The sequence below is a fragment of the Monomorium pharaonis genome, chromosome 3 (assembly GCF_013373865.1).
Source record: "Monomorium pharaonis isolate MP-MQ-018 chromosome 3, ASM1337386v2, whole genome shotgun sequence".
Taxonomy (NCBI): domain Eukaryota; kingdom Metazoa; phylum Arthropoda; class Insecta; order Hymenoptera; family Formicidae; genus Monomorium; species Monomorium pharaonis.
Window position 1 is genome coordinate 20,364,293 of NC_050469.1, and position 144,179 is coordinate 20,508,471.

The 144,179-nt window shown below is 35.8% G+C and overlaps 1 protein-coding gene across 6 annotated transcripts; it reads right to left on the minus strand.

Moving 5' to 3' along the window:
- Positions 1-7,350: 7,350 nt before the first annotated feature.
- Positions 7,351-112,100, minus strand: LOC105835045 (homeotic protein ultrabithorax). 6 transcript variants are annotated; one of them, XR_004962709.1, is made up of 5 exons: positions 110,866-112,100; positions 30,705-31,113; positions 18,760-18,866; positions 12,624-12,679; positions 7,351-7,501 (listed from the first exon to the last, which is right to left on the minus strand). XR_004962709.1 is itself a non-coding variant. In XM_028190067.2 (2 exons), exons 1-2 carry the CDS (start codon positions 111,539-111,541, stop codon positions 30,797-30,799), a joined length of 993 nt encoding a protein of 330 aa, XP_028045868.1. In that variant the 5' UTR covers positions 111,542-112,100; the 3' UTR covers positions 29,817-30,796. The 6 variants fall into 6 exon arrangements, 1 of the variants encoding a protein (XP_028045868.1); XR_004962710.1 differs by lacking the exon at positions 18,760-18,866; XR_003625616.2 differs by lacking the exon at positions 12,624-12,679.
- Between the last annotated feature and the right edge of the window lie 32,079 nt (positions 112,101-144,179).

Sequence of the window (144,179 nt, forward strand, 5' to 3'; positions counted from 1 at the left end):
CGAAATTGCTATCCTACGACTCCATTCCGGTCCGCGAGCTTGCATGCACCGTACCCGGGCGAGCCTCTTTCGACATAGTCAGGATAATGCATTAGTGCCTTATATAAGATTCAGCCACGCGCAGGCGATCTATATTCTTAACCAGACGCGGTGCAAGTTAACCAAATTCAAATTACGCCGGTGCAGCAATATCGGTAGATAAGAATTTTGTCTTCCATTAATTCTGTGTATCTTTAATTGTAATATAAGTACCCAATGGTAAGCGACGTTTATAATAATAAATCGTCGCGCAATAATCCGTTTGACGATAATCTGTCGGGATTTTTTTTTCTCGGCTGCCTACGGTGCGGACTACAACAACCTGCTGGCGTGCGTCGCGCAATTCACACGACGGTCGCGCGAACACGACGCGACGATCTTTGTGCATATGCATCCCCGGCACGCGTGCGTTGCATGCCCCGGCACACGTATACACCCGAATACGAATGAAAAAGCTTAATGCGCCATTATTTACTTGATAGTGGACAAAGGGGCACCAGCACGTGTTTACGCGTTTATAACAGACGTGACGTAGAGTGGTTATATTCTAGCGGGGGCGTGCGCGCCGGGGGTGGATGCCGGCAGGGTCGCGACGGGCTCGCGTGGAGATGGCTGGAGGTGGTCCGAGGCGGTGGAGGTGCTGTTTTGTGATGCAGCACGCACATTACCAGACCGTAATGCGGCGTCGGGCTCACCGGTTCATATATTTTATTTAGCACTGACACACACGGGGTTGAAATTACGCGCAGTTATTAATGAAACTAAACTATTAATTTAAATTCCATTGTTCCATTATAAATAATTAGCTGTTAATTACCGGCGAACCGGGCCAACCCGTATAATGTGATTGGGAGGGGATGGGGGAAGAGAACAAACAAACGATTGGGCTAACGAATGTTCGTTACAGCGTTAATGTTAGTGTTCTGTAAAATGTTTCGGTGGTTTCCGTTTTATTTCTAGTGAAATGAAAAATGGAGCTTAGAAATCCCGGCGATCGATTATTGAATTTGTAATATTCCATAAATTTCATCTTATTCACTACATACTTTAATTTCCCGAAATACAAGCGTCAAACCACGCTCATAAAATAGTGAATTTAATCACTGACTATTAATTGGCGCTCGCTCATGCAGAAGCTTAATGAGTTATATTTGACTGTGTTTTAAGCATTATTTATTATGTCATTATATTAATAAAAGTATAATCTGGATACATTGACTCGAACAAATTGCCTGAATTGTGTCTCTATTTATTTGTTACTAAACATTATCAACTGCGCTCGACTACCGATTAATAACGAGATATCGATGAGCGGAGGGAGAAATGGAGAGACACCTGTGGTAACTCTTCATATCTTTTGTCTCGTGCGTCATCATCGTGCATAGATAAATACGCGCGCGTGCTAACAGGTATGTCCGTGTCTCTTAGGGCTGATTCAATTAATCAAAGCTGAGTCGGCGGCCGGTGCTGATTGCTCTTGCGATGCACTTAGTCGCGTACACGTGATTACACGCTGTGAGATAGACAGATGAGACTACGTGCCTGCAGTTAATCTTCCGTGTGTCAAACGGTACAAACGACACCAAGTGGAAAGTGAGGGAGCAGGGTGATGCGAGGTTGCGGACTTGGTACGTACACGGACTCTCGTATCGATGCAGTGGGCATCTTTGCGCGAGGTGACTTCTAACTGCGTGATGTGAGGAGTTCGTGACTGCCATACGCGCCGACATAAGTAGATATGTCACGTGCAGGAATGGCATTCCAACTGGGTGAGCGAATTGTAAAGGGAACTCTTAACGATCATAAGATGGGCAATGAAATCTGCAGGAGTCGATTTTCTCGTTTAAATACTCATAAAATATAATCTTTGTAAGAGATAAACGTAATGTAATATGACGTGCGGTACAGTTTTGCAAGAGGAGTTGGATCGTTACGTTATCTCTTCGACATCGCGCACGGTCGGTCGGTGTGACACGTGATAATTGAAATCGCAGACGGTGGCTGGCCGCACATAATAAGAAGGCGCCTTGATGCGAGCACGCGTTCATAAACACGTATCATGCCAGGAAATCACGATCACGAACACTTTAGAGTGCTATAGCTTGATGTATCGTGGCGCCGGTGACAATTTATTATTCGTCGCGAAGAAAACATTCAGGTGGTTGCCATTCTTTTTTTTTTCGTTCTTTCACGCGACTTTTTTCAAAATTCATTAAACAAGATGTTTCATAAAATAGAGTTATTCTCGATGTCACAAATCAACTTCAAAGTTATATCTCCAATGTTACCAGTGGAGAAAAGTTGTAGAAAAAAAAATTGTCTTATGGAAAAATTTCGTATTTTACGATGGGTGAATTTCCCATTTCGCTTTCACATTTAATATACATCCGTTCTCCTCGAATTTAGGAATAGTCGGTACGGAGGGTCAACGGAAGGGGAGAGAAGCGAATCGAAGAGATGACGTAACGGAGACATAGTGCTGCCAGAAAGAGGAAAGCGCGATAGAAGGCATCGGAGCGCACCGGCGCCCTGCTTCGGCTCCGTCGAGGCGCCAGCGTCACTTCCGCCCTTACTCCTATTCTCCCTGTCCCCCCCCCCCCGCCTCCGTCTCGTCTCGCAACTGTTCCCGCCGGTTCCGCGGTTCCTATCTCGATTCAGGCTGCCGCTTGGAATCGCAGAGCCTTGAAAAAGGAGCAAAAGGAAATGTACACCGACTGCCGGCGTCGGTAGGCGTTGCCCTCACCCGGGTGCACTCGCCAGAATCTCGCGACTACGACCACTCCAGCCACCAATAAATAAATATGAGATGCATCGGCTAAACAGTTCCCGGGTTGTTGATCCTGCGAGACTTGTATAAATCAGCTTTATACCCTCAGCATCCACGTCGCACGACCCGGGCACGCTCGTACGTGCGTAAAACTCCGTATCGGCGCGATACGCATTTCTGCACTCTTTGTGCTTGCCGCGTATATAATATATATTTCGTTTCGTCAGTATCAAATATCCAAAATGCAGGTACAATTGTCTTAATAATTAAATTGAAATATTGAGAAAACACAATACGCGTTCAATTATCTCACATCAGAACGATGACATTAGCACGTGTTTATACATATGTATATATGTATATATAATATACATGTAGACAATTACTTTCCATTTTCACTGAACTTTTGCACGCGATTTAAAGTCTACCGCATTCCCCGGAACTCATTATTTGATGGCACTTCGTGCACGTGACGCGCACCGTAATCTTCCCATCCCCATTTAAACCATCGCCCACGCGCCATCTTTCCCCGAAAAAATAATAAGCGAGAGGGTTGGTCCTGTGATACACGACGTAGGAGATGGGAGACCAGGGCTGACAGCGATTCATAATTTCACGCGGGCTTATTGCAGTCAGTTATTTATCCTCTCTACTCATCGTGCATGCAGCTCTCGCCTAAGACTCGCGGTTCCGTTCCGCTTGCGGTTTTCGCCTTCTTCTCCTCTCTTGTTCTCCTCATCCCGTTCTCCTCTACCATCGCCATCATCATATCGCAGTTTCTTTGCTGAATGAGTCACACGTCTAAACTTTAAAGCAATGTCGCGCTATAATTCGGTATGGATCGCATCGTTCGACCGTACATCATGTGCACCACTACAAATCAATTATTCGATTTCGCTTATGGCAAGCACGTATCAACAATAGTTATTTATGGATAACTATGAGACTAGACGACGCTAGGTCAAAGGCCATTTTCGTGGTTGTTGCATCAGAATAAGAATAACGAGAGGGCACTCCTATACGCGGTCTCTGGTTTCGTCGCTTGTGGTTACAAAATTGTATCGGTTTAACTTCCCGACGAGACAAGTGTTGATTTACGATTCTCACAGGCTATATATTTCACAGTTATCTGATTTAAAACTTTGTATTAAACTTTCTCTGAAGGTTAAAACCCAACGGGATTAACAAGGACCGTTGGCATGGCGTCGAGTTTTTTGGTTTCTCGGCCGGGGTATTCATATATTTTGATGGAAAATAGTCGTTGTTTCATACGAGTTAAAAAAAGGGATATTTGTGCAGACAGAATCGTGAATGCTTCCGGCTAGATTTTCCGGCCAGTATCCGCCGGCGTTACGAATATTCGGCCAGTTTGGTGGCCAAATAGTCCCTCACTCGCCGCCTGCTCGCTTGAACACGGAGGATAATCCTCGTGGATTATTGCGCTATCACGTGGGTCCATACGTGCTCACGGGTAGGATGCCCTAGGATGTCGTATTTGTATGCCGTGGAATACACCTACGTGTTTGTATCGCACGGGTTCTCCATGGAAACCCTTGCTAGGGGCCGGGCCTGCTGCGATACCCTAATTCCTAAATCTGTCGCCATAAGTCCTCGTTACAATAAATAACCCGACCGGTGTGTCTGAGCTTGCGTCTCCTGCTTTTCTCTCCTTCTCTTCTACCTTCTCCTTCTGAACCATCTCCTGCTGCTTTCTCTGAACTAGCTTTAAATAAGCTTACTGGTCGCGTGCATACGATTCAATCGTTTCATGAAAAATGTGTGTGTGTGTGTGTGTGTGTGTGTAAAATTATTTACACACACACATTTAGCAAAAGCGTTTTGTTGATTACAATATTCTATGTATTACTCTGTAATATCAATAAAAATCAGGTAATAAAATAAATTTTTGCTATTAAAAGTGCAATATATCAGTACGTTGATAAGTTTATAAATGCGATAGTACAAATACTCGAAATAAGATGTTCATTAAACTTCAGAGTAAGTGGTAACTCTTACTTTGTATTTTTAAAAAGTATTTCTTCTTTAATCCTGCAATATTTCAATTTTGTTATTTGAGATTTATATTTTGTACCATCGGTATTTTCAATATTCAGTTACTGTCTTATGCTTATTTAACACATTGCTGCTCTGATTTACATTTTTTTCTATCATGTCGCACTTATTGCATCTTATACTAAAAGCGGGTACACAAAAAGGCATGCTGGGGCGTGAAATAATACGATCGATAAATCCTAATAAATGTCTACCTGCCCCGTACAGCATATATAAATAAAACGATGGTGTGTTTTCTCTTTCTCTCTCTCGTTTTCGCGCGCGAAGAACGTGATCAAGCGCATTCTGTCTATGTGTGCGTGGTCACGTGCGTTGACACGCATGCGCTACATCCAACCATACAGCTTCATCATGGGCGCCACAATATACGATATATAGCGGCGTGTACTGATTGTCGTAAGCTCAAGATCTTTTACAAGAAATCTTTGATACACAAAATAAAAATAAAAAATAAAAAATTTAGATGGTAAATTAAATAGTAATTGTGTCATAAATTATTATCATGTAATATATAGCGTTTTCAAAGAATTTAAAAAGTTTTGAAACATAAAAATGTGTTATATGATTTCAACAATTAAATATATAATACATATTATTTTTAATTGGAGAAAATAATTTCAATAAGTTGTAAATTAGGTCATAATAAAACATAAAAATTTGTAAATAAGACTAGCAAAAAACTTTAAAAATATCTGAATTATCTTATTCATACAGTTACAATTATTTATCTCGTTATTTCATAATATTATACTATACTATTATATTAATAGTCGAGTTTAAATAATTGCACATTGCAAAAATTGATAAGAGCTATACATATAAGAAGAACTTTTCTCTCACAACTTTGTCATAAAATCGCTGTAGGGGGTAACAATAACACGAGCTCAGTTACAGTTGCAGCAATGTGAGGATGCATTCAGAATAGCAAAGAAAGAAAAGGGAAGTAGACAAAGAAGAGTTAAAGTTAAAATCACGCGAGAGGGAGATGCAATTCGAGAGTGTATGAGAACGAGTCGTTAAGGGGCGGGAAAGATGGCGTAAGGGGGTACGAGGGGGTCGTGAGAGGTGGTGGCGGCAGGGGGAGGTGGTACAGCGGAGGATGAAGGTGGTGGGGGTGTGCATTGCGGATTTATTCCCGCCAACACATTCATCATGGCGGATTTAGCTGAACCCGTAACGCATTGCCGTGGATATATATCTGCTTCCATCCCTACCCTAACTTCCTCCCTCCTCCGTCCTTTACCCCTCCACCACCTCATCACAATTCCGACCGAATCCTCGCCGGTATATCCTGTATTCTGACAAAACCTCTCTTTTTCAATGACTCCCTAACTCTTTCCGCAATACGTGAAGCGAAAGGATACTGGATCGTTTACGATGCTCCGGGTATTACGTTTCGCAACGGTATATTTTACCATCGCGATATAATAACATAAATATCACTAGCGATTTAATACATAACGTAACATGTCTATTTATATATATCGTGAGGTATACAATTTTATAAATAAGTTTGCTGCAATTTGCATTTTGCAATAATAGATTTGGATGAGAAATTATGTCAAAATGAGCTACATGTATGCACAGTTCTTTTCCTTCTTGTTGACCATTCGCGGCAGAAACAGACCGTAAATAGCTCTTTAATAAATCTTTGGTGTGCTATCAGCAGCTGATCGCAATGCATCATGGCGCAGCGTTGACAGACCCCTCTAACTACTCTTCACCCTTCGTCCTCATGCTATCCCCTCTCTTCTGCTCCGCGTAGATACGATATTACGGGGATTGGTATAAATCTATGGCTCATCCATCTACATTTTATCCCCGAAGAACCAAGACACCCACGCAGAAACGCGCGTACAAGCGCACACATGAGCCGAAACGTGCACAAACACCATCAAAATCTTCCTTCTTCGCCACTCCTCTCATATCCTGAGGGTCCCTATTCGCCCTTCTCCCTCGAGACGGTTCAAATCCGATCTCCAGCTCAACTCCACCTCTCCTCCTGGCTCCCTCGTTCCACCTGCTCTATCGAGATTCCAATAGCGGCCTTATCGAAGGCTTTGTACGATGAGGGATCGCAAGCTACCCGGGCACTTTCTGCGGTCCTCATGATATTTCACATTTATTATCATATTTCAGTTATTCGCAAGCCATTCTTTATCAAGTCAAGACGTTATTAACGAAGATGCGAGAAAAAATGTATAGGATTCTGCGTTTAATAGAAGTGAGAAATTTATTCTCAAAAATTAAATCAATATAATATTGTTATAAACAATAAGTGTACAAACAATAAATTAATTAAAATATAATATTGTTATAAATAATAAATTACTGATTTTTAATATATTATTAATTTGTCATTTTATTTACTTATAATAATATGTGTATTAGACACATTTTATTTTAATTATTTTCTTTTCATATGATACTATAACGTACGTCTTTGAAAAAAAATATACTTACTATAACTCTCGACAATATATAAATATATTAATTTTACAATCTATAACGAATATTAATTAATTTATAAATTGCATTTTGTTTAACTCCATAAGTTCTCTGGTACTGCCAATGGGTGATGATTCATAAATGATGAGAGTCCAGAATTCCTTGGCGCCAATTCTGTAAATATGGAGAGCAGTTAGCTCAAAAAGAATTCCCTGCATTATTTGCATAGTGCAAGTTCGTTGCTCTATTTACTCATCGCATTGATTCCAAATCAGTACTACTCTACATTGGATGTTTAACAGAAACGTACTATTACTTGATAGAACACCACCCTATAAGAACGAAAGAAGATATGGGCACATAAAACTCAACTCCTAAAGAGCTGACAGTTGCAAAGGATAAAAACTAAATGCACGCATAGTGTGCAAGAAATGAAATCACGATGCACTAAGACTTGACCGCATGCTCGAGTAATACTGAGGTCGTCCTCGAAAAATCGATAGTTGAAAAAGGTAGGAAATGTTTTGAGATAGGGAAAACTTGCTTCGGCTTATTCCCCCCCGTTGGTTTAACAAAGTGCGATCGACAGCGGGATAACAGCTGCTCCAAGTGGCTCTTCCGGTGAGAACGGGGAGAAACGGAACGATTCTCCCTCCTCACCCTAACGCCTGTCTTTCTCCCTATGCCAAATATGGCGGTTGTCTCTTGCGAAGATGGCTTTTGAATTTCGATTTAATTCACGTCGCAAAATGTGGTGCGACTTTGACAGATTTATCATGAAACTTTTAATTCTATATATTTTATGTAAAATATCGTCGCTAGTAATCATTCTTAACTACATTCTTATTTTATGTCCGCGAAAACGTTCTACCGACGATTTATGTCGTGACAAAAAGATTGCCATTTCTTACTGCACAAATAAGTTATTCGCAGACGCAAAGGACTTTTTACAAAGTCGAGTCACTTTGTTGCGTGGAAACGTGGCACTGGTACACCTCCAAACGATACGACGTAGTTTCTTAACTTCTGCTTTTGTCATCAAACTTTCATGAGGTACCGAACGATACGTCGAGCAGGAAAAACTTGCCACGAAATTACCAAGGGCCCCGTGTCAGAGCCCGCTTCGTATGCTACAACGTGGAAGAGGGTGGAGCGGAGGTAGAACGAAAACCAAGCGGGAGATGGTAACGAAAGAGAAAGAAAGAAGAGGTGTATCCCGACCCAAATTCAAAGGACGAGAAAACTTGGCTCGTCAATCAGCAGCCGGAACGAAGAAAGTTCCGGTGCGAGGACAAACGCTTGTATCCTCTTGCTGTGTATCTTTGATACCTTCTTCGCGAGTATACACAATGTTTGAAGCTTCTCTCTCTCTCTCTCTCTCTCTCTCCCTCTATTTGCGATAGTTTCAGACACAGTATACAATCTCGTACGTCTCTCATTACATTGCGCACCACGAGAAAACGCTGAATCGTATCAGTCGAAAGGCTGGAGATTAACGGCGGAACTTTGGTGGCTAAAACAGTGATTAAGTACCGCTAACCAAATTTCAATCCGGTATTAAATTCTCAATAAATTCGAGAAGTACCGTCTGGTGGGCCGTATAAAATATAATTAGTATTAAAACAGATGACACAATTTATTCACGAAGATGGAAGAAATTAGTGTTTAAATATACTAAGAAAACCTTTGATTGACCTTACGTGGGATTTTATCTTCAGATATAATTGTCACGGAGATGAGATTATTTGTGCGTCGGATTACGAAAAAAAAGTTAATGAAAAATCTGTGAACGCTATACAAGGCGTTGCCAGTCAACGAATGAATAACGCTGCCGTCTTCAAAGAGCTCTATGCCGGAATATACACCGAGATTCGGCTAAATCATTTTTCATGACGAACGAGCGACTTCCACGAAAAGGCCGTAGCTCGCGCGTGTAGCCGCGACGGCGACGGTCGTCGCCCGTATCTCACCCTAGCCATCAGTATTTTCCAACTTGTCTCACGGATTCCCTCCCGCGTACCTCTCCCCCCCCCCCCCCTCCACCCCTCACTGACGTAAGTAACAACATATATAAAAGTAAGTGACTCGACTCTCTCGCGGGGCGGTGATACAGGGTCCTCCTATCTGCGAAGTCTATCGGGCAGTAAACAGCGTGCGGCAGATAAGGCGGGAGATATATTATAGACTCCGTCCCGTCGCGTACGAGCGTATACAGAACGAGGCCGTGATAGCTAGCTGGCTGGCTCTAGCCAAGCCCAAAACCCGGCGCTAGAGCGCGGGAGGCGCGCTCTATATATTTCGCTTCTTTTTTCGTCCCGGGCTTCGTTCTGGTAAAAACGCCGCCGGCGTCTGAATACTCGCGCGCGGAGGACGGAAGTCGGTTTGCAAGCCAAGCATGGGGCGGCGGCGCCGAGCAACCCCTTATTTTACTCCTTCCTAGTCGGTGGCCCAAGTAGCTGCCTCCCTCTTCCAACCCCTCAGGATCGACTTGACTATCCCCCCCCTCCCGCTCGTCGCCCCGCACCCGGACCCGGTTCACCGTCCTCTACTTTAACTTCTTTCGCTTCTCGATCTTTTTCTTCTCTGGCCAATGCTCGAATGCTCGATGCTGCGATACATCACGTGCACGCTGTTGCCAGTTGACTTTCTATCTCTCCCACCCCACCTTCCTTCAGCAGACACGGAAATCTAACTCCAAACTCACCAAACGAACATTTCTCCTTTCTCTTTTGGCAAACTGCCATTTATTCGCAGATTGAAACTTCTTACTGTTAGGCTTCCGCGATAAGAATTGAAAAAAAATGGCGATCTCTGCAACTACCAAAGTGATTTATTTGCCGGATGAATAAAATTCGTTATACCGCGTGGGCATTTTGTGCGAAACTAAATACTGGTTACGCGCGATTTTCCAATTCGGAGAATAGCCGCGCTTTTCGTCACAGTCGGCGCAGCAGTTGCACGAATAATTTTACACACGAGGCACGAGGGAAGAGAGGAAAGGGTTATGGTTTATTTCAACGTTATTTCAAAACGATGCCATGTTGGGGGCAAGTTATTATACCGCTGTCAGCCACCGCACTACCCTACGTTGATCTGCATAACCATCATGGTCCCCCCTATAAAGTATTCTGGTAGAAGGCCGGCCCTTTGCCGTGACTCCAGACCACTCAATAGAGACGCGGCTATCAGCCAACCGCAAAAGCGATTACAAATTAACGTGACGTTTCTTCGCGCTTTAATATGAACTCCCGCTATGTCTCCCATCCCTCTTACGCACACCCTTTCTCACTCCCCAGAGAGCGAATACAATTATCGTGCCTTTTGTTTCACAATTGCAGTTACTCCTCCGTTTCCTACCCGGAGGGTGAACGAATACTACTATCTACTTTTACTTTTGCATTCTTACGACAATTTTAAATTACCACAATAATGCTCTATTTGTCGTTTTATATTAACGTATTACTTTAATAATTGAAAAAAAATCAAAATATTCAGTAACAATTATTATTAGTGGTACTTGCTTTGATATTTATTAATTATTAAAAAATTTGACTGTGATAATGGAACATACATTTTGGTAAAATATATCTTATACTTTTTATTAGAAGATTTATTTACTAGAAATACATTTTTTTTTCATATTTAAATAAGAGTTTATTTAATAAAATAAACATTATATCTTACAAATAAATTTGTAAGTATTTTTATCTCAACATTATAGCTTATTTATACAAGAAAATTTTTGGAAAGATATATATCCATAATTTAATCATAATACATCTTTTTACGATAACGACAGACAAACTCGATCAATGTTACAATTATGACATCAATATGAAGTAAAAATAAAATAAATAATTCTTTCAATTTTAGCAAAAACTAAATTTGTTTTTTCTATGTCAGAATATTGCATATCCCTCTTATATTTAATAATAAAATGATTATTATAATTTGTTGTGCTAAATCTCCGAAATAATTTCAAATAATACATAATAATACAATGCGTTTTAAATAAACTCACATATATGTATAATCAGTAAACTTTTTTGTTAAATAATAAGTTAAATATTGGACATGTGAATGAACACAAAAAATAAGAAGTGTCACTTTTCAGTCGAAACAAATGTTAGTACCTAATATTATTCATATCATTATTAAATATATTTTTTAATTTAAAAATTTTTTATTCTATAATATTTCTTACGCGTGTTAAAATTTAATTATTCGAACAGAGCAATGTTGCAGACTTCTTCCCATAAAGAAAGAAGAAAATATTTGTGACATGTAAAACAAGCCGACACAAAGTTATCTCCCACGTAGTCCTAGATTTACGATATTTGCCGCTGATTTCAAAGGTACTTTAAAAATGGAACAACCTTGACATCTACTCCCCTCTAACTTAACGGTCTATGCAGTCCCGTTTTTTTACTAAGAAAAAAATCTTAATGCGTGACGACCCCATCGCTGTCATTGTTACATTTCCGCAAACATTTTTGGTCGGTCAGTCCCGTTAAGTCACACTTCGGAAAATGAAATGTGTATTTTTCTATAAACTTCAAGGTTTCTCGCAGTGGAAAGTCTTATAAAAAAGAATATAGGTGTAACCAAAGTCTTTTAATTTGAAGGTCTTTTTACCGTTATAATCTCGAAGTTACAAGCCATGTTACCTAAACACACACGCACGCAAAACACACAAGTATAGCGTTATTTCTTTAATTTTACTTATCCAATGGCATTATTATAAAAAGGCAAATAAATATTACAAAGTATTTGTATTTTATAACATCACGTATGCATACATAAACAAAGCAACTTTTGCATTTTATTTTATAATAATGCAAATAAATTTCTAAAAAACTGATATATAAAGAATATTTTAATATAATAAAAATTTTGAATACAAATTTTGTTATTACATAAATATAAAATAATTAAAGTAAAATTCCTTTAAAATAAAATATTAAATTAAAATAAATTAAAAAATATAGGTGTACAAGTTAAAAGCTTAATTTTTTATCAATTATTAATATTGTCAATATTTAATCACTATTCACTTTTGAACATATTGACATTTCATTTTTTATAATATACAATTTATTTTGTAGTATACAGATTTAAGAATATAACACAGCAAGTTTTAGTCTCTTAATTTAATTCTGTTTTACAAATACACATACACACATACACACACACACACACACACACACACACACACACACACAGAGTTCGCTCTTCTAATTTCGTGCGTGAATCTATAAAAACATCGAGACGTGTCACTTCCAAGTATATCACCCACCAAGATAAAATTGTCCCTCATATATTCACCACTGGGCGGTGTTTCCCATGTAAATACTGAAAAAAAATAACATCACTGAAGAAATGCTTTGATCCTATCATCTAGACACTTAAGACGTCAAAGGTCCTTATTAAAATAATTTAAGATTTGTGTGCGACATACACTGGAACCCCGCGTTAGCGGACTGTTCGGGGCTTTGGTCCGCTAACGCGGGGTTATCTCCTATTGCTTGGTTTCACTCCCACTCCGTGAAATACGCGACTGCATTGCTCATTGCTATCCCCACACACGCTACTCATATGGGCCGAGTGCATATGGAGGGGATAGTTTCCGCTAACGCGGAGTACGCTAACGCGGGGTTCCAGTGTATTACCAGGAAATTTTACTTTGTGCGCACTTGATACTAAATGCTTTTGTGACAGAATTTCACTATAATAATTTAATAAAGGTTTAAAGAAAAATGTTTCTAAATTTTGTTGTCTGCCATTGAGAAAAATTTGAAACGAGAGATTAATACTCAAAGTGAAAAAATTGATAATAAAATTTGTATACATAATTGTATAAACAATAAGAATTATAATTTATTATCTCTGTAATGATACGAATTAAACACAAGTCATGTAAGAATGCGCATATAAAATTGATAGGATATTCTATGTTATGCACATGACACCGGGAAATTATATTAACAACTAATTCATAAAGGATCAGGAACAGCCAATAGCAGGTGGACGTTGCCGTTATCTTGAACGGGGTTGTCCAACCAAGAAATAATACAAGTGCACTAGGCAGAAGAGACCAACCTACCCCTTACTATCCGCACACCCGTCGCCCGCAGATAAATCTTCCCGCCCTCTAATTGGCCTTCCCTCCATTTCCTCGGCCCATACCCATACCCTTGGTCGACCTGTTCCTTCTTCGCCTCTCCCTCACCTCCTTCTCTCGGTGTCCCCCTTCCCACTCCTCGTTCGTTTCATCTCGGTTTCACTTCCCTACCTTCCCGGGCACAGCTCCAGAGAACGTTCTCACCCTATGCGCCGCCACCCTTCCCTCCCACCATTCATCTCTAAACCGGCGAATTATTAGAATTATTAGACATTATATTGGCCGCAAAATGTCCGTTAAACCGCCAGAACTCAATTGTAAATTAAGATTTCTGATAATGCCGCGAGATGTATGTGTTCCAAACTTAGTAGCTATTATTAAAGTTCTAGATTCATATATTAGTAGGATTTGTTCCCTGAATTTATCCGAAGAAGTATCAGATTACCTTATGTATGTGCAATATGGTGCACATAAAGGTAAATATAAAATATAATAAAGTTTTCCTACTGATACATCTCTACACAATTACACAATAAATTGATATGTTATATATTTTATCGAAATATTGATATTTTAAACAAAAAAATATGTAAAAAGAGAGTGAGAGAGAAAGAGAGAATACAGAATGTACACTTGTAGTTTTGTTAGTAATCTGGCAAGAAAACTTAATACCAAAACTCGATAAAGTATGGATCTTGGCTAGTGTAAATAAATCTTAACGAGCATTTCTGAAACGCATGGGGATATAATTTGTGCTCAAATCGAAAATGATTCAGCACTCGTGGAAATAACAGATACTAACCGAGAGTTACGAGCGCATCGTTACGAATACGTGTAATATTTGCAGCAGCAAGAGCAACATCAGCGAGGCTTTTGCATTTCTCCTTCTATCCTATACTCGACCGTTCTCCATCTCTCTTTTGGCCAACCAACCACCTCACAGTTCGTTTCCGTGTTGTTACATAATACACGCTGCGGCGCGGTTACGTGGATGAGGGATGAGGTGCTGCGTTGCCTAATAACCTCCCCTTTGCACAACACCCCCTGAAACCCGACTGAATTCTCCTCCAACCCCCTTGTTATACGAAGCGCACAGGATACGATGGTATTTGCGAGCAGTGCATGCAACTACGAGCAAACCACCCTGCAAGAGCACGACGATATAGAAACACCGCTTGAACATCACTGACGAAAGAGAGAGAGAGAGAGAGAGAGAGAGAGAGAGAGAGAGAGAGAGAGAGAGAGAGAGAGAGAGAGAGGGGGGGGGGGGGAGAGAAGGAGAAGGAGGAAGAAAAGGAGGAAGAGGAGGAGGATGAGAAAAGGGAGGAAGTATCTGAGGGCACCAGGTTACGGAGAGAGAAGCGTGAAGTAATTATATGAGGGCGGAGCACGCTAGGCTCATCTACACCTAACACATTCATATCAGTCGGCCCGAGCCAAGGAGCTGCTGAAACGTGAAGCTCGTACATCAGGATTTCGTTGCCGGGATAGTAGACTCCTCGAGGAGTATGGCAGAATGAGTTTTCACATAGCGAAACTATTGCTAATTTCTTCTTGTGTAATAAAAGGATAAGAATTCTTATCTTCTAATATATATTACGGAAAAGTAAATAATATATTATAAAATATATCTCGCGTGTGTGTGTGTCTATTCAATAATAATAATTAAGTATTGTAAGGTATTTATAGGAATAAAGATTACAAAAAATACTTAAAAAACACAAACTTTGTGAATACAGAGATCGAATGAAAGATCCAAGTCACTCGAAAGTTTCATTGCCTCATCAAATCAAGAATTTTTTAAATAAAATACCTTATAGTTAATCACCGACGAAAAATCATTGCACGAGATAGGAGAGAGGCGGAAAGATTAAAGAAGCAAAAGAAAGATGGCGCGAAAGGAGGAGAATAGTGTTATACATTTAAGTGGATACACCTATATAGAGGGACTTACTGGGATTCAATTACCGCAACGTCTGCAAAGCACGCTATTCCCACACCCTTAAAAGACTACCCCTCGCGTTGTGCGCGTCCCTACCTTTCCATCTCCTCAAGAACGAACAGGTGCTCTTGTGCCTGCTGTAAATTGTTCCCCCTGTAATCCAAAGTAAAGCGGTCGTTTTATCCGCGCCATGGCGAGATGGATGCCTCGCTACGTCTTTTCACGTAATAGATTGCAGCTACGCAGCTAATGCTCCCAGTTTTGATCAAAATTATGTTTTTTTTCGTATCGATAAAAAAATGTAGCTTTTAATTAATATTGGTCAATGTTAACAATAATATTTAATAAATATCTAAGAATACGGTCAATTTTTAACAATATAGTTACAAAATACTGCAAATAATGACATAAAAAAATCAATACGCAAAATATCAATTAAGAATGCAATAAAGCTTTAAAATTAATAATTCCAAAAATTATGTATAGAACAACTTTTAACATTTAATAACAGTTTAATTTTCATTTCTCTCTTGGATTGGAAAAATGTCATATTTTTTTATTAAATAACACTTTAATTACATGAAGTATAACTTTATTTCTCGGGTTTGATCTAATAGTTTGGTGTGAAAGCACGTGAATAATATCTCCAAAACGTGATTTTCAAAGAATGGCAGAATCTTCATCTTGAGATTAAGGAAGCAAGGAACGAAGTTATAACTAAGGATCAGAGAATAGGAAGTGTTGCGTGAGGCCAATAGCAAACTTACGCCTAGATCGGTTATGTACCTTCGTTCGGTTCGAACGTAGGTACATAATTCATCGGGCGTGCACCATTGTCGGGAGCTTCATTAATACAAATGGCGTCTGCTGAATTCTGCCCCCAACCACTCCCCGCTACGTGTACGGTAGTAACGAGAGCTTCCGTCTGTACATGTGGGTATGCGATTGTGTATGTCCGTGCGTGTTAGCGCACGTATATAGGAATAGCGAACGATAGCGGCATCCACCGTGCTATGCTGAACGTGTGTGCCACCCCTGGAGACGCTGAGACGCGCGAGACATATTTTTGCAGTCCTTGTCGACTTTCATGAGGGAGTCTTTCCGCAATAACATATTAATATCCCGGAGCGTCGCGAGACTTATGGCTGTCCGTGGAAAGCTCAACTCCGGATCAACGCGGCGCCCGTTAAGGCGGTTCCATCCTGTACCGCGATGACAACGTCTAACGAGTGCTTTAAGTGCCGTAAAGCAAGCGCCGCACGTCTTCCACTCTCTACATCGTTAAGGAATTGTTAACGCGGCAGAAAATCTCACTCGCGTTAAAGAGATACTTTCGTCGATGATAAACAACAAAATCAATGGATTATATATCTTATTAGAATCAATTAGATAATGCTATTGTTGTATAAAAATCGCGATTATGCTCACGACATAATTTAATAATTGCGTGTATTAATTCTTAAAATTCGTATCGCGAAGGGTGATAAATGACGGAATCAAGGATAACGGATCTGATATGGGATAAACTGCTGCAGCCAGGGCCGCAGACAATGAAGCGTAAGACGTGTAATCAAGTTTACATCGCATTTATTTTTTTTTTTTTTAGCAATCGTATAATCAATGTAATATTACAATAGCGCTCGAAACGACAACCGTCCCGAAAAACGCCGGAGTATAATCTTAGTCACAGGCAGCTAGTGCGGCCCTGGTCGCTGTTGGACTACATATAATCAGGATTCAGAGATTTGTAGACAATTAGTATCCTAATATATTACAAAAAAGAAGAATTTGCCACACGGAACATTTATACAACTACTACTATGCATAGGTAACGCCTATCCCTAACAGGACTATGTACCTAAGTGATAATGTATAGCACAGTGGAGCAATGTAATATTTGTTCCGAGAGATCCACAAAATAAATAACTATCAACATTACATACCTCTTAGAAATACTGCGTTTACGTATTATTCTCGTGTCTTCTTAGCAACTATTCGTATACATTCATTAACTAGAATAGAGTTACTGTATAACGCCACAGATCTCTTTAGAGCAGGCGTCTAGGTACTAGATAGAATACATACATTACAATATTCGCATTTGTAATCTATCTTTTTGTCTTGCTTCTCTCAGATCGATGTTAAAAAAAAAACGTTTTCTCTTTCTCTTTCACCCCCTCTCTCTCACACACACACACACACACACACACACACACACACACACACACACACACACACACACACACACACACACACACACACACACACACACACACACACACACACACACACACACACACACACACACACACACTCTCTCTCTCTCTCTCTCTCTCTCTCTCTCTCTCTCTTTCTCTCTCTCTCTCTCTCTCTCTCTCCACAGAAGATTCTTTCCAAATTTATTTCGAAAGAGATATCTATCTCGAGACCGCGCACTTTCGACCGCTTTAGCAGGTACTTAAGCAGATGCACATCATAAAGGTTTCTATACAATATTAACAAAATTATCAAATGTCGATATATATATTTCCTTTTGTACCAATCAAAAGTACCGTTTCCGTCATTAGTCTCACTTGCAACAATATACGTTTTCAAATAATAATTCTAATTAATAACGAAATGAAATAAAACAGTCTTTTTATAACAGATGAGCGAAAATTACCATTAGCAAAACGAAAGTGGTAACAATATAAACGCACTCTCTTATTGCTTTGCAAATAATAAAAAAATTAATAACAAAAACGTAACATCAACAGACAAGATTGTTCTATTTTACTTTTTCTCTCTCACTCTTTCTTTTTCTCTTTCTCGTGAGGCTGTATCAAGTGCGCATTTTCGAGAGAAAATATATTAAACAAAGGAAAATGAGGAGAACCGTGCACATAGCAGTTTTGTACATTGAAATACGAAAAAGAGTCGTGCCTCCGTTAAGCTCGTCACGAATTAATCATTAACATCGACTCAATTTCGTCAATTGAGAAAGTTTTAGATGCCTTTTACGTCTTATATTTTAACCCTATAAATAGTTGTAGCCCTTTCATTACGTATTTCAGTTTCTAAGTGTGATACAACATATCGCAATGCACATCAGGAGAATGTGACTCTGTTTTCGGTCGATTTTTTGCAAACGATCACACCCCAGATCCGCGGACGTTGGCTGATTGGCCACCCTCGATAATTCAACCCCCTATCTACATGCTACTGCACCAAAGCAGAAACTACAGGTAGAGAGACCAAAAAGGGGAACGACTACAACAGAGCTAGGCTTATATGGATGATACTGTGTACTTGGATACTGATTGGTCTGGGAGCATATCGGTCAAAGTGAGCTACGGGAGGTAGCCATGGTGGGGAAGGTTCGTCACTCACCGGTGCAGCATCCGATTCGCCGCAACCGATAAATTGACGATCGACAGATACGCACATCGACCATCTATTTGGCATTGCAGAGACAGCGGGTGCAGCCTGCCACTCACCTGAAGCATAAACAGAAACGACGGAGTGTTAGCTTATTCCACATGAGTTACCAGATATTTATAATACGATACATTTTTAATAATGAGAGGCAAACATAATTTTGCAGGTCCAATAATACAGTAAAAAAGAAACTATATTGACAAAAAATTATAATTAATTTAATATAAGAAATTAAAAAATATCATCAAATTATATATATTAAATTACAGATATTATATTATATAATAAGTCGTTATTGATTGTTGACTTGTCGACAATCCGATTGAAACGAAATAAAATCTTAAAACTTTTTAAAAGAAGGTAAAAGATCCTTTTTTCTTTTTAAAAAGTGAGATCGTCATGTTAGACCAACTGTGTTTGAGAGTTCAACTTAGGGCATTTTATATACATATACAACGTGCTAGGGGGACGCGATGGTTGGACCGCGAGTGCTGGTTCAGCTTCTTTTGTAATAGAATGAATGCACATGGTGCCTTGTCCGGTCACATGCACGTTGAGTCTGAATTTTGGTAGTGTTAGTATCTCGGGATATCAATAGTTCACGTTAAGAGCGAAAGGGTTAGTCTAGGTCGTATAGGGAAAAAGAGAACTTTACATCACTAATTTCGCTTTATTTTTTCACGTTTACGATTAATAATGATTAATATTGCATAAGATAAGAAAGAATTAAGACAACAAAAAATTAAATTTACTTGACTGTATAAGATGTAAATAAAATAGTTTTGTTAAGCAGAATAATTTTTTAATGCGTATTATTGTTGTAATGCACGTATTACATGTATTATTATTAAACAAGTACAAACATTTCCTATAACTAATTTTTATTTCTTATTATTATAAGAAAATATGAATAAAAGAATTGTAATTTTGAACAATAAACGGTTCTCCAGAATTCTCTTCAAACTCGCACAATCCTTGTTACTTGGAAATTGTTTACACGCGAATGTATCCCGTTTGAGCTGCCGTTTGCTGTTCGGCCTAGAATTACTTCGCCTTTCCAGGAGTACGCGACGCCCTGAAACTGAGTCTGGCGTACATACCTAAGCGTCCTTCCTGCGCTCATTTATCAGGATTTCCGAAGGAGAAACTAGAGTTTTTAAGCCGCCATAAATTCTCTTACTTAAAACTCGCAAAAACCAGAAACACGATTCTCGATATGGCTGTGCAAAACAACGTCGTGCGTTCTGTGTAAAAGTGCCAAGGCACTTTCTCTATATCGAGAAATAAAAATAACATCAAAATTATAATTTTGTGAAAGTCGCGGACAAGTTTACACCGCATAGAACGTTTATCACAGAAGTGAATCTCATTCTATTTTTTTGACCGCGGATAAATCTTAACCGGTTTCCTTCTTCCGCGATATCAAGGCGCGATCCTATCTAATAAGATTGCAGGAAACATTCGAGAAATGAGCCGCAAAGGGTACAAAGATTGCAGCTGGCTTTATGCATATGAGTACGCGCACGCGCGTGTATGTTTTTGCGCGAATGCGAGTCTGGAAAAGAGAAAGACAGAAGGAGTGAGAAGAAGTGCAGGAGGGGAGTGGAATTGAGCACGGAGCAGTTATTATCTATCGCTCTCGTTACCACAGGTTGCTCGTAAACCGGCCGCATCAAGGGGATGGGGTGAAGTGGGATGGAGTGTAGAAGCATAGGTAGATAGGTAGATACCAGTACTCATATCGTCGTCGTCATCGTCCCGTACTCGCGTAGCACCAGGGGTGAACCTAACCCCCCACTCCGGGCCATACTCATTGGTTACCCCTGTAGAATATCACGCGGAGTGCGAACGGACGGCTGTGTCTGGGGGGCTGTTTGAAAATCTCGGCTTGCCATTCTCTACGCTCGGTCGATCGTGAATGGAAATCAAGGCTTATACCCCGCCTCTTTGTACTGTTAACTTTTAATTATATGTAGGAACTGCCAGTGTCATTTTTTGGCGCAACTCTCATCTGCTGATGATGAAACGAATAAATATGAATATTTATATCTACATATAAAGTGACAATAAAAAAAATGTCGCGTAAATATATATCTCTCCGAAGAATATATTTCAAAATTTGTATTCACAGTTCATATTATTAAAAATATATTTAAACATATATACATACACAATAAATGCAGTTATATGTATATGTATGCGTATACGTATATAACAAGTGTTACCGCTTAAAATTTTTTTGACCAAGATTGAGGATACGTTAATGGTTAACTGATACTTTCCAATTACTATTATATCTTCTGTTAATAAATTTAATTATTCAACTGTTTAATTAGTGTGGTAAATAAGATATTATAAGAAAAACAGTAAATTCCCATTCATCTTGAGTTTGTCAGGTATACAGCTCCGAAAAAGATATATTAATTCGCGCGTCATGTAGAGAAACCATAGCGGTACAAAATATGCGATTTCTCAAGGGCAGGACAGGTACACCTATGGATGCATACATCGTTGAGGCTGTGGCTGACGGGCTGGTAGATAGCTCGGAGAGGGGTTTGGATTGAGATCGAGTCAGAGTTTTTTGCCAGAACGGCGTTGAGCGAACGCGAGTACGCGAAACCCCCGTGGAGCAACAGTGCGCTCGTCCCGCGACAGGGGGCAGCACTACCATCGCACTATACCGATATTGTGTAGCGTGTAGTTGCTACGAGCAGCCGCTGCACCAGGAACTCATAAATCTTCTGGGATATAGATGGCTCTAGTGTCGCGTGAGGTTGCAAGCTACCCCATGCAGGGTGCCGTGAAACGCCCTCCCGTCCCTACTCTATCCCCTCACCCTGCCCACTTCATCGTTCCTCTCGCTCTCTCGTCGTCGCCCATCCATTCCATGACCGAATTACTGGAATCTCACCTTCCGGGCCGAAGGTGGACTTTTTGAAACGAATGATGCTCGTTTATCAATACTAATCAAAATGCATGGATATTTCAAGCAGTATTCGCCTCCGAGCACTTAAAGATTCATTAGTACTAAATAAAACAATAGCACCTTTATCGGATAAAATAGAATCACTTTTAAATTGATGAGTTTTATCGGGAAATAAATAAGACAGGAGCGTCGGCAAATAGTTTTCAAACACATTGGGAGATTTCAGAATATTTATTTTCGATAACATCGCGATTTGCAAATATAAACATGCCATGTTGTCATCGAGCACGTCCATCAAATTTGAACAGTATAATAAAGATAAGAAGAATAATAGCGTAACGATAAAAGGAACAATTTTCTAGTAAAAAAATCGAACCTATAAATTACTTGGTAGAAAACTCAAGAGAACTACAATATTAATAAATGACGGAATCCTAAAATATGCAAAAAACGAAAAGTACTTCTTTAATAATAAGAAAGAATTATATGTTGATATGACTTCAGTATGCAGGAATAAAACAAGTACATGAAGTAGTTTGGAGGAAAAAGAGAGAGAGATGAAAGAAAGGAGAAAAAACAGAACAAGCGGAAGATCCAGCCAGCTAGCTAGCTAGCCAGCCAACCAGCCAGCCAGTTAATCAGAGAAAGGAGAGAAGGCGACACCGATGATGAATCACTCGTTAGAAATGAGTGGGAGAGAAAGAGAAAGAGGGTAAAGGAAGAGCAATAAGAAAACACATGCAAAAAATGCACCATGTCGGAACGCGCTAGAGCGAGTCGCTAACTGACTTATCTATACATCAGAGTCTCCGACTCGTTCTCTCGGCCTCACGAGAGCATGGCGTTTTGAACATGTTAGACATTAATTACAATAAAATTTAGCGCTCAGTTAATATAATTAAAAGTATATGTAACCAATATGTGAAGAAAATATACGTACGTTTGAAAACACAATTAACAAACGAACAATATACATTGTATTGCATGACATTGTCGTGAGTTTGGGAATTTAGATAATAGCTTATACTAACATAATCCGAGATAAATTATAGGATAATAAGATTGTTGATAATTTTGGAATTTATCGAATTTTACAACGGCGATCGACAGTACAGTTAAATCATTGGAAACAATGTGTTGCGAAAGGATAACGGTCGAGAAGATGTAACCAATCGCCAACGAGAAAACTGAATTCTTCCCGTGGGCATGTCGGACAAATCCGAGGGGTCGACTTGCCGTCGCCGAGGAAATTGGGTTCGTCTTACGGACCTACAGGAGTGCGCAAGTAAAAGAAGTTCCAGTATCATCAAAGAATGTCTCGACGTCGCGCGTTTATACGCGCACACCGATAGGGCTTATATAGAAGTTGCGTTCGCTTGGTCATGGGTAATGGTTTTACGAGCGTCAAGGGTGATATAAAGAAAATGAAAAACACACCGGCGCTGTTGCCAGCATGCACGGCGTATAACTAACTACGTTCCTGCCATGTCCCCTCCTTTCCGCATCTACTTCTTAAGTTTGTGTATAGCGAGGGTAAAACCCGCCGCTTCGAAATATCTTCCGCTTCGCAACTTCACTTCCAATATAAAGTACAATTAATCGTACCTCCAAATCATGACTATATTGCCTATATTTCAGTTATTAGCTCAATAGTTAGCTTATAAAAAGATAATAGTTACGTTCTTCCTCACTTATATTTTGTGCAATAAATCTGTTAATAATTAGTATTTTTAATAAAAATTTTGATATTTTTATTCACTATAAATATATTGTTGAATCGATTCCAGATTTTAAATTATAATGTATATCTAATATTCAGGATTAATAATTTTAACGGATAAATTCTATCGCTGATAATAAAGAACATATATATTGTGTAAAATTAAAAATACATGCGCATTGTGTTACTTTTACACTCTTTTTCAGTTACTCTAATTTAATACTTTACTTGAATTAATACAACAGCAAACATAATATGTTAAAGTAACAAATAAGTATGTTAAATTTTAACGAATAAGTATTTTAATCGGGATATTTTTAAACAAAAAAATACAAATTTACCAACCTTATAGTTTTCTTGTTAATTTATGTTGTTTTTTACGTTAAATAAGAAGATATAAGTTTATTAGTCTCTTCTCAATTTGCAAGTTATACAATCCATTATGTGCTCCATAAAGTAACTAAATATATCTTTTCATGAATTTTTTGGCGCTACTGAGATGGTGCCAACTCACTTATATTCATCATAATATTGAAATAAGCTCTCAAAAGTTTGCGTGGTAGTTCATTAAATTTGTTCTGTGTTGGCTCGCGTATCCGTAGATTTTATATAAAGAAAGGGGAAGGTTTTATGAAAGTTGAGTGGAGAGTATGGTGATGGTATGAGGTGAAAGATGCCAGCTAATTGTGATACACTCTGCGGGAAGTCGCGACGGTGAGCGAGATGATTGTTCGGCTATATAAACTTTAGAAGAAGCGGAAGTGCACGGAGAGATCCCACAACGAAGCTCATTCTCTCTCTCTCTCTCTCTCTCTCTCTCTCTCTCTCTCTCTCTCTCAACTTTTTTCTTATATTATTGTATTAATTTTTTTATTTGTGCACGAAACTTTTAGTTTATCACGTCTTTGCGTAATACATATCTTACGTCGCTTTTGAAAATATTTTTAGTTTTTTTTTTGTAAGTAGCATATATCATGTGACACTCGTTTATATAATCATAAAAATATATATGCAAGAATGTTATCCTATAACGCAAATTAAAATTATTCCCATCGTAGAACCATAAAGCAAACGAAAGGACGATAAATTGAGCGGATGATATTTATCACGTAAGCACGGCCAAGGAATGTATTCAATTCGCTCCACTTTTATTCTAATCTGATCTCGCGCGATACGCATAAATAAGCCGTCTGGAAATCGGAAATATCTAAGTAAATGGATAGTCATCAAATTAATCAGCATAGGCAGTTAATAATATGATACAATCTAATATTGGCACATAAAAATTATCTAATTGTCTGTTATCGGATCAAACACGGGTGATTTCTTTCGATTTAAAATAAAAAAATTTATTCATTTTAAGAATGCTATAAAATTTACAGATTGTCTCCATGTTTTGATCCATCTGAATGTCAACGTTTCATGAATATTGTATAGAGAATTTCATCAGCGGGAGAAGTAATCTGATATCCTGGTAAAAGCTTTAACAACATAGTTTATTTATTCTTTCCGTATAACATATGCAGTGTGCAATAATTCTTATGAGGTGTAATAATATTTCCATTAAAAGCTATTTAATTACTTTATACAATTTTATCATAAATATTATGCCACAAAATATTTTTTTAAGAATTAACATGATGAGATACAATATAACAAAATAAGATATAATTTAAAGTAATATTCTTTCTTATTTTACTTCACATTAATAACATCTTTTTTTAAACTTAATGCATATGGTAGATATTTATGCTTAATCATTCAAATTTATTTAATTTTAAAGCTCACCATACTTTTTTAAAACACATTTAATTATAAATGTGGCAAAAAAATGCGAAATGCGTGACATAATTTCACAATAATGCAATTTTTATATCACGATTAATTGTAAAATAATTAAGTCACAGATATTAAATCAACTATAAGGCATAGTAAACATGTTACATATGCTACCGAATAAGTCCTTAAAAAAAGTGAATTTTAGGCTTTGTATCGAGACTTTCTAGTCGGTACAATGTTGCTTGCAGCTTGTTTCACAAGCCGGTATTCCAGTGAATAAAAGACAAAAAATATGAAAAGAAAAAAGGAAGAAACGAAAAAAAAAGAAAGGATACCTATTCTCTGTTTTTTTTTATCTCGCATGTGTGTGGTTCTTTTTTATATTTCCGAAACTTCAAAACCCAGGGATTCTCAGAATATTTATGTTGCGGTTTCTCTTATTGTTGTGTAAATGTGGTCCAATGGTCCTCCAAGAAGCTGAATTTTTAATGTTGATATCAAATGTAAAAATAAACTTTCTAAAACTTATATTACCGATAAGTAAAATGTTTATGTATATGTATATAGATATATATATATATATATATATGCAATTATGAGACAGTTTGTTAAAAACACTTTGCTAAAAATGCTTGCTAAACTAAATATTCAAGTGCTATTTTTAATTAAAATAAATATTAACTATTAATTCAAATTTATGTAAAACTTTCCGCGTAAAAGAAATTATATTATTCTCTCTCTCTCTTTCTCTCAATTAATTTTTTAAAGTCATTCTCATAGATACTTTCCACTTAAAGACATAAATTAAGCACCATTTTTTGCATTTAATATCAAATAAATAACAAAAATGGCACGACGCTTGTGTCGACTTGTGTTACTAAATAATTAAATAATTAATTTAAATAATTTTAAATAATTTAGTAAAAATATGCTGATGAAAAGATGAAATTATAATTTGTAAATAATAAAATTAAAGTGTTATTTCCAATTCAGTGAGTAGGGAAAGATTATAAAAGTTTTCGATGAAATCGCAAAGCAGTGCCACGTGCAATTGATATCTCGAAATTTTTCTAGGACAACTGTGTGCAAGGTAGGTCAGGGTCTGATTGCAGGAAGGAAGCAGTTAGGCCCGGTTAAAGTCGTTAAGCCAAGTTTACGAGGTGTTACCGGGAGCGTAACCTGTAAATCTCAAAGGCATTCGAGAGAAGGAAAGAGAGAGAGAAAACGCGTGCCAGTGGCCGCCCTTGGAAAGGCCGCGGAAGGGGTAATGGATATAACCGGGATGTAAGAACCGAGGTAAGACTACTTGAGCGCTATAAACGCTTTTATGGATCGTAAAACGTCTTCCTTTACAGCCAATAAAGATCCCTGACCTACCCGGTTGGCGAGCGAGTAACAGAACGCGCGCACGAAGAAGCGACGGTGATCGCACATCGATCTGTCGAAATCACGCTTTACTACGCAATAAAATCACGCGGCATCGTACTTTATTTTCTCTTCATGGGACTGCGAATCGTGGGTTTATTGGATTATTGACCGATAGCTCCGGGAATGCATTCGCGGGGAAAATGTGAATAGCCTTGCCGACTCAGCACGGTGAGCATTTTATACCACACCAATACCAACATACGCGCACACGGGCATCGCGCCGATTCGACTCACCACGCCGAGAAACAGGAAGGTCGTGAGTTACTATATAACCACGTCGATAAAAACAAACCATAAAGCGCATTACGGGCGATCATCGAACTACCGCTCAATATATCCTGCTTGGTAGGTAGAGGCAACCTCTAAATTAAGTTTCGTACCGACAGAGACGTCGGTAAGAGAGGCAGAACATTATCGACCAAGTAACGCCAATTCGTGCTGCCACCTACCAGGAAAATGGCTTAAGTGACTGTAAAATAAGTACCTCGCGGAGTACTACATGGAGAGATTCAAATTTTGAATGTTATTTTTCATCTTTCACATATTTTATGTACATTTGTTGACATTTAATGTAACCAATGCGTAGTTTAATAATTTTATGTAGTAAAACAATAAGAAATTTTTATAACAGATGATGAATCAAAGTAAAACAAATAGATAACCACGCCTTAGCCCCGCCCACAAATGAAAAGTTGAAGCAGCCATAATTTAACCCAGGAGCTATTGAAACCGATAGATGGCATTGTCTTTTGCTTTCATTATATTATATGTATGTATTTATTACATATAAAATGTAAAGAGAAAAACTCAAAACTTTAAAAATACCTAATGTTTATTACTTTAAAAAATCATTTATATAAAAAAATTGATCAAACCTAATTATAGTAGTTATAAAAAAAAATATTTCTGGATAAATGTAAATAAAACTTGTTTGAAAAACAAACACAAATAAATAATTCAATTTTGACCTGACTGGCCAGATATAATTAAATACAAGCGTTTCGACCAACGATTTAAGTCTTTATCAAATGCAATTGATAGTGCTTGTATTTAATTATATCTGACCAGTCAGGTCAAAATTGAATTATTTATTTGTGTTAGTTTTTTATTCACTCACTGGCGATGTAAAGATCATATCCGATTTTTAAAACTTGTTTGTTTCTGATCATAAACATTTGCAGTACGATGTATTGTATACATTATACATAGATATACATGCAATATACATACATCACATATATGTATATTTATATTTAATAATTCTATAGAATTATATTGCATTTCATATATAAAATATTTATAAGAATAATTTCTTATTTAAAATAATTAAACTATTTTTGTAATAAAATTTTCTTTTTTCTTATAAGCATGTGTAGAGATTTACAAATATAATTATAAAGACATCTTTTAACATAAACACGATAACAACATTCACAATCTTGACTTAACAAAATAAATGAGTTAATCATTCGACGACGTCGCCACGACCGTCCCATACATTGGCCATTAAAACTCTCTTAAATTGCTTTTTCATGTCCACTGACAAAATTTATCTTCACATATATCTAGATCGATTCAGAAATAAATCTACGTTTTATTCTTTTTCGGATAACGTATTCGCAGAATTACATTCCGCGATTTATTTTTATGAAATTCTTTACGTAATAGTAGACATATTTTTTACCTGCTTTATTTAGTAAATGCAGTTTAAAAAATATAAAATTTAAAAAATGTATATGTGTGTACGTGTGTAATAAAAAAGATAAAAATACAATAAATATCGATCAAACAAAATAAATTTCATATTTAATTGTAAGTTTCTTTTAAGCAAATTTTTTATTATATTTCTTTGATTATGACAGAACTCGATAACAATTCTGCTTCAAAAGTTATTCAACAATTATTATTATATATACAGGGTGTCCCATATTGATAAAACGTACTGGTCAACGCTCGTAAAAAAGGTAGAAGGAATCGAGATAAACATAAAAGTCCAATATTGTCTTGGGTTAAATCCAGCAATAATCGAAATATTAACATATGGAATCGGCAAATAATTTAATTAATTTCTATCGTAATTAGGTACAGTAAATTAACAGTAAATTAATGAAAGCTTATCATACATTTACGATAGATTTTTTCTTCCGTGTTATGGATCGAGCGGATCGAGCTCTTCTCTTGGCGCGCTCTCATCCGCATAATTTGAAAAATTAATATTTCGATTATTGATGGACCTAACCTAAGACTTAACTCAAGATCTATAACCAAGATAATATTAGACTTTTATGTTCATCTCGATCCCTTCTACCTTTTTACGAGCGTTGACCAGTATGTTTTGGGACACCCTATATATATATATATAAGCACGATTAAATAAATATTACCGACGGAAAGTTATTTAATCGCGATTCAAGTGGCGTACAATTACGGTGCAATCCACGGAGTTAATCGGGGAATCGCTTCGCTGGCGTAATATTACGTGCAATCGGGGCAAAATTTATGCCCGAACTTCTTCGTCGCCCGAAGATACCAAAAAAGAGATATTAAGCGCTCCAGTAGGTTCCGAAGAATAAGGAGTTTCGATCGTAGTTCTCTGCCTCGCGTATTTTCTTTCTGCCGCAGACGTTTTAAATATTTTGAGAACGTATATAATAAATTAGTTTGTAATTTTTTCTGGCAGTGTTTCTATTATTATAATATTTTACATATATTACATTAAAAAATTTAGTTAAAATAAGTTTTATCCTTTTTACGTAGTAAAATAATTCAAACATGATTCAAAACGTTTTTAAATAAAATAAAATATATTTAAAGTTACAATTAATAAAAAATATTTGCGTTTGTAAACAAAAACACAACATAACCGATCAGAATTGCATGCAAACTGCTTTCAAAGTAGTGTGAATATTTTTAAGACCTTTTTTTAGCTCAACTATGAAAAGAGCCGTCTTCCAGCAGCGACAAATAATCGCGTGAAAGTGTGAAAAAAAAACGGAGATCTTTTTTTTAAAGTTGGTATTGTCTCCGAACAATTTAAAGAATCTCCGAGAATGAATACAATGGTTCTCGAGTAGAAATAAATTATTTGCAATAGGACAACAAAATTGGCACTATTGGCATCGTCTTTTTTTTTACCTAACTGTGATTTCTACTTTCTTTTGGCGTCATCTACTTGTTTCAGGCAATCTATCACTTCTAAGTGACTTTCCTTCTTTTGAATTTATGTGCTTGTTAAAGTCAAGTTTTCGATTCCGATTAGAAAACTCATGCGATACGAAATGTCGTAATTTTAGCAAGATCGTTTACAGCACAGCACGATAAAACTGATAAGTTTTTTATTCGGTACTGGCAGAAACGACAGGATAAACGCGACACGATATTTCAAGTTTGCGTTCGTCGCTCCCTAGGGATGTACGTTCAGTGCAAGTTAAACACACGCGAATAACGTAACTTAGAAAATTATGAAGGCACGCTCGTACGCGGTTTATCCTCATTAAGCCCGCCGAGTAAACTTAATTTTAAAGCCGCTGCTGCTAAAAGCTCAAGTCTCATTTTTAACGGCGCTTTTAACGTTTATGCGACTATTATTTTTTTGTGTATAGCACATAATCCTAATTGTTGCATCAAACGCATACGTATGTCTGCTTTGTTCGTCCACAAAGAGTGTTGGACTGCAGCAGTTTTATATTTTAATATATTATCAAATTTTGTGTGTGAAAAACCACGTTTAAATATTTTATAAAATAGTAAAGATAAATATTACAATAATATTGCCTATTAATAAAATTCTTGTAGTTATTTGAATCTATGTTTCCAATAGCAAACAATTTTATGGAAATAAAGATAATCTTTTGATTTCGTTATTGTAAATGTAGACACAAAGAAATGTAATGTGCACGTAGTATATATTTATGTACTACATATTTGGACAAGATTTACAGATCTTTTGTCAATCAAAAGATCATATTGTGAGGTAAGAGTTAATCATGGCTTTCTTATAAAAAAGTGTTGAAGTGATAAAAAAATAATAAAAATCACACTTACCTTTAATACAGCTGTGTACATTGCGGTGCTAGTAGAGGGTGGTGTGGATTGGCGGTGGGGTGATCAGGGGGGCTCCGATGCAGGGCGTACCCCTAGTTGCCCCCCTCTGGCCCCCCACCGCCTCCTTGCTGCTGATGCGCAACCGCCGCCGCTGCTGCCGCTGCCTTTTGCGCCTGCGCTTGTTTCTCCTGCTCGTTTAGCTCCTTGATCGCCTGAATCTCCTTCTTCAACTTCATTCGCCGATTCTGGAACCAGATCTTGATTTGCCGTTCCGTCAGGCATAGCGCGTGTGCCATCTCGATCCGCCTCCGCCTGGTAAGATAGTGGTTCGTGTGGAATTCCTTCTCCAGTTCCAGAGTCTGGTAGCGCGTGTAGGTCTGTCGGCCGCGCCTGCGCATTCCGTTCGCCCCTGCGAACAATGAAATTAGAGTTACGACGGGTTCTTTTGTTTTTTTCCCGTGCTATTTCTATCAGACTTTCGTAAGAATTGTAAATAACACAATGATTAAAGAGATGACATTTTTCAAATATATTAATCGATTCTTGTGAATACGATACACTGATTCAGACATTGAGATAAGTTGTTGTAAGAATTCTAGTTTATTTCGCTAATAATAACATAGTGAATCACAAACGTCTAAATAAAATTCAAAAAAACAATTTATTCTAAAAACGCGTGATAATTTATTTAATAATAATAAGAGAAATATACATTAGCAAAATACTTGTTTAATGAGAACTGAGTGTAGATTGCATCGACTTATCATTCCATTCCTGGTGCTTATCTTGTTCTAAAACGAATTATATTATCTTTATGAGCTGCCGCTTAAGATACTTATTAAAAGAGCATTCTAACGAATTTCTGATATCCCGCAGCGCTTTGGGACTGCGAATATCAGACGCGGCGATATAAACGAGGCTCGTGCCGATAAAGGAAATGTGTAAACGGCTTAAAATAAAGCGTGGCATGAGTCGTTCCGAGAGAAAGTAAGGAAGTATACGACAGCGAATAGGTACTGTTGAACAGTCACTTGGGTACAGTAGCGGAGTAAGCCCCGACGGTGGGGGCGCAAGCTCACCTTATCGGCCATTACTGCCTCGTAAAAACCCTCCCGTTTCACCTCTGCCACCGGTATCCAACCTAAACCGACCTCTCTTCTCGGCCGTAAGCAGCCTCCTTTTACTCTATTTTTGCTCGCATACGGTGCGTGCCCAAGTGCATAAATATCCATAATATTACGACTTTCGCTCCATCGGCTTATCCTTCCGCGTTCGACTTGGATCGATGCAATTAAAAGTTGATCAATAATCATTACCATTGATCAATGGTCAAAAATAAAAAATGCATTAATTGTTTTATAGACTTCCAGTATAATTTCTTTAAAATTGTCCGATAACTATCATTAGCAAAATAATGCTGATTAAAAACTTCAAATATTAATAAAAATATAACGAAAATTTGAAGGCTTAATAATAAGCTCATAAAATTACAATCTAAAAAAAGTATATAGTCCATCTTCGAAAATGTAAAAAATGTTATGCAAAGAGTTATCCAATACAACAATTTTCCTTCAAATATTCGTGCATTTCAAAATTCTGACTACAAATCAAATTGTTCAATAAACGCTTCTAAGCTTACATATGTATAATCACACTGTGCTAATGCTCTTTTCAAAATGTACAAAATTCATATGGCGCATGACTTATTCGTATACCGTCACAATTTCAGACAGCCATTGTATCCATATCATACTGAAACAAAGTTCATATCAGCATGATATTTGTTATCGCGACGTAATCAAGTGTCCTGCCGTCCAGACTACTACCCCTCTGGATATCTCTACTCGGGGGGAATCCCCTTTGTCACCCTGTGACACCCCCACGATTCTCACGCCAGGTTGTCATGCCGGTTTCGCGCAGCGGCGTCGAGGGGCGTAGAGTTACAGCACTGCGTTTTTAACGGTTATTTGTCACACGTATCCCATTGAGTCTGGTTCCCTTCCATTTCGGAATCTTCTATCAAACTTTCCTATTATCCCTGGCAAAATCATTCCCTCCGTGTATTCTATTGGCACGCGTTCCGGAAACGCGAATGCGATGGGTCAAGAACGAAAGACTTTCTCGAATTTTGCAAATAAAACTTTAAGTAGCTTCGCGATCAATATTATTGCACAATATTATTAATCATTTAGAGGCTACACTGAAAAAAAGACTTGGTTATAATAATCCAGCCTTGGTTCAAATTACCCAAAACCTTAGTGGAATAGTTTTAACTAAACGTAAGGCGATTATTATAACAAAATAATATACTTATAATAAAATGTTTATAATTATTACCAAACATTTTTTATTATTACTACATTTGTTTATAACAAGCAAATATTTCAACAATATCATTACTAAATGCATTTCACAGGTTTACCAAGAATTTTTTTTTCAGTGTACATAAATTTGTTTTGAATTATCTAAATGAATATTATTATACAATATTATTGATCTATATGCATTATCTTTCATTGATTCGGATTAATGAGAGTAAATCCATCTTAATCAGGAGCACTGAAAAACAGTCACTAGTTACTGATGATCACACTTATAAATATAATAAAATATGCTATAATATTCTCTCCTTTACGTACATGTCAGAAATTGGTTTAATTGAGATAAAGTTCTCTAAAGCGGACCTTATAAGGTCCTCTAAATGGACATATATATATATATATATATATATCATTGATTGATATAGTTAAAAATATAACACTAAAAGTAGACAATTTATTCTGTTTCTTAGCAAATAATACATCAATTCCCATTTAGAGGATAAAAAAATATAAAAATACATTACTATATTTTTTAATTACTTGTTATTTAACAAATAATAAGATCATCTTTTACACATGTATGCAATACTTATTTTTATACAAATTTTGCAAATATGCACAATATACTGACAGAAATAATATTTTCTGTATAATCGATTACTTTCCCATTTACGCGTTACAAATATACGAATTACGAATCTCACTCCGCATGACGTCTCATCCGTGAAATATCACGTACTAAACGAAATTAGGGGATGAAATATCAAGATTATCGCACGCCCTGTAAAGTAAAAAGAGATGCGCATAGCTGTTTAACCGAAGGGGTGGATAAATTTTATGCTGAGACCCTAAAATGCTTTCATTTGGAGGAACAAAGAAGAAGGAGATCGGTAAGGCATGCCGGGAGGGATTGGCTGGCTGAACAGCAAAGTGGGAAAACCGTAGAGCACGTTTAGAAGAGCGAAAAATATTTCGGTCGTTATTCACGCCTTTCTTGAAAAATGTTTGCCCGTATATTCTAAAAAATTTCAACCTCGCGGAAACCTTCGTCCGACGAATTGTTCTTCCAAAAGTCTGAGTTATAATAAAAAAAGTTTATAGTCGTCTTATCACAAAATATTATAAACGAGATTAACTTTTTTCTTTTACAAATTTGGTAAAAATTAGGTTCCATTAAAGCATTTTTATTTTCATATTTATCAATTCATACAATCAGTAATTCAATTAGTTCCAACCAATGTTCTCGTGTTGTTACAAAAAGTACGTGCTAGAAAAAAAGTAATTTTGAAAAAAAGAAACATTGAAGAAATTGAAAGATTGAAACGATTGAAACATTGAAAGGATAAAACTTGGAATACGGTTTGAACAAAAAAAGTTTTACTAAATAATAAAATGTTTTTTTTTCCGAGTTGTTGAGAACAGTTTCAAATGCGAAAGGAAATGTCGGTTGAAAGAGATCTGCCGAGTTTCGACGTATTCGACCATAAACTGAGGCAGGGAGCGACTTAACTGGTTGCCAACTCTAACAAGAACAGCCAATACGTTGATTGCTGCTGGGGATTTGCCGGTATAACTTTGCAAAACACGATGCCAAAGCTTGCCTTCGGTTGCCCTCACTCCTTTTCCGCTTCCCTCCCGACTACGTGCACGTATATATACGGAATCGAATCATACATGGGACCAATCAAATCAAAGTAAGTGAATTGGGTCCATGAAGGACTCCCCAGACTTCCTCTTGAGATATTTCCTGTAGGCTTACCCCTTCGAGTTTCCGCAACATTGGGCAGTTTTTGTATGTAAGACTGGGTATACATCAATCGTAAGGAATCTCCTTGTATTCCTTACTCCTAAATTAAATAATTATTAATACTCCAATAAAAGACTCCAATAACATCATATACAAATTTTATACAACTAGATTAAAGTGTACTTTTGAAACAAAATATGATAAAAACAAAAAGATCTCATACAACAAAATTAAATGAGTATAAATGCTTTATATTATATTCTTATATTATTATGCATTTATGCATTTTTAATTATCCTTTTTTTTAATTAAAGTAAAAAACGTTCAACTGTTCTAATTTGTATTTTCACAAGTTTTCTACAAGTTTCCACAAAAATATTACTTAAGGAATATTAATTTAAGAGATCGCATGCAAAAATGTGTTTCCTGTATTACAAATTAGCTAGATCAGCTCCTTTTTAGTTATTTCATTTGGCAATACTCCGTGCTCCTTTCGAGCATATCTCGTATAACAATATTCTGTCTCATTTGAAGCGCTATAGTCCGTTCACGTATCACCAGTTTCGGTCTTCCGGTGCCATCCGGAATGCGCTCACGCTCTCGAAGAACCCTGTTTGCACGCGGCACGGGAGTACTGAGGACACTTGGTATGAGGAACGCGTAGCTACGCAGCAAGATCGTAGCTCAACGTGGGATATACCCTCCTCCAGCCTTGCCAAGGTAGGTAATCCTCTCGGGGGCGTGAGTTACTGCCTAGCGTCCCTCGCGTTCTACTCTCTTCTCTCCCACCTTCTTCCATACCTCCGAGGTCCCCTCCCACGTCCCCCTTCCCTTTTACGCTCTACCAGGACCTTCGTCTCGTTTTCTGCCAGGGCTTCTCTCTTTCTCTCTCTCTCTCTCTCTCTCTCTTTCTCTCTTCATACTCTCTTTCCTTTCTTAGGGGCTGCCGAGAAAGCACCGAGAGAAAGTTAGCGGACGAAGGGAGAAGGTAAGATGTTGCTACGTGGCACAGCTGGAGCGCATTAGTCAACCATAATTAATAAGTTATATACAACGGAGACTAACGAAGAGCGCGGCGTTACACTGCTGAGACATCGTCTCTCTTTTAGGGAAGAGACGCAACGCGACCTCTTAGGGGAGAGGGGGTGTGACGACGGAAACCTCAACGATCATAAATACATGCTAAAAACCTGGCGGCATAAATAAACTAAGGGTTGACACTCGCAAATGAGGAACAGCAAAGATGTATATTTCTTCTACAGCTACCAGTAGGATTAGTGGTCAGATAAAACGCTTATAGAATTTAGCTGCATCTCGTTGCTGCAATGTAATAAACTTAAAGTTTCTTACACTAGCATTAAGCTGAGCAAATAGTCCAACAATATTGCAATAAAATATAAAAAAAAGTATTCAGATAAGTTAGGTTTACGATTGCTTGAAATAATAAAATTTTTAATACTGTATAAGAATTAAATACATATCAGACATTTTATCAAAAAAACTCATTTAACATGTGAAGAAAACTATAAATTCATAATATATTTATATAAGCAAGAAAGTTCATCTATTGCCAGTTATTAAATCAAATTGCATATTACGTACATCAAATCGTATACGTGGACTGAAAATCTTAAAATCTCGAATGATTTTCGGAGTGCAATGAATGATGACTTGGTAAATCCGAAAAAAATGCAGAACGTATTGCGAGAAAGTACACGACGCGAACAAGAATGTCGCCAGTAGCTAGCGGTATATTATAAAAGGACCAATGAAAGCTATAGCTTATTCGAGAATAAGATATCAGCTTTACGTGCGAGCCCTTTTGAATAAGTGCGCAACCATGCCGCGAGCAAGGTGGCGACTTTGCTCGCACGCAAGTGAAGCGTCCTGCTAAGCAGAAATAATAAAAGTGCTGATCAAGTTTTCGTAATACCGAATTGTACAAGTTGTCTGAGTAATTGTACATTACTTTTGTATCTTTAATCGTCATTAATGCTTCTTGACCTTAAAACGTTTCGAAAAATGACTTGACACAAAATCATGATAAGAAAAACAATCGTTCATGTCGTAAATTATGTATAATAGTAATATAGACCACTTGCAATCTTTGAACGTATCCAGAATAAATTTAAAAATTGAATGGTTTGCTAATCAGTACATTTAACAGGTTGCCATAATCATTTGACAGTTTTGTATCACCAAAATAAAACGAAGATAGAGTATCTATCACTGCGTATACTATTCAAAATGATACTCGTCCTCTGCATTTTAATGAAATACATGACTCGGTACGTAGACAGAATATAATTAACGCGCTTCTGAGTTACGTGATTCGTTGTAATTCATCCATTGCTGCATTCGATGACATGGAGCAAAGACACTGATTGGCTGACAGTCTGTCGAAGCACGCAATTAATCGCGAGCAAAAAGTGGCCGGCAGAGATCCCGACGATAATTTTGCGTGTATCCCCTCAAGAAATTTAATTAACACACACACATACGCGCGGACGTACGCGCCGCTCTTTTCCTTTTCTTTTTCATCGCTCGTTTTCTGACACTCAAACAACGAAAACGAAATGGAGAACAGAGGCGAGAGGAAGAAAGAAGAAGCTGGGAGGAGAAACAGAAGGAGGAGAAAAAGGAAGAGGAGGAAGAGGAGGAGGAGGAGGAGGAGAGCAAGGGAGGATACGAGGTGGCTTCTCCACAACGAGCCAGCTGCTACTCGCGGTAATCGTAATAATTATGCAAAGACCGAACGCAACGGTGCATCTCGAGCGAAAGGGAAGAGAAGGAGGACGCTGCAAGACGGAACGTACAAAAGGAGCAAGCCGAAGTGAGATGGTGGTGGAGATGGCATGCAAAGGAGGCTCGGCGTAGGTAAGCGAACCGAGCCGGTTGTAAGGCGACACCTCGCGGCTCCGTACATCTTTCTCCGTGTCCCTCGTTTCCCCTATATGGGGGGGAAGAAACGACGAACTTTCCCTTTCTTGTTGCTTTTCGTTTCCGCGCCGAGGGTTTCCATTCCACAAAGTCCTATTCCCGAATCGTCATTGTTGTGTCCTCGTGCGGAAATCTTGCCGAGGAGAAGCGATAGTTTACGATTTGACATATTTCTCATTGTTCCATCATGTTTATTTCGAATGCCCATTGAAATTACAATAGCGCTATTTAGTAACAAATTTACGATTTTTTCCCGCGACCGTTTTTTTACCTTTTTTTTATGACCACCATGAGACGGATGCTTGGCAAAATATTCTCATGAGCGTAAATAATCACCAAAGGAAGCGAGAGTCCAAAAAGGACACTTCGAATACGAGAGAGAAATGGTGGAGAGCCTAATACAGGTGGGTAACGTCGCGACACCTTCTAATGAAACGGATCGTCTGTCTTACTTACATCGCCACGCAGTTTATAGAAACTCACACGCCTGGTAACACGCACACAAAAGTCATGCGTGTGCGTATCCGCTGTTGTAAGAGGAAGGGGAGACATGGTTACCAGCGGGCAACCGACCCACGAACCATCCACATATATCTGTGTCCTCTAAAAGGAATTCAAGAATATATTTTACATATGCTTTATTGCCGCCTTATTTCCAACTCTGCGGCCATGGCCCTCGAAGAGATCGCAGTGGATGCGTGCGGATGCATTCTGTCTCGGAAAAAGCGCGCGTGAATCAACGCGCGAAATTTCACGAACCTTACCGCGTAATTCCGAATGTTAATCCTCCTGTCGGATGCATTATTATTAGTTCGTAAAGGAGGTGGCAACAATTAACTAATCAGCCGCTTCTGCAGACGCCCGAGCGCGCTTGCGCGCCTGATAAATTGTAAAGAATATCTTTTAGTGATGAAGCTTTGCGAGATAACCGACGTTCTAATTATAGATCTGGAGGAACGGCAGGGGGAGCGATGTAAATCTCCTACGTGTTCCCTCGTGGCTACGTGTCTCAGGGTAATGACTTAACTTATACGCATTAATAAGTATCGGACTAGATGATTTGATAATTTGCAAGCGGGATTGCGGATTGCCGGTAAATCTTTTACGTTCTTTTGCAATATGAGGAGGGGAGGGGGGGACTGGAGTGGGACCTTTCGGAGTGGAGCAAGACATAGAGGGCAGGTCTCCCGGTACTTGCGATTCGACGAAGCCCCGGGGGGCCTACCAGTATGTCCAAGCGCAGTCTTAAGAGAAGGGGGCAGAGCCGGTTCCGACGAATAAGACGCCATCGCGCGTTTAACCCGCAAGAAACTATGATTACCGTCCGCTTGAACTGCACTTTGAATTTGGATTTTCGGAAACGATACATTAGATAGCATCGCAGCGCGCAATTACTAATGATTACTACGGGCAGGTTTGAAATTTCGTAGGGAGAGTAAATTATACTTGACGCGTCGAAAAATTTAAAATGTGGCGCGCGCGATAATGGCGGAGCGAGATATCGCTCGCATTTAAAGAGACGCAAAAAAGACAATCTCGCGCCGCCGCATATTATTTCTGCAAGTTCGTAGTTTTGAAAGTGCATGATGACGACACAACGTAATCAAATATATGCGAAATTTAAGATGATAACGCTACTAAGACGTATGTAATATTTATCGCGCGATAAATGAAGAGGAACGACTTCGAGAAGAGAGCGACTTCGTCTCCAAAAGTTTCTATATAACGAATATTCGTATAAAGAGCGAAGTTACAGCGAAGAAAAAAATTTGCTCCATTATTCAACGTATTCCAGTTGTAGTTTTCATCTCTCTTAGACCAATGAAAAGGAGGGAGGGTTACAGACGGAAATGCGGAAGAGGCAAGAGGCACGATTGTTCCGTAGCGCGAAAATAATAATGAACTCGCGTAAATCAAGAAAGTTAGGGGGGGGGGGATTGCGAACTACTCGCGGAGTACTCCTTTCACGCATATCTGCAATACGCGAGAGCGAGCTGCCAAAAATGTTCCCCAGCGCGGCAACCTTTCCGGCATATTAAAAAGCCCACCATGTGCGGCTCCCCGGAAATAACGGATGCTCTATGAGAGGGTTAAGGAACGAGACGGATTAGGTTATCGAGCGACGCGTAATGAGCTTCATTCTACCGAAATGTCCAGGGCTTCGACCGAATCTCCGGAAACACTATGGATTATCTAGATTCCGCGATTCCGCGTAAAAGAGCGAAAAAACGGAAAAGGTTGGTTCGGTTGGCTGGCGAATGGTTAGCTGTTGCAGGTTGGCCGGTCTCGCGGTTAAGATGAACGAGGCGGCATGCTACGAGATCTTATCCAAGCGCAGCAACGGCCACTGAATCATCCGCTTTGAATAGGGCTTCACTCCCTATATTATATCTATAGATATATACTAACCCCATACCTACATCTATGTTCGCGAGACAATATACCCTCTCTCGAGAAAGTATATTGGAAGAGTGTCATATAAAGAGAGAGAGAGAGAGAGAGAGAGAGAGAGAGAGAGAGAGAGAAAAGTGTTAGATCAATCAAATACGAAGTTAAAAAATATCTTGGATTTAAGTAGTTTCTTTTCACACAAAAATAGGTTTTTCTATACAAAGTGTTATTGATGGATACATTAAAGAAATATAACTGTATATGTGTCGATAAATATAAATTAGTAGTATATAATAGTATACATCGCTATATCTCTTCAAAGATATAAGCTGTAAACAGTTTCCGTTACTTTCAGACCTTTAAATCAGAAAATATTGCCTGTGTTAAATTATTATGCGCCATTCTACTACGCTATTACTACAATTCGATATTTTAATACAAGAAACAAAAAAGGTACTTTTTCAGTCGAAGCAAATCTTGGTCCTAATAATACTTTTATATCAATTATTACATGTATTTTTCGGGCCTATAAACTGCGTGCTGATATTATTGTCGAATTGTAAAATGCAATCCTTAAACTAAAGAAACTTTAAGTTTGCATATCAATACTTAAAATTTTGTAAAAGGTGCTCTATGTAGTTTTATAAATCATTAATTTGCAATAAAATTAGCTAAAATTTCTATTATTATAAATCATATTGTGCTGCATTCACTACTTTTGAGTCCTCAGTAAATACTTATGTAGTCTTGAAAATTGATAACCAAGAAATTTATACTAGCTATAAGAAGATAAATGAATCAAAGAAAAGGCAATAGTATGGGGAATGATATTCCATTATATACAACGAAGCAGAACTTTATATCATTGTAAATGACGCGTTAGGCAATTACCTTTCTACAACTTTCATAGAAAAATATATTACCACAATATAAATTAGAAATATTTATTACGGAGAAGAGAAACACGATAAGCAATCCGTGCGAAGAGCAGATACTAACATTAATTAATTGCAGCTCTTATCGTGTCATCCACGTACATGAGTCGTTTAGTACGTTCAATGACTTAACGCCGTGCATTACTCCTCTCGAGATCGCTAATTAGTGATAAATTCATTAAGTCGATGAAATATAACATAAGAGATAGGACACCGTATCTTAAGTTTCCCGGCAAAGGCGGGGGAATAACGCGGGCTACGCTCGAAAAAGAGGTTCGTGCCGTAATTGTAAACATTGGATTAATGCAAATGCGCGCTTAAAAGCTTAATTGCTTTGATAAAGCATGGCGGTGCATTAAATTCAAATGCATGTAAATTAATTCAAATTTATGAGAAATAGGTGGATGCGGAGCACTTACTGGAAAAGAGGGAAAATAAAAATTAGTCCCCGCGGGGCCAGCCCTTGCGCGATGAGACTCTTTTTTCGTCCTACCCCCTTCCTACCTCCTCCCCTCTCGCGCTACCCCATGCCCACCTACCAATTCCCTCTACCGCGCCCCTCTATTTCGCCAACACGCCATGTTGCCAACCAGATTGGTTGCGGTGCAAGTATCGCCGATAAATTTCGTCTTCGGCTTTCGTCTGATAAATGTCGAATTTTAACACATCGATCGGCTGCGTCAGTAATTAACAAACGCGAACTTCTTCATTTGGATGCTTGGACGTTAATTTAAATTAAAAACTAATGTATGTTCCATGATAAGTATAACAAACTATAAATTAGGAATTGTTGATATATATTAGCAATTGCAATTTCTTCAAAAAAATGTGTATTTAATATTAATTATCATATTGTCAAATGCTTCAATAATGCTGCAATAATAATCGATTATAATTTATACATTTCAATTCTATTTGTGATTATAACATTCTAATAATAAATATAATATAATTCTAATAATAATTATAATAAACATATATATAAAGCAAATTTCCAATTGTGTTTTAAATTGGGCCGTTTTCATATTTAGCGTATTATAAATAGTTTATAACCACAAATAAATAAAACTCGTCTAACTTTTTAAAGTTTCAGTAATGATAAAAAGATTATTTTCATCGATATTATATTAATTAATAATTCATTTCAATCGTTAAAATTTAATTGTGCATTCTATAATTGCAATGATTTATCAAGTTCTTTCCCGTTCTAATCTAGATACGTGCATTTTACAAGAACTCGATTCGTATTATCGAAAACCAACTAATCATTGACGTCGCGGCAACTTTATCGTTGTTACTCTCCGGAGGGATTACATAAATTACACCGGAATATTATCCTTGTCTATACAACGGATTGATTAACGATAATGTATGTAAAAATGACATTTAAATGTGCATTGCGCGATTCCTAGGTTCTTACAACATAAAGTAATAAAAATTTTAATGAAATGACATTATAATTCAAGATAAATGATAATTGAGAAAAATGTATTTAAATTAGCATACATAAATATCAAAAAATTGCACACTGTTTTTAGAATTAAACTATAATCTTTGAACATAATTTATATTTTCGCTTTATATATAAGGATCCGTATGTATAATTTATACGTAATCACTACATATATGTTACTAAAAAATTCTCAACAACATTGAAGAAAACGACTGAAAAGGATGTGTGCGTAGAGAATTGCACACATTGGTATCACAACATTGTTACTGTGAACCGTTGTGAAAAGATGCAAACCACTAGGTGCTAGCGTAATGCTCGTAAGACATGAAAACTGTCGACAGTCAATTTTATTAATGCTAGAGGTAACTTGATTCAATCGATGCGTAGTTAAGCGTTAATAAAATTACTACTGTAAGCTGCTGTAATCATAAGCCCTACGATAAGCTGCTTGTATCACGCTATTTGCTGTGATCATCGGCAGTCTCATTAATACGGTGCACGAAATATTGTTAAACCATAATTCTACTTCAGAAAAAAATAGTTTAAAAAAATTTGTATACTAATAGAAATTTAATACCCTAATAGATATAAAAATATCAAAATTTCTATCAAAATAATGCAACAGTGATTAATACCGCAAATTTTAATTTCAAATATTTTGATATTTTCAAGAAACAAACTTTAAAACTTTAAAACTATATGAAAATTCTTGTGAAAAGAACAAGATATTCGGATATAACAGAGATATAAAATATCTACAAAACATAATCGAGAAGCGATCGTAGACGTTAAATTAACCATGGTAGCACACTTGGGTTTGAAGTTAATGAAAATCAAACATAGCTGATCATTAAATCGATCCACATTCAGTTAGTATATTGAGTTGTAAGGCTATATCTTCAGTCTTTTCTCACCGATCGTATTTTCTAACGCATTCGGTATCATCGCACACTCAGTTACCTTTCCGTTTACAGTAAACGAGACCATTTATCCGGTTTTACTTGTTTGTCGTAAATGTAATTCTTCGCCCTATTACTTGTGGCTTTACCCTTGTGGCTATTATCGCTACTCGCTAATTTGCGGAAAACAGTAATTATGTCTTCCTTTTGCGAGAGAAAGGAAAACAAGTGACGATCAAAACGTGACGTTGTGTACTGTTTTCATTTTTTTTTTTAACAACGGAATTTTTTTATTTACTGATATCCAATTTTAACGTCAGCACTATCGTATCACAAAATCTTCGTAAGACGCGCGAGTAAACTGCTCTTGTAGTAATTATTTCCGTTCCGACCAGACGAGCGTGCGGCTTCCTTCACTTATACTCTTCACCTTCTTCGCTTCCATCTCTTCATTCTCCCTTTCTGCAATTTCATTCTTCGGGTCTCTCATGAAAGTACAGCTACGGGAGTTTCCTAACTAAAAGTTCCTTTCACAAATTGCTGGTTATTACAGACGTTACAACCATGTAGTTGTTACGTTCATACATGCGGTAGCTTTGTGCCACCTTACCCATTAAAATTCGTTTCCCTCATTATTCCTGTTTCATTTTGTTTTAATTACAATTACTGATAGTTAAAGAATTGTACTTTAATAAAAAATATGAAAAAAGATCTGCATTATTTAAATTATCATTCTAGCAATTACTTCTACAAAGTTGATGACGTAAAAGCATTTTAATACTTATAATATGTATATACATAATATAATGTTGCTAGCAAAAATAATCTTCAATAATTTTTTATACAAAAAAAAAATAAGTTAAGTTGATACTCTAATGGTTATGTCCTATTCTATATAAATACGACGCGGAGAATAGGAGTCTACCTGACATAGAGAACGGCAAGGGACGTAAAAGAAGAGAAAAAAAGGGCTAAAGGACCGGATACAATGAAGAAGGACATCTAAACGAAGAGTGAGAAAAAGGGATGAACGACAAACAGTTAGGAAAGGCAACTATGGAGATGATGGAGGGAGAAGAGAAGACTGAAAGGCATCGCGAGGCGAAAGAGTGAAGCACATGTGAAGCACGAAAAAGAAATAAGGGGGCAGATGAGGAGACAGGAAGGGGGGATATCAAGAGCGGACCTCCCAAGTTGCGGCGAAATGGCGGATCATCATCGTCGCGTCATCCGTGAGCCGAATACTCTTGTATCACGGTTATTAAACCTACCTGATACATCGCGTATTCTGCTCGTCGCCGTGTTAAAAAATTACTGAGCCAAGTACCCGAAATTCCCACTTATAGCATAAACGAGTTTTAAGCCGTTGTGCATTCCTTTAGACTGCAAACTTCCGTAAATTTCGTGAAGGGATGGATTTTGAAATTTGTGGTGTATATTACGGAAAAGAGAAGATAAGATAACAACGTGAATAAGATAACGAACTGCTAATTTGTTTAAATTAACAACATATAATGAATTTCAATACATTAGAGACTTTAACTAATAATAATTTTTTATGATTTGATTTATATCTGTCTAAAAAAGTGAATAATATAATAAGAAATGTGTTTTCAATGTATTTATATATATATATTTTTTATGTTTGTTCATAAGAAATAATATATAATAAACGTTATTTCATTTTCTTCATAAAATCACAATGTAATACAATTGAAAATATACAAAATCACTAATATACTTTCTTTTTGGCATTGCAAAATCAAATAAATAAATACGATAACCGCAAGTAAGATAATGAACGTCATATGTGGACAAGATAATTTTTATTTCATACATGCAGATTATAAATTATGTAAACTGTATAAAAATTAATATTTCATAATACTTAATATTTTTTATTAATATTTTTCTTTTATTGCGTTAAAATATTAATATCAAAATAATGTAATTATGAAACAAAAAATGTTTAAGTGCTCAATGAATAAATTTGATACTTATACAACTCACTTTTATATCGGCAAAAGTAATAATGAAACTGATAATTATAATCTACACAATGTAAATTTCTGTTTTTGATAAAGATTTATAATGCAGTAACCGTTTTCTAAACATATTCTGAAAATATTTCTTAGTAAAACATACACACACACACGCACACACACACAAAATACCATTCTTTCCTACATTTCATCACTATTAAGTCGCAAACGAAGCTACCATAGATACAAGTGGCCAACAGATGATATTGAACCAACAGATATTAATTTTGGGGATGTACGAAATATTTCCAGACCGGGGGATTCTGATCCCTAAGCGTGTAAGGGGAAGATAAGGCACGGTGTGCCTAGCTCGTAATCAATGGCTGTCGAGTAAAGTTATAACATGGCTGACAAATAAATTCTTCTGAACTTACGTCTGCGTAATGTTTCTCGCACAATCACGTAGTACAGATTATTAATACACTGTAGAATACTTCCTTGACGTTGAAAATATTATAGTAAGAAATTGTACGTATAAGAAAATGTTAACCACATTTATTAAAAAAAAAAAAAATATATATATATAAAGTATTTTTATTAAAAAATTGACAGTAAGCATAAAAAAATTAGGTCGGTATAGACAAACGAGTGTGACATAATAAAAAATAATAAATTTCACATTATAAATAGTATTTAATTGAAAAATATATCGAAATTATAGAGAATGTTAGAATTACGTTAGGGATATTCCTTACATAGATCGTAGGACCCTACGACTCAAATATACAACTCTGGCTGTCACAGTCAATACTTTACGAGGTTTCCAAATAAATTGGTAATTGTAACTCGATGGAGAACTGATCAAGAAAATTGTTGCGGATGTGAACGCTATTGGCACGTGGAGCAACCGTAATATGATACGCAGCACCACGTGCGTCTCTAAGGATGCAGCCATAACGTTTGGGGATCTGAAACTCCCCATAGGCTACGTTTATAGAATGTCAATGTCTACATCTGCCACGCTATACAACATGGAAAAAGAAAATACGTCAGCCATTTTTTCTTCCAAATCGCATTACTCGGATTTCAAAATTTTAATATAGCTTAAATCTCGTTAAATTTACTTATATTCTCTTTCGAAAATAGTTCTGAAAAGTTTGATGTAAAAGAATTCTAAATTTTTCGTAAACTAATATGTTGCATGTGTGATTTTTTATTAGACTTTCGCCCCTTCTCATAACTGAGATACGGATTTTATGAGTGTAATCATTAAGAACAAAATTCAAAAATCCCTACGGATGTTCTGGCAGAATGGCGTCATCGTACACCATATGCTGCCCATTTTGGTGATATTCGTCGTCCGCTATGGTGACCAGACGGCGAATAAATCTTGCGGTACCCTTTCCAAGGGGCGGTCTGATCGGAAAAAGATCGAAATTTCGAACGCAAGAGAATTATGGCTGCTGGTTCTGGTCTACAAATTTAAAATATCATGACTTACTCTTTCTCAATAATTAGCACAATGAAAAATTAGCATGATAGAAAATTAGTACAATAAAAATTAAAAATTACATGGAGAGAATTTTCTCTTAAAAATTACCCCAAAAATCGTGGTAATTGTGAGACAACGTAAACCTTGAAGAATTTTAGTATATTTTTAACAAAATTTACTAAAATTTATTAAAATGTACTAAAATTTTAATAAAAGTTGGCAAAGTTTTAGTAAATTGTGTTAGAAATATAGTAAAATTTACAAAATTTTGCCAAATTTTATTAAAATTTCAGTAAATTTTGTTAAAAATACAATAAAGTTTTTCAAGGTTTACGTTGTCTCATAATTATCACGAGGGTAATTTTTAAGAGAAAATTCTCTCTGTGTACTTAAAAAACAAATATAAAATTGTGGTGTTTTAATGTGTTTTTAACATAATCATTAAAATAATTATGTTAAAAGCACAATAAAATTATCGGATTAAAACACATCTTCTACAATTGTGTGTCAACTTTATAATTATGCAAAGTGTTATTTATTATATTTGATTCTCTGTTGAACCCCTCGAAACACACACACACACACACACACACACACACACACACACATACACACACAAAGTATTTTGGCATAAACAACGTTCTTCCGACTTCTTATGAATAAGCAATAAGTACTTTCCTTTTTCGCTCTCATCTTTTATTCTTAAACGTTATTCCTGTCGTGACCGAGCATTCTATTCCCAAGCGTTATTCCCGACTTGGATTGCCTCTACCCTCGCGGCATATCTAGATACACTTGCCAGTCAATATTAATGTCTTTATTAACGGCGGTATACTTCTCTCTCGGCCTTGCGCATTGCTAATCGTGCCAGGATACGAGGAGAAAATGCAAAACAGTAGCCATTATTATACGTAATGCAAGATTCCGATAACAATTGAGTGACGTTACCTAAAAGAGCAGCCGCATTACGCAAATGCGTACACTCTGCTTCTGATAGAATCAGTTAATTAAGTAGGTTCGGTGTGTGTCATACACCGTGTATTATATCACACACCGCGTTATTGTCGTTGACATATACGGCATGATACTACATATTACTGTCGTTTTAATATGCAAGTACGACTCTCATCCCTTCGGGTTATTCTGCGAATAAAACTTATTATAGTTTAATTACTGTTCGCGAGTTCTTCCGCTGTCAGGCTTTTACTTAGTTCCGCCTTTGTTTCTCAACCCTAAAGAATTACGTGTTCAAGAACTGTGAAAACAGTGTACAGTAGGAACGCGGCGTATATAAATACGCGGACGCGCCACGTATGATCATATTGCGCCCATTAACATGGCGAAAAGTTGCTGCCGCTACCCGGAAAGCAAGGGAGCAGCAACCACGAAGCCTTTAAGCCACGGCGCACGGAAGTTTCCCCACTGATCCTCGGTGCTAGGCGAGTTTAAGCCCTGGGATTCTGGAGTTACTGCCATCATGGCACACCATGCGCCACTGCCTATAGGTATAAGTATAGCTTCTAGCGTGCGAGCACGGAGTGTACTTGTAGCTCGAGCGCCTAGCGCTTCATTCGACCTCTTTTTCTCTCTTGCTTGCCTCCGCTTTCGCCCATCCCCTGTTGCAAACCCCTTCCCACAGCTGTCCCCTCCCGCACCCCTCCCGCCGTTTCCCCTACGGCTCTTCTTCTTTCTCTGTCTCTTTGTCGCGCTCTAACTTCATCTACCTCCCTTTCAGAGTACGCTCCCATTGCTGAGTCGTGCAACCACGATCTAGTGCATCCCTATCGCGACAACGATCGTTCTCCGGACCACGGTAGCTGATATTTATGGCTTTTGTGGCGCGATGTTGAAGTAGTTAAATTGCTGATATTAAATGAGAAACCCGCGAGAAATTGCTCGCCTAGGATAACGCCGTATCCGCAAGGATTTGCGGGATTTCGGATGAGCATCCCGATAGATATTCGATAAGTATACAGCGTCATTCTGTCATCGGATTATGATAATGGCAATACCGCCATTTCCTGTATTTCAGGTTATGAAAGTTACTTGTACTTTGATTACAAAACCAGAGTTGTATAAAACCAACATTAAAATCATTTTTTTAGGTCTAATTATTTTATTTTATTTTTCTATAAAAAAGTTTGCATTAATTTTTTAAAATAAATGTTAATTATCAATTGTATTACATAAATAACAACATCCAAAATAATAATTAATATAAATTCAATTTTTTTAAGAAAAGTGGAATTTTTTCTTTCTTTAATAAAAAATATTATAGTAGTGTTATTATGTAGAAATAAGAATTTTTGTTTACAAAAAGTAAAAGGTTAAACCTGTAAAAGGCCATTATAATGATCAAATCAGCCCAATTACATGAGGTATTATTATAACTGTCTTTTCTCGTAGACGTTCTAAGATTTTCGATCAAAGGCGCAATGTGCAATTATACAATTACAATAAAAAAGAATTAAACAATAACAGTTACATAAATATTCAGAACATAAAAATTACGTAACAAAAAATTAAAAGCACAGTTGCAAATAATACTAATCAAATACAGCATGTTTAATTAACTAATTAAATGTAATATAAATAATTGTAAAAAATAATCAAATTGACTTTGTAATAAATATGGTGTTGATACAGTAATAAATAAAAGAAGCAAACGACATTCTTGTATTTTAAGAGAAACTTTTTTTAAAAGAAAATACAAAGAAACAAAATAAAGGAATCAGTTAAAAGATCTATGTTGTTGTCGCGATGTCTAGGTTGAATCCGAGATCGAAGCCCCTCTCTCTCTTTTCTCATTGCCTCTATTGCCAAGGAAAAGGAAGAAGGAACGAGAAACCGACCTATACGTCGTGAATTCCTGGCTGAAGAAGCCCCCTCTAAGCTTCATGCAAGGCAAATCAACTTCCAGAAAGAAAGACGATACTCCTGGATTGTGCTAGTAAAGCCTTTTACTTATATTTAAATTCGCGCATGGAGTGAGTGAATGTGTTTCACCACCGATGTTCCAGCATCTAGACAACGCCCAGTGTAACTGCGTACACATTCGCGCGCATATAAATTTTAAAGTACGCCTTCTCTTGATCAAAGTAACTGTCTAATTCTCGGCCAACTTATAGCACACTTAAAGAAATTGGACCCGGAGAATTAATCATTAGACATTATAAGATTGCGCTAAGTCGCGCAGAAATTTTCAGCGCAACTTACGTAAACGCCTGAGAGAAGGATTAGTGATACAGAATATATTTGATATGGTTTAAACAAGCACGGCTCGTTCAATGGAAATGGAATCAGGATACACTTAAACAAATTGCGTCCAGTAGATAAATCATTGGAAACCATAGAATTGATTTGCATATCCAACGGAGTGTTATCGTATATAGCGTTTCCGTCTCTATGCGGTGAAGGGGTGAATGAAAGGGGAGGAGGGGGTCTAAAGTCAGGGATGAGCATTCTCGAGATTGGCTATAATTCAGAGTAACCAAAATACACAGACATTGATTGAATGTGTATGACGGAGTGCCGGTGGAGCGAAGGGAGTTCTGCTTTACTGTATTATGTAATTTGTATGTTACATCTGATGTGAGCCTCATTCATTATTTCATTGACGACACTTCCTATTTAAGCCAAAAAGATTAATTTACGAGATTAACGATTTAATACAAAACTCTACGAAACAAATTCAATAAAATGTAATAAAATGTGCAGACTAATACAACAAAGATTACCTAACTTTAAAATTATCTTTTTGTTTATAATCCGACTTGAAAACTTTTTCTGGTTTTGATCACTTTACATCGATCAAACACAACGAATATATAAATATTGTATAAAGATAAAAGTAAAATATAAAAAACGTAACACTAGATAATATATCTATTAAAAAATTGTAATTAATAAAAACTTTGCATGTATTATTTTTAATAATATAGTCGCGATTTGTTAAACTATGTACAACAATGCATTGCGTGAAAAATGTTAATAAACATTAATTAATGAAGAATGAAATTAAGGGAAGAAAGACTAACGCAAAAGGGGAATCAGAATACTCTTGGGCAAGCCCGTAAAACGTGAAGCAATAAACTAACATGGAATCTAATGGGCTAAATGTCTAAGAGATCGATGCTATTAGATGCTTATTGGATTACCTATGGTCCGGCGTACGTGTTCTTCGACAAGAAACACCCAAGGTACTAATCCAATTATAATAGCTATCGCAAAGATATCACCTGATTTTAATCATTGCATACAAATTACGCCAAGTATATCTAGAAAATTATTTTAAACATATTGCGGTATATCAGGATTTTAAAAATATTATTTTATTAAAGTAAAAAAATACGTAAAACATACACTGTCAGTTATTTCTATATAAATTTTTTTAATTAGAAATATATACACAAACGCAATCAAATTAAAAATTAAAATTTATATAATTAATTATGTAGGGTAAAGGCGGGCATTATGTCCATAGTTTTTATTTGAGGTCATAATTTTCAAACCGCTGGTTTTTTTATTTCGTAACTTTCTGAAATTCTAATGTATTTAATAAGCTTTGATGACAAAATGTCTTGATCAATTAAAATCTATCCATATTCGAAGAAAAAAAAAGAATCTGAAAGCATGCGTCTTGGCCATATTAAACGTGGGGTGGGTAACTATATAATATGGCCAACTATAAGAAAAATGTACAAAACAGTAATATTTTGCAAAAGTGAGGTAATTTTAATTGTACAAAACATAAACATTGAAACATTTGAAACATACACATTAAAAAAATGAACATTTAATAAAAAAAAAACATTGAAAAATAAACATTTAATTGGAATGTTAAATCTGTGCACCCACTATTTGAGCACGCTGTCGTGCTCTCACAATCACTATTTTTTTGCTTTGCTGATATTGTCACTCTCAGCACTGGCGTACTCTACACTCTGTTATACTCGCTGCTCTCTCGTTGCACTCGCTGGCCATATTAGCCACCGAGCATAGATTTAATAATGTGCATTATAATTACAAAAATAATGGGCAAAGCACAATAAATTTATTACAAAAATATAGCTGAGGTTCAGGTTTTAAAATGTGTAATGAGAAAAGCCAAAAAATTATTTTGTTTTAATTTGAAAATCTTACTTAGTTGGAAGTGCGATGTCTGACTTTGACGTGTATATTTTGATGGTTATGGAGAACAATGAAGCACCAAAACCACAAATAACAACAAAATAGAGAGGACTTGTTACCAAACTTCAAGAATAGCTACAATAATTGGTTTTTATACATTATCAACGTTTATCAAAGTTTAGAATGTTTAATACGGACATTGTGGCCATATTACCCGCCTGGCCATAATGCCCGCCTTTACCCTAATTACTTTTCTCTAAACTTAATAATACAAATAAGTCCGTAAGCTATATTTTAAAATATTAAGGACTAAACCGAACGATAGTGTGACAATCCGAAGAATAATATGAAAATAAAAGTCACGAACGCGGAAATTGCTTGTATTAGCACCTCTATACATAAATACAATTCTTTTAATTTTTATAAAAGAGTAAAATCAAAAATTAAAATCACTTTGAAATCATTTTGATGGTATCAACAGAAAATATTTCGATAACTTTTCATCCGTAGTTTTGAACTGTGAATATAAGAAAAGTTTATTATTTCACATAACACTTTATATTTATATTAATTTACATAATTCTTGATTTTTGCAAGTATACTTTCGTATATTTATTAGTAATTAATATAAATGCTTTTCTTAAAATATCGTAGTTTTACAGTTATTATGTTTCCTATAATGTCCTATAGATTTTTACCGTCTAGTCTTATCAATGCACAGTACAGATAAAAAACCTATTAGTATGAGCGGCCGGGTGAAAGGATAGTCTTTTAAGATGCTATTGACTCTTGGGTATAGTCCAAGTATAGTGGACGGCATATATCATAGAGCACTGAAGGGAGACTCAAGAACAGAAGACCAGTCCTTTAGCCTCGGGATTTCATTATATAGCGATAGCTAGCGTACTACGCTCATGGTACCATTATTCATGAATCTCCACTTGCGTGGGCTACTGTCAGACAAAGTAAATTACGAGCACGTTACGACGTTCAAAACTGTTAACAATCGTTAATCGCAAAAACTTTCACAAAGTTCAGAATAGAGAAAACGCCGCAAATCATCATTAATCATGAATAAATGCAATGATTTCTAAACGCTTATATTATATGTGGAGACATATTTAATTGTGATATGTAAATCAACAGAAATGCAACAGAGATCTTTATAATAAATAAATTGTATTTGATAAGTAAATTGTATTGTAAACATATTGTATTTGATAACAATGGCGCGAAAAGAAATAAAACTTAGCCGTAATAAAAATTTTAATAGCGTACAACCTAAACGTATTCAGTAAGCAGTGCGTTTCTTACGAAAGAACGAAATTCAATAAATAATCGAAAAAGTAAAGCCGGCTGCTCCCAAAAGAGCCGGACAGGCATCACCCTCCAACGAAACCCAATTAAGAAATGTTTTGTCCAAGCAGCGGGTAGGTAGTGGGCATCGGGACAAGAAGAAGGAGAAGAGCACGACGCGAGCCGAATAAGAGCACGAGAAGGAATGGAGAAGACCATGGCCGATCGAATATCCCAGCGTGAGTCCAAGGGGGATCGAATCCTCGATCGAGAATTCGAGGCATATACATATACTTGCTGTATAAACCAGGGGTTTCGCATAGGCGGCAGAACGGCAGCTGTTTGAGCCCAGCAAATTAGTAGCCGGCGCGTGATTGGTTTGTTGCCGCCCCGTCTATATTGCAATACCATCGTCGCCACACCGCTATACCGCCGCGATTGTGAGGGCAAGGCAAAACGCACGGTAATACCTTCTGTACGTGTGCGTTCACCTTTATTCCCCTTTTCGTCTTTTCGCCTAACCCTCTCCGTCGCGCCTCTTGGCACCTCGAAACCCTTCCGCGGCAATTTAGTCGCGATATCTTTATGCCGGGATTTACGAGCAGATAATCATCGGAGGGGTGTTCCGGCATTTTTCGGTCAAATTATTATTATTTATATTGCATTGCCCGCGGACAGAGATCTAATGCCTCGCTAGACATTAATTAACTCGGGACCGGCGGCCGATATGCCGGCGAAAATGACTCTATTACACCGGCACTCGTTCAAATTATCTGCTGTCTGCAAAGGACGACAATTTAGGCAGGATTCGGCATTCCGAGTATTCCCCGGATACATCCGGGAGTTTATTATTTGCAATCTACTTGCGATTTATAATACTTGAATCTTGTAGTATATAAAGAATCTTAAGTCTAATTCAAAGTAATCAAATTCAAGGTGAGATGACAATTAAAGGAACAAAAGCAAGCTATAGTTTAGTTGATAAAAATCTAATTCGGCTAATACACACTTTTTGTGAAATATGATAATAATGAATCGCGATTTTGTCATGAACTTTATAACGCACTTTCTTGTAAAAGTACTTTATCGCCAAAAATATACTTTAAACCGTTAATATATCCAGGCTGCGTCCGAGCTGCATATTACAGAAAAGCAAAAGATTATTCGGTGTTGCATAGAATTAAATTACTGGAATGCTTTATGGTTCCCCACTGTCCCAACTACCTCTCCTCGTTTTGCTCCGGGTACATCTACCTACCTTCCTTCTCTTATCCCTGTCCTTCGGCTAACTTTGTGTACGTGTTTCTTTTTCCCTTCCCACCACCTGCGCGTTATCCCTTCGCCATGGTGCGCGATACTTCCCGGAATTGAGTGAAAATAAAACTCTAAGGAGTATAGCACGCGGAGAGAAAGAGAGATAAAGAGGAAGAGGAGGATTGTAAAGGGAATGAGGACGGAGGGAACGATCGTCACGGAACTCATGCAGCGTGAGTCGACCTAAGGCACGATCGCTGTTACTGCTGATGCTGCCGTTGCTGGTGCACCGCGAGAAGCGGCGGAGTGGTATCTACCTATCTTGATGCGATACAAGCAGCCACCTTCTATGCGATATAATCCCATTGCCGATGGGATCCGACGTGTTGCACTGTTCAACGAAACCGTGCTAAGATAGAGGCAGCTATAAATCCTCACTAGCTACTGTAGTCCTAACACCAACGAACTAGTTCCTTTGCCCTTTTAAAGTCTAGACTGCTGTCTTGATTCGCATTACATGGCATTTCTTTCAATGAACTACATCGGGGGAGAAGTCTCTTCAGTCCGTGTCAAGAAATCCGTGATTAGATTTTTCTAAATTTCGGAACTAGATAAAAAAAATATAACATTTTGGATCTTTACGTAACGAAAAAAATGTATTATTCTCATTTTTTGTGTTAATTATTTTTTTCAAAATAGATAAATTGTCAGATTTTTAAAGCTAACTATAAAGTTAGGTTATATTTGTATATTTTATCTTTACCGTATTTTATTTTACAATAAAAGTATAAAAACTTTAATTTTACTTACTCTCTCAGGATGTGATTGCATATCAGTTTAAATGTGCAAATAACTCTAATGCTTACCTGCAACAATGCAAAAAAAAGACTGGTAAGAAATGTGCATAAAAGTGTTCAGGTGTTAGATAAGAAGTATAATTTGTATTAATTTAAATTTCCATAAAAGATAAACCAAGAAACGTTCTGTCATTATATATTCATTAGTAAATCTTAATCCACTTATATTATTTAAGTGATCATTAAAATTAATAAGACATGTATAGAGCAGAATAAATTATCCATTCTCGTGATAGATAAGTATACCCATTACACGTATAGCACATAACTTCGCGGTAGTTTGGTTACGCATCGTTAACGACAAAAAGATAAAAAATGACGCAAACCGCACGAGCCACTGTTGATCAAGATTTCTATTTGTGATTATTCAATTACACGACTATGCTACTGATATTAAGTCAAAGTTGCATTAAACAGATATTTTCCCGCCCAAAAATATAATAATAATAAAAATTATTTTTTAAAATAATAAATTTTGTACTTTAGTTACATCGTTCTTTTTCTATGTGCATATACGGTGATGCAACTGATGCATTACAAAAAACGATTGATATCGGTATAAAATTGGCTGTTTCAGTTTCAGGAAGAGCCACTCTAAATTGATCGGCATCGAGGAGCAATTTCAGGGAGGGAACTCTGGATCGCGCAGGACGCGTTGCGCGGCAGAAGGAAAGAGAAGGGGTGGAATACGGCCTTTCGAAAACCAGGTATTCTGGTCCCTTGGTGGAAAAAGTGGTAGGTTGGGCCTGTTTGGTCGCCATCTCCGGCGGCGTCACATCACGTACCGGGGCTTCCAATGGCGGGCACGGTGTAACGAACCGTCAGCGTACCGGCGAGAAAAAGTTGGACGATGCCTCTCGCGTACCATCGTATCGCCGATTCTAGCACACGGGAACGAAGAAGGGCCAGAAGAAAAGTGAAGAACGAATAGAATGAAGAGAAGCGCGCGCGCGCGTACGATGGCAAGTGAAGACAGAAGCAAAAGAATAAAAGCAGAGTCCAGACCCTCATTGGAGCGGTTTTCAGCTTTCGTTCCTGGCCGCATTCACCTAAGAGGAGGCCCCCAAGCCGGGCTAATGGGACGCAATTAAACGATTCGTATCAAAGAGGACCGCCGATCGCGTTCACGGGGAATGTCGCGAGCTAGATGGCGACGGGAGCATGCTTGAGGATCCAGTTGATTCGCTCCAGTGGACGAGTCTAGAAAAATCTCGGCCACGTCCAATTCCATCTCATTAGTGGAGACGGCCGCTGATTCTTGTCTCTCTTGTGGTCTTAGCGCAAGAAAAGGAACACTGCAAAGCATATCCTCTTTATATATAAAGGACATGTATATTTTATAACGGAATATACAATATTAGAACGGATTTCTTACGTGTCCATTTTACTTAAGCGTGACTGGCGCAATTCTTAATGTGACATTTTATCTATGTATGACAATGTCTTTTATATAAATAGGACTGAAAATAATTATTATAGAATAGACGTTAAACCGGACATTATAAAGGATGTGGTCCGGACATTATAAAGGATGTGGTCCGTCATGTATATTAAAGCGGACGAAATAAACAAAACTATGCTGGCAACGCAATATGGCGCGAGCGGTAGCGATAGCTTTGTCGTTCACTGTTACAACAGTCTGTTAGCTTGTCTGCTTTGACGGTCGTTCTCTTCGCAGTTGTGATGAGTGTTTTTGTTGCTAATTGTTGGTGCTAGTTGTGGGTGTCGATCGGCGCGGTGGCCGTCGCGGTGGGTATGCGGCATGTGATTGCGAATTTGGGTTGCTTCCCGAGGATGGTGACGCGGGTGTGTGCTCCTCTTGCGGGCATTATTCGCCTTTACATGAGCGTGTGAGAAAAGAAGCACACGTTTGCGTTGTCATCCGCGGGAGACAACTCAAATTCGTCGCGGTCGCATGCCGTGCATTTGCCGCGGTGGTTGCCTCGTCGATCAGTGCCCGTGTTGGCACCAACGGTTAGCAATAGAGATGTTTATTGCAACTGAGGGGAGGGCAGCCGTTAGGGCGGACATTAGTCCGTTCTATTTATGAAGGACATTAAAGACAATGTCCTGCATATATAATTCCGTTTTAATTTCACACTTATCTAAAGTGGAAAAAAAGTCATTTTTTTCCATTATAGTTTCGCGGAATTTAGAGCGGATGTGTTTTGCAGTGAAGCCTTCGGAAGCCATGTATGGAACCGGTCTCCCTTCTGTCTCCCTATCTATACACCTCTATACACCCCGCGGTAATATACCGGGTGTCGCTCATGTACCTCGTATTTCCTCTCGCGATACGGACAGCTGTGAAAATCTAACATTCTTGTACGTGGACTGCACTGTAAACAGGACGAAGTAAAAGATGGGCAGAGAAGACAATGAACTAAGCCGCTCCAGCTCCGTATTACGATTCCAGAATGACGCCGCGTTTTTTACTTACGTCTACTGCTTGGAAATAAATGTCTATCTCTTGCTACGTAGATACTAATTCACGTAGGTACTTTAATTGTATAACTTAATTTTTTGATTTAGCTTTCGTTATTATTTTTTTGAAGAAAGTAAATATTATAACTACAGGTTTCTAAAATTTTCAGAGTATATTTGCTACAAAATTTATGAGTCAAACGTTCGAAAAGCTATCTACAATTTTTGCTCGACATATAATATATAATCATAGAATAAACAATATTGGCAGTAAAAATACTCAAGTCTATTCTGTAAGCAGGACACCCCGTACACCTGGCCACGCTTATATTCCGTATGCGCATACATTGTATACCTATATATTGTAGTCCATACCTGCATACCCCATGCACATGCATGCGCTGCAAAACAAAGCGAGCTCGTTAAGAGGTGCATCGCAACACAACTGCACTCTTTACTCTCCGGTACATTCTACTGCCGGGTCGATCTGCGGTTTCGATTTGCTCAACTTAGTTGGACTCGCTTGTTCGAATGTTTTTCGCAAATAGGTGCAAAATTACACTTTAACACGATTTGATTCCGCACGTAATCGCATGAATTATTCAGAAAAGGATGATTGTCTCAAATCGATGCCTAATCGCCTAATTGCCTATCGCTTAATTGCCTAATCGATGTTCGAAAGAGCTTTCCTATTTTTGTCTTTCGTTGTTATTGATACGTTAACTTTGCACGTATTGCAAAATGAATTATATAAAGCAATTTTTTATCAATACATCAAAAATATAAGATATACATTTCCAAATAAAAAATATCATCTTCTTATATTTATTCGTACGTTTAGATTTCATATTTTCACTCCCAAAAATTAATATATGTGTAAACATAAACAATAATATTAGTTCACAAAATATTTAATAAATTTACTAAAAATTGTAATAAATATTTATTTAAATTTTCTAAGTAGAAATACAGAACATGTAAAAATTGATTTCTAAATTATATATCTTTATAATATGCCTATAATCACGCGAATAATTTTCAATAGATAAAGAATAATGTAAGGTACCTGTACCCAATATGGTCATGTATCCAATTTGACTCACCCCCATTTTCAAATAATTACACAATGAATTTCATAGATAATGCTAATACATCGTTCAGGAAGTCGATATGATGTATTTATGCTAGTTAACTGCTCCTTTCTATGGCTAGTAATCACATTTTATTTAAATTGTGTTCTTCTGAATCTAAAATTTCAGAGGTAAGTTTTTGCTTTGTGTAACTATTACGTAACAATTATAAATATCTACAATTTATATTATTGTAAATCATTATTTATGCTTTTCAACCCTATATTTATTTCAGGTTTGTATTAATCTTGTTTATAATTAAATAAAGAAAGCTGTTTGTATTGTGAAACCATTATGGCCAGAGACATTACTAAAAACACAATATATCTTATTAATATACAAAAAAATTAAAATTCTGTATCTTTATTTAATGTTTAATTTTTAATTAGTACTTCTTATTTTTCTCTAATTAATTGAAGCTTTTTAACAAACAAAGATTAAGACGCTTCTTGTAGTAAATAAACACAGTTTCATTATTTAATGAATAACTGTATGTGTAATTTTTTCCATAAGTATGTTAATAAATGTGTAATAATTCCTAAGTATCTTAATTATCCATGTTGATTTTATTACTTTGTATTTTTTCAAAAATATTTACGAAAAAGAGAAAAATACATAGTTGGGCCACATTGGGTGTATATGTAATCAACATGGCCCAAGTGCTATCTTTTTTTAAAATCTTTAATTACTATAGTTATATAAATAATTGAAAATATTTCATATATTTTTCTTAGTTTCAGAAATGTTTCCTATTTTAAATCTGATCCTTATTTTTCAACTTCGTATTCATAAAAAAATTTGAAAAATCTCCAAAGCTTGGGGGAGGGGGAGGCATATTGGATACAGGTACCTTATATAATTTCAAGATATTTACCTTTTTATAATAAGATAACGATTAGAGAGAAACCATTATTACTCTTTAATGGAAGAAGTAAATCAGATTTTTCGATTATATATTTACGATCTCAGGCGAGATACACGAAAATGTTGAAGAACGAGAGACCGGTAGTCTTAAGGTCGAGATAAAATCCGAACGTGAAAATATTGCCTTATTAATGCCGACTACTTTATTAACGTCAAGTGTTCACGCGTGCACAGTTGATCAAGGTGGTAATCGGTATCCCCCAATAAAATTATTTTCGCTCCACGAAACGTTGGCGGAGACCGCTTTACTTGTCGATAAAGAGCGGATTCTTCATAAGCCCGGCTAACCACATAACTTTCGTGCTGGCAGACAAGCAGAATAAAAGAAAATATAGGAGGTGATCGGCCTTTCCTCGAGGTGGAGTCATGCGAGCGGGCTTGTAGACCTGGTTGTGAAGAAAAAGAGGAGAAGGGCGAGAGAGAACGAGAGTAAAGGATCAAACGGGCTTAAGGTAAAGAGCGTGTAAGAAAGAGAAGGAACAGAGCGAGAGAGAAAACAGAAGGAGAAAGAGAGAGAGAGAAAGCTCCAAGAGAGGGAACCAACTGGGCAGACATAGCTCTCGAGTTTGCACGACGAGTTTATGCGATTTTTACACTCGATCTGATTTTTTGGCGGCGCCCCTCGCTCTCGTAAGACAGATATATGTCCCATGGCCATACAAGAGCCGCGCGTATAAAGACATCGAAGCGAAGCCAACGAGAATTTCTCATCCCATCCCCTTTGCGTATCTCTTCGCCCCTCGTCGGCCTCCTCTTTCTCGATTCTCGTTGCCCCGTCATCCCGTTTGCCACCATACTTGGTATACCCTTCTTTTCTACCAACCGCTTCCTTTCACCTCCTCCTTTTTCACCTCCTTCTACTCCGGGCCCAAGATGGGATACAAGAAGACGAAGAATCGAAGGGCCTCGCCCATAACCGGTTCAGTCTTTCTCTCGTCATCGTATTTTTCGACTCCCTCACGACTAACCGCTGGTCTCATAATATGCTGACCTGCTCCATATAGACTATAGACAATCTATTTTTCGGTCAATTGCATGTATTTACTCCACTTACTAAAACGTAAGTGATAACGCATGCAAAAGATGAGAATCAATCGCTTTTGTTATATCTATTCATTTTACAAATGTTCTCAATCTTAGGAAAAATCATAATCCGCGTACGCATTAAATTGCGATCAATATGTATGTAGTCTTTTATGTTTTAGAACATTCGACTGATTGGTCGACATGCTTACAACGTCACGATTACGATTAAAATTTTTGTACTTGTGTTGGTCTGAAAATAATCAAAAAGATTTTGCATCTACAAGCAAAGGGAGGCACAAATATGCAGGTAAGTACAACGCGTACAGAATAGCCTTCCTGCATACATAACCAACGACAGGTAAAGAGTGCAAAAGCGAGGCCAAAGAGTTAAAAAGAAGAAGCGCATAGAACAGCGTCCACTCATCACGCGGCGTGTAGCCGGCTTTTACATAAGCGACCATGCCGCTTGGCGATGAAGGCGAACAAACGCTTTTACAACTCAATACCGGATACTGAAGACTTCTCGCGGTTCTCTTTCTCTCTTTCTTTTCCTTCTTTACCCTTATGATATTTTGTTCTACTTTAAAAGATCACTTAAGTAAATATACGCGCAGTAATACAACTTTTTTTTTCCCTTTCGAATGACTTCGTTATTTACGCGAAGGATATTATAGGTAGATAAAAAAAAGTATTATAATTAGGGATGTGAAGTAAGACATACTATCCGATTAAATTGAGAATCCGATAAACCGTAATACATCGAAAGGTAAACAATTTCAATCGATCAGGAAGCCGATGAGTTGAAAAAATTCAATTTACTCAGGAGCTCGACCAAAGGGAAAAAATCAATAGCCTGTCGGAACAATATTATCTTGGTAGGTTCTTTAAATAGATTTCGAGGCATTCCGACGTCAACCCTAAAAGAAAAAGATCTGAAACTCTTATCTCTCTGCATCCCTCCCGTATCTCTTATCCATTATACGTTTACCTTGCTCCATCGATCCTTCTTTTCCCGCTTAGCAAGTTCTAGATAAGTTTTTCTGTTTATACAAACACGTTGCAATAATAGAAGATTGTGCGAATCGATCTAGCTCTTTTAATTAGATTGAAATTTACATTTATTATGATGAATGTAATACATATGAATATATTATTGTGAAAAGTTATTTAATTCTAAACAAAGTTTAAAATTAGTTCAGATAATTTTTGAATTCAGTCATAATTCTAAATTCTTAAATTTTACACAATTACGAGAAGAAAAATGTTATTTCTTTGATGAAAATAGATCTTAGTTTAAATTTCATAAAATTTCAGAATAAATGATGAAATATATACATATTTTAAATATATGTATATATTTAAATATATTTTTTGTATAATAATATATATTTTCGGTTTTACATTACTGTAGGCCGATGAATTGTCGGACTTAAAAAGTAATCATAGACTAAAAGTAGAATTAATATCTCAAAATAAATTAACAATTAATTTGATTAATTGATAATGCTACCAATGTAATCTTTAAAATCTTACTGCAAAAAATATCAGCTCAGCTAAAATTCAGATATAAGATTTCGTGACTCATTTTGTGACAGGTGACATACCAGCTCGCTTTTACCGGCTTCTAAATTTAATTTAATAATTGTCCATTTGTAAAAATTTTTTTAATTTTGACATCATTTTGAATCAATTTTCCAAAAAAATGTCAAAATATTAGTAATCTGTAACTTACGTGAATTAGAAATGAAGACAGTTTAGCATAGGCTAAGCTTTAGAATTACTGCATGATATGTATATCGGATAACAAAGTAAAAGGTAATTCTGCCGTTTATGCAAAAACATGCAAATTTTTATTACTGAAATAGATTTTACTCAGTTTCAATTACTTTTTTGCATTTACTTCAAGAATCTTTCAATTAATCACAATATTTTATTTCTTAATACAACATAAATCTAATCTAGATGAATGTAGTGAGAAAGAGTCACGCCAATTATATACGTGGTACATATTGAAAGCGATAAAGTGTATTGGATTTTAAAAATACGAATATTTCATATATATAAATATCATAATGTTGTATAAATAAGATGCAAAAGTTCGTGAAATTTTTAAATGGATTGAGACGCGCTGAAGTGATCCATATATGTAATTATGTTACTAAGAATGTGTTACATTTATTTTCAAAATAATGAATAAATTATAAAAGAATTACAGAATGTTCTATATTATATTCAAAAATAACACAAATTTGAAAAAATGTTGCAGCGGTTTTATACATAAATAATAAAATTATCTTTTAAAAAATTATTTATGCACTGAGAAAAAAGTTGTTAATTTGACTAAATTTTTCAACTTGATTAAATTTCTTTAATTTAACTAATTTAAATTTCTTTAATTTATGTATTTCATACAAATATATAAATAGTTAAATTGAAGCTCAAGTATTTTATGTATTTAAATTAAATGTATAAATACTTGAATTGAAGAAATTTAATCAAATTGAAAAATTTAGTCAAATTGACAAAATTTTTTTCTCAGTATTAAAAAGTAGAAATGCACTATAATAAAAATGTATTATGAAATCATTATAATAATCTGTAATTTTTTATGTAAATCTTTAAGTATTCAAAATAAGTTTAAAATTTCATTACAATCTTGTAATTTAAACATTAATTGACAAATTTATTTATGTATTTATTAATTAACAGAACAACTACACGGAGAGAATTTTCTCTTAAAAATTACCCTTAAAATGGTAATTGTGAGACAACGTAAACCTCGAAGAATTTTACTATACTTTTAACAAAATTTACTAAAATTTTAATAAAATTTGGTAAAATTTTAGTAAATTTTACTATATTTCTAACAAAACTTACTAAAATTTTGCCAAATTTTATTAAAATTTTAGTAAATTTTGTTAAAAGTATAGTAAAATTTGTCGAGATTCACGTTGTCTCACAATTATCATGATTTCAAGGATAATTTTTAAAAGAAAATTCTCTCCGTGTAAGCTTAGAATCAAAACAATATTTTACATAAACCACTTTAAAAACTTGAAGTATATGTATATTGTACATGTATAAAAATATTGAGATATTGTCATTATTTATTAAATTTTTATGTAATAACAATAAAAAATTAAAAACCTAAAACAAATCGAGTAGAAAATATAAAAATATATTTTAAAATAAAAATAGAATAAATATAAACATAACTTTTTTTTACGTGTATATTTTATTTTAAATTCATTTTAAATATATAAATAAAAATTAAGTTTAAATTTAAATATTAACAATGTAGATGTTTTTCATTTAATGATGCGTCTATGTGTATGTGCGTGTGTGTAAAAATGGACTTAAACAAAATTTATTATCTATTATATTATAAACTACTTATCAAAAAATCAATATTCTTTCGCAAATTAAAATCGTATTTACACTGTGCTACTAAGATTTGCATTAATTATAAATAACGAATATATCATAATAAAAAAAATAAGAATAAAATTGCACAAAACATCAAGTCACTATCAAGTCCTAATTAAAATTAATAAAAATTAGGAAACCCGATTCGCTTAGCGTAGCGTTAAGCCTGCCAACATATTCAGGGAGAAATGATTTAATTGTGTAAGCACAGTCCGGCTGTGTTTACCTCGATTCCGCGTGTCCAAATAAAACGGGTTTTCATTTACATTAAGAAATTTAAGAAAGCGCGACGATAACTACGCAATTAAAATGCTGGAGCACGTACACAAATTGTGGACACAATCCACGGAAGAAAAAGTTAATGGTTGTTACTATACGAGATTACGTATGAAATGCAAATTGCGGTATTATAAATTTTTGCCGTGAGTACCGACTTCTGCTAAGCTTTTGCGCGCCGGCAAAATACCTAATGCATAATAAGACAGGTTAAAATAATTTCAATTGCTCCGTATCGCGTCACGAAGACGTTGAATTACGATCGTACGGCCCTCTTTTTCCCGGCGCTAAAACGAGCTCAGAAGAGCCAATATTTCACGCTACTAATTAAGCGGTTTGTTAGATCCCGATCTAAGTTTTCGTCAACAATACATCTTCCGTTTCGCACTAATGTGGAGACACGCATACACGTACACGCGCACGCACGCGCGCACGTATACATATGTAGGCGTGAACCGTTCGGTAAGATGGCTACAGCTGTTGCGTCTCGCGCCTTTAGTTGAAAATCCGCACGATCAATTAGTGACTTACGTACCACTGCCGGTGTCCAATTGGCGGCATCAGGCCCGAGCCGGTAATCGTCCGAAAAATCACCGTGGGAAACAGTAGGAAAATTAACACAGTCGAGGCCGCGAGAGACAAGTCTCTTGGAACGACACGGCGGCCATATTGGACGGCCCTCGCCACTCCCCGTGCCCCGTCGTCGTCGCCGGAGCCACGTGCGATCGCGCTGCCGCCTATCGGCAGCCGCGCGCTTTCCATCGCATCGACCAAGCACCATCACGGTCGCCACACTCCCATAGTCCCATCCCGCGACGCTCTCTCACGCGGACTGGAGTGGCGGGCTGATCGGGGGGGGAAAGAGGGGGGGGGGGGGAACGGTCGCCATATTGGCGTGGCGCGACATGCGCAGATTGGGCGGCTGGCCCGGGCCAAGCGTCCGACGGGATTACGCCTACGTCACGTGTCAATCACCCCGAATCGTTTAAAATCCCGTACAAAGGAACGTCGCCGGTGCTCCTGTAACACGATGTGATCGCATGCACGGAGGGATATTTTTGTAGAACGTCCGTCTGCAGGGCGCTGCCGTGAATGAGGACGCGACGTGGCGGAGAGCGAGACGGAGAAAGACTCCCAGTGTGCGTGACTCCGAGAGTGTTGTGTCTGCACAGTGATTTCCCAGATAAATTCCACGTAATAATTTCCTTGCACGCGACTTCATTCAGCTTATAAACAGTACGTGAAATCTTTTTCTTTAGGCTCGCTCCGCTATCGGCGAGAATTATTTCTGACATGTGCGTCTGTCTCTGCAGATCGGGCGAAATGCTTCCTACACGTGTGTGACACCACGTAACCACGCCTGCGCCATTGAGACGTACACACACACATACACGCATAATAGGAGGAGGAGATATCTGTAACTTGGTAATCTCTGATGAAATTTCGTATTACAAGCAGTAACAATTACTTTCATATCTGCAAAAAGAGATCGGTTGTGAGATTATTTAGTCCGGGCAGGGAAATTTCCAAAAAGTAAATAAATAAAACTCGTTAACGCGTTGACTTAAATTCTCTGAGAGGAAACGTTAGATTAAAAGGAAATTAAAATAAATTTATGACATGACTAATAAATATTTTTAGCACATGTGTAATAGTTCAGTCTAATTTTATGTACGTGTTTAACACCAATTATAAATAAATAAATAAAAATAATTTATTAAATAATAAGAAAATATAGATCAACATGTGAAAACACAACTAATTAAAAGTTCATTAAACTGCGCGCCAAATAAATTTTCGGTCATGAAAAACACAGTTGTACGTTAACACTAAAATAAACCCGCCGTAATGACGGGTTTGAAATTTCTAGATTAAATTACCAAAACTATTAAGGTAATTTTTGTCATTTATAAAATTTTTTTAATTATTTATTTAAATATTAAAGACATAAAAAATAATAACAGAAGTTAAAGAACAAAGAAATAGGTATACATTTAATGCTGGCAGTTTTAGTGTTAAATAAGAATATCATGATATTACATTAAAAATCAATTTAATAATAAATGATGTTAAAAAGCATCTGTTACTTTCTTTCCTGCAAATACTGTAAAGAATTTGTTGTAAAAGATAATACTTCAGACAGGGGTCGCATTAGGGGATATTCAAAAGGAATATATTTTCATAAAATTTAAACTACTCTTGAAAAGAAAATAATAAATTTCTATTTCTTTTAAATAAAAAAATATGATACACAATCAAAGAAGTATTATAATATATACTTTCATTGAAACAGACGTACTGAAAAAAAGTTGGTAATAATCATCAAGCCCAAATGACAATTTCTAAACTTTATGAGATAATTTTAAATAAATGTTTAATATATGAATATTTATTAATATTTAATATCTGATTTCTATTATTAGAAAAAAATATAACTAAGTGTTACAAAATATTTGGTTGTATAACTTAAACATTTAATTAAAATTATTTTAACGAAACTTGATTACTATAGTAACAAAATCCATTTTCAGTATATATATGCATATATATGTTATAATTTCCGCACAGAGATTTGTTACATTTATAATTAAAAGTTCTCAGACCTTTTTATATAAAAAATCATAATGCATAAAACATATGTGCATGCGCGCGTGTGAGACAAGTAAGAGAAGAAAAAATATATTATAATCATAAATTTCCTCTGTTCTATTCCGGTTGTTCGCGATGTAACAGCGTAATGTTAACAAGACTTGACAAGACACATTTGACGTGTCTTGAATTCATCTATAAATGTACACACTTTGAATTTCAAGAAGAAGCCATGATTTCTCTATACTAAACTGAATTCCGTTAAGTATGCGCGAGATGCATTGTAAGATTATTTATAGACTCGATTAAATGAATTTCAACGAATAAATATTCTCGCACAGTGTTTTTTAATTTAAACTTGATATAAATATCCATGTGAAATAATCTAATAGCAATTTACTTTTCTAAAACGTTTAATATTAATTTTACATCTTGACACGCGCATACTTAAACTGAAAATTAATTTATAAAATTGTGCTTCTCTCTAAAATTTGAATAGCTTGAATACTGAAATAAAACTAGTTTTTATTAAAATGTTATAAATCTTAACTTCTGAAAGCTTGTCATGTAACAAAGAATTGCGTTAAAAAATTTCCGTTTATTGAAATTAATGATTATTTTTTCTCGCAAAAAAATATTTCGTAAGATGAAACAAAACTTTGACATTCGTAAATTTCTTTATATTATACATACAAAAAGTTAAATTAATGTCTTTCAAATATTTTATGGAATAACTCAAAACTTATCCCCAAGGATGGATACGAATGGGTCTATAGCGGAGCATGTAGAGCGAAAATTCGAGCACCTGACTCGTCTTCGGAAACAACGGTTATGGCTTCACCGCGAACGGAACCCACCGGATAGTTTCGCGGGCGGAGCTAATTTACGTGAAGTCGGGCAATAAACATCGCGTCTCTCACTAGAGAATACCGCCGAACGTGCATATACACATATACGTGGCAACCTACGCGGTGAGGGAGCGAGAGAGAAAAGCGTCGAAGTGCGTTCGTGTGTACGAACGAGAACCATACGCACGTAGGACGCAACAGTAGTCGTAGCGCTGGTTAATTAGGGTTTAAGTTTATGAGGTGCAGGGCGCACGCCCCAACCCTCCCCTTCTCCCCCACCTGCCCCCGTCCCTCTCCCAGCCTCCCTCCCCCCCCACCGGGTCCGCCGCAACCCCAACGTCTACCCATCCCCTACGCACTAACAGCAAACCACCACCAGGAACAGTAGCGTCGCCCTTTGCATTTATCTGTACATTCACCGGCGCACAATCGCGCATGTACATGTACGCCCGGGATATCAAACTTCACACGCGAGAGCAATAATAAATGTTGGACGTTCGCAGCTTTGCAGGTTTATCGCTGTTACCGCAGATTTACGTGGATTCACAATGAAAAAAGGATGAACGTTGGATGTATAGGGCAATGAAAAGATGGTGATTACAGTTTCCGCTCGCTTCCAACGGCGCCCGGAATGAAAAACCCGATACTCGCTGTTGTTCGAAGTATGAGTCGTCTGTTGCGAATATTGGGATATTAGACCGCGATAGAGTTTCGGTCATGCAGACGACTAATATTTCGAATGCAAAGATATTGTATAAGTTGAAGTCAGGATTAATTATCTTGTTGCAAACATCGAGGAAGATGTTTCTATCGTATTTATTATTTTAAATTTGTAGCATTTTAGACGTTTACGTCTAGTTTAATACGAAATAAAAAATTATTATTGAAATAAATGAAATTAAATATAATTATTGTTAATTATCTATAAAACATTGTATAAAAATATAACAATCACATATAAAACTTTTGATTTTTATCAGCATATTTCAATAAATTGTTTTATATAAAGGTCCTTAAAAGCAAAAATAGATAATATTTATAATGCTAGAATATTGTTGGAACGTAGCTGACCATATCGACAAGCTGTTCCATTTCGAAACCAGTCGGGAGACATATTTCGATATGAAGACGCTGACCTCAGGAAATCTCACCATTTTTCTTTTCTCTTACAATTTTCTACTCTTTCTTACTTCTGTTAAGTTGGCACTTCATTTTCAGAATTTTGATATAATTGGTAGAGTTCTGACTCTTTCTCAAAAGATTTTTCTTTTCTCAAAATACGTTTCAACAAGAATTTCAGCGATTAAATGTAAAAAAATTAATATTTGGAGATATGATTTATTCATTTAAAACGTTTCTCTCTCTCTCTCTCTCTCTCTCTCTCTTTCTCTATCTATCTATCTTCCTCTCCTTTCAATTAATTTCAAAATTATGATATTCATACTAATCATATTAATTTCTATATTGAATTAATGTGGCATATACTTAATTTCCAACAGATATAGTTAATATTGCGTGTTAAAACGTAATATTAATACACACAAAAAGATATTTTGTATCTTTTATAAATAGTTACTCGCTCATAACTCAATGCTTGAACTAAAGTTTTTTTTTCAAATTCAAAAATAAAAGATTTATTTGCCTAAAAATAAGCGGTTCTGCAAAACACTATCATATTAATCACCGATTGTGTTATTTAGGAAGACGTGGGATAGCTATGTCGCCAGGTCAGAATCGCCATAAAGAACGCGGACTTTCCAGGATCCCCTTATCAATCTTCCTTAACCTAAGCTCGCGTGCTATGAATTAACGCTATCGGGTAGAGATCTCCTGTCGCAGGTTGGCCTCGTGCGAAACGTTGCTTCGCGTGCTGCTATATATATATTATACCACAGACGGACAAAAAGCAACGGAAGATAAGACCGCAATTCTGAGAGAAGGAGACTGAGTTTTAAGAGACGCGTAATATGCTCGGTTTTCAAATATATGTAATGACACGAACGAGTCCAGCCAGAAACATTCCACGAACAGTCAGTACTCTTTCTCATGATCGTCGCGATATTGTCCAACTACAGTTACTACTCGATGTCAAGCGTACATACACTTGCATACTTCTAACGCGTGAACAGAATACATAAAAGCTGTCATAAATTTAGCCAAGTAATTCATTCTCTTAGTAGCTTCTTTCGCAAGACACTATGGTGGATAAGTACTAAAGTCCTGTTGTCTAAGAATTTCTTCTCGAGATCGTCAGTAGAAAAAATCATTCTTGCCTATTTTATAATTTGCTTAAAATTTTAACTAGAAATGATTAACTTATTCTTATCTTCTTAAATGTATCTTCCACTTTTATAAAATAATAGTGAATTTTTACTTCAAATAGTGAATAATTTACAATAAATCAGTTATTTTAAAATACATTTATTTTCCTTTATTTTTTTTTATGTTTCTTAATCATACAATTACAAAAAAGTCATTCTTTCTCTTTTAGATTTTAAATATTAAATTTTTTAAAGTATTACAAAGAAATAATACAAACTAAATATGATATACAATCTGAATCTAGTTCATCAGAAATACAGAATTTGAATAATAATTAAATATATGACGTCAACTTAAAATGATGTAATGTTTTCTAATATTACTAAATGTTTCTAAGAAAATTCGTGAATCATCACAAGAGAATGTATATAAATATGTATATTTATAGCTGATTGATTTTATTTTATCAAGAAAAAATAAAGGAAATTATTTTGTTAAAAAAATAAAGATAAAATTTAAATTTTAAAAGTAAAGTTTCTCTTTAAAAAGTCTCCAAATGCTAATAAAATCTCATAAAAATTCATTATTTTCAAGGATAAAAAATTAATTCTCTGAAAATTTCAGATATTCCTGAATTTTCTCTGTAGTAAACACCTTAAAAAAATTGTTTTCGATTATTTGTGTCAAATTATTATTACATTTTTTAAAATAAATATTTATATAGAAAGAATATATTTAATTATTTAAGAGAGAGGTATATTATTAATATTATTACGTAAGCATTTTTTGGAATTAACAACTTTGAGTTAGTATACGAGAAAATGAGCGCGCAATACTGTAGAACGACGACGCTTCACTTATTATTAGGCATCCCAGAAGGGTAAAAAGGAAGATTGGAGATTTATGTGTACATGCCTGTGGTACATAATATATATCCGACAACGTTGTACAGCGTAATTAAATCATTCCGACGGTTTTGCAATTAAACTCGATTATTTGCTCGTCGCTAGCTCGTCCCACACCGACCGCGATTTAACTCTTTCAAGTCCAGTGTACCCACCCTTCGGCACGTTTCATACATGTTTCATACTTACGAAGCGAAATAATCCTTGCGCTTGATTATATTGGGGATGATTTTAAAACTTTTTTTTAAATTTAATTGCTAAAGATTATATAGCACACAGTTAATTAAAATTAATTTAAGAAATTTTTATTTATATCAAAAATTTTCATTTATATCAATTAATTCAAGTTTTCTGTTCTGTTATTTATTCAAAATGTTAATTATAAATAATATTTCTACATTTCATTAAATTAAATAAGATACTAAGATTAATTAATAATATTTGTATGATTAAAAAACAATATTACATTTGCAGTAATGGTACATTTGCAGATTTAAAGTAAATCAATTACCTTTAATTGTTTAGTTATTATTTGATATATTCAATATATTACAATTTCTATTGTATTCTTAGTTTTCTTAAGCGTATTTTAAAATGTATAACTTTAAAAGCAAAATTATGACAACAATCTCTAGATTGCATTTGTAAAATGCGGTTTTTACAAAAAATAAAATAAATGTGCCGTAGTTTAATTAAAATACTACAATTATTTAGAAAACATTTTAGCACTCTTTATGTGCCATTAATTCTTTTAATAGCTAAAATGAAATAAATGTAACGTATATTAAAAAATAGAATTTTTAGAAAAAAATAGAATCGTGATTTTCAAATGTTAAATCAACACAGTAAACACTTAATATCTGAAAAGTAACGTGCCGATCTTTCCGAAACTTTCTCCATAATAAATCGTATCTTTTTTTTTTGTACAAAAAATCGCAAGGTCTATCCCTTAATAAGAAGAACGCAACTTTCACTAGGAAATGCCTGTTTCGTTTTTTATGGGTCCGTTGATAAAAAGGCTTTGTCTCTTAGTCGGAAAAAAATATCGAAATTCCTAAGATCGTAAAAAAAGTGAAGGTTGAATGTTTTTTTTGTCTCCTCACCCCGAGTGAAATCTCCTTTCAGGTAAAAAAATATAATTTAAGCGAATTTTCACATTTTACTGCTCAGGAAAAAAAAAACGTTTTTTTCTCGCTACGCACATTTTTTGTTATTTGTAATGTATCTTTCTTACAATATTCTGGCAAAAGAAATTTATTCTACCTTTTGAAGAATCAAAGAAATAAATTTACGAGATACATATAAGTGTTCAAATTGTATGTCACGCACACCGTATACGAATAACGGAAATGTCATTAATGAATTATGTACACCTGTACCAATGTTCTTACTTATTAGCCATACAATCATCGGAGACAGATAATTAAATCTGCGACTTGGTTTGCACTATTCCATTCTCTGCCTTCCTATATTTTGTTCCAACGGCATATCTCCCTTACTCCGTTTTGCGGAGTCGAGAGAGCAAAACGGAGGATGCGACAATATCCGGCACCCCGGCGTCCGACAACTGATAACGCCAAGGGATGTTTATGTGTATGTTCATAATACGCTTGCCCGTTTGGATACTGAATCTAATACAGAAATACCAAATTTTCTATTGGCACAACAAAAAATGTTCGTCCCTCTTACGTGACTGATTATAATTTATACGCATTTAATTCTAATTACTAACTTTTTGTTGTACAATTTTTTATAGATATTTTCAAAATAATATTTCTATAACATTTCCGATATGTAACTGACAAATAAAATAAATGTGAGTTATATTATAAATATTTACAACTTTATTTGTCATATAAAATTATGTGTAAAAAAAAATGAAAGAAGAGTAGGAAAATAAGAAAGCTTCTGATAAGCACAAGTTTACACGTTACATGTATGAAAGTAACATAATATAGATCAGTATAATATTCGCGACTAATGCAAACTTGGCGATAATTCCGACTAGGCAAATTTTATCGATGCCGAATGAATCAAGCCGCAAAAAGGGAAGTACTTTCCTGCCAGCTCAATGGCTTTCGTATCTATATGTAAATAAAGTAGAAAGAGCTGGTGCGGGGAAAAGAAGAGGCGGCTATTTCTCTCCACGGAGCGTCGCGTAATTTACGTGAGGACTGAAGATAGCGAAGGGACTTAATTCACGTGCCACCAACGAAAAATAGGATGGTCCTCTGTGAGATTGAAACAGCATTCGCTACTCTTAATTTTCTCGATCGCATAAAATTAGCAACGTAAGTCACGCTGTATTTTTTGTATTAAATTTCGATTTCGCCATGAGAAAGCTTTAAAATGTACCATTATTTAAGAAGGATTTAGATACTGATTATGGTAATGTTCCTTCGGGAAAGAAGTGAATTTTATTCTTGTTACCAATAACGATTAAAATTATTAAAGTACCAAAAGTACTTTGAAAGTAATAACAATTATAATTATTGATCTACCAAATTATCTCTCGAAAAATCGCGTCTTGTGCAATTCGAAGGATTTTTTTCTGCATTTAATTTATTATTCTCTATGCTTAGAATAATGCGAGAAAAAAATACTTGACAATTCTTGACATAATTTTGAAAGAGATAATTCTTCTATTGTATATCGTACAGCACACATTTCAACAATTTCTCGCAGAATAAGAATACGTAATATACTTCTGACTTCCCGGTCCTTGAAAGATCATAACATATCTCTATCGACTGAAATAATAGTTCGCTACGGCTGCCACACCCAGTATTGTGTACACAAATGCAAATACTTATGCGCCCGTCGCCGTATGCACTTGCTTTGGTATTTTACGTATAGGGAATAGCAATAATATATACAGCACATTGAAGGCATACACACATCAGCAGGCGCACAGAGAACAATATAAAAGATCTATGTGTATAAATAAGGGTCACAGCGAATTCGAAAAGACAGCAAGATGTGAACGTTAGTGAGAGAAAATGGGAGAGAGAAATAGATGAAGTCGATGTAGAGAGGTTGGTGGAGGGGATGGTAAGGAGATGGTGGTTGGTTTCCTAGGGAAGAGGGAACGTGGAAGAACGAAAAGGGGGTTGGCGGGGCCAGGTCGGCGGCGGTGGTTCTTCGTTCGTTCACGTTCGTTTCTACGTCCCCGCAGACGTCCAACTGCTGATGTACGATTCCCTCGCGCATAGCGAAGCACATAACTTTCGTCTTATACCTCCTCGTGAGATCCGTACGATGATATTGCTATCCACGTGTTCGGGGGAGGCAACCCCGAAAACAGCAAGAAACAGAGGAAAGTCATGAGGGAGGAGAAAAGAATGACGATTTTTCGGAAGGGGCTTGCTAAATCCTCCAAATGTCAATGCCAGAAGAGCGTGTATTTTAGAATTCTAATATTCGTTCCGGATAAAAAATGGCGATTTTAATCGTAAAGTATTTGCAAAAATAATTATGAACAATATAAGTAATTGTACATTCGATAAAGGAGCGAAAAATTGAAAATTAACATTACAAAAGTACATTGCATAGACAGTTTATCAGTCAGTACTAGCTAGAGACTGCACAGATCATTATTGTTTCGTTAATATATATTTTCAAACGTGACATTTATTAATCCATACACACACGCACACACACACACATACACATAGAGATAATGTAAAAATTAATGTAAACACTTAAAATTTATTAGAAAATTAATCTCATAATTAAGATGTGTTTTATGCAGAAGAGGAGATAGCATTATTTTGCATATATTCCAAACTCATGGAAAATCTTGAAAGCACAGAGCAAGCGTTTTGTTGCGCTATGTAGGGAGGGAAAGAAGAGCAGAAAGTATCCGCCCCTTTCCTCGCGCAGGGTGCGCTCGTGCAAGCGGTTAACGCAGCCATTTCACGCCTCGGGAAGCATCCAGCTTCCTCATCCAAATTCTAACCGAATCCACGGAAACCGCTCTACCGCCAGGGTAGAGGATTTCTATTTAGCAGCGACTGGAAAATGGTAGAGACAATTGAACAAGATAGGAAATGAGCACATTATCATCCTACAAAAATTCATGGAAAATTTCTTGTGCAAAAAAGAAACCAATTGCGAAATATGCTGTTTTGTTTCATCTTAGAAATATAAACGACACTCTTTTGTACAAATGAACAGGACTAAGTACCTTCTAACGAAACTGTTTACACGCACATTCGCGTGTTTGTGTGTCAATTGTAACATTTATAATATACAGAAAATTTACCAAAATAACAAAAAAACGAAATAAAATGAGTTTTAAGTTTTAGTGCTATTTCTTCGTGATATATTTAAAAGCAAAAAGTTTATTCAACTGATAATTAAATACATGTTTTATGACAATCCAATCTAATTTCTATTATGAGCCACTATTGAAAGCATTTGATACGTTAATTTACAATTCGGTAATTTATACATGATATCATAATTTTATGTGACGATAATCTCTTTTCTTTATCATGAAATTAACATCAGACACGTAATAATGCTGAGTCATGTTACCGCACGAACGTGGAGAAATAGCGATGGACTAAAATTTCATCATTTTTTTACGGCACCCGTGTCGCGAGCTTTTCCATAAATCGAGCCAATCCCTGCCTTTCGGTTCGTAGCAGAGCAGCTTAAAGTAAGTATCGATCACGGAGGCTGAGGGAATTACGATCCGTGAGCGATTCTCCATTGCCTATACCAAGTGGTTATTTCTGCCATACGTCGTGTGCCATAGGAAAGGGGCGGCAACCGCAGCAGTACGACTGTCCTCTCTCTTTCTCTCCATCTCTTTCACCCTCTATCGGCGTAGCCGTACTCAGCTACCCCAATTTCACCCCCGAGAGCCAATATTTATTGATCACCCTCGAAGGCATCGTTCCGTGCACTTTCTCTTTTCGCGCGCTCTATATCTCTGTTCCCGTGAAAACCCTTAAAAAAACAGACGTCCTTCCGTGGCATCGCTAAGGCACTCACAGCTGTTCTGTCCGATTCTTCTCTATTCTCTCTCTCTCTCTCTCTCTCTCTCTCTCTCTCTCTCTCTCTCTCTCTCTTTCGCGAGGGAGGGTTCCGCCCGTCTCGCCGCAATGAAAACTCACCCCATGACTCTTTATTCTTGGGAACTCTCCTCCCATGTCGCATGGGAATGTCGACCGGGACAGAGAAAAATTCAACGAAACTTGAAAACAGGATGGGAAATATAACATCTTCATGGTTTGAATTTAAGTAGGGTAAATTTAACTAAAAAAAGTTTCTCCTTTCCTATAAATCCAGTTGGAGAAGGCAGAAGGAATTCTTGATCAGATTATATACCGAGAAAAAGACTCACCTTATATCCAACGTCAATCTTAAGTCCAACGTGACAAATATTATTCTTACCTGCAACAAAGAAAAAGATCCGAATTAGATAGATTACAAAAAAAATATTTCTTGCTTGCATTTAACTGCAAATTTTTTCGTTTTTGTTTTATTTTTGGCGACAAATCGTTTCGAGCTTCGATGCTCGATGCCGTTTGTCATTGTTTGTCTGTAGCGCCGAATTATTACTCGATAAAAATGTGGAGGGGAAAAAAAACAAAAAAATGCTCGTCGTGACTGTATTTTATATCGATGATCTGATTCGTTTTTCCGGTTATCACGGACTCTGTCGCAGAGCGGATTATATAATCGTGATAGCGTATTGTTGCCGGTGCATGCGCGCATCTCACGGCCGCGGGCCGCCAAATGATCCAGAACACCAGGGGGAATTGGTTCAGCGATGGCGGGGCGGAGGAGGGGAGAGAAAGGGGTAGGACCGCTGTTATAACTAACTGGTCTGATCTACGACCTGTTTAGTAGTTCTATATCAGCGCTACACCATGCTCCACTACACGCAATCGAATCGCCTCCTCTGTCCGATAATATCTAACTTAAGTAGGTAACCACCACCAGCGGGGAAGGGGGAGAGGGGGGTCTGTATACACACGCGCACTCGGGAATGCATGGCCGTACCCTACCTTACACGTGAGCAAATATACTCGATATGGTCCGGCAGCGTGCGAGGAGATAATGTCGACGATAGAAGATTGCGGCAATTTAACGCGTACACAGCCCGTCGAATGCGAGAACGAAAAATAGTGGTCCGCTATATTACACTTCGACTACGGCCATTTCTGCAATTTGGTCATACTCAAATTGTTTCGTATTTCGCGGACACGCAATTTACGTTTTGCGCGTGAGTTATATTTCTTTCATTAAAACCGGCGTCAATAGAGTTTAGAGAAAAAAGAAAAAAGAAGGGAGAGAGAAAGAGAGAGAGAGAGAGAGAGAGATACACAGATTAGTTCAGGATATTGACGACAACACTATTCGCCATTTACGTGCAAAATGAATTTAGCAGCTCAGTGACGGACGTTCCATCACGTATGTGAAATTCTGTATCAAGATGAGAAAAAACACGTATACATTGGATGTTAATAGCTCAATCTCGCGCGATTGAAACGGATACTTTTAAATATGTATGTTTCGTGTGAACATGGAATAGCTTTTCGAAACGCGCAAACACGAAACTTCGATAGCATATAATATGATATTTTATTTTTAAATTTATTTCCTCAACAACGATACTCCATTACGACTTTTTTGCTTTCTGCGTAATTTAAATAAAATTAATATTCCTACACTAAAGATGTTTATGAACAAAAATGTTAAAACACAATCTTTTTAAAAAAATATCTTGAGCTAATATATATATATATATATATATATTTTTTTAGCGTGACATTTATTCATTGTATATTGGCAATCTTAGTCGTCTGGTATGACTCGGGACAAGAACATAAATCAACTCGAAAAATCTTATATTCCTATTTGTAACGCGTGGCACGTCTTCTTCTTTTATCGGTCTAGGCCTCCTTCTGCTTACCCGATACCATCTAAAAAGATCCGCGTTATTGCTTCCGTGCTGGATGCCGATGAAAATCTACAAATCGATGATTTATGACGTATCCGGACGGCGAATGGTTATTAGATTATTGACGGTATCGACAGCTCATGCGTTGCCGTGCCACTCGTGGAGGATTGGAGAGCATAGGCTCGGTCAGAGACTAGCTCTGCTAGTGTCACCGTTGGGTAGCCCTTGTACACACCACGCACGAATGGACGAGTCCGAGGGGATGAAAGAGAAGGGGGAAGGGGTTTTGGCGGAGGTGCTGCAGTACAGTGGGGCAAAATGGGGAGGCCGTGATAACGATAACGTACGATCGGCATTAGCTGGCGGCTTGCTGCGGCTGATGGATGCGCTAATTATCAGCAAGCAGGAGTTACAGTGGTTCACGTGCATAAAGCTCGTACGTACGATAATTGTTCGTTTTCGATCAAAATCTGCGAGAGAATAAAAGAATTTAAAAAATTCTCTCAAGAAATATAAGAAAATACAAGAATTTTCAGAAGAATTTTGAACGTTATTGGACAGACTACGTGCTAGAAGCTATAGATATTTTATTACCGTTTGACAACTAATCGTATAGTAATAAATTATGACAGATAAATGACGTGTTATATAAATATCGTATCGTCCGTTAACTAATGTTATGATAAATATTTTGTGAAATATAGTCGAATGTCGGGGGATCCTAAATTGTTCTCGAGACAATTTCTCGTGTCGAGACAATGACACCGGTTGGAATTACGCGAGAATCGGTGCCCGGTAATGAACATCGTGCTTGTTTATTTAATGGGAAATTCGGTGACGCCATAAAGCTCGAAGAAGGGGGTGAAACCTATTAAATTTATGCTTTTGGTTTACCCGGTCTGACGGATCGCAATGCCTGCACGCATCGACCTCCAATCCCCATCCCCGTGGAGCTCAGCGATTCCCCTACCCCCAAAGTACCATCTCTGCCATCTACCACCCTCTGCACACATTCCCACTACACAAGTCACCCGTCTCTTTCTCTCTCGTTCATTCCATTTCATTCTCTTCGGTATCTTTCTCACTCGCTCTTTCCCACCCCCCCATGTTCACCTCCTGCAACTGTAGCGCATCGTGTGCTTGTGTTTATCCTATTGGTAGCCCGGTGTAATCCAACGGAGATATATTCTGCTGCCTGCGGGGGTTCGGTCGCGAGGATTCGTGGTCCGCGCGCTACGGCGCCCATCATGACGGACAGCGGCGCGTCAGCGCGTAAAACGTCGCAATTTTGTGGTCTGAATGTGTAGAATGCACGTTTCACCGGCTATCATGCTGGACCTGACATACCGGATGGTTACTATAGCAATCGAATAAAGGAACGATAGAAATAACGTAAAGCGTTCTTTCCATCGACGATTCTCAATATTATCGGAAAAATAAGAACCATTAAAAAAATTGTCGCGGAATAAAAGGACCGCTATAAAATTCGACTCCCTCACTCTCCCCCCCCGCCCTCTCTTTTACTTCCAGTTACCGGAGACCCTAAGTCGGGGTAGCCTCCGAAGAATCTGGCGGAGGAAAAACGACCATCCAACTTTATCCCTTTTGAATCCCCCTAATTACCAAATTTTCCTCGTCCTTAATTTAGTGTTATAATTGCTTCCTACCCTTCGCAAGGGATCGACTGGTAACACGTCGCGGCTCGTGACTACTACACCCCGTGCAATTCCTTATATCCATCTCTCCCCCCGGCATGTCTTGTACGCTTGCGCCTTCCACAAACTCTATTCTTCCCCGTCGTTCTTTATTGCGATCTCCGCGAGTGGGGTGATACATTTTCCCTCAACGTGCATTTAAATGATCTCGATAATTTTAATTGGTACTAATTGGTAGAACATAACGTCAGATCACGTAGCTATTTTTTTTTTTAGATCGAAAGGCGTAGATATAGTAAACTGCAGAAGAAAGTTCCATTATCGCGCGGACCGCTGATATAAGGTATAACTATTAGCGAATTCACGCTCGTGAAACAGCTCGTATTTTTGCACGAGTCATGTGTCTAATTATAACTTCATCTGTAGGTCAGAAATGCACTTAATGTTACGGATACGCGTAAGGACGGTGCACGTGCAACGCGTGCCGGCCTGTTAGCTGCGCAGTCACGTTTCCGACCGTTTATGTTTGTGCAACATCGCCACCGTACTTACGGGTAATGTAAGCTCAAATCGTTTTTTGTGTCACTGAAATGTGCGTGACAATAATACCCGCAGAAACGTTCCTCGTCAAAACGTTTTAATACAATCGGTGCCAACTGCACGAAGCTCGCACACATATAATTCCATCTCGCCTCGGAATTTTTACATCTCATGGAAACGCGAGCGTTGCCGTTGCGATATACATCTGCATCACGTATATAAACGTTGAATCCCGAATATGCTATTGTTTACACGTAAATTTCAGCCTAACGTCCACCAATTTCTCAAACTTCTCTCTTATTTGTACGGCGGTATACCATATATCGTTGTCCAACTTGTCTCATGATCCGCTACGCGCGGGAATAAGTGTACGTCGCGTCGGAACTCCGGATAAAATTTTTGTCCGCTATCAGAACTTTCAGCCATTCGGTTGTACGCTTTGGTTTGCTCTATACGCCGCGGAATGTACGGAGACCAACGGCGAAAGAAGCGAAATGTGTGCTCGATCCATCGGTGAGCGCGAGCTCACGGAATGGAGACGAGAAGCTGAATAGCCCGCGTATATATACCGCGTGGCAGTGGAGTTGCGTCTACCTTACCCCTCTATGTAACGTAAACCGACTTTTATATACTGGAAACTTCTAGTCGCGCATAATACACTACCGCTCCTGCAATATTACGTCGAATAGCGTATCTGAAAGTTACGGCGCGTAGTATACACCGATACGCCGTATGTGTTTAAATACGTGCAGGCATACATATGTATGCAATAAGCCGCGTGCCAAAATTATGTCGACTCTTAATATCTTTAATGGCCCGTGATGTTTTTATCGCGCGCGTCCCCTTCTGTCTACTTCTGGCAATTCGCTTTCCATATGCGACAATTTCTTTACTAGCCGGCGTCACTTTTTCAGCACGCGATAAACTGACGCAATTGTTGCAAAAACGGTTACAAATACAGATACAGAAAACTTTACGTTTCGGGTTTAATTATAATTTGAAGAATATAGATATTACAGATTACACAAAGATTACACAGATTACACAAACTAAAAACTCAACCTCAAATTACGATCCCGGTGCGTCTGAAAATTTTCGCTCAGGCAAAACGCCGTCGCCTTTGGTAAAAACCCAGGCATAATGCAACTCCGTCAAAAAAAAAAAAAAAGAAAGAAAGAAAGGAGTAAAACGCGCCACGCTGGGGCGAAGTTTCTTCGCGCAATGTTTTATTTCCCGGCTGCAGGCGGTGGAAGAGTTAAAGCTCGCATCTACCGCCGGCCGGCAAAGATATACCGAAGTAAGTACCGGGCGTTAGACTCTGTAGAAGTGTATAAAGGGCCGTGCCCAGTCACCACAAACTTCTATTCTCACCCCCGTACCGCCTTGGGAAAGGGTTCGTAAAAGTTGGGGACGCCCGGGATATTTACGCGTTATCGTAAACTGTACGCGTCTTCTTGTTTACCCTGGAATACAGCCGCGCACCATCTTCGGTTGCCTCCAGATACGAACCGCTTTCATCCAAGATTATTACGCTATCAAATAACCATATCGATTCCCAAAGCTGGACTATTACTTCTCGGATTATATCATAAAGTGAGCGTGCGATGCTTATCAACATGCTTTGCTATTATGTGTTGTTTTTCTTAATAAAAAATCTTTGATTTTCTCATTTATTTGAAATAAAATATTAGAGATTTTTATGTTCTAGTTAACTCCCTTTTTATACAGCCAATCATGGCTGAAAGTATTTATATTTTAATGGAAAATCTTTTAATAGAATTTATAATAAAACCATGCAACTTTCAGTAACGTATTAATTGTAGAAGAATGTAGAAGTTAGGAAGGCATGTTGTATTTATGTAACGTAAATCGTGGGCGTCTTCTTCCCTACCCTAAGGTATAAGCATTCCTTTCTTGGAGCACAATATAGCTAAACCCCTTTTCTTCGAACGTAATTATCCTACCAAATGGGCGCATTATTTTACACACTAGGGAGACTAAATTAAATGAAATCGCACGTGACGCTTCTCACAAAATTACGTTACCACGGAAGAGCAATATGTTTAAAAACGAAGTAAAAACAAAAAATCGTGTATAACCATAAGTGTATATTTTTTATTACTTTTCCAAACGTGAACATAAACATTGCAACTCTATCTCTCGCATGTTAAGTACCTCTTTCAAATCATTAAACGCAACGACATTTAGTACTCAATCTTTAGGAAGAAGGGTTTGAAACCCTTAAACCATTGTCCACGTTAGCCGCCATTACACTCGCATGTCCGCGTAATTAGCAATGTAAATTCTCTTTGGTTAGTTAGTTAGCATGCTCTTAAAGCAAACCAAGATGGCTAGTGAGACTAAATAATGAACATCTTAAACGAGCGATCATCTCGGTTGATAATAGACAATTGCTTTTAGCTATCAATTGTTCTTGCTAAGTTTCTTCTCGGTAAAGATTATTTATTTTAAATATTTTCATTTTTACGTAAAAAATTAAATATGTTATATAAAAACTTAGTTTATTTATAATTATAAATCAATTTTATATTTAAATATCCGTTATATTATTGCAATAATATAATAAATTTTAACACATTTACTCATTTATTACCTTATATTTCATAATGGGTGAATTGGAAGACTTCTTCTAGTTTCGAAAGACACATTATGCGATAATAATCAGAGTGCCGGGCGATGTTCATTATGGTACACTCTGCTAACGGAACAATCGACGATTGTCTATCGCACTACTTAGAACGTACGTATAAATCTTGTACCCCGAGAGGACATTTTTCGAGACAACCGGACTAACGAAGCGCCATGTCGTTTACTCACGTGTCTAATCGCGACTTATCTCACGTCTCGAATTCCAACGGTTGTACGCGCGTTAGGATTCGAGATGTACTGTCATGTTGACTTTTACCTACGAATCTCGTAGGACCCACGACGTTCCATTAAGAATGGAAAAGCCATGTTGAATTTAAGTATGGCTGTAAGGGTGTTTCCCATGAATAAAAGGCCTGCCCCTTTCCTATCCGAGGGTTTCGAACTATCGTAACACCCTTCTTAGTGCATCCATAATACCTAGGATACCTCGCGCTCTCTACGCGATATCATTCAACTTCTTGCAAAATAACAAAATTGAATCATTTAAGAATCAATTTTATTAATTTCGAAGCACATATCATTAAACAATTCCCCTAGTTTATATTTATATTTTAAACTACGGATTCAGTAAAACTGAATCCTGGATTTGTATACAATCAGCTCTCATATATAAAATAACGTACATATCTTTAAAAAATGATGTAGTAAACATTGATGTAATAATTTATGTTGTCTTCATGTAAATTTGTAAAATAAAAATTATAAATAAGCGCTTAAAATTTTTTAATAAATAAGAAAAAGAGATAAAGAAGAAAATTATACAAGAAAAATAAAAAAGAATTGTGTGCAAATAATTCAATTAATATCTATCATAAACAATTTTTCTTTCAAAAGTGTCTTTTCCAATATTACACATGATATTACCGACTGAAAACTTTTAAAGGCAGAGATTCCTATAATGCATCATAAGGCTGTACAGATGGCGCCTATATCTCAGGCCACACCCGATAGCCTTTCATTCACATATATACAATGTACTATTTATTCTTGGTTTACATCATTTAATTATGTTTACATTTTTTTCACATAAAATCATCATGAAAAATATTTTTTTTTAACAAAATTCAGAATAAATATATAATAATTTTATAAAAATCTTACTTAGAAATTTAATTTTGTCAAATACGCACATATAATATTTATATAACATTTATAATATATAATATTTATATTTTTTCCATATATTTCAATAATTTTTAAAAAATTTAACATAAATAAAAACTTTGTATACTTGTAATAAATATTTAATTACTTTTAGAATATCTTAAACTAGATTATAGAAAAGTTTGCATTTCTCACATAAATTTATGAGGAAAAATGCGGTTCAGTGAATAATTTAAAGATGAAACAAGTGCAAAAAACAAACGGATGTTCATTAAAGATTAATTATACAAAAAGTGTTAAAGTAGAACACGGAATTTCAACACTAAACGAGTCGCGCTAATCAATTCCAATGGCAATCAACATTTTATTAGCATTTTAAAAGTAATAAAAATAAAAATATTGCAGTCGAAACCGGTAGCGATATATTTCTAATCTCGTAAACGTTCTCCTTTAATGAGGTAATTAGAAATCTCCGAGACCCGTCGATTGCCGGTTGTAGAGAATTCATTGATGAGATCGTATAACAGAGGTTGTTATGGGCATTTATAAGCCTCCATAGAGGCGTTTTCAACCTGCGACAAAATTAGGCTGTCCATAAAATGTAATATTATTTTTAGATGGGCGCTCTTCTCTCTCTCTCCTTCGTTTATCGCCTAGCAGTAACTATAACTTTTCGTGGGACCGCGCGTGGCGTGACGCTGGCTATCCATTCGCACCCAGAATTCTCACGCATACCAAACTTCATCCGCAATACTACTCGTTCTCTATCCACCCATATTCACACGCATCCTCTCTTTTATATCTTTTTTTGCCTCTCTCTCTTTCTCTCTCTCTCTCTCTCTCTCTGTCTCTTTTTCTTTCTTTTTCCCTCCGGTGTTATACTTCATTGGTTTCGCTAATGGCGTTAGCGCTCGCGCTTTAATCGATCAACTTATCTTCAAGATTAGATTGAAATTATAGTAGAATTATGATTACACAATAATCTAAAGTCGTTGCTCTTGTTTCTTGTTTTTTATAGATGTATAACTTTAATAATTTATATTTCAAAAAACTATTTTTTAATATAATTGTAATAATTACGTTATATATTTCACACAGAATCGCATGGATTTGTAAAATAATACAATATCGGATTTTAAACAATATTTAAAATGTATTAGGTAAAAAGAAATTAAATTGCCTCAGGCAATTAACCTTGATTTCTCATATGCTAAATGAAATTAGGACATAAAATTAGAAAATGGTCACTCCTCGGTCAGTGATCCTCATACTAGTCCTTGACCTTCCTTAGGTTTCGCCACTGGCCGGTCGGTGCACATGAGTACTTTCGCCACTGCAAATAACTTCGCTTACCCTTCCTCACCCTTCGGCATTTCGCGTCGCGCAATTAACGCATGTGCGCAGGCACGCACGTTCCAAAGGGACTGGCCACGGCGATAAATCTCCGACGCAGGCTCCGGGGAGATTTAAAAACATCCGCGCCCGTCGCGATGCACTATGCGTTCTGCGATGGGCATCCATGTGGTACACGTTTGGAGCGTCACGGCAAAACGAATTGCTCCGCGGGGCAAATCAAATCTCTTATCGAAACACCAATTTTTGTTTCCGCTGCTATTTGCTATCTGATACTTATCCCTCGATGATGAAAGAAATCATGTGGGACCAGATTGGTTACCGAAATTTAATCTGTTGGAGGACGAGCAGTGTATACCGATATCTGCCTTAGCCTGTGTTTATTATTTTTCAGTGTGTTTTGTGACAATTATGTGTTTTATAAATTATTACATAATAAAATCTATTTAATAATCATTCAAAGAGTCTTTATTTTAAGATAATGGTACCTTGTTGTGCAACAATCTCTCCGTATATGTCCGTTTTAATGGATTATCTTTTTTTAAATTTAATTTAAAATACAAAAAGTGTCTAAAAAATGCATGAAAATTGAATTTTATATATAATATAATAAATTAATATATAAATATGAATATGAAAATATTATAATAATGTAATAAATTTTATGTATCGTGTCTCTCGAGATTTATTATCTGAATGTAGCAAAGTAATAAATATGGGTTTAAAGGATGCTCCTTAAAAGGCATGGACCTCCGGGCCGATTTCGTGGATACACGAACAAAGTATAGAACACGTCCACCAGATGGCACGATACAATGAGCGGCGTAGTATTTATCGGATTTAAATGAACCCTCGTCGTGTAATTGCGGCGTGATGCATGCGGATGATTTGTGAGCCGTCTAAAGCCCGCCTTCTATGTGTACCACTCTGCCGCCTCTCTCCGGCAAGAAAGTGATTCTAGGTACATCTCAGATATGTTTGTTCCTTTTCTCACGTATCGTTTCTGTAATGGCGAGTTATTGCCTACGACGATGCGCTTCTAACTCCGAGATTCCATCAGGTACTCATCGAAACACCGTTAATCGATCTTGCGATTAATGGAATTGGCAGAACATGAGAGTGGAGCATGTGAGAGAAGCGAAATGTAGCATGCAAGTAACAAAATTATTTATAACTTTTTAATTATATATAATTCTATAAATTAATTTACATTGAGTTATTAATTTAATTATGTCTTTACATGTATATTAATTGTAATCATACGTATACATATATTTTCGTTACAGTGTCGTACTGTTATAGTATCGCTTCTTCACCTGGCCCTCCTCTTTACGCTCATTGCGACAATCATTTGGCAATCCTTCCATCATTTCAATAGCTTTCGTTTCGTCTTCCGCGTCTATAATAACGCACTTGCTTACATCTTGCTTATAATAGTTTTGCTTATAGTTTGCCGTTATATTAAGTTTATAAATAAACTGCTAAATGTAAACATGAATGCCGAAGTGTTTGAGACCGAATGCTACGTAGAGGTCTTCGTCCGAAATCTCAAGATCCGGTTGAAAACGGCCGGAGAATCGTGCGAGCCCTTTGATGTTGTGGCATATCGGTCGACCGATCGGCCGACGCATCCCTATAAGCAAGGGTTACTCGAAAGAAATCACAATAATTTATACCGTAAGGGCTTATAAGCGGCGATCGCGTGTCGCTCGGTACCTACCTCCCGTGTTCCAGGTATGCATGCACACGTGCTCAATACTGTCACGTGATCCGACCATTTTCGTTCCACGCAAAGGCGAAACACATTGGCGTTCCCGGTTAAAAATCAATCAAGCACAAACATGTTACGCGCATATCGGTGCAAATTATGTGCTCGTATAATGTTAACTTCTTATCAACAGCCCTTTGAGAATAGTTAATTAATTTGCAATTATGTCGGAATAATTGAAGCATAATAAATCATAAAACGAAAGAAATTAGAATGCGTTTACGTGCATACAAATGCAGAAGTGACACAAATATAAAACTAGTCTATAAAACTAATATATAAAAAATGTACATGACAAATATATAAAAATCAATTACATAAACAATCAAACGATAACAGAATAATATGAGTATCATTCATAAATATGTAAAAAAATATTTGAAAATCAAATGTGTTTATTCTTGGAATTAATGAAAGAAATTATATCAAAATTATATACTGACGAAGGTGTAACGTAACACGAGTCTGCATTATTTAAATGATGACGCTGATTATGCACCTAGCATCGTTATACTTCCACACTTTAATTATAAATACTTGAGGACATACCACACATACGCAGACTGCATTCGAGGTTTAAAAATTGTGGGGAGAGATATATCAGTAAAAACGAAATACAGAAAATATATTATTATCAAGATCGCGCGCGCGCAAACCAGTCTCCATAATTTACAAACGAGCGGTATGCCAGAAGGATATTTATAGCCTTTCGAAGCATAACGAAATGCATTAAAATATATAAAACATTTAAATGTAACAGTACCGTCACTCGTATTTTCCTCCGATCCGAGAAAACAATAGATCAAGCAATTGGGAATGCGAAATACGTCATATTGTTTTGAATACAAATTTTGCATTCGCATCAATGTCGATAGTATCGCAACGAAATAAAACTCTAAATTTTGAGAGCCGTACAACAGCCCAACGCTATAGATTGCAGGACTTCATTCAGGGAGAGAAAGATTCGCGCGGAAAAACAATATTTTTGCACTGAGCCGAATGAATTGTCAATTTTCGACGACGTTGGAATACCGCCAATCCTTCTGGAAAGCGACCAAATTGTCCCCCGAAATGTGAAGCTCACTTAAAGCATTTCGTCAGTCCATTAATGCAGACAAGCGATATTTAGAAAGTTAGTGGCCTTCTGTTTGTCTGCTCAATATCGATTTGAATTGTAAAAATGTGTAGTAGAGTAATATCCAACATAACTCCTTTTTGGTGCTTCTTTTCGGATAGCACGTTGCCCTTTATCAGTTCGCACGGATTAAAAAAATAAACATTTACCCACAACATTTACATACAAGGGGGACAAGTGGAGCATTCAAACATGAAAAAAGGCAAATGATGTCCTGTTAAAGTCCCATGTATGCCACGTTAGTATCGCATTCGGGGTGGTCCGACGAGTTTCTGTAGAAGGAATGCAACGTAACAGGAATAGTTTCTCTAGTCTCCCTCGCGTTTTTGTTGCTCTTATTGTTATTATTATCGTTATTATTTTTGGACGGCTGTGCTCCGATGTTATAAGCCCGATAGAAGGTGGAGTTCCCGATGCCAGGTAGGAGCAGAAAGGAGGGCGGCACGGACGTAGGATGGGGAAAGAAGGGAGAATAGGGAGGGGGGGATATATGCGTGTATCGCCATGCATCATCCTTCGTTCGTTCGAGAAACCAAAGGCCACCACAGGGTGCGTTACCTTAGTTGCTTTGCCTATAGGCACTTAAACGTGCCATGGAATTCTGTCCGCGTGCATAGATAACGAAATTATAATAATTTTAGGAAGTGTTGAGAGAACGCTAAGAGTTGTAGGAGCTTATTAAAATTCTAATAATAGTCCGGAATTTAATTAATTAGATATGAAGTATATAACCTTTTTGGTAAGAAATAAAAGCTTAATTTTATATTATAACTCACTCGTTATTATATCATAATTATCGTAAGGTGAAGAAAGCGATGAAAAATGAAAGAACGAAGAGTCAGAAGTGACCAAACGGCCTGATAAAGTTAGAGATTCTTTATCAAAGTAGCATCTTCATTAATGAAGTTAAACGGTAAAGAATTTCAGTGGAAAACCGTACAAATGTAGAGCACTGACACTTTTCAACCCCCAGGTACGGAGAATGAATTGTTGTCAGATGCCGAAAACATACCGACTTATACTTCGAGATACAAATATAATACGAGTTCGACTATAGGGGGTTTGCGAGCTCGCAGCGTGGTACCATCGGAGCACGGATAATGAGACGGCCCCCGACCAAGAGGAGTTGATACGCCCGCGCCGCTATAGTCTCTCCAGACTACGTAGGACTGTTGCTCTGACTATCCACTGACTAACACACACACTAACGATCACTAACGGGCTTATCAATATGCGAAAAAATAAAGGGAGAGAAACTCTCCTCGATCGCCTTTTGTCGGGAGGAAAAAACGCCATAAATCGTAATTTTATGACGTGTTAGCAAGAAACATATATAAATAAAGTATGCAAAGATAATTGACGGATTGACGTAACGTATATTGCCCGAAGTTATTCCGTTAATTATTGCCGCGTGTGTTTAGCGAAGTTGTACAGATATATTCTTCAAATTGTATAGATGGGGTCCTTCACGCAATCTTGTTACAAAATCAGTTGGTGACGTAAATGCTTCCTCTGACCCGGACAAGGGCTAATCTGCTTAATCTTGCTCGCGCTGCCCAGTGCATAAATACAACACGGCTCTCGGAATTGGGCTAAACGCCGGTGCGGCCTTGTAATCGGCGTGACGCGGCGTCCCTTCGGTAATTACGATATAGTCTCTTTTTTTTTTGTCTCAAACTAAAAAAGAAATTTTACTTCGTTTTAAAATTTCACGCCGCTTTTTAACATAAAAGATAAAGGAACAAGATTATATCGGTATTTGTTTGATATATGTAATAATTTTATAATTACCGCAAAAAGATCAAGTTTTTCAAATAATTGTCCATCGCATAAACCGGTTAATTCCCTTAAAAATTCATCGAGATATGCTTTGCATTGGCCCGCAGCGTTACATTACTACGATTAAATCTTGAAGTATCGACAAGTAGCATGTACCTCTTGAATGTCCTGGCTTGTAATTCGTGTTTACTAAATTTGAAAAATGCCTTAAATTATCCGTTGTAAATGTGCGAAGGAAATGCGGTCGGTAGAGCGTTTTCGAAGACAGTAATTTTCCAAAAACGGAGTAGGCCTACGGTCAGAATAATGCATTACTCCGGGTCTGTAATCATCCAGTGATAACTGACTGAATTAAATTAACCGTAATCGGCACGCAGATCGGAACGATTGCTGGATGGGAAACGAAGGGAACGTAATAGTTTCATGCTTACATCCATACGATCGAGCTATGGGGCTATTCATGAAGAGATTTCATCCTAGAGTTATCCAATTATCGAATTGTCACTGTTTGATATTCATCACTGGCTGAATATCAACAGAAGGCAAAAGGCGAAACGTAATCATCTGCGGTTAAACAATAAAAGATCATTGAGCACGGAAATAGTGTCAATTTTCCGCTCGCTACACACCAACGTGCCAAATGCGATAAATAAAACGATAATGGACGGCTCGTCTACGATAATGAAATGAATGAAGTAATATTTGCCGATACAATCAATATAATCTACACTTCTGGATTCCACGAGGGGGGAACGTAGGATCTTACGATTAGAGAGAGGGATCGAAAAAACTCTGGAAATCTTATCTCGGCGGTCCGAGTAATATGTTCGGGTACGCATAAGAGCGGTAGTACACGTGCGACGTGCGCTCATTACATCACGCAGGAACACGTCCATGATTCTGTACTTCTTCCGATAATACGCTCGGTAACTTACCGTAGCGAGGAAAGCCGCAGGCTCTTATAGTAATTTGATCCGCGTTTAACCACAAAAGTTATCGTTGTCGGAACCTTCGGCATCGGAAGGATATAATAGGCCAGACCCATCAGCTATTGTCCGTACGAGTAATTTTCGACGACCCGAAGTTCACAATTCGAGAGATTGGAGCAATAACGATTACACTGATAGGTGGAGCAAGATGCCGATCGTGGTAACGCTCGTCTTCCGCTTGGGAAAGCAATTTATAATACTCCGTCACTCCGACTTTGATGAGCTTTTACGAAGATCGTTGGGGCTAAGTCGGGAAAGACATTTGTACCGGCGTATATTGAGCGTGTTTCTCTTTTTTTTATCCGTCCCGATACGCTTTTCCCGTAGCAATAAACGGACAATAGAAATTTAGCTTCCTTCGCGGGCCGGGAACGAATTCACGGTTATTGAACCGGTGCACATGGATGCCTCGTGTATACCCTAATAAACTCAGCATCGGCTTTAAGCGAATTTAAGGGGAAGGCCTACCCCTCTAAACTCGACGATCGCACTTACTAGACGTTTATCCACCTCTCTCCCATCCACGAGGGAAGTCACTTAAATCTCGTCGGGACCTAAGTCGCAGTCAATATTGTGACCGAAGGAACAACGTATCACATTTCACTTTCCCCTCCCCTTTTGTTTCTCGCGCGCGCGTTTCTCGCGTCTCGTTTTTCCTTTCCGCCGTCACGTCGTTCCTCCGAGCGTAGTTATCCGTGGCGCTGATTTGATGCACGTTTCAGATACAGGCATCGACCAACCGGACGTGCGGATAACGAGCTGTTAATATCGTGCTCGAGACTCACTGCGAGGCATATTGAAACTTTCGTCCGCGTATTTTTAATATTCACGAATATTCCCATGTTCTACTGACATTAGTCATGCTTGAGATTCACGTTATAAATTATAAACTCTCTACGCGGAATTAAATTTGTAGAATTAACACGCGCATTATCGCGGTACATGCATCGTGGTATACGTGCGCGTGAGTTGCATGATAGCAACGTATCCGACAAAAATTTCAGATCTTCTAGTTTATTGCAACTTTGTGTAAGTAAATTCGTGCGGTGGGTTATTCAGATAATAAAAGACTACCGACGGAAAATAAATGCGCGATGAGTTCGCGGGGCTAACGGAGCAAACACCATTAAAATTTCCGAATATCACGCACATGAAGGGCAACGAACGCAACCTAATATGGGCCAAAGGACGGCCAGCTACATTAGATACCTCCGTACATTCCGGCCGTTATTTTGCAGATTTAGTGGGCATACAAAGGACGGCCGGCGCTGATAATGCTGCTTCTACGACTACCATCCGTCTGTGGGAGAATTCACCGTGCGAGGGACGCGACTTTTCCAGATATCGTCACAAATTAATCTTCCAACCACCGTCTGGCCGATTCATTCGCAGCATTCCTCCTGCCACTTAAAGTCATTTACACGCTAAAGCTACCGAGTTGAAATTCAGTTTGAATTGGAACAATTTAATTTTTCCGAATAACGCTAAGATAATTATTATGCAACAAAAAATTTGTTAACTTAAAGCGGATTAGACAATAGTGCTAAAGTAAGTCGCAAAATAATTTGTATGATTTTTTTGGAAATGTTTTTTTCACCTTTTTGATTATTTATTTAGATAATTTTGTTCCGATGAAAAATTAAGTATTGATATCATAATATAGTCGGGATCTAATAAGAGAAAAATATAGTATGTCCGCATAAGGGTAAAATTATGCAAAGATCCAACGCATTTCCACAGATGAAAGGGTAGGTAGGTTAAGTGTAGCTGCATCATGGACCAGACCTAGGATTAATATCGCAGACATGGGTAATAAGATGCGCGTTCGATTTTAAGTGGCATGCGGATCAGGATCTGCAATCGACCTGAATTGCTTACGCTTTATACGCGATACTTCATTTTAGTTTTGAAAAATTTTGATATAAACATAAAGATCAATAGATTCTCATTAAGCAATAAAAAATCCTTATTACATCGGTAATAAAATAATTGTTAATAATACTCTAAAACTATTTAAAGCTTAAATCTTAAGAAATAAAATAGGAATTATCAAAAAATATTTTACTATAGATTACGGTACCTATTTTTGCGATAAAAAAATTTATTGAAAATTGTGTTTCTGTTTCGATTGACAGTAAATTAAATGATATTAATCAGCGGACGCGGTGCAAGCTATTATGCGCTTAAATATATTTTCGTGTAAAACGTAATTACAATAAGGCATTGGAGAAGATAAAGGAACGCCTGCGTCTGGTCATGGTCGATGGCTTCGAAGACCCAGAGGCTTATGGGAGAAAGGATCGTCCGACTTGGTTAGTGGGGGAAATCAATGATGGACGGATTCTCGGATCGTTTCCCCGATGGTTCGATGGCATCAATAATTTTACACGTATGAGACTGGCATTCAAATGAGAAAATATCATTAACGTGTTCATTAAGGGTGATTTATTATTTCGCATGAGATCGTAAGTTATGCTAAGAGCGCAATTATGTGTATGGATCGGCACTTACATTAAACATAATACAGTGTATGTAGCAGAATATGCGTACATGCTTTGTTTAATATATTTTTTTACAGTGTTATGTCATTATTTTGATTACGTAAAAACTGTTTTATAAATCCTTCTGTTTCCAATTATTACCTCAAAATAGTTTTTATATTTGTTAATTTTTTATTGAATAAAAAATTATGTAATGTTCATTTGATATTATATAATTCCATTCTTACGAGATTAAGATTATTTAATTTTCCGAGATATGAAGTTGCGCGTCGTACATTATTATTTGTTATATAAGACAAATTGCATTTACAACTTCGTGCTACAGCGTAATTAGAAATATTAAATAGAAAAGAATATCACGTTTGAGAGAAGGTAGATAGTCACGACATTCTAGACTCATAAAATATAAAACCAAGTTTCTATAATGGCTCCGTGTCCGTGTATATACTAAAGTAAGAAATAAAGGATTACCGGGTTATTGTAGAAAATTGATTTTCCTATACGATTCCCTCGAAATTTGCAATTAAAAACACAAATAATTTATCAACTATGATTTATAACAACTATCTTTTTTCATAAATGTAAGAACAATAATTTAAGAGCTAAGAAAGATCCTGAAGAAAGGGAATTTGTCATCTGACTGAAAGTACACAATGATACGACTATAATAATTTGTCTTCCCAAAGGAGCAAAAAAGCATAAAAGATAATAGGGATCGTGACCCCCGATGTAAAACGATAATGCTATGTTTAATACAAAGTATGTATTCTGCTTAGCTTACGAAATAATGCGCCTTTACATAGGTATAATAAACAAATAAATTTACCCGTTTTCGCCTTTAAACTTAAATATTTTGTAAATAAATGAGACTCAATTAAATATGAACATTAACAATTTGTTTTTATAAAAGGCAAATTGAATTTTAATTTTAATTCACATTGAAATACGAACATTAATTATTAAACTATGAGATAAGACTGGCGACAAAGTGTGCATTGTTATATTACTAAAAGTTACATGCGGATATTAGGAAGTATCGCAGAAAATAAATTTGAGCGTGCAAATATCGAGATATACGTATTTTCACGCCCGAGATTTTGCGTGGCCCACGCACACATACGCACACATGCGCACACACACACGCGCGCGCGCGCAACTGCTACAATTCATTCCTCCTGCAAAAAAAAAAACACACCGGTATGCTCGTACGATATTTTGTTCGATATAGACTGAGCTTCGACCGTTTCGGCGCGCGACTGAACGTCCGAAACGCGAGTGACTTCCCTAAACTGGTAAAGGGAGAAAATAAAAGACCGCTCTATTAGCATACGATTGGCACCGTCCATCTTAATTCCCGTCCCTGCCGCCACCACGTGCCTCTTTGTCCCTGCGCGTATCCTCCAACAATGTTTATGCCCGTGTTCTTTGGTATGCCGGCTGTAAAGCGCGCACGCGCCTTCATTCACTGAGTTACTGATTGCAAGAGCTCCTCCGTGTATGCGTATTCTTTTCGCTGCACACGTGTGCACCTAATTACATTGTGGATATAGCGTTGCTTTCTCATGAAATGATAATTGGAAATTCGCCCCTCTGATCTTTCATCCCTCTCATAAACTGAATCACAAAATGTTTTATATTTATTAATTATAGTTATTTTGGCGCTAGAATTCTGTAATGGAAGATTTTTTGTGAAATGTTTATAATATAAATATAAACACATATAGGATGTTGTAACATTAGTGAAGTGAGAATAGATAAAAAAATGTATCTATCTTAAAGTATCCATATTTAAATATATTAATATATAAATATTTATAAAATTATGTACAAGATTTTTTATAGAAAATAAAATATTTTGCATCACATCAGCATTGACAAAGCCTGATGCACTTATCGAAGCCATTTTGAGCAGAGTTTCTTTCCCGGGAAATAACATGTTATTATAGGTGGTGTTGTTATCGTAATGATCGTCATTACTGTCATCAAGAGTGTTGCCTATAGATATTTTACATTGCGTTATATATATCATACCGCATGTTCTTCCACAAGAATTTTTCACAAGATTCTACAGAATAAAAACAAGGAGAATTTAAGTTGACAAAACCTCATTTTCTTCTTAATAGTATAATATTTAATAAATAATATTTCTCTCTTTAACAAAAAAAAATAATTGTATGTACGAGCTTGATGTAAGAATATAATTATTTATTCGAAATCGAGACGTTGAATATGATAATAAGACTTGCAACAATTTATAATTATTGAGTTCGAAAGAACATTCAATGGTACACATGTATAACATATCGATTAATTAAGATAAAGTTATTATAATGGAGTACAATGCTAATTTCACGAGCAATAAAAAATGCAATTACGGATACATAAACGGATTAATGAAGAATATTCTTCTCGAACCTTGGTTGGTAACGTCGAAGAAGAGCCACTGTTGGCGGTTTGCCCTCTCTTCCGTTATACATTCCTTATTACCCACATCCCTCATCCTCCCATTTCTTGTAGTAATTTCCGCAACCTTGCACGAATGCAATATATTAAGATACTTATCATTAGCCGCTAATTTATAGTAACCTTCAATTCAAATTAAAATGATAGCATCGCCCAGCACAAGATTCACTCTGGGCACGTTAAGAATGAAAAGCCTATAAATCCAATGGATTTGATAGAGAACGGTGAAATGTTTGTCCGATTTGAAGCAAGTACCCCCAGCGGTTGAACAACGGCCGTTAAACACGAGCGGGGCGATCACTATTTCTCTACCTACGATGAGGAAGAGTCACTGTCGGCGGTTTGTCGTTTCTTTCGCCACGCACTCTTTATTACCCCGGTCTCTACTGCCTCTTCTAGCGCGCTCCCGCGATTCTGTCCGACGCTTTCGGGGTGGGGTTATCATATTATGTCGAGTCACGAACTCGTTATAACACGGCAAGACAGATCGGCGCTATAAAACCACTCAGTTTTGGTTTAACCAAAGGGTGTACACGGCATAACTGGTTTACATTCCGCCACCTCGCTCTCTCTCTCTCTCTCTCTCTCTCTCTCTCTCTCTCTCTCTCTCTCTTTCTCTACACATTGTGTTTTCCGTAGCGTCCAAGATTCGATTCTCTCATACAGATACGCGCGGTAGGTAGGTAGAGAGAAGCTTGGCGCGCGGCAGAGAAAACGAAATAAAAATGGCAATGGGAGGGAGATGAACCGCGGTTGGTAAAAGGAAGAATCGAGACGCGAAAACACGATGTAGAAGAGAGGGATTGGCCGTGCCGCGCGAGAAAAAGAAAATATAGAATTGACGAATATAAAAGCAAAACGCAGACGAGAAAATAATGAGTGTGGAGAGAAGTGCACGAGAGAGGATGGGCGTAGAGACAGCAAAACAGAGTGGCGTTAAAAAAACGAAAAGGATCATAAGAAAACCTATAGTAGCGTACTTTGCGACCGAAAAGGAACGACGACGCGAAAATGTAATGGAGAAAGAGGAAGATGGCACCCAGGGGAATTACGAACCGAGAAAAGACGCCGACGCAAAAACGCGCAGATAATAATACAGAGGGTGATCGGGGTAGCAAGGGGGGGGGAGGAGGAAATTGCGTATAGAAGGAGGAACGTCGAAGGACAAAACAAGAAGCGATTAGCTATTCGCGAGCATATTTCACAAAAGAACGTAGCTTGAATGGAGCGAGAACAACGGAGGACTCACGAATTCGCGCGGCCGACACACATCCTACCGAAAGTAGTATTTACGAAAGTGATTTCAGGCAAATTTCAAGTTCCGCCGGTAAATTGGCGTTTAGCTCTGTGTTCAGTCTCAATATCCGCGAGAAGATTTCGAAACAGCGCACCCGATATTTCCCCGAGGTAGAGAAAAGAAATCGAGTCTGGTGGTGCGCCAAGCCAGTTTCGTGATCTTGTTATTAACAACGTCGATAGGATAGTCGAAATGGCCGGATCCGAGATACATGCGTGTCAGGAAAACGCCCGGTATGCATGGGCGCGCGCCCTCGCGTGCACACGTAAACGCCACCACCGCGAACGGCCAGGGGGAGAGAGAAAACGTGAGAGATGTAATTTTAGTTACGGAGAGTAAGTAATGAGCGATCGACAGTCTGAATACCAATTTCGATGCACGATGATGCGGCATAGGGCAACACGGTAACCGCATGTTATACGCGCGTTATATACATTCTAATATCGTTCGGGTACATCGATATACCGATATACACGAGAAAATTACAGGATGTGATGGGGAATTTTCGTGTGAAACTCGAATACACTTTGGATATGGGTCGCGGGACACAAAATTCTTCTAATGCGAGTATATACGTGTAACACGTCGCGTGAGCGAGACGTTCCACTTGTTATCGCGATCCAGGGTATCCGGAAAGAAGTATTGTCGAGAGATTGTCATTGGGCCGACTAAAAACGCGACCCGAGCAGCGTATATTGCTTACGAAACGCAATATCGGCAAACTCGTAGGGTACGTTTGATTTAAAGAACAACAAATTGGAACGCAGCGGCGAGGAGGGGGATGAAACGGGCATACATACGCAACGTGTGCGCACCACCACCAGCTGCGGAGACTAGTTAGCGAAAGCAGGGAGAGGGGGGGGGGCAAAAATCCGCATGCCGTGGCGCGGCACGTTAAAACCCCCGTGGGGCGATTTTATCGTGCGCCCGCGCGTCCACGTTTTTAATTTTTATCAAACGGAGATAAGTACGAAAAGAGAAAATTGCTACTTGGAAGATACATCGCGGGGCGGTAAGGATACTCTACCGGGTACCGATTATGCCGCAGGTTCGCGTGGTGGGAGCTGGAAAGAGGTGTTTCCGACCCGCAGACCACCCACCCCAGTTACGTAAGGCACGATCCGCGACGCTCGCGGGCTCGGGGATGGAGGAGAGGGGGAGGAGGGGGCGAGAATTCGTGTATGCCGAACAAAAGCCGATGAACGATACTGATTATCACCGAGCGCCGCTCCGCTTCGATTCGAATCGCATTTGCGAAACCCGTTTTTCTGCGGCTCACACTTCTCTCTGGCTCTCTTTCTCTCCCTTTCTCTGTCGCGCGCGCATGTGCTGACTGGCGCGATTCTAATTCACTGCACTCACATGCCGGGTTGCGTCGTAAATCTTCGTAGGCGGAGCGCAATGTACTTGCGTCGGTACTGTCCAAGATCGTGGCTCGGTTCGCGTTCAATCAACCTTGCTCGCGCGACAGATATTCGTGTAAACATACCAAAAGTTAATCTCCCTTTTCGTTCGTTACATACCAGTCGATTAAACGAGCACTTAAAAGTTACACATTATTTTTGAGCGTTCGGATATGCGTTCAAAACGATTAACTAGAGTGAAAACGTAAATAATTAGGACTGCGGTTTGTGAAATAAAACATTGTTCTACATTAAAAAAAAAGTGATCGTATAATTTCACTGTTCTCGAAATACAAGTAATATTGATGTAACATTCTTTATGTACACTCTCGACTATTTTATCACATAAACACAGATATAATCTCAAACCCGTTGATATGATCTATTAAAAGGGTGATGCTGGAACAGAGATCGAATTCGCGACTACACTACATTTCTCGGTTAGAGTCAGCTATCGATGAAGCATCGACGACGGATTGAGTTGAACTGGCGGGTTCGTAGACAGGTCGGACTCGGGTGGATCTGAGGGTCCAAAAGAAGATAGAAAGTAAAGTTATGTTCATTGTCGTCGGTTTTGACCACTTATTTTACGACTTTTTTCGTAAAAAAAAACCTAACGGTTTCTTTTTACTGTCATCGTGGAAACGCTGTTTAGTCGTCAGGGAAGCAGTGTGCTTTGGTAGTATTAGTTTTGTACCTGTGCTTCTCTTCTTGTCGTGTAAAACGACAATTTGAAGGACGAACGTGCCGACGTGGCCGACCCGCCAATTTTATTGCCGACTAGGGTGAATTATAGTACTATCTAAAATCTTACGTAAATTTCTAGGTTATTACTATGCTATTTACAGAAAAAAAGTCCTAGTCTTAAGATCAAATACAAAAAGTAAAAATAAAGCTTTTGTTGTTATTGTTAATATTCTTTATATTAATTATTACAATTTTACAATCTTCCATCTTTGTTTCTGGTTTTTTGAAATAATTAAAAATGTTTTAATTGTTAAACGTTCAAATGTTTAAAGTTGTTAAAATTTTAATTTTATACTTTCTAGTGTTTTAAATCTAAATGTCCTTTATAATTAAAATATTTTAAATTATTTAAGAAACAGGAAAAGATATAAAAACATTTTTTTAATCATCTTAAAATTAAGTATATATATATATATTTTTTAGTAAGCACGTTTGAATTTTTTGATTCCTATATTTCTTTATTTTTCTTAATGTAATGTCAGACTAATTAATTTAACAACATACAGATTTATGTACTAAATTAATACTGAAGAAAATTTCTATATATTTTTTTGAAAATTATATTTTTACAGTTATAGAAAAGTCATATATCATTTATTAAATATTTGTATTAAAAGCTTTTGAAATTTCTGATTATGGAAATAAAATATAAATATGATTTTTAAAGACATAATTGCTTCAGCGGAAATTTATTCAAAAAAATAACGCACTCGGTGCAAGACCACTTTTAGCCGGCTTATAAATCATACAAATGAGTGTGTACGCATATTCCTAGAGAAAACCTGCTTCGTAAAGTAAAAATTCGATCGTATGTATGTGACTTTGCCGTTTCTAATGAAACGGTCTATAGTTTCGTAGTTAACTATTGTATTATCGAGAATGCTCACACAATTTAATCCTTGAGTCTATTTCATCCGCATATCTTATTCTTGGAGAATTGCGTTTCATTAAACAATCGTTACAAAATAAAGATACACATCTCGTTGATGTGCGTCTCTCCGTCTCTTTCTCTCTCTCTCTCTCTCTCTCTCTTTCTCTCTCCAGTGAAAATAATATGAATCATATATACATGCAATTTACTGCAATAAAAATAACTATAAAATATCGTTTATTATAAACGTAAAAGGTATCATGCCCGAGACAGGACAAAGGGCAGAAAGAGATGAAAAAGTATAGAGGCGTAGGTAGAGTAGCTCCAGACAGCTCTAGACAGTATAGCAGCCGTAAATTATCAGAGCTAATGGTGCACAACAAATGCTTGTCCATACTTGAGCACGTAATGTCGGTTCGCGCCAGTCTAATATCTTCGTAACGTTTAATAAATATGTCGCGGAGGCAATACGTCATAACTTTTACACGCGTGTACGTACGTGTGTGTATATGCGCGAGCATATGCATGGCAGTCGAGCAACGTGACGTTGTTGAGTTACATAATGCTCGACCCAAACGCTTAATCGCTACACAATGTTGCCGTCTGGCTGTGTCTCTTTCTGTCTCTAACGCTCTCTACGCATACTGATAAAATAGACGCACGTGATGAATACGTAATTTCACTACAGATATCCGTGCATCGTACATTTTCATTAGCAAAAAGCATTTTCAGATTAGAATAGTCTCAGTGCATTTTCTAGATTGCTCATTCATAGCTTCACGTGATTCAGTCAGCTAAGATTTCCTCTATCAGTCAGATAATAAAATTCCTCGTACATGTACTTGATATTTATTTTTTTGAATTTTTATCAACTACGATTCACATTGTTGCTACAATTAAATACTCATTTTAGAAATGTTTCTATTCATGAATATCAAAATCGACCGCTGAAACTTAGTTTAGGCATTCATTGCACAGCTATTGAAGGTCGAAGACAAATGGATAGATAGGTTGGACATAATTCACCTGTCCGCAACCTTCTGTCCTTTCAAAAGAATTGCCTCGAAACGTTTTCATGTCAAGTGAAAACTTCTTAATTTAAAGTTCCTTTATTTGCCTACTCAATTTTAATATATATCTCCAGCTTGGGTTTTCGATATAATTCTTGAAAAAAGTGTTGAAAAGAAATATTGTTTGTTGTTCTTTTTTCTTTTGAAAAATTTTCTAATCTGAATTTTGAATATTTTGAGAACAAAATCACAAAATTTTTACATAATAAATGTTATCATTATTTATTATAATAATATAGTATACATAGAAAAGTAGCAAATTGTTCAATGATGAATAAAAATTTTTGTTAATAATAAATTACAAATATGACTCAAAGTTCTTGATAAAATCAATTCTGTAATAAATAAATTATGTGATATATATATATACACATATACAAAAATAAAATATAAAAATGTATAAAATTAAATATAAAGATAAATTTATATGTATAACTATTTATAAGAAAAATAGCAACAAATATTATACCATAAAATGAAATTCAATGTCAATTTCTCAATTGGAAGATGATCTCTTAAGATTCGTTAAATTGCGTTGGTAAGATTGTTGGAGACTGACAAGGATGTTCCCCCAATGAGGATAGTAGTAAAGGTATTGTGGTCAGGTCGTAGCCAGAGTGGCAGGTGCTGTCCGTAATGGCCGCCCATCGAGCCAGACGGGAAGAACGGTGGGCAAGTTTGTCGATATAAAAAGTGCTGCGTGAGTTATGAACGTGGAGGACTATTTGACAGTATCAACGGACCCGATAACGTCGTTGCGTATTAATTGAATATTGACGCGTTGAGCCTACTTCGCAGATACGTGAGACGAAAGAAGAATAAGGAAGAGACGCAGGTGAAACGTGTTCCGAAAATATTTTTCGTGCGATTGTCAGTGCGGTGGCTCGATTTTAACGCGTACCTTATAAGACGAACGACCTAGTCAGTAATTCTTCGATAGTAAAGCGAATAATGTGAAGAGTGATTTATTACTTATTTATTATTTATTATCAGGTAAAAAGAATTTTATTTTTTAAAAGCTTTTTATCTATTTAAAGACCTTTATTAATTGAGTTATATGAAATTGTTCAAGTATATTTTGTTGATGGAAAAACACCATTTTCAATTAAATACAAGTATGTGTGCTTGTACAAACACAAATAATTAAGAGTTTATTAATAAATTGATCAATCGATCAATTGATATATATGTGAGAAAAATTACATCAAAATAAGATTTACTACATTTTATTCGAATAAGATTTACTATATTTAATTTTTCCATTAAATTTGAATATCAAGAAATCTACCCATCTAGTTAGGTAATATTTTTATTCATAGCCGACAAGCAAAAACCGTGAAAAACGTACGCAAGAACGCTTTGGAATCAATTATTTTACCATGTACCATCTTTCCTCGCGGCCACGACTAAACATGGCCTTTGTCTCACAGTATAGTCGTTCCGATCGCTGAGCAACTAAACACATTCTTCATACCTATATACGAAGCACTGATCCAAAGTATATATTATTCTAGCCTAAAGCGATATATATATATATATATATATATATATATATATAGTATACATATTTATATATACAATCTATATATAGACATTTCGTCAATGCTGAAATTGGACTATTTAAGAAGAAAACATTTCTAATTCTATTTCATTTCTAATTAAGTAAATTCTTGAAGAATGTAAAAAACACGTGCTCATACAAGTATTTAGTTTTAAGACATTAAAATGTTTTTTTCTCTCTACTTTTAAATTGTTTAATAAAGCACCTTTAATATTTATATATTTAATGTTTTATATATTTAGTATTAAATATAGCTTTATATATTTAGTGTTGAATCTAAAACTCAAAAATTTTAAGTATTTAAAAATGAGACAAAAATAAAACATTTTAATATAAAATTAGATACTTCTTCTTTATAGAAAATATTTGCTTTACCCAAATTTTAAAGTGATATATAAGACACAATGGACAAAGCTAAATTACTGTGTAACGGATTCCCGTGACAATGTCCATGTCAGAAAGCACGCACGTCTCTCACATTAGAAACCCTGCTTAATTAATTGATCGAAACAGACGCTGACGACAATATACTAGGATGAATACTGACTGGTATAATTTCTACGGCCTGAAATTTGCAAAACGGTGAGGTAGTATACGGTTGTTGTTGGTATATAAAGTCAGGCTAGCATACGAGTTGTACATGCGAACAGCTCGTCCATCAAATTGAGAACCCTAGCAGCCGCTATACTGGCGGTGCGACGTACCGATCAGCGCCTCAACGCCTCAGCGCTTCGCGCGTGTTACGCTTTTGTGCTCATATATATATTCATATGTATACATTTTTTTTATTCTTATTATAATTCGTAGGCGCAAAAAATTCTTTCTGAAAAGATTATAACTAACAGGATGGTATCTCGCTTTTTCGAGACATATAATATTTCATTAAGAAAATTAAATCAAAAGTAATAAAATAAAATTACACATTATAAAAATAGAGCAAACAGAAAATAATTATTTCTCTTCGTGAAGAGTAATATATTTGGTCGTGATTTTCTTGATGTTTAAACTGCTTCAGTTGTCGAATCTACAGACATTGAGAATCGATCAAACAATTCCGTTTGAAACTGTATGCCCTTTTGAAGTTTCTACTTCGAATTGAGCGATTATACAGTCTGTTCGAATCATTTATCTGGTCTCTGTTGTACGTGCGTAATTATTTTATTGTCAAAGACGTAACAAAAATTAAATATAATAACAATAACAAGTTTACTGAAGTTCTTGGGGAAGCACCATGCGGGTCAAAATTACTAGTTACGAGAGGAAGAAGCAAGACGTGGCACAGGACGCGGGCGATACGATCGATCAAAGATTATACCTTCAGTCGCACGTTATATATAGCGCGAATAGCGTGATTGGATGCGAGGCAATGCTTAAATTAAAATACGAAAGATCCGCGAGACACACGTACATGTGTAATAGCTGTAGGCACACATCTCGACCAATGGCGCCGAGGTTGGACTTGGAACTAGTCTACCTTGCAGAGTACAACAGTAATTTCTTGATTGGTCGGCTTGCGATGGCATTATGGAATGATTATGAAAATTGTGTTCTTGCTAATCCTTCGTCACGCCGCTCGTAAAGTTCGCTTTTCATTTTGCGCTTCCGCTTAATCATATATGATTTCTTACTAATACCACCGGTCTTACAAAGTAAAATCTTATAGCAAAAAAAAAAAAAAAACAACAAAAACATTGAGGAATTGTATAATCATATATTACGAGCTTAGCACTATCATAAGAGATGGATAGTATAACAAATATATTTATCCATTTAAAATAATAATGTGAATATTTTTTAATAAAATCGATTATTGCAAGAAAAAAGTGCAAATTTTATTATGATGACTTGAATATATTTCAACGATATTTCAACGTTTTATTCCGTTATTTGTGCTAATATTTATACTTTGTTGATTAATTTTAATAAATTTTCTACGGGAGAAATTATGAATGAGGGTGAAATAAATTTGGTACGTGACTCGTAAGAAAATAAATGGAAATACAGATGCAGAAAATATTTGGAAAAACTATAAAATAACGCGTCGACACTATTTTTATTAATATAATTTCATTTTCGAGACTCGGGATCACCAAACGTAAATCGCACGTCCGTACAATAAAAAGACGTACAGATATATCTCCTACGTTATAATCTTACTTTCTCTCGTCGAAAGGCGCACATTGTAACTAAAGAGCGCGCATTTTTTGAGAAGGCCTCAATGTTTTTCGATTGAACAGTACGAACGGCGGGCGTGGAGAAGGGAAAAAAGGGCGTAGTAAGTCATACTGAGAGGCTCGTACGTCATACTTCATCCGGGCCAACGGAGCAACACACGGAAAGGGTTCTTCCCATATACGAAGAACGCACTCACTTGGGCCTCTTTAGGTCGCGATGCCATAGTGTGAGTGCCTATGTTACATGAGCCTGAGTTTTCGTACACTTTTATACATGGAAGAGAGATCCAGACCGCTTGATCACCTGTGTGCAACATGCGCGCCTACACTCAATGGGCATCCGTCACATAATCCTTTAGTTATATGCAAAAATTGATTTTAAGATAGATACGCGATTGATATGCAGAAGCACTCTTTACGAAAAAGCATAACGAATAAAAAATACGGATAAGATTTTTATTGTATTCCTTTTATTGTATTCTTAGTCGTCTATATTTTTAATTTCGCAGAAGAATATATAGAAACATTATAAAATAAAATATTTTGATTAACAGTCATAAAATAATTTATACATTTGTATTTTTAACTAATAAATATATTTATTTTATAGATGATGATGATACTACCAAATTACGCGAAGTAAAGTCCGAGTTTGTGTAAAGCAAAATTCCGGAGTGCTTCTATTCCGTAAAAGGGGAATCTTACAACTCGTGAAGATCAGAGCTGATCTTCGCCGATATGAGAGTAGAGCGCTGTATTACCGGCAAACCTCGTAAACGGCCATAGCAGCAAGTGGGGAGGTTCCGGAGAAGGAGGGATAAACGAGCCGAGCCACGATTTCGTTGTCGTAAACGTCAAAGTTACGGTTACAGCGTTGTTCCTAGCTGCTTTATATTGAACGAGGTTGCTCCCCGAGGTACGTAACACCTACCTACTCGCAACCGTCGTATTACAGAAAGTAACACTGCTCCTTTCCAACTCGGGAACGACGCGAATACCACGTGGCTTTTACGCGGGAATCTGACAAAAGAGTTCAAGGTTCGTTGAATATTCTTTTTTGGCTACCCGTATCACGTGATAGTTAATTTTTTTTGTAATTCACATAATTACACAGTAAAAAAGTTTGTGTTTTCTTGTTAAAAAATATCCTGGTTAAAACTTTTATGTTAAAATTTAACATATCTGCTTGTTACGTTAACATATTGTTGCGTTAATTCAAGTAAAGTATTAAATTATTAGAATAACTGAAAAAAGTGTAAAAGTAACACAATGTACACGTACTTTTAATTTTACACAATAAATATGTTCCTTATTATTAGTGATAAAATTTATCTGTTAAAATTAACAAAAAAAAAGTTAAATTTACTCTATAATTGAATTTTAACAAGGATCATTTCATTTTTGAGGACTTTACTATCTACTCTGAGATGGCGCATTTTTCATGAAAAAGATTCACCTACTAGATGAATAAAAGGGACTCGCCAAGAACAGAGAACCAAGTACGATTGCATTCACATATATTATAATATTGAACTGATTCCAGTAATATACACACATAAAATTTTTATCAATGATCCTGGAACAATCTATATATGCAATTGTAAAAATTTTTTCAGCATTTCTAGAATAATTATTATTTATCATATATAATATGTTAAATTAATATATATAACGTGTTAAAATAATATTATATCGTGTTAAAATAACATATATAATTAATATTAAATTAACAGAAAAATTTCTGTGGACCGTTTTGAACATGCGATATCTGTTAAATTTAACACAAATTTTTTTACTGTGTACAAATTCACATACTATGTTTATTCAGATAAATTAATATAAATTAATTATTTCTCTCTTTTCGTTTTGTTTCTTTTTTGTCTTTTTATAAAAAGTTAATCTATTCGTCATTGTAAGTACCATTAATTATATCATAATTATTTTATAAGACAACATATTTAAATGCGGAAGTATAGAACGCAAACTTCAAATACGGAAGCTACATTAACGGTATGTCCATCCGACATATTTATCTTGATTAATACTAATGTATCAAGTTATCGTGCAACCCTTAATGTAGCTTTAAAAAGGATCCTTTTTTAGATCTGCACCATAAAAGAGTTTCGCTCTCAATAGGCTGGAATGAAGAGATGGTTAAATAGCACCCCAGCCTCTATCGTCGCGCCCTCTAATTACCCTGTAGGCGCAGTCACCCCTCAATGAGGAGTGATAAATATTGTTCGCGTTTGAGTATATCCCGAGAAAGTGAATCAGCTCTATAAAGAAAGATATATTTCTTATTGCCAATGGTAAGTGCCGTAGATTATTTACTGATAAAACAACAAATTGTTTCTAATTTAAGAAAATAGTGGCGACTTTGGCATTAAACACAGAAAAAGTTTATTTTAACATTATATAAAATATTGTAAAAATAATTCGAAATTTAAAGATAAATAGTATTAAATTGAGATCCTTTATCTTCTTGCATATTGTCTGTAAAAATAAACAATAAATTAGAATATTTAAAATAAAAAAAAAATTGTTTTTATCTTTAACGGATTCACTATTTTAGGCTGAGATTAAACAATTTTTGCTTACTTTAAATGTTTTTATTACCATGTACCTTATTAAATTAATCGTATTGATATGTGCATATGTGTATTATAAGATAGCGCATTATAAGATAGAAGCAGATAATTACAACCCATTATTTTTATCGCCCGATCTTGCCGAAAGCAGTAGCTTCCTATTTATAGTTTAGTTAAAATAAACATTAGCAAGAAAAAAAATAATAAAAAAACAACATAATTTGTCTACGTTTAAAATAATATCGTTGAAAATGATATTTTTCATTAAAAAAATAGGGAAAGTTACAAAATTATAAATCTTTTAATATAAAATGGTATATTACTAGACTTACATTACGAACGCCATGTCTGCCGCCTACATTTATATGAATTAGACATATAATCGATCCCACAATCGTTTATCATACACTTATGATTCACAAAGGTATAGTTAAAAGCGCGCAATAAATTAAGCGACAGATGCAGTGTTTCATACTAGCGTGCATTCTAACTATATAATTACCTTTACCGCGATAAGTATTTAAAGAATAAATAGAGACAATAGGCATAAACGCATATACATAAACTTTTAGCCTTGCGTAATAGCCGTAGTAGAGATGTAAATGATAAGTGTCATAATATATATTATTATTGTGTCACAATAATTATACTAATTTAATTCTAATACATCTATATACTCTCTGCATTAAATGTTTAAAATAAAATTTTAAAGTGTTAGAAACTTTATATAATAAATTGTAAGGTAAAAAATTTTAGTATCCGTAAATATAAATTACATATATTTTTGCATTTATCATCTAATCTAAATATGATTATTCAAAATATACACGATATCATGGAAGCTACGACATGAAAATTAATTTCCTACAGCCGAGGCTATAAACCAAATTCATTTATCGTGTTCGATGATAGATGATTGCCGATAGACATTGATAGCTCTATATTTAACTGCAAATCTACGGCAAATTAATATCCATAATCCTGTATCGATAAATTTTCCTACGCGCCCGATTATACCAACAACACTGAAAAGCATTTGCTGGAGAGTGCGAAATGAGTCAACGACTTTCAATCTACGAATACATAGAACCTGTTATACGAGTATGCGACCGATCAAATGCTTTTTCTCGTTCTTACGATTCCTATAAACACTGCGTATCATCAAGGCAATTCACAACCCGTAATCAATGATCCAGAACGTCCAATTGATCAAAATAAAGATGAATGAAAACCATGTCTTCAAATTCTTAAATTTAAGGGACTAAATTAAAATTTTTTTATTTTTAAATAATAAATAAACAAATTTAAATATATAAATAAAATAACAGCTTTGAGTAGGTACGTATGTATGTACATTTGCACATAAAATTTCATTAAAAAATATACTATAATTCAAGATTTATAAATTACCGAGATTTATAATATATTGATAATCAAAAATTATTAACAGAGTAGCGTCCTAAGCAGTATAATTTAATATAACATACAAAATGATAACAAGAAATATATCTGAACATTATAATTTGTATTTTATAAGAAATAATTTGTTATGAAAAGAGAGAAAAAAAGAGAGAATTTATACATGTTATAAAATTCATTGAATAGTACTTTAACGTTTCTTAAGATAATTCTTTTCTTTGTAGATGTAATTCCTTATATGTAAAATATTTCTTGTAGTCAAAGATGAAGAAAAAAATAGATGACCCTTAAACCGGATCGAAAAAAGCAGTAAAGAAGATTCCCGTTGAGAAGGAAGAGCTAGAGGCGGTTTGGAATAAAGAAAAAGAATAGAGATAGCAAAAAAAAACCGCTAGCTAGCTATAGGGGCCTAGTCTCAGCTGAGCTGGTAAAGGAAACAGTCTCGCCAAAAGTGCGATATAACCCATGAAGCCTTGATTATATATCTACTAACGGCAAAGCAGAAGATTATTCGGGAGTATCTCTCTCGCAATGAAAAGGACAAAGACATCGCTAGAAACAGCTGACTACCGGAATTCGGGGTTCCGGTGGGGTGAGTACAGTGGGGAAGGCACTTGAACCCCCAATTGGACGAGGACTTCCCCATTATACCCAACGTACCCAACGATTTTACACGCACTTGACTCCATTCTACCTATCTAGCAGACATAATTTTGCCAAGGTACACGGCCGATTTTCCACAACATAGCTCCGCGCGCGTTGACATTGCACACGCGGAAATAAAAAACTCATGGAATTTACATTTAATATGAAAGGAAATATATAAAAACATAGAATAAAATTAGCCATTTAAAAACAATCATAACCACACATTTATTACTATTATATTCATTATTACGCTATTAAAAGATAATTTACGCGCTCGGCAGTTAAAAGCTAAAAGAATTTGCGGCTTTAAAAGCGCCAGTTATTAATTTGAATCTTGAAAATAATTTTTTTACATAAAAGCAAAAATATGCATATTATATCAGCAAGCATCGTACTAGCAATAATTAATATTCCTATAAAAATACATACACATATCAACTTTAGCCACTACTAATTTTTTTGTCATCGTATTTATTCGACCAGAGGGCAATGGAATGCTTTTAGCTTGTCAACGATTATAAATCTGTTATCTCGGGTTTCATGACGGACATGCCGTATTTCAAAACGGCGCACAAATAGACTTTGCGAAAAATTTCATCGCATTCGACATGGCAGCATGATAAGCTGTATTCGACGAATAGGACGTATATACGTGTATATATGTACCTTCCGCTTTTTTGTAAACAAAGGAAGGGTGAAATAACTCATCTTGTTCGCGCGGATGCAATAGAAAATTTTTCATCCGTTTGAATTTATTCGTGATGCGTGTGAAACGTTCTATTCTATAATCTCGTCCCGCACAACTTCTAGGTAATTCGATCGCGTGGAAGCAATTTTAACAATTTAGTCTGGTATAACCAGACGGGCAAGTCTGATCCACCACGCCTTCACGACCACGTGGTCGTCGCTCCCCACGTTTCCCCTAACTATAGCGGCTCCTATATTTCATCGCGGCTGTTATGATAATAGTTGTATAAGAAAGCATTTATGAATGCAAACTCACCTGCTATAGCCATCCAGGGGTAGAAGGTATGATTGGTAGGTTGCTGATGCAGTTGCGTGGCGACCGGTTGACTCGCGGACGAGTTTAAACTGCAGGTGTTCCAAGATGACGTGAGGGATCTTGACGAACTGTTGTTACCAGGACTCGATGCTGGATCGCCGCCTACGAGGCCACCGTAGCTGCTGACCCTTGTACTCTCTGGGGTACAGGCGGAAGGACGTACGACCGAATTACTCTGGCTATTCGCTCCCGAGGTCGCTGACTGCCAAACGTCCTTGACCGCCGCCGCTGCCATCACCGCAGCATAGCCGTTTTGATGGGTCGACGTTTGATCCTGTTGCTTGCAGTCTTTCGTTGCCGTTGTTGAATATGAGGATGTAGTGTGACCGGTTGCCTCAGGTGTCGTTGAATAAAGCTTGCAGGCCGTCGCAACGCTCGCATCATATGGCGAGTCTTGAGGTGGTCTTGTATTACTTCCACCACCTGGATGTATTCCTAACGAGGATGACGTGTGATGGTGATGTTGCGCTGAAGCATACGGCGACATACCTAATCCGAGTGGAAAGCTTCGATATGCTGCTGCGGTGGCTGGATCATGATGCTGACTTGTCGCCCCTGTTTGATGATGGTGGCTTCCGTAGAAGCCACCCGCGGTCTGCTCAAAGTACGAGTTCATTATCCCAGGTATTTTGGATCACTTACACTAAAACACCGGCACTTAAAAAAAAAGCGAGGTCAGAGTTTAAGTGGCCCGCAATTACATGGAGTGCACACGGCTAGTCAAATTTCACTAGTCCGTACTCCAACTCCGATGCCGGGTTATACCGTTTTAACTTGTTCAAATTAAACTGAAATAAAACTTCCAATTTTGTATAATGTTTCAAGCTAAAACGTACGCGCTTAAAAAAGCGAGAAATTGTCAATACGGATAACGACAGGTAATAGAATCGATAACAAATAAATAAATGAACATTAAATAATTTTAAAAGGTCATAAAAGTCATCGGCAGATACAGCTGGTTACACCCAGAGTGTCAATGTCAGTAGACCGTAAGAATGTAATTCAGAATGGGTTTCATGCCAGCGGCAGGGACTTTTATGGTCTTGTTATGGTTACCGCTACGGGCAAAGCATAAACCGGTGGTCTCGACTATGGAAACAGGCGATGATCGTTAAACCGTTACGATGCAATAAACTTAGGTAATAAGACGAGCTATAAAATTGCCTGTGGGTTCCTTTACCGCGTGCTCGCCCGACGACAATTCGGTCAGCCGGCACGCGACAACCACCCTTGCGGGCGGTTTTCTTTTTCTTCCTCTTTTTTAAAATAAACTAAATTTCCGTTTGATCAGGACAAGGCCTCTTGATGAATCGGTTGATCTACCACGGAATCAAAAGTGACTCCGCTAGTCCGCACTGCACTAGCACTTGTCGTATTGTGACTTCGTTGATGACTGTGAGGTCCGGTACGAGTCAGAGGACGATGGGGATCGTAACGAATCACGGTATGCCAGTGCGGTGGTCCACGGCACACTACCGCTTTTCTCGCGCCCCGTGTACCGCCACTCTGTACCGTCGTCCGTCTCTTGCTCGCTCGTTCACCTCGTTTTATCTCTGTTCTTCGTAGTCGGCTTCTCTCGCACTCACTCTGGAGTTTCCTTCCTCGTTCCGCCAATAACCGTTTCTCCATGCACTCTCTCTCTCTCACTCTCTGTCACGGTCACTCCTTCCCATTCGTGCGGTTGTCGCTTCTCACGCGCGCGTACTCTTCCTCCAGAGTACTACGTCCTAACGGAGAGATCGCAGTGCCGTATCCCTCCTTGTCCCTCGTATACCATCCCCCTCCTCTGGTACGATAACCAAGCTCTCTCGCTCTGTCTACCGTTGTTGTTGTCCCTCTCTTCCACCCCCAACGTTCCCCCCCACAATTGCTCTCTCACCCTCTGATTCTGTCTCGCTCCACCTCTCAACGATATTCGTCCTTTCCCTTCCTATGTGATCTGTCCTCTCCCTCTTTCTCACGACACGATTCCTCAGTGCCTCCTATCGAGCGTTCTAGTAACTCAACGACGTACCGCCAGATTAAATTCGTACTCGCTCGCCGTACGCGTCACATTTGAGACGTGCGAGCAGATAAGACGGTGCGAGGTAGGAAGAGGAAAAAACTCTTCTCGTCCCGGCACGAAAGAAAGGGAAGAGATGAGATAGGAAATAGAGAGAGAGACGAAAGCACGTAAAGACATGAGCAGAAATGGATAAGAAGGCGGGGAAGAGGGAGATAAAGAGGAAAAGAAAGAACGTTATGCGCAATTGCAACAGCTAAGAGCGAGACGAAGCGGAGCGAGTGCCGTTGCGATAGTAGCAAGGAGGGAGAAACGTGCCGCTAAGGGAGGAGGTTATACTTAAGGACCAATCAGAATTGAATTCGTCACGAATACCGCGCTGGTGTGGTATGAAAGTTCCTACGCCGTGTGAAAGTAGTTCCAAGTCGGAACGACGCCCATGAGCGGCTAGGCACCGCCCCATAGACCCCCACTACCAGACCGCGCGAGGTACCGGTGGATACGGGCACAGCGTGCCCGTATCGCATTGGAGCGAGAAAGAGAGAGAGAGAGAGAATGAAAGAGAGAGATGGAGAATCGCGCGGCACGCGCGTCACGCAATGTTTCTACCTTCTCTTTCTCTCCTCCGCGCTCGCTCGTGGGGATACGTGCACCGCCACCTTTGAGTCTCGTGATGAACTAACCGTGCCAGATCCATTCAGACATTCAAACGACCAACATCAACGAGCTATCTTGCGATTATCGTTATTGCGGTAGCAACGTCGTAAATTCATCGTGACATGGAATAGCTCGATCGACAAGTCGTACGCTAAACGGGAAGGTAAACAGGTTTAGGAACGAGAAGCATTATGAAATATCTCGATTATTTCAGATTGCATTAGATCGAACTGGTCCGATATCAAGGCTACTTAATGATACGAGTAAATATAATGATAAGAAGGCTAACGCCTTTTATGAGCCGTACCCTTGTTTTACAAATCAATTAAATAGTGATTGGACAATTAAAATGTCGTAAAAGTACGGTTCGTAAGGCTAGTAGTCAAGCGAGCGACTTCTACGGCGCGCGCCACGCTAGTATCGGGAGTGTTTATTGGGATGTAAATGTCGCTGGATTATCGTCCCTGCGGTTCGCACCTCGTAAATTATTCCGTAACGAGCCGAGTAATGCCCATCATAAGCTTACCGGAGCTGACCCTAGTTATTTGTTTACTTGCTCTTACTATTATGAATACTTAAAGTATTAACCACCTACATTGATTTTAAAAATAAACAAAATTACAACAAAAAAAGATATCCAAATTTAAGTATTTCGAATATTTCCGCCATTTTTAATACTTAAGTAGTATGAATAAAAATGATTGTATTAATTCAAATTGTAATTCAAATAATATTTGCAATATGTTCAACTACTTAATTAAAGTAAGCTGAAAAATAAACTGTTGGATACTATTTCTTATTTATTATAAAAAAGAGATAATGAATATAAACATAAGACTCTTAATATAATAAAATGTTGCATAATGCTAAAATTATATGCCTATTGGATGATTGTAACTTTACTGTATATACATATATATATGTATATATGCATCGTTAACCGCCACGATAAAAAGAACTTATAAATTATATAAAAAGCTTTATTAAGCTTTTAATTTAATAGTGCCGTTGATGAAGACCAAACGCAGTTTTCGCTTTTGCGAGACTCCGACAGGTGGCAGCCCGTTTGCTTGAAAATCATGACGGCAATAAACTTCGGTTTTATGACCACTTGAACAGAATCGTAAAAGTCAGGGCCTTTAAGCTTATAGCGCAGAAGGGCGCGTGTCGAATATGGTGGGGGCGTGAGGAAAGTTACGTGTGAATAGGGAAGGTGTAACGGGCCATATAGATACTCAAAAATGGGCCTAAATGCCTTCTTTACAACGATATTTACAAGGACCAGTTAGTTTCAAAAGTACCTCTTTAATGTCAAATATCGTCTCAGTGATTCAAATTTGATGAATCTATTGATTAAAATACACTTTGTCAATTATTTTTATTATCATATAACAATGTAGTTTGATATTACATTTTTTAGAATTACACGCTGTATAAATAAAGTATATTTCGTGTTTATTATTATATCTTGATATTCTATAGAGAAAACTAGAAACAAATGCACCTATAAGATGTAGGTATCATCGGTTACTACTGATATCAAAATCCATATAAACGATCCATTTAATTGATCTAAAAAAATTAAAGTAACGAAACCAGAATTTCGGAGGGGAGATTGGAAGCACAGCTATGATGAGAAGATGAACACGAAAGCAAAGGGGCCGTTGCACCCGAGCCGGGTAAATCTGCGCTCTTGCTAAACCAGCATTCATTCCTTAGCGCTCTAGTGGCTTTGGCTCCTCCACTTTCCTCCAAGCAGTGGTTCAATGCACTGCTTGGGCTTTTATCTGTTGAATTTTCTTTCTTTCTCTGTTATCATTGCTTTATATTTTGTATATTTCTACTCATTTATTTCTGTTTTGTTATAAATCCAATTTAATATTTAATCAACAAACGTTGATATTTTATGACAAACATTATTGTTTCTTTCTCACATAAATTAAAAATGATAAAAATAAAAAACAAATGCCAGCAAAAGAAATGATAAATTTCATAATACTTTAGAAAACGAATCATGTTTTATCAAATTTTTAAACCAAATTTTAAATATAGTATCTAATTCAAAGATGAGGTATTAATATAACAAACAAAGAAAAGCAAAAATTTCTTTGATAATTAATATAAAAACTAAAATTTTAGCAATATATATTTTTATTAAAATGTAATATTAGATAGTATTAAATTGGTTAATAATTAATACTTATTTTAAGTATTAAAAGCACTGTTGTTAATACTTTTAATACTCAAAATAAATAAATAAATAATAACCAATTTAATACTGTTCAGTATTACATTTTTATAAACTGATTACTTATAAACTAATTATTTATAAACTAATTTGATTTTTACTAACACAATGACACTTTGAAAGATATAATCCTAAATAGTGTATTTTTTAATCACATAGTTCTTCCAGCTCTAAACAGTACTTAATTATATGAAAAGTTTATAAATTTAGAAAATTTTATACCTTAACACCGTATATTGATCGGTAGTGTATCAGGAGCAAAGATAAAATCATGTAACAAGAATTCGGAAGACGCTTCCTTTGCCATCTGGTGGTCTTTCGTGTCATTACCTGATTGCAAAGGTTGCATCAAATTTTCTGTAGTTTTCGCAGTCGATATAAGTTTTACAATAATTTTCAATGCATATAAATATATATAAAATATGTTATATAATCTTTGTTTTAAAAATTTCAAATTCAAACTATTGCTACTGTTATAATTACAAACAATACTACTATCAATTTTTGTAATTCGCATAGTTGCATTTATAAATTACAAGATAATGTATTGTACTTGTAAGTTTATAACCATAATACATACTAAATAAAAAGAAAATATCGACATTTATGAGTATGATAAGAATTGAAAGACAAACGAAAGAGTTTCTTAACAAAAGAATAATTAGCAAACTATTAGAAGTAAAACGAGTTTGTAATAAAAAAAAAACAAGGTACACAAGTTATTGTAATCTAGTAGCAATTGGTAACCAATTTATTTAATACATTCAAGACTTGTTAAGTTCGAAAGTGATCTGCCTTACCGATTGAAAAACCTTTCTATAAAAGGAGCAAGACGTTAAAGGATAACTCCTCTATTAGTAGAAATCTTTATATAAAACTCTCATGGATGTTGGAATATAGCGAGAATGTGTACTTTGTCTATACGTCTATACGTAGTTATTGAACTTTTAGTTAAATAAGCAGAACATTTTTTTTAATGGTAAATGAAATTGTTTCTTTTTTTTTGACATCAGGAAGCCTGATATATGTCAAAAAAACAATTAAGTTGTCAACAAAAAAAGAATTAGATATTAGATATTAGATTAAATAATTCACTTTATGTAAATATTAATAAACTTTATGAAAAAAATTAAATAAAACGCTGTAATTTATACTTATTGCAGAGGTTTTAATGGTCTCTTATATTTCTAGATATACAAATACGTACATTGTATAACAGAGTTCTAGAAATACTTCAAAGACTCATTTGAATACATATATATAACCCTTTATAAAATTTAATATTTAATATTTATAAATACACACTTAAAATATATGAAATAAAGTATGTAAATGAGTAAATTTCAATTTGCTATGTGTGAAAACAAATATAAGTAGCGTTTGAATTGAAACATAAAACGAAATGAATGAGGCTATAAATAGAGTTAATGTTAGGGTGCGGGTAAGTTATTTGCTAGGGGACCGTTAATTATACATTGTAAGAGAACACGCATTATTTTCTTGTAAAAAGTAATATTTACTTCTTATGGAAATACACACACACACACACACACACACACACACACACACACACACACACACACACACACACACACACACACACACACACACACACACACACACACACACACACACGCTACGTGAAAAATTTACAATAATAAGAAAATTAAACTGCCAAACAAATTTAATAATATAATACTAATAAATCTAAGTAGATTAATAATAGACAAAAAGGCAATATTTTATTGTAAATTACAGTCTCACAACGTTTTGACCACACGATTTGGTTCTTCTCAAGTGATTTAATCGATTACAACAATTAATTATTTGCAGGACAACAACTGTTCATAAATTCGTGCCAACAAAATCATAAACGTTCTGCAATAACAAAGAAAAAAATATATACATATATAATTAAAAAAAATCTTGTTAATGAATCCGTGTGAACTTACGTGTCTCATTGTCAAAAACGTTTACTTTCGGTATTCTCGTCCCAATGAAAAATGTATTCAGTCTTTTTGTTGCTTTGACTGTGCTTGATACTTTTTAAATTATGTCTGTGACATCTGTTTAAATTATTTTACTGACTAGAATGCTTTGTAACTTATACATTGTACTTATACATTGTTTGTTTTTGACAATGAGACACTTAAGTTTACACAGATTCATTAACAGGATTTGTTTTTATTATATTCTTTTTTCTTTGTTATATTGTAGATTTATCCTTTATGAATTCATTAGTACGGGCTTATGAAGAATTGTTGTCCTACGAATAATTTACTTTTGTAATCGATTAATTCACTTGAGAAAGACCAAATCCTATGGTCGAGACTGTAACTTACAATAAAATATTGCTATTCTGTCGACTATTAATCTACTCATTTCTTGGCTATATTCATTGGCGACGTTAAGTTATCTCAATTTTTTGTTGACTAATAAATATGTTAAATTACTATAAAGAATTGATGGTATAAAAAATATTTCCGAGCAGAAAAAAAAATTATTTGTTTATAATGTGAATAATTTAGATTAAACAAAAATTATGTCTCAGTTTTTTCTATCTTCTATAATCACATAGATTTCAATGAACTTATAAAGTAACGCTAACAAAATTAATATTAATATCTTACCTTGTCATGTTGAATGTGTAAAAAGATGACTTTCATTATTGTCCTACAAATCGGTAAACTGGATCCCCGATCTGAAAAAAGGCATATTTTATTAATATAATGCGACAAAATATACCAATATGTATTACATTTATTGTATATGATAAACACTTAATTTTTTAATAATAAAATTTATAATTTTCACACTATATTGTTAAAAGACGTTTATTAGTAAGAAAGCTATTTTAAAAAGAATTTATAAAAGGGAGATACAGAGAATCTAGTTTCACTATACCATAAATGGGTATATAAAAGCATATAGCGTAATATTCTATGAATATCTGGACACTGAACGCGTTTACTTTGTATAAATGCAATCATCGAAGTATAAGCTTCTGAATTCACTGTTTGTATCAAATGAATAATGAATGCCTGATTCTGAGCCCTACAATGATATTCTGTTTGATAAGAACACTGATGCTCTTTGTGCTTTGATCATGTGTCACATTAAGATTGGCGCGAGGAACTTATCACAGAAGCAGCTTTTGTTGCATCAAATTTCAACTTTTATATAACATAATATTTTATTTTTTAATTTTCTTTTAAACTTATTTTCATTCAAATTTTAACGGAAGTAAAGGAAAAGTACATAATCACATAGTGTAACTTTTATTATTGATTCCAATCAAAATTATTTTTATTATTAATTATTTTTATTATTATTATTAATTTACAAATATTTTATATCCTTTTATATTAGGATTTATTAATAATCTTCTTCTGTTACACGCTATTTTATATAATATATGTTTAACATCAATATTAACGTAAAAAATAATAAGTTTTTATTTCATTTAACAAACATTATACCGAATAGTCTACGAAATAGGTTTCCCAGTGCATCGTAGCATCAAGCTGAAACTGCGCTGTATACAGCACGGGATAACCAATCCGCAAAGTCTCAATCAGCGAATCTAGCAGCGACAAGACCACAGGAGATAACATTACGTAACATTGAGCGCATGTATTAATACTCGTCCCGTTGAACCATTGAAGATCGCGTCTATGCATTTCTCCGCAACTTGGAGCTTCGGCATATTGTGCCATACAATTGACCGCAGGATGTAAATTTGCAATTCAAACGTTCATAGACATAACACGAATAAATTGATGATGAAAAATAAAAGATGAAAGAAGATGCTACAACTAGCCAATAAGACAAGAGAGAAATGTAATATAAATATAAAAATTTATTGTAGATCTTAGATAAAACCACACAAAGATTATCTCACAAAGGACACAAAATTTTGCAAAAACTTTTGCAAAACTTGATAATTACATAATAATTTTGTTTAAAATTTAAAATTTGGGTTTTGCATACATTTCATGTGGGCAAAACTTAAATAATTGAAATAAAACTATTACACAATAATTCTCTTTTATAAAATTATAATTTGTACATGTAATAATTTTTTTTTACAGTCTTAAATTTCAATTTTCTTACCGTAAATATGAGAACACAAAGCACAGATCTTCATTTTTTAATAAGAATATGATTATATGATTCGTTCCATAAAAGACCGCGTCAACCGCGTAACGAAATGGCGGAGGATAATACCTTTATGTCAGGCATTAATAAAGTTCAATGTGTCAGACACAACCCTTCAGAACCCTTGCAGAAGCAGTAGTGTAAGATCTACAAAAGCCGACTACGATTTACAGCCAACGATGCTTTAATACAAAAGCCGAATGAAGAATGTCTTTATTAAAGCGCTGTGTACCGAGAGAATTTAGGTCAGCGTCTTCCATCACGAAAGTCGTTTTAGGCGCAACTACCATGATGATTTCTTTCATGGAGGTTGTTTGAATTGGAGAGAGGGTAGAGAATCGGGCGGATCCTAAACTGAGAGAGATGCTCTAAAAAAGGGGGAGTGACTTCAGGTATTTGTACCCCCGGAATCCTTCTTGGCAACCCCGCCTCCAAAATAGTCTCTGGACCATCTTGCACAACATTCCTTTTGTAGACATCAAGGTCAAGACTGGCTAGGAAAATATGGTATCCCTTACATCAGAAAAATTGTACACGTTCCTCAACATTCCATTCCGCTTGTGGCGTGGCGGACAATCTGTTTTGATCTTGAGATATTAAGCACAGTAACATGTGACGAGAATAAATTATGTGCTAAATATACGACATTGTCTTGATTAAAATGTGAGTAAAGATTTTGCGAAGATGTTCAACTGATTGTAATATTCGATAAAATTCCACATTCCTTCGTTTTTTGTCAATGTGTTACATTTAAAAGACACAATAAAAATGTAAAAATATGTATGTACAAATATTTTTAAGAATAGAAAAACAATATTTTAAAACTAAATATATTAATTACTTTTTTATTAAAGTAAAATAAATTAAGAGTCACAAACGGATTATTTTTCTTTTGACATCATCAAGAGAAAAATGTATATGCATAAATAGATAACTTTTACGGAAAGAGTAGATTATCTTGTTTTTCCGTTTTGCATATCTAATCTTATAAAATACATTTCTTGTATTTTGTTAAAGTAGAATTGAAGGTATTGGATTAGCAGAATTCTCATTTGTATTATTTTGTATAATAGCGAAATCCGCAACATTGATTGAAAAGACTAACAACCCGAAACTTGAACGCGAAAAAAATTTATAAAGAGAATATAGACAGAGGCCAGGATCAACGGACAAAATTGTACTGAAGTCTGGGGAAGAGGGTGATGAATAATGTATGATACGACGTGACCATCTCGTGCCCAGTATGGCCTGTAGGAGTTAGCCATAATGGTCCGTAAATTGGTAAACCACAGGGACAATGAAATCGGCGTGCTTCGTTCTGTAAACGCTCTGTTATTACGCGTTTTCCTGTCTGTATGATTAAGACAAACTGTAGTAAACTGATATCAAGATAACTGCAATGCAAAATGCAACTCGAGCTTTTGAATTTATTAAACATAATCCAGATTATTTTATTAAAATTATTGTTATTACCGAAATCTTTCTTCGGTGTATATGACAAAAAATACAGTGCATGTTAGAATAAAAGCGATTTTTATTATTATATGTCACAGAGTAATAAAAAGTATAATATTTAATTTTTATCATTATTATTCATATTATGAATTTTAAAAAATTCAGTAATTTAACTAGTTAACAAAAATATTTTGTATTCCAAAGTTCACAATAAAATTATTATCATTTACAGATTAACAATACGATGAATTTTGAAAAGTTTCATATGTGCGAAAAGTGATCTAAGTGTGAAAATCAAAACAAAAGTCACAGTTGTTTATTTAATCATAGCTTTTGTACTGAAGAATTACAAACAAATAAGTATGCCATATTGTGAGGCTTAACAGGCATACTGAGGAAAATTGCTTCCAGAAGGTACACTCAAATTTATCTAATCTGCTGTACAAATAAGCGATGTTATAGTTCGTAGTTTTGCTGTGGTCACTTGAAATCTTGCATCATGGAAGTTTTAATATAAAACATTCAAGTTATAATGCTATATGAGCAAAACGTTTATCATTAATTTTTATTTAATTACAATAAGATAAAAAAATATGACTTCAAAGAATTTTTATAGATTTTTATAAATATATTTTTATTATAAATATATCTTTATATTTTATATGTTATATATAATTATCCTGTTTAACCTAAAATTATTAATAACGTACATAAATCATGACTGATTCATCATCTTTTATTCATAATTATATATAGTTATGATATAATTACTTTAATTGCTGTATTATACTCGTTTAGAAATAAAGTCCTTGAAAAAGTGATTTCCATACAAATTACATTTTACATAAGCAGAGAACAAACACAAATCAGTAATTACAAACGCATTATAATTCCTGATCAGATTCCGTCAATTATTCCACGACCACTGATCTTTACCTACTTAAAGCAGTAACGGAGCATAAGCGTAAACGATATTACACACGATAACCTTAGGCGTTAACAAGTTCAGGCCGATGACTGAACGCGCGCGCACGCGCGCGTGTGTGTCAGATTAGAGAGATAAGTGAATACATAAATGAGTTTCCGGTGCGTGTGTAAATAACATAAAACCGGCAAATATAACGTGACAATGGTGACGGCATAGAATTAACGATCAAAGGAACGATAGCGATCATCCTATAGTTATTATGTTCCGTGACAAATCACTGTAGAAAAATAAAATTTCTTCTTAAGAAAACTTACGATAGCTTAATCTACGGATTTTGACATTTTTAGCAGACTGGTACACAACGATTACCACTTGATAGCACCATTTAAATCAATTGAAATGTGCAACGTGTCAGACGTGATAATAACACTTTGTGGTACCCGCATTTGACAAATGATAAAAGGTTCATCAAGCATAGGTTACATCAACAAGAATTTCCAGCCATATCTCATTAAAGTTTAACAAGAGAGGCGTTAAAATGGCAGCAATCATTATTCAAGAAAACTTTACTTAATGTACTTTGAATATAATATTTTTACATAAGCAGAAAGTTCTTTTGCGCTGAAAATTTTTCGAAAAGGACACGATAATGTGATCTTTGTATATTTCTTGTATTAGAATTCTTAAAAAAACGGAAGATTAGAGAAAATATAGATTCTGCAGATGGAATCGTAGAACAGTGAACGTGAATTATCAAACTGTATCAATAACATATACATATATATATATATATACATAACTGCGTTATGCAGTGACTGCATAATCCTAAACTAAATACAGAATGCAGAATGCATAGTATGTTATTTACATATATTATTGTTGAGTTCACACGGCGCTAAAATCGAATATTCCTTCCTTGTTACATAATATGTAGTGGCGATGTACAGTTTTTATGGTGAATTGTATATGTACGATTCCTGTTATACGACCAAGTGTATGTAAGATATATAGACGCTGTGGCTTAGGAACAATGGAGCCAGATAAGATCATGTGCATGTGTCTATATGTGAAACAGAAGTCGCGGATTAGTCCTAGATAGTCCTGCGCGTAGGCTTGGACAGGGTCACGCGGGGTAGAAATTGTAAAAAGGCTCTACGTGGGCTTGTGCTTTTCATCACATAAGTTCATCGGGGCCACGAGGAGAGATCTGGAGAATGCGCACGTTCTCTGAAGAAGTGCCGAGATGGATCAAGTTGAGAGAACTATACGGGGAAACCAATGAGAACGCGACTTTCATTGTTATCTTCCTTTGTCCATTTCTTTTCTTTATTTCACAATATTATCTTTGTCATTGCGTCCCCTTTTTCAAATAATCATATTTTTCTGCATAAATAATTTTTCTTATTATAACTTCCATTTCGATTATTTTTATGTAGAATAGAAAAGTTTGTCGTACCCGTTTCTTCTGGTTCCGTTCTTAAACGCGTGTTTTAAGTAGCTAGAAGAGTGCTTCTTTTTCGGTTTCTTATTTAGAAATGTAATCTCCTCCCTCCTCCTTCTCTCTTCCAATTTAGTATCTTTACTACATCCTCGCGACCATTTTTCATCTTCTATTTTTATCCTAACACGAGATCGCTCCTTTTTATTCTCTCTCTCTCTCTCTCTCTCTCTCTCTCTCTCTTTCTCTTTTTCTCTTTTTCTCTTTTTCTCTCGTCTTTTCTTGTACCACTTTTCCCTTTTTGCTATGTACGTTTCCTTTCTTTCCTTCTCTCAGTAATGTTTGTCGTTTTCTATTTTTGACTCTCAAATTGATAAATATTCATCTTATTACAAATTTTTATTAGAAAATCTTTCTTTCTTTCCTTGAGTTATTTCTTTTTATTGTATTATTTTGTCTCTTATATATTTACCTTTCCATTTATTTTTGATCACATTTATCTATACGATATTTGTTAATTTTAAAATAACTTCTTACAGTACTACACTTTATAAATTACAATCAGTGAAAAATTAGTAAAATCAATGAAATTACACTAATTTTCAGTAGTATATTTATAAATTATAAATTAATGAAATAAATCCACTCATCTGTCAGGGATTACAAACTAATTGTAAAGTAAAAATTACTAAAAGACAATTTCATTAATTATCACAGTAATAAATATACCATTGCTAATTTGTCATAACACACAAATTGCAATTTAAAATAAAATATCGACATTTTATTATTTTTTAATTTAATCAAACTTGTTATAATTTATTTATATATTTTGTGATTGCATCACATTATAATAATATCAGTTAAGTAGAAACTAGAATTTTACAATTCGATCTTAGCTTCACTGACAAGTTTATCAGAAATCTGAGAATACTTACCATTCTCGGTTTTTCGCTACTTGTAAGTAAATCTGACAGAGAATATGAAAGGAGGGAAACATTTATCTGATATAAACTACGTTTATATAACGCGCGTGGAGTCGAAACATACCGTGAAACTCGAGCTAAAGTACTCAGTGTGTTAGGCAATGAAATGTAAGTGGATACGTTTTGTGATCTGTTAAAATGCGATAATATCAGCATTCTTTTACGGTGAAGAACGATGGAGAACTTGCTCAGTTGATTTACGAGAACTTGTAAATTGCGAATACAAATATTAACAAGCAAATAGTAATCATGAAAGAATGCAAAATACATATTTGCAAAATGAAATGCAAAATATATATTTTATACAAAAATAAATTAGTAAAAGACTTTTAATATATTAAATAAAATTTGTTTTTATTGAGTATTAAATTTGTTTCAGCTTGGCTTCACAATAAACAGATTTGGAAATATAATTATTTTTTAATTGCAATATTAAATTTAAAAAATTGTTGTTAAATTTGAATTTGTCTTTTAAACAATCAATTACATTAATAATTGTTTTACGTTATCGGTATCATTATATAATTTTTTGCTACACAGAGAGAAAGATTTCTTTAGATTTAATAAATAGTTTTGTTCGACTATTCCAAAGCACATTTCTTTAATTTTAATAAATTTTATACAGATTTCTTTAGATTTAATAAAATTTATACAAACAAAGAAATATATGCTTTGGAATAGTCGAACAAAACGATTTATTAAATTTAAAGTCTTCTCTCTGTGTATAAGCGTTATCATATTAATAATTATAAATAAAATGTGAACTCTATTTTGTTGCAGTTTTGAAGTAAATAAAGAGTAAGTAAATCCAAATAATTTATGCATTAATATTTATTAAAATTTTATTAGTATATGTGAAAGAAATTAAATTTAATTTAAATCGTAATGTACTACTTTCTTATTAAATTTGCAAATAAGTATTACAAAATAAATTTTTATCCAAGAATCGCAAGAATCACACAAAATATCATTTAAATTAATAAGAGAATTATGCTTAAATTTTATGCAGATACTTAAACGTAATAATAGGACAAACAATAAAGTTCAAAAATTTTTAATATTTCGAGATGTAATATTTATCCTTTGAAAACAATTTTTGTAATATCTATTAATTTATTCATATCCATTATAAGTATATGTTACAGAAAATATTTCCGTGAAACGACGTGTTAGCGAAAAACACATTACAGATACAACAAAATATGAAAAATACTAAAAAATGTTAACATGTATATAAAATACCTGATGATGGAATTGCAATAAAGGTTGGTAAAGCGAGCTTCGGTTGCTAGGGTTGTAGCAGTGGCTACCATGATGCACTGCGCTCAGCTGACATTACAAGATGGCCGCCCGCAGCTTGGGCGTGGTCGTTTCGTATCAATTAAAATTTTTTGTCGTTAAAGTTGTAAATATGACTTAAGGAACTTTTGAGATCAAAACGGAATTAATATGCAGAAAAGCGGCACTATGACGCGATTTGCACTTCCACTTCGAGAAACGCTTGACTCGACGTGATTGTCGCGGCGCGCGATGTAGACGCCGCTGCTTCCGTAGCAGCCATCTTGGTGATACTCCCTCCATCATGCGCGCGCGGTCCTCGTGTCACAGCCTCCGTCGCTTGTCTTTTATCTCTCTTTTCCTCCACTCTGCGTTGTGCTTCTTCTGTTCGCCTTTCTGCATTTTTAGATATCCAACCGCAACAATCTCTTTCTACCCTATGCACCACTTAATGTTCTCTTTTATTTTAGTGCGACACGCCATTGTCTTGAGTGATCGATATTGTCAGATAATTGTTGTATTGCTGAATTTACATATATTTTTACATTTCGATATAAATCTTTATCTGGATGACATTTATACAATAATGTTGAATTAAATATTCTCGCAATGTTTCTGACCTAATAAAAAGTGCAGCCACCATTTTAAGATCTTACATTTTAAAAAGTGTAAATAATAAAATGCCGTGAAATAGAATCGTGAAAATTCAAATATAAATATTCAGCAATAATTTTAACGAAAATAAAGCATCATCAAAACGGCGGCTCGATGCCCCTCTATGTGTCTCCCCTATTCCGACCCAGCCCGCCTATATCCCCCATGCATCTCTAGGGCTACTCGTCTCACAGTACAGTAGTATTATTGGCATTTCGAACGAAAGTATACGGGGATGTCGGCGTGCGTGTCGCGAGGGAAAATCAACGACGGCGACGAGGGCGACGGTGACGACAATTTTGAGATTCGCGGAGCGTCGCGGATCGCCAAGATCGCCGAAAGTCAAGGCGTTAACAACCGGTGCCGGATGAAGAGTCGATGAGAGAGCAGCGGCAAGAGAGGGGCGGTCGGAAACGACTTTGGAAACGTTTGCGGTAAGTGTGAGTCTATACCGCGCGTGAGACCGTGCGACTGTGTGCGTGTGTGTTCCGCTTGGCGGTACAAAGCTGGTTTTCGTCGCGGCAGGCATTCCCGGCACCGGAGGACCGAGCGAGGGAAGCCGGGGAAGTGGGTACGGCCATCTTGCCTGCCTCTCATACCCATCCTATCTCTCCCTCACATATACGCCTTTCGCTCTTCCGTCGCATCCCGCGCCTGCGTATCTCGAGAGACGGAGCCACTGAATTTCTTCTCCTTCTTTTTCGGCAGCGCTGTTTTCTTCTTTCTCCCCGTCGTCTTCTTTTTTTCTCCTTCACTTCGCCCGTCCTTTGACACGTGCCGCCGGCCGATTCCAGCAGAAGTGCGATACTAATGGCGCGATCCAAATCTAAAGCACGTTCTGGCTACTTAACGGTCAATCTACTTTGAACAATTCTGGACCGTAAACATTTATCTTCGGATTGCAATCCGAAATTTGCATTACCACCCACGCGATTTTTTTTACTTTTCAACTTTATTGTGAGTACGCGCGCAATCTTCATAACTCAACTTAATATTTTTTACAATTAAAGATTTTTCTAAGATTATCGAGCTTAAATCATACAAATTTGTACCATAAGAATTATATGCGATAGTAATTTAAGATATATCATTTACACTTCTGTGTAATAATGTTTTGTAACAATATGCTATAAATTGCAATATCAATGGGGCAATTTTAAATAAGATCTGCTACAAATAAAATCCGCTATAAACTTGTCATATTCATTTGCTGTAAATATTTCCTAAATTTATTTATGGTTTTGAACGATGTACAGGGAGTTGAAAAGCTCGCTGGATAATTACTTTGCTTTCACTTACGGTGGGTAGAGCAATGTGGATGTATATGCTTGATAACGTGAACATTTATTATGCCGCTGATAGTATTCCAATGCCATTAATTTAGTACATTGCGACTAGCGTGACTGTAAATTAAATATATGGTACTTCATTTCAAATCAGATGATTCGATATGCATTTCAGATAATTAATAAATGATAAAGTAGAATCATTAAAATGACTATTGCATTCATGGCTGAATGGTCGCTTTACTACTGGTTTGAGTATCAATTGCCACAGCCTTGTTACTTCTTGTGATATAAAATTGTTCTGATATTTTACCACAAAATTCAAAATTGTTACTACAATTGTTAAAATTGTAATATTTTTTTCAATACAAAAAAATGTTTAATAAAGTTGAGACATATAACTGAAAACTAAATAAGAATATTCTAATCATATTATTACCAACTTTTGTTCAATGTAATAAACGTTTTTTATTTAAATAACAATTAAATAGTTTGTTTTAACAATTTAATTGATTTAAATAAAATAAATAGATAAAATTATAGATATTAAAACCTCCTTTTTTTCTTAAAAAAAGAGTAGTTGTTTTTACATCTTCAAACATGTAAGTAGAATATTTCCGTTTCTTAAGATACAATTAAAAGTGTTCACATATACATATAATATTTGCAATATACAAACGTTCCAGTTTAATTCACTGATGAAAATTTGTTGCTTTTGCTCTACATATATTCATGTTGCGAAATCGAATGTTATCGGGGCGTGCATCGTAAAACCGGTCCTGTCATATTCTGGTACCAGCGATAAAAATCGAGATTTCATCTTTTTTTTATTCACGTCATAAAGATTGAATTAAATTTGATACGATTCAAAGTTCTATTCCTTGCTACTTTTATCTTGCAGGGAAGGAAATAAAATCTTGCTTTACATGCTACTAAATCACGAATGAACATTTAAACAAAGCTTAATACAAAATCCAGCTAAAACATTAGATAATAAATTCTATTATATTACTATCGTACATATCTACAGTCGCACAATTCGTATATTTCTCTATGTATTTTTGCAACAATTCTGATTATTAAGATATAGAATAGATTTTGCAGATACATTGTTTATTGTTGCGAAATTTTCAATTTGAACGTAACCCAAAGATATCGCTAATAAAATATTTCACACCTAGTGGGACGTTAAAGCTTCTCCGCAACGCATCTCCGCCATTAACTCCGGACGCCGTGCTCAGACTTACTGCATATTGATCTCATCAATCCTATCTTCCACCTTCCCTTCCCCAGTCTTCCCTTCTGTCTGTATTTCCCTTTCCTTCCCTCGTATCACAACTGACGCTGTAAATTATATTTGATCGATATTCCGCAATAAATGTAACTGTACGAAATTGGAAATTACAATATTTTACGAAATAATAAAGATAACTTTAACGTATTGTGTTTTAAACAGAAAAGACAGGGATTTCTAATAAAGTTGAGATTAAATTTCATTATATGTATATACGTATATATCAGAACGAGTTTTCAGAATTAAAAAATTATATAAATATAATACTTTGCTACCTCTCTCTCTCTCTCTCTCTCTCTCTCTCTCTTTTTCTCAAATATAATTAACAATATTTTACAAAAAATTTTAAAGTTACATTTGACAAGTGTTGCTTCACTTTCAGTTAAATTGAAAAGAAACCGTTTGATATTTTCAAGATTTATTTATAATTTACAACTAGTCTGTCATGATTTATAATTAGCCCACTCAACTTTTATTTTTGCAATTTGCTGATATATTTTATGCGCACGTAATCAAATGATCTAAATGACGGCAATATATTACAATTAGTGAAATAGATATGCATTCGTTATTAAGATAATTTATATGAAATGTTATTGTTATTACAATAAATCAATTATATGTCCGCTATTTCTAATTTAATTTTTATGCAAATTATTTCAATATAAATATTTTAAAATTCTCGTCGTTTGATGAGAGAAAGAGAGAGAGAGATGTATAAGTTAGAGAAAATGATAAAAAGCACAAAAATAGACCAAGTGTATCGAAATATCAATTTTAAGGAAAAGTACTACAATTTATAAAAACAGATATTTTATCAATAAATTCTAGTTTGCGTACGATTTTACTAAATACACAGAAACCCAAATCGCAGTCGCTCATGCACACACACATATGTGTAACTTTTTTCTTCGCGTTCTGCTGGCAGATAATTCCGAGTCAACAGGCGGACTTGATTTTGCGGCGTGAAACATCGCGAATAATCTGTGACGTGGTAACGACGAGAACGGCCAATCTGGTTGCACTTTTATGCGCTGTTTGGCACACGAAACGCACGTCGCGCCTATAAAACGCATAAAGCGTCAGGTATAAGTGGCCGGCGCGCTCTCTCCCAACCGAACCTCTTAAAACGAGCGCGCGCACGCCGCGCCGCTGCCTTGGTCGGATCCAGTAAAAGTTGCCTTTTGTTTGATAGCCGGCTAAATCGGCCTGGCAACCCCCTAATGCGTCATTACTGTCGGACTTTACTGCTGCCTCGTATCATTTCACTTAGGTATATTGATATGGCAACGAGTTCTCGACCTATCCCAACACCAACGATCTTACCGCACTATCCACAAAGATGTTAGTCACATACCGAGTTTACATAATTTCCATCAAACGTTGCATAAGGGAGCAATTATTAATTTGTGTATATTAAGACCTCTCTTTTTTAATGACTATCACAGAAATTTTTCATTATATATCATTAATCTCTGGACATGCAACTTTAATTTCCTGTTTACTGCCAATGAATTAGCACACTGATAAAATATTTGCATGACAAGCATTAGTCTTTAAATATAAACATATCTTTATTGTTATTGCAACATAGTTTTTTTTTTAGATTTATTAATTATAATATTTTTTAATTTTGCTCTTTGAGTGCAATGTTTAAAATTGGAATAAGAAGTTTCTTACAATACTTAATTGGCATCTTCATTAAAGCAATTATAATAAAATAAATTTTATTTAAAAAATGTAAATAATTAAAAAATAAAAATATACGTTATGCTTTATATCTTTGTAAGTGCAAAAGGTTTTATGGAAGGATATGAGTTTGTTAACATTAAGTAGCCGAGTCGTCTCGTCGACGATTACGATTTATCTTTTCTAATTTATATCGCGAACACAAAGTCCAAATCTATTTCTGCTTTCTGAATCTATGTTATTTATTAAATATCAATTGATTTATTAACTTTTGGATAAGATTTTTTCAATAATATATTTTTGATAAAATAATATTTGTCTTTCGTTAAAGTTTGAAATTCAAAATTTAAAATTATTTTAAAAATCGTTTTACAATGTGATATACGACGATAATATACGTCAAAAACTGTGAAAGTTGTATATAGTGTAATATCAATTTGTTATCATATAATTAATAAATAAGAAATTATTGAACATGACGATGTCATAATTTAATTTTATACAAAGGTGTCATGTATTATACGCTAACATCATATAAGTATTATTTAGAGCTGACATTGATTATAAAAATTAGCAAACATGTAATAAAAATGAATATTTATATGTAGATACGCTATTTCATATAAATTACGTGTTAAAATAATATTCACTAGTTGGCAAATATTTTCGCGTTAGCGTAAAAGCGTTGAAAATGTTTTTTGCATCTGACATTTTTAGCGAAATGTTATTGTGAACGTTTTAAAGGCCGTTGTCACTGATGCACGACAGATAAAGTAATGGCCTGTTTTGTGTTTCCAATAGCTCAGCAATCTCATAAGTTTCTCATTTAACAACTGTTTATTTGTCTTGAATCAGACATAGTAAATATATAAATACTTTCAGAATATATTACATTTTGCATCTGTTTCGTCGCAATTTTTGTTATAAGCCATCTAAGAATTGTTTTTTTATTACTACAATTAAAATTAATTATACACATATGCAGAGAAAATTTTATAGCAAAAATTACAATGTTGAGCAGTAATCATCGACTAAGGAAGGAATTACAAAACATTTTTACTGTGTTTTTCATTACGTTGTCATATAATTATTACACATTTTATATGATATAACTCTTTGAAATTTCTTTTATGGCTACTATCGTACGTGGTAATTTTTTATATAAAATTTTCTCCGTGTAATATCAAAATGTATTTTTGAAAGCATAAAGCATTATTTGATTACAGCAAACTCTGATGATAATAAACGCAATTCTGCCACGTACAGTATATATAAATCTATATAATACATTACGTTTATAAATTTTTGTGACTTTGATATTACATACAATTTATAAATATGATATGTAAAATATATAAGAAATATAATGCGTTTATACCTCAAATTTTAGTAAAAAAATCTATTGTTAAAAAATAATGTATCAAGAAAAAACATTTAAAATTTGTGTATAAATATACATAATACACATATATATTTATACACAAATTTAAAATGTTTTTCTTGATACATTATTTCTTAACAATAAATTTTTTTACTAAAATTTGAAGTACATTTTTTTAGTAAAAAATTAAAATATATTATCATTTATCGCAGTCTTATAATTTTTAACCACACATTTTTGTAATTAATTTTAAATTTAAATTTTATTGAAATAAATTTTATCTAACATTAGGTAAGAATATAATTTTGTCATCAATTCTTTGAAGTTTAAATTGAAAAATGCTTTTTTATTTTTTTATAACTCAATAAGTTTTTGATGCCTTTTTTAATTAAAATTTAACACTTTTTGTTAAAAATTAATTCTCAAATGCAATAAATATAGTAAATATTACTCTTTACCTTGTTTAATTACAGCTGCGTTATACATCTATAGAATCACACTTAGAAATACAGAGTTTTTATGTTTTTTATTCAATCAAACAGTTTATCACTTATTATCACTATATCACTAATTAGAAAATGTCAAAATCTAGCAAAACATAGAAATTTTTAACGAGAAGTACTGGTGCCTCTAGTGCTTATAGTGTTACATACGCGTAGGTCGAAAGAAAACTGACTTGAGTTAACTCTACTAACCCTACTAACTCTTCGAATCCACAATCGGATGTTGTCCTTGAGAAAAAAAAAACTTTACGAAAGGATGGAGCAAAAAAGGGCTTCCTAAGACAGGCAATTATGGGATTTACGAGATCGTATTGGGTATAGAACGCTTCGAGCGATGTTACTACGCCGTATCCGACGGACCGAGAGACCGATTTTCAACGGGTGGATTGATTCTACGAAGCTTGATTCTTGCCACTCGCAATTGCAGCTTCTTTCAGCCAATACTGTAAACCTATCATCAGCCAATTATTGATCCAGCGAAGAAAAATATGTATGATTGTAGACATTTATTGATTATTTAATAAACAATAAATGTTATGTAAGGACAGCTTTTATATATAAAAACAATATTTAATTGCTAATTCTTTTAGCAAAATGTTTTAGCAACTTTGAAAGATATTATTAGAAAGTTCATAAAAGTTTATAGTTCATAAGTTAAATACATGCACTAAGAAAAAAGTTTTGTTGTAATGATAAATAATTTAGTTAGAATATACCAAACAAACCTATTTAGTTAATATAAACAAGTATTTTTTATTTATGTGTATATTTCGCAGGAATAACTAAATTTTTTTTTATATAAAAATAAATTAAAAAATTCGATACCTTTAACAAAAGTTGTCTAGTTAAAATAATTTTTTACAATTAAATATTTTTATTTACATAATAAAACATTTAGTTGGATGAAATACATATAAATAAAAAATATAATTGTTTATAATATAAACTTTATATTAACATAATATTTGTTTGCATTACCTAAATAGTTAGGTGCATTTTAGTCGAATTTTGTTGTTACAGTACAAGACAATTATATACAAATAGAAATATAATAATTCTTAATACTTGTCCAAGTAATTGTAAAGCTGTTAATTTTGGCCGCAGTCAAAGTGTGGTGGTCTTGCAGGTCTACCGTTTTACCCCTCCATTTTTAATTATGAGTTTAGCAAGACCCACTACGGGCATTTATACCATAAACTTTCCCGTACTGTCACCCCGTTGAATGCTTTTTTAGCCAAAGTTCCTTTTTTTACAACCCTTGAGAGACTCCCGACCTTTAGCCCTTTTTAAACCCGGCACAGACCTCCATGGAAAAAAGTCTGTTGCAGGAAGTAGCTATTCTTTTTGAGAGTTTAATAGTCAACCTTGGAATTCTTTGCGATACCGTGACTGTGAGATTACTGTGATGCTTTTTAAGATTTTTTTTTAAGACCTTAGCCTTTCTGTGGCTACGTTGATGACAGAAAATATGACCAGAACATCGTATTTTATATGATTCTTTAATGTCCTTGGAAGACAGAGATTTCCCTCTCTTCCTTTTTTCCTTCGATGCGATTTATTTCGTATTTTTTAGCAGGTAAAAATTTGTGGCATTAAAACAACGATATACTGTTGAGTACAGGAACTGACTTATAAACTGTGTTGTATTGGTATTAGTTTGTAGACACATGAAAAAATTAATTTTTTAAATATTAATCTTTCTTAAATTACTTGTTTAAAAAATTGAAATTTTTTGTCATAATTAATAAAGCGCGGAAACACTATCTAATGTCTCAAAATATCATATATATACTTTTTTACATGCATTAAAAATATATATTTTTTCCTACAGATATGAAGTTTTAATTATGAATTGTGGTAAAACATGATATTGCAGCAGAAGATCATTGTATCACTTTAAATAACTGAACTTATAATTACATTTATTAACATTCGTGGCAATAACAAACATGACTTGCGAAATATAAAGATAATATTACAAACAAAATTAAAAATGACGGAGAGTATATTACGTTGTTATTAATTATTTTAATTAAAAATGAATGGATTATTAATAGTCATCTGTTGCAATTGTAGTATGCATAAAAGAGAGAGAGAGAGAGAGAGAGAGAGAGAGAGAGAGAAAGAAAGAGAGGAAATGTTTATTAATTTTCATCTATTTCTTATCTATTAATTTATATTTATTTAAATAAAATAACTTTGCTGCTCTCTTTCTGCTGCAGTTGCTTAAGAATGACGTGCATAATGCAATCTTTCTCTCTTCAAACATCATCATAAATTGCTCGGGACTTTTTGGTATCAGATTAAAACATCTACACAAAACTGACGGTCACGCAAGCTGAGACAGATCATACAAACCGAGGAACGTGACAAGAATTATCGGTAGTTAGAATAACTCGTCATATGAAGGTTTAAATAAGGCAATGATCAATTAAGATTACCTACATAAAGCAGTATGCAGTTTCATCTGAATGTTTCTTCCTCGCGTTGCGAAAACTATTTCCAACTATAATGAACAAAGAACCGCTTTATTAATTTTTTATATAATTTAAAATCTACAAAGATTTTGCACATTTAATGTTAAGTTGTTCAAGAGCACGATTTTTTAGAATTGCCTGATACAGACGGTTACATATGTTGTATGTACCACGTATTCTGCTTGAAAGATTCGATAAAATCAGATAAGAAAAAAATCTATGTAATTCTATCATACTTTTGGTTCGTAAATATCAGATTTGTTATTTTTTATGTTATTTAACATAAAATTTAGTAATTATTATTTAATCAATGTCTATATTTTGTCGAAATTAATATTATTTTATCGCGTTTTCAATTTATGTATGATGTATTATGTAATACTTTAATTTTAGAAATTCTGTGTTTTTATATATAAATACTTTAAATATTTTCACAATCACACACAAAATATAAAGCAAATAGTTTTCTCTCTAGTTGAATTTGATAACGTGACCAGTTAAATAGAAAAATATTGCATTGAGATTAATATTTAACTGTTTGAAAAAGATACTATCAAAAAACAATAGAGATAGATAATTTTTCTATAGTCGTTCAAATATGGATCCGATTGAACCAATAACTTTGTTATAAAATTAGATAAAATGATAGAATTTTTAAACTATGCTGCCAACGAACGGCAACAGTATCAAGATTAATAAATTACTAAGTGATACTTGTCCTAAAACATGAAATTAATGCGATAGAAGTAATAAAATTAATTAGATAAAATTTTAGTAAAGTTAAAACTTGTTCGTATCATTTTCATCAATTTTTTTTTTTTAACAAGATAGTATTTAAACAAGATCATGAAAATATGTTGGTATTGTTTAGTAAACGTCGTCATTGTGTAATAAAGCCATAGTACACTATAAAGTATTCCATCGCGTTAATTTTACGCGTTAATTTGTTACATTATGACAAATGTCATTTTAAATAATTTATCAACTTTAATACCGTTACCATTCGTACAAAGTTCACAGCCAAATTAAAACTCTGCCATTACTTCATTCAGCGGTTATCTCTCTCCTTTCTTTTTTTAGCTCAATTTAAAAGATCTTTTTTATCCCTTTTTATTTCGGTTTATCCCTACGTTCGAACATTTATCTAGAGAAACAGGAATTGTTGCTCCTGCGCGAACAGGTAAATAGGTATCGATAGATGCATAGAGCCTGGTGGAGAGACCGCGGCCATTCGCGTTGTACCCGTCGCTAGGGTGGAGCTTTCCACGGCCGCGGAGGGAGAAAGATAGGGCGGCGGAAGGGAGAGGGCGATAGGGACCGACGGGGATGAAAGAGAGAGAAAGGCACAGCAGCGCGGTCCATAACGCGTGGCAGTAACTAACCGGATTCCGGTGGGCTATGCGCGGCGGCAGCACCATCGCCCCATACGACGTAGAATATGGGGAATCTATGGGCTCATATCCACGACCCAAACTGTACACTAGCCAAATGGACGCGGCAATAACGGCCCGTTAACGCTAATTCGCGGAATTCTGATTGACGACGGCCACAGGGAAACGGGTGCGCCCCTCAATTTCTGCCTCTCCCGCCGCATTCTATGTTCGCCTTTCTGCTCTCCGGTTGCGCGCGTTACCTGTCTCTCTCTTTTCTCTCTTCCGCTCTTATTCTCTTATTTTATTCTCTAGGTTACATGAACTCCCTACCTATCATTTTAATGGCGCTAGTGATTTTAGAAATATCGGCGAAATATAATACACACATCACAAGGAAAATGTATATGTGAAAGAGAATTTAGATCTAAAGATAAGTTTTTAATAGAAGATAATTTTCATAGATATCCGTTAACATTCCTATTATAAAAACTCTATTAATTAAAACAATGTTCCAAATATTATCAATTGTCTAATACTCTTGATAAATATACAGGATACTTCACAGTTTGTAACGTTATATAAGACTGCGTTTCTTATTGATCGGATCAGACCGATGATCGGACGAATAAACGCGATTTTATCAATAATTGGTTTGACGCCACTGTATTGACCTTTTCCCCTCTCGATATTCTCTCGGGTCTCTGTTATACATAGAGCTTCTCTCTTCATCTCGTACACGCGGTTAATCCGCGCTTGCTTCACCGGCCGCCATGAATTTGTAATACGAGCTCAAACGTCAACCGACCCTGGCAAATGCCAACCCCCGAAGTGTAAGCACACGCATACGTGGGCGTGCACAGCAAACAAAAGTGATGAACACAAATCTATTGACATATAGTATATCTTGTGCATCGTGTGATCTCTGCGAGAGGATCGTGTTTGAAATTTCCAATTCTCTCAACTCTTTGCTTCTTTCCGTTTCATTCTAACCGACTATTTTTTTCTAAATTCTGACTATTCTCTTCTGATCTCTGCCTTTACTTTACAATTATTTTGTGTCATTTTGTTCCTTCCTTTCTCATATATCAAGTTTATCTCTTTTATTCCTTTTTATAAATTCTTGATTAATTGGGTTCTAACATATTCTTCTTTGAGATTCTTTTGTTATTAGTGGATATCTCAATTTTATTATACACATAAACTTTTAGTTTGGTTTTTCATGAATAATTAAGCATTATGATATATAAAAATCATCCAATACACACGTCGTACTTTTGCGCCAATTACAAAGGTTGTCGATATTTATTTATAGAGATTCGCCAATAGATACATATACTGCCGCTCTCCTCGAATAACAAGACGTGTCTTTTTGATTCGATGAGATCATCATTTTGATTACATTCCTGAGTAAAATTCATCGTAACGAGCGTTGCGTGCGTTCGGACCTTCCAATTAAAACTGCGCGCTTGCCGCATTTCATCGTTTATTTATAGATGCACAGTTATAGCACGCACGCTTTTGCCGTCGGATGCTCACCCTCGTAAACGTGTCGACGTTTCGGAAAATGCACGGCCGCCAGAATTTGCTAAGAGCGTAAAATTACGTTTGCACTCCTTTCACTTTACCACTCGGCACTCTAAGGGTGATGTGTCTGTCTAAAATTAATACGGAAATAGCATTAGATCAATGTCAATTAAATAAGATGTCTGTTTACATAGCAATGCTTGAAGACGGTGTAATATGTAGGTACAAGAAATTTTGATAAACAAATCGAAAAAGAGGTAAGGATTTGGATTCAAGATAAAAGAAGTTATCACATTTTATCACTTCACTATGCGAATAAAATTGTAATAAACTGTAATAAAACTTATTTCCCACATTAAATTTTATAAATTAAAAATTGTTACAATTGTGCATGCAGCGTACGTAAATATTTATATTCTACTTTAGTCTTTTATTAATTCCAAAAAATTAAACAAACAAATAATATTTATGCTACATACATATATGAAACACAATTTCTTATGTAATCGTGCGTGCACACACACACACAACTTTTAGAAAATAGTTATAATAATTTTATTAGTTAAACATATAAAATGACAGCGAGATATAAAAGATTCATCAATTAAATGAATCATGCTTTAGTGAGATCCGCATTTGCCATTTGGTTTCAACGATTATTTTGTGATTATCGCCAGCTGGCAGAGTAGAACTATCATTTTGGTGGTAGCGCCGGTCGCTACCCCTGGAATATCACAGAATAAGGAACTGGACTCAATTAAACCAACAAGGATCTGTCCAAACAATCTATTTCTCTTTTTCTTCTTTGGAAAATTTTGAATACACAAGATTTACTTATGCAATAATATTTTATTAAAGTTATTAATATATTTTATTAAAGTTCGTCGTATACACATATTGCGTGTTAAATACTTAATTCTTTTATTATGCTACGCACTTGAACACTTAAAATAATATAACGAGAACGTTTATTGTTAATTATTTTCCATTTTCTTTCGTTTAGGATTTGTTGTGATCTCTGGATACGGAATTCAAGCGTGACAGTACTGTCAGTTTACATAATTCTTTAATTCGTGAGGAAAATGTAGCTCGAGCCACATATAAATCGTTCGTTAAACAAGCCTAATCACTTTCATAGCTTATAAGAACACTTGAGATCCCACTTATAGGATTATAACGCGGCCGACCAGGTATATTTTTACATCGGCATCTCAAGAGCAACGGTTATTTTTGATATTGTAATACGACACGCATATTATGTCAAATATGTTTACGTTAAAACATTGGAAATCAGCAAGTTATATTATGAACTCGGTGTTTATTTCTAATTTACGGGTCGTTACCTTTCAATATTATATCTTTCTAAATTAATATCGTCCAAATTTATTTCCCATATCTTGCCTCTCTCGCTAAAGCGTCTCATAAATTCTTCGCTTTCCTATTACTCTTACACCGGTAAATAATTAAGTACGATAAACCTACTAATTAAGATAGAACGTTACTTGTCGGGTAATAATGCGAAAAAATTAACATATCAGATAGCAAGCACGTGCGTAATGACATAGACGATTACGAACCCGCTGATTGCGGTATTACCTGCGTAAATACTTGTAGCGGTGTGAACACAAAGGACATTTCACAGTAGCTTAGTTAGGCATGGTTACAGATGGTTCATTAACATTTCTTACCTGTTACCGTCGGCATAACGGATATTAAATTATATATTTTATGAACTTCGATACGGCTCATATGGTAATGGAGGTACGAATGTTACTCAACGATCGTGAGTGCATGGGCCTCTACGAGATATACCGTTTCTTTTCCTTTCTCTCGTTTGTATATGGGATTGCATAAAATATTAAATGTATTCTAAGCTTATGCGCTAAAGTCCTCTACAAATAATAATAAACAGCATTTGTCTTAATTTTCTCGCAGTTCAGTTGAGAATAAATAAGATTTAGCAAGAATTCTGCGTGCTTACGTTATATTAGAATTAATAATTAACATTATTTTCACGTTTATACTTAATCTTACAGCATTATCAATTTTTTTAGATCATTATATTTATTAATCTTTTCTGCGATAAAAGATTTTTTTTAGAAAATTTCTATCCAAGCGAAAATAAATGCCAGTAGTTACTGATGTTAACGCGTGCGGAGCGTCTTACAGTTGCAAGCGATAAATTATTTTGAGCAAGCTTCCGAGTACACCAAAGTGCTCTGGTCTACTCTATATCCAACGACAAACGATACCGTCAATTCCATTTGAAGTCGTTTTACTCGGGTCGCATCAAGCGATCCTCAAGAGCGCGTTTCAACAGCGTCGCGTAAGAGCGCCACGAAATCAGATATCTATGCAAAACTTTGCATCCCATACACACGCATTCTACATATACGTCATAAATGCACACGTACGCGGATGCATACCTGGAAGCACGGAGTGAGATCCCCGAGAAGATAAAAGGAAGAAAATCAGCGGTGCACGTGCAGGCAACCCAACTCCATGTGCCTCGTACTTCTTGTCGTGCGCTGGCCCACGTTGCTCGAATGCATTAATCACTTCGATGGCAATGCATGAGCGTGCATTGCGCTGCCCTTTACCTCACCGAACTTCTCTCCCCGTGCATATAGTCACGCGCAGCACGAAGATATAAATCTTCGGGGTATTATTCTCGAAAAATTAAATGTCCCCTTCAGTGATAATAGATTTCAATTTGAAACTAATTATTCGTACAAGTTTTTCAGCTAGCTTGGTTTATGGGTAATTATACCGAATACGAATATGTGTATGCGATAAGCAATGATGGGTACCTACATCAAAATAATTCAGAAATCGGCAATAACAATCGATAAGTTCTTTGCAACCGCATACAGCAGTGCGAAACGTATCGCGAATATCCTCAAGAATAGAGGAAGCAATTACCCTTGTTCGGTACATCTTCCGTGGAATTTAATTGCTAACATTACGCGAAACAACGGAGCGTCTTGCGTTGGTGTGATGCCAGAGGCTTGATACAGTGCCGACGACAAAATGCAACAGCTCCGGAATGAATAATTCAAGTCACCATGGCGGTGTGTAACGCGCCGAGAGCGCTCTTGCTCTCGTGCGAGAACGTCGGGCATTCCTGCACGCATTTGCTCCGTGCGATTATAAATCTCGAGACCGCGGGATTATAGCGAACGTTATGCACCAATGAGGACGGGGGATGAGATACGCGACCTTGCTTTATTATGTTTGGCTTTGTCGTCAGTCGTTTACCCTCGGCTCCTCCATTTTTATTGCGCTTTAAGCGCAAAGTCGCAAAAATTATTTTTGTGCTTGAACGTGGCGTCCTAAAAATTCTCTAAACAAATATATTACTGTCACTTCTAGGAAAGTCTGCGCGGGACGATTCTCCTACGCGATTCGAGATGCCTGAGAGCGAAATAAAATGCAATTTGTATCTTTTTTCAGCACACATTTTAACGCGTAATTTATTTTATTAGCAAATTCTTTAACATTTTCTTAAAATTAAAGTTTGAATTTAAATTGTAAAGTTTCTTTCGCATAAGCTCTTATTTGAAATAAAAATGAGCATTTTATTGGAAAACCGTAATAACTTTTGTAATAATTAGTAGTAAGACAATCGATTTATTGTAGAATTTAGGTATTTATGAGGAAAAAAGGCATATTAATATTGCTGTAGCGCGCATACAAGTTTCTAAGTAGAAAGATCAATAACTGGTACGAGAATTATGACCCTTATCAAACGATGATGGAGCTTTAATAATTTATTACGGAACTCAAGGCACATTTATGCCGGAATATTCATTTACTATATTGCCGCGTATATTCCCGCGTATTATTCATCTCGTATCTACATTCTCGTGAAATGTGAAATTGATTACCTAATTAGATCTGCAATAAAATAACGCCTGCTTTAACTAGTCGTAACTCACATTTCGTCAGGCGTGTAATCAAAAATTAGGCTCAGATTTCCGAACATTGCACATTTACTACTTACGTAATTATGTTACCTTTTCGTTTAATTAAGAGCAATCTCTATTTCGTAATGTAAATGCAAAGTTACAATATGTTTTAATAAATTTATACACTGAATGTTTCTGTATTACCATGTTAGGCATCATAGATATCGTAAAATTGAATCGAAATGATTGTGTATCTTGAGAAACACGAGATGACATTTTATCGCTGTGACATGAGAAAGCTACTGCGCCGAACAAACTATTTCTCTTGTCAATTAGTATGGCTTCACGGTGTAAACCGCATATTCGCTCTGTGTACATGTCGTTGATCGAAACTCAAAACTCTAAAGTAGCACACACCCAGAGGCACGCAGTGGACACGTCTGAGTGTATCAACAACCCTGAAGCAACTCTCCTTAATAAATAATCGAGTCGCAATAGTCGTTCTCAAGGATAAATCGAGCGGGGCAGGCTCATCCGTCTGCGACGGCAGACACGAAAACGTATAGAGGCGTTAGCTATACGTACAGCAAGGAGGTGAGCGCTTGACGCTGTTTATGGTGGTTCGTTATACACTGACGAGATGTGCGAGGTTATATTAAGGTGGCGGATACGCGACCACGATATCTAAGAGGGGCAGTAGCGATCGTAATTCACGGCGAACCGGTGCGTTCCCTCGCGCCGTTCTCGGCGAGGTGACACACCGGTGTGTTGATACCTGGTTCGCGTTGGTCGAAGGTAAGCCCGGATCATATTCTTAACGAGAGTGCTTTACGATCCGAAGGCCCTTTATCTACGGTGGTGTTGTTGGCGTTATCCAAACCGAAAGAAAGTAAAGAAGGCGGCAGACATAGGAGAGAGAGAGAGAGAGAGAGAAAGGGAGAACCTGAGGAGCTGGTAAGGTGGCCGTGATGTATCTCGCACTTAGCTGTCCCATGCCACGCCATGGTTGGTTAGGTCTGGCCTTACGCTTTGTCACGGCATCACGCGTTGCCGTGTACGCCGTGTTCAAGATCTTGTACGTTAGTAATTGTCGTCACTACATATATGCAGAGGAGAAGAATATAGCAATGAGCACGTACTCGAGGTACTCATGTTTACGATGATGCTTGAAATATATAGGTTCTGATATTATTTAAAAAAAAAAGATAAGATAAATAATTGTTATTTTCTCGCTTGGCAGTGTAGAAAGCATTATAAATTATTAGGAATAGTAAAAACAAAAATCAGGAAATTCCAAAAGTTCTGGGAATTTTCAAAATTTCTGTATTAAGCATTTTTTATTGCTGAATATTTTTTTGTTGTAAAAGAGGTTTTTAAATATTTATTTAATTTAGTAAAATTTTTTCCAGATATTTTTTAAAATAACTAATTGAATCGCTTATTTTTATCTGATAGCTGCTTAATTCAATCTTCAAAAGAACAGTCCCTTTAGTGTCGTTGACATATGGCGTTTTCTTGTGTGTACGATCCATACAGTGGAGACATTGTTCTGAAGATTACAAGCCACATAAGACAACTCATTTCAGAAAGAGAGAGAGAGAGATTCTGTCACTTTTTTTTCCTTTCTGTTACAGTTTTAATCTCTACATTCGTTTCTTTTGTATTTTTATTTATTTACATAATTATTTAACAAATTATTAACAAGATATACTTCTTTTTGATGAGTCTCTTAAATTTGTACAATTTAACGTTTGATTGACGTGATCATGATTCAGTCGCATTAAAATATTGTACATGACTGATTACGTTTGCTCAGTGATTGGGAGACACATTAATCTTCACACATACGGGATGCTATCCTCGACGCATCCATTTATCTTCCTCAGCCACTTATTTAAATGAGAAGTTCGTTCGGGAAACGACATGTGATAAAGATATAATTCAATACATATACAAGTACGTCGTTATTACAGTCATGTGTAAATACGTTCAGTTTATGCGAAACACGATCGGAA

Bases quoted from the DNA above. Each gene is read 5' to 3' on its own strand.
- LOC105835045 (XM_028190067.2), bottom strand. From the start codon at position 111,541: ATGAACTCGTACTTTGAGCAGACCGCGGGTGGCTTCTACGGAAGCCAC. The intron at 31,114-110,865 runs GTGAGTTTGCAT...CATTGTTCGCAG, and splicing joins CCCCTGGATGGCTATAGCAG to GGGCGAACGGAATGCGCAGG.